Source organism: Apus apus, chromosome 6 (assembly GCF_020740795.1).
Source record: "Apus apus isolate bApuApu2 chromosome 6, bApuApu2.pri.cur, whole genome shotgun sequence".
Lineage (NCBI taxonomy): Eukaryota > Metazoa > Chordata > Aves > Apodiformes > Apodidae > Apus > Apus apus.
Window position 1 is genome coordinate 33,199,813 of NC_067287.1, and position 144,179 is coordinate 33,343,991.

Below are 144,179 nucleotides of genomic sequence, written 5' to 3' on the forward strand. Positions count from 1 at the left end.
GTGACCCAGAGGAGATTGTGTTGAATTATTCCTCCTGTTTAGTGTCTTGCAACAATGCACTTCCCAGTACTTATCTGGCACTCCTAGTCTGCACGTGAACCCAGAAGGACAGAACTGCAGGTACAGATGTGCATATGTAACAAGAAAAGATGTTCAACAGAAGTTATTCAGACTGCAGAGAATTCACATGTTATGTCTGATGTGTTCTTTTATTTTTGAATGAATGTTGACCCAACTATGCATATATGGAAACATTTGTGTGCTTAAAGAGAATCATTATATGAAGCCTGTGTACTAGTTGTACTAGCCTGCTGTCTTTCTCCACAGCAGATAAGGTTGCATAACAGTTTATGAAGATGGATATGTTAAAATATAACCAAGCTCCTTTGCTGGAGGTGGTAACCTTTACTTAGCAGCAAGAAGTGCTGCCACTTAGCTTCCAATTTCACACTTCATTTATTTTGCTGCTTTTCTCAATTGACTTGCTGAACTATCAATTATGCTTTCTTAGTTGACGTTCCCTTTGCTGAACTGACCTGCTGAGGCAAGCGTCGATCTTCCAGACTCAGTCAGCATGCCCCACTGAGTTGGATTTTACCAGCATGAGCCTGGTTGGGGTGCAAATAGTGGCTAAAACAGATTAAGTATTCGGCTTTGAAGATCACAGACAGGCTGGTTATTTTACTAACCCAGTTTAGATTTGGACCCACCTGCACAATGGACAAGATCTTCCTTCCTAACTAGTTGTTGTAAATGAAAGTAGAAGAAAGACCAGAATGAACAAAGACTTCTTAAAGGAAGTTGGTGTTCAGAGTGCGTTTCTCTCAGCTTTTCTCTTAATTTTTATTCTTGGTTGAAATCTGCGTATGTCAGTGTATTCCAGAGTTTTGGGTAGGGGGAGGGAAGTATATAATGAAAACCTAGCTTTCCATCAAAAAGATCTGAAATTGGAAATCTCTCAATCAGTCTACTATTAACATACTCTTCTACTTATAGCTTCCATATAATCTATCTAGTCTATTTAAGTAATTGAAATATTTTTGCATCACTGGTTTTGTTTATTTTTCTATGATATCAAAGTATTTGAAGGAAAAATTGGTTGAATTTTATGTGAATTTCTAGATATAATGAAAAGCCATGATGAACAGTTGTGTTGCATGTATATATATATATCAGTTGTTTCTTCAACAAGCAACACATTTAAGAAGTGGTATAGCACAAAAAAGTGTTTTTTGGAGGAAATATTAAAATATCTTAAGATGGGGTCCAACAGAGTGCTCTGGTGACTGTAAGAAACCTTTGTTCAGCTTACATTTATTTATCAAGAGGAAACTTTCAGTGTTTGACTTATTGCAAGTAGTTTGGATTAAGAGCTTCCTTGAAACATACGTGTAAGCAATTACAGCTTGCTTGTATGAGGACTGTTCAAAGAAAGAAATCTAAATGCTTCTTTTAAATAGTTATCTGGTGTGTTAGAGCAGGGTATATTATAATATCTTGGCTCTGGGTAGGTTTTGTTACTCTGTAGTATCAGAAAGCAAACAATATCACCCCTGTGAAAAGAAATCAAATAAGCTCTCAGGCTTCTTCCAGAATCTGGAAAAGTTTTGTGTGGTGCTGGAAAGAGATAGCAGAGGATCAAAGGAAAATACAGAGTAATTCCTGATCTTTTACCAACAGCTTATGAACATTATGAATAATCTTCCTTCTCTGTGTTTTCTTATTTAACATGGGCTAATTCAGGGAAGGTGGAGAGAGGCTTGAACCCTTGATCAGGTTCACAATGACGTTTCATGAAAGAGATGCATGATTGAAAACCCTCACATCATAAGGAAACCTTGTATATAAAAATACAGCTCTTATACATTTGGTTCAGAGAGCTATCCAAAATTGTGTTAATGATTTTTAATTTTATGTAATCTTTCATAGTGATTTGAAAAAGCTATTTATATTATTATAATGTGGTAGTGGGAGATTCTTGCAATGGAAAAATTTTCCACTCAGCAAACTAGGATTTTACAGAAATGGAATCTGGATTTGCTCACAGCAGCCAGATTTCCATATGTTGTAAATACAACTTTTGTGAGTATTCTGAACTGTTGTGTTGAACTGTGCTGTACTAAGGATGTACTTAATCCCTATGAAGCAGCTATTAATACTGGTTTTTTCCAATTAATTACACAGGATCATTACACTGTTGTCAATCTTCCATAGACCACACTCCTGGTTTCCTATCTGACTTACACTTTGGCAGCACTATAAACATTTCACATGAACTGTCAGTAACTCATTTCTATTAAAAAAAACTGTTGTGGATACAGTTTCACTTGATTCATTCATCCAGTTACTGTACAGCCTAACATGTGTGGATTTGCTAGATGAGACAAGAATGCAGCACTAAGTACAATTTTTGTAGAAATGAGTTATGAAGGTTTTTTCCCTTGAAAAATACTTCTTTATTCCAGTGTTACTAATTGTGTGTTTGGAGTAGGCACATGCTTAAGTGCTTTTCGCTGATGAGTGCCTGAGATGTTTACTTTTCTCTTTGAAAAGATAAGTCCAAATGGAAAACTCTTGTGAAAGGCATTATGTTCCAGTTCTGATCTCCCGAGACAGGCAATCTTGCAAAGGATCTGTTTTGGTCTTTTGGTTGCTTTGTGTGTGCACCATGAAACGGTTGCACATACGAGATGTTTTGAATCCAGCACATTAGTTGAAGTCATTTGGCTACTAAAGAAAGAAACAAACGGTATTACCAGAGGATAATTTGATCTATGGCGCTCATTTAAGGTAGTTCTTAGCTAATGAGTTTGAAAGGGGTCTCTTACATAGACCAGTCTCACAGAACCTGTGACACAACTTGTTGGTGTTGCATCATGCATTCCAGTGTTACAGCATACAAAATATTCCATGTTTGGCATAGTCTTGTCTTGACTGATTAGCTCTGAAACAGTTTGATGGTGGACTTTGAACACAGTTTCTGTGGGGTTGTTTTTGTAGTTTGTATTCAGTATTTCCCCTTTTCTTGAAGTACAGACTACCAGTGTCTAATCTGCTTATTTTTATTTACTCTCTATTACAGTAAAAAATAGTAGTAATACTGGAAAGATAAGATTCTTTTGCTCACAGCTAGGCAGCATGAGCTTTGCTGAAGATGGATTAGTGTTCTGTTACCTGGGAAAGAAACACAAATTGTTCGGAGCTTCTTAGAGAGAAGGAACATGGCAGAGGGCAGACAAGTGTTCTGTGCCTTTCAGGAGGTATTGTTTAAATAATTGTCCTCCAATTGTCCTCCATCCAATGTTTACAAATACGTAAAGGGTGAGTGTCAAGAAGATGGAGTTAAGCTTTTTTCAGTGATGACCAGTGATAGGACAAGGAGTAATGGATACAAATTGGAGCATAGGAGGTTTAAGGTGAATATCAGAAAAAATTTTTTTACTGTGAGGGTGTCAGAGCACTGGAACAGGCTGCCCAGAGAGGTTGTGGAGTCTTCTTCACTGGAGACATTCAAAATCCGCCTGGACGCCTTCCTGTGTGATGTGCTCTAGGTGACCCTGCTCTGGCAGGGGGGTTGGACTAAATGATCTTTCTAGGTCCCTTCCAACCCGTAGGATTCTATGATTCTCTGGTAAGCATGTGTACTGCAGTAACTGTCACAGAGGAGCATCTGGCTGTCTTTATTTGTCTAATGGCTTCTCATGAGAACACTAAGTTTGTTGAGCTTAGAGATGTCATCTTAGATACTGGATAGCAGCTGAAGACAGCCAACGCTTACTCAGTGTTTCCCAAACAGCTTTATACCCTCTCTGTGTCTCCTAGAAAGCCTTTTCCTCTCCAGATGAACACCTAGTAGGCTGCAAGCTAGTGAGTTGGTGAGGAAGCAGCCAGCCCCAGGGGGTGCAGGTCTTTATTACAGTAGTTGTTGGCAATGCTTTCTTTTCTCTGTTACCAGTCAGGTAGGGGTGGGAAACAGGTTTCCTGCTTATGTGCTTGGATTGCCTTTCTATGTCTGGTTTAGACATTAAGAGTCAGCAGGTGATAGAACAGAAATGACAACTGGGGCAAGGATGCTGAGAGCCACTCTTGGCAAGAGGATGCGGCACAGTGTTGAGGTGGAATGAGCAGAAGGAAGCAGGTCTGACACTGCAGCACCAGTGGCTGGGAGATAGATATAGGTTTGGCAGGTCTGTTGGTAAATGCTTCATTACTAGCTGCTCTGGCTTCCCAGAACTGGCACTGAATGGTGGTGTCCTCAGTTGCCTTCTCCTTCACTTACTCACACCCTCAAAATAATTTTCTGAAAGACTGTGAATCTCCTGTTGTTGTTCCTTATGCCATGGTTTAAGCATCTCCTGTACCTTGTTTATTTTTTCTCCAGACATGTCATAAAGGCAGATTAAACCTGTAAGAAGCTGGCATATTAAAAAAAACAAAAACAAAAAAACAAAAAAACAGAAAAACAAAAAACCCCACAAAAACCAAAAACAAAATAGAAAAGAAGGTGACCTGGGTGCCATTTGTAGGAGCATCTCTAACTAGTGTCCTGTGGTCAAATTATTCATAGAGAAAATAACTCCCTTCTGTTCATCATTTGTCAGGATAAAGAAAGTACAGGCATACTCACAGCTTTCTGAGAAATCACTAGAAAGTCCAATGGATAGGAAATTCTGCTTCTTTTGTCATCGTCTGTCTAAACCCAGGTTCCATTCTGGTTCATTCTGTTTCATTTAAATGAGACTTGAAAACAAGTAATACTGTGATAGTATATTTTTAGTTGATAACTTTGGTACTAATATAATACATTTCAAGGGGTATTGGAAAAGCCCCTGTAAGAAATAAGACTGATTTTGTAAGCTAGTTATACACATGGCCAAGTTATTAAATCTTCAAAATTATGAACATGTAGCTCAGCATTTATCTTAATGTTAAGCTTTCTCTCAGGTTTTTTAAGGGAAAGTGGAGTGTTTCATTTTTTGCGATAATGAACCCTTTAAATGTTTTTATTAGGTAAACCTATCAAGAAATGTTTTTTTTGTATGTTTTTAGAAATCTTAGGTTGATGGTGTATGTGCATACTTATACAAAAATATGTATATAATTCTGGTACAGGAGTGTATATATGTAGTACCAGAATTATGTACACTACATATGTATAACAATACATTCAGAAATAAAACTCTTCTGAGAGCAGCAGAAAAAAAAAAAACAACTTTAAAAGGGCACATTTTAAAATGAAAATAGAAACAGTTTTAAAGCATAAATGAAAAGCCACTGGCAGAATAGTGGCTTATGCTTTCCCCTGAAAGCATAAATTGTCCTCAGGCCTCAACATTTCTAAATAGTCAGCTGATAAAACTCACCCTGACTCCACTCTGAGCAGGAATGCAAACCTTTAAAATAATGAAGGAATGAAACATATACAACTACACTTGCCTCCTGGTCCCAGATAAAATATTAAGCTCTTAGTGCTGCAAGAGTGACATCTAGTGACTAAGCCAGCTAGTTTTAGGCTTGATTTGCGTTTGGAAAGAGTGCTCAAGGATGTTAAGTAAACGGCGACTTATTAAATAAGATCTTTAACGAAGCACTGGACTCATGGAAAGGATAAAAAGCACACGTGAATGTGAAACATGATAAACAGCTAATCTAGGAAAAAATAGATAAATGTTTAATTAATTCATTTCTCTTCCAGAATTAGACATTTTCTCAGCCAAGTGCGGAATAAATTATTGTAAAACAAGTGCTTTGTCCAGTGATGCAGTTTATTTAACAAGACTTGCAGCACTACATATCCTTTTTCATTATTTAAGAGTTAGAACAGAATTCAGTAGGTAATACTTGTATTTTATTTCAAATACAGTCTATTTTCAGGTCTAAATGAGGGGAAAGTTCTTTCAATTTTTATCAAATTAAAGAAAGGAAAAGACCAAAAAGAATTAAGGAATCTCCCTTGTGTAGCAAGCTTATTGCTCTTTTACCTAAGAAGTCCCTTATTGTTTTTGTTTAAACCAGTGTGAGATCTATAATGAAATTCAAACCTCATTTAGCTTCTGGCTTTAAAAATGAGTGGCATCTGGTACTGACCTGACCCCTTAATTCCTTAGTTATAAATTATTTTTTTTTTCTTTTTATTAGAACTGATTATTTCAATCTCTGTGTTATTCTAAATGTTACATGATACTTTCTGGTTATTGTCAGCATAGTACAGAAGTGGTCTATGTTTGGGCTTTTCGAAAAGGTAGTAATAGGAACTAATTATTTAGGATTTCAGCTGCACAGCATGCTCCAGGTTGCCAACTTTTTCACTGTTAAGAAAATGATGAATGAAGAAGTAAGTCTATGAGTTATGTAAGCTCATAAGCAGAAAGAAATGCACATAAAAATGAATTAAAAGAATCAGAAAGGAAGTAAGTACCCAGTTGAAAACAAGAAATATGAAAGTTGGTCACATGTGTCCTTTGGCAAGATGCAACAGTTTGACTAGTGATATCAGGGAAAAAAACACCAATATAAGTCTTTGTTACAGTTGCATTGCTCTCCCTGTTTGTTTTAAGCAGTTTTCAAATTGCTAGACATAATGCGTATTTAAACCCCCTTAATCTGGTATCTACAGAGTGAAGTTATATTCTGCTAGTATGCCAGTAGTAGATTTCTATAGGATAGAAGAAGATAAGGCGTGTTCAACTTAAAGAAAAAAATATTTTTTTCAAATAAAAGGTTGACTTTTGGTTTTTTTTAGTCCTGGATTTGATGGAAAGATAAGAATACAAACATTTGCCAGGAACAAGCACAGCAGCATCAGCAGAACCCATGTACTTTTGCTGGTAACACAGGTTCAATTTAAAGAGAACCAGTTGCTCAAGACAACTGGGCTGGAAATCAGAAAGGCAGATGCTGAATGTATTTCTTGCTTCTTCTCAACCTGGTTGGGAAGTTCAGCTGGGAAAACTTTTCAGCCTTTAAGAAACTGCTCTGATAATTAGTTTCCTCTCGTTCGTATTATTATGCATTACTATCATTCCTTAAAGGTACTTTTATCTTCAGAGTGAGTTACATTTTAGCTCTGACTTTAAGATCAGTGGGGCAAGCCAGTTATGCTGGTTGTATTTTTCCTGTAACCTTGCTACCTAATTCCTTATAAAGACTCAGCAATACTCATACTTTTTCATCCAATTCAAGCACCATGGTGAAGTATTAAGTTATTATTTCGTTTGTTGAAGGCAGGAGACAGGAAGCTTTGAAAATTTTTAAACTAAGGAGTGGAAAAATGAAGTTGCATCACTAGGGGGCAACAAAGCATCACAAACTTCTATGTTGTCAAGCAATGTCACACCCTCACTAGTATTAGTATTATGACCTGAAGAAGAGTTTGTGTAAGCAAATACTTCTGTGTTTTGCCATTTCTGTTACATAGTGAAGCTGCTTCAGGGGTGATAGAACTCAAAAAAATGCAAACACAAAACTTTTAATATAGTTTTGTGCTGCTTTATCTCTTCTGATACCATAAAACAATAATAAAATTGGATATTTGTACATAATTTTAATTTCTGAACACCATACATTTAGCACTGTAGCAAAGTATAACATATTCTGCTAAAGCCCACCTACTTCTTACAAATAAAAATGCACAGTATAGGGGAAACTGGGTTTTAATGTCACTGTCTTCTCCTCCATTGCTTTCAGTATCAGCATGACAACCAACCCAAACTGAGGGCAGACATTCCAGAAGACAGTGACACTTCTCCTGTCCTCGGAAGCTATTAGGTTAGTTATTAACCTATTTCTTCTGTTTTTCTGATGTCTTGCCAGCAGTAACAATGCTTCCAGAGTAACACCCTGCAGTGGGAATTTAGGCAGTGGAAGTACCATGGCAGGTGATGGAAAGAGGAGGGTTAAGTATCTGACCTAAAGTCACTGGTGTGACTCAAGAAAGAGCGAGATATTTTTGACCACTGGGCTGTGAAAGCATTTTAAAAATCCTAACAGTTTATGCCATTAGAATTACTATCCTTGACTACTGTCTGCAGACCAGAAGTCCAGACAGAGCTCCAAGCTAAGGGGTGTTCTGGGATGGCACATTTTCTCCTGGTTTTGCTTTTGGAAAAAAGTGGAGTGATTATCAGAAAGAGCTCCACAGTGAGAGCTACTAGTTGAGAACATAGAGCTGAAAGATTTTTCTTAAGAACATAAGCCAGTGTGTTTTTTCAAGCAATGTCAGTTTGTTCATCAGGTTTGTAATGATGCTGATCTTTGCCATAAATCTTCCTTTTTTGTTTTGGTTTGTTTTTGTTTTGTTGTGGTTTTTTGTTGGTTTTGTTTGTTTTGTTTCTTGTTTTTTTTGTTGTTGTTCTCAGGTTATAATCCCTGAGTAAAGCTTTGTGGCTGTAGTAGAAAATCATGTAAATTCTTTCTGGACTTCCCTTTGGCTCTCAAACCTGAATAATTTCAAAATAGGCCAGCAGAAAACAGTTTGTAAAGCAGGCTGGAATATTAGGCTTGTACTGCCCCTACTGCATACCACTGTCACCTGTGAACATAAAGCAGAATTTGGTAGCTAGGCTGTTGATGTAAGTACTTGTAAATGGTCTTTTTTCACAGAGTCAATAATGTGTACAGTTCCTACTACTGCATAAATGGCCAGAGTTGGAGTCTGTGGGTTGACAGAAAAAGTCATGGGAAATGGTCATCTTTGAAACTGTAATCTTTGCATCAGCAATTGTAGCACATGCTGTAAATAAATACGGAGAGAGAACATAATGATCATGTCACATACTCAAAGGTCAGAAATGCTCTCAATAAGGGTTCTTGGGTTCTTCAGAATGGCAACAAAGCTTAATTGCTCTCTAATGGGGAAGCTAGGTTGGTGAGTTTTGTGATTTGCACGTTTTACTTTCGAGAAGTTTCTAGGATCCCATATGACCTTAGAAAGGTGATTTTCAGTGACTAGGTTTAGAGCTCCCAAATTTAATCTTGTACATAGTTAAAGTCCCTTCTAAAAAGGAACAAAAAATGTTTTGTAAAATTGTAGGGGCTTTTTCCTCTTTGGTCCTTTAACTACTGACAACTGTCTTAAGCTTTCAGCAGCTTTCAGGCCAAGCCAGAGGTTAGTGTGCTTGTATGGGACAGGTCATAGCTGAATGGAATTCTTTGCTCTCCCCAAAGGTTCAAAACTGTTTTGTTTCTCTCTTCAAAGTCTGATTCCAGTTTCAACTGAAGTCTTTTGTAGTTAGAATGCAAAGGAGTTCAGAGACCCTTCTGACAACTAAACTTAGGAGGACTGTGTGTGAGCACCAGAGAGATGTTAACAGACTAGAAAGCAAAAATATTCGTCTTAAAATGAAATATTGTTTCCTTTCAATTTTTCTTTTGGATATATGTTTTTCATGCACATGGTGGTATTTTTCTTACTTATTATTAACTTATTATTTACTAAAGGTTTCATAATCTAACTTATTTCCAAAATAAGTGATTTTGTTCAGTATTCCCCAAAGTACTTTATACATGATTATCAACTTAACTGACCATAAGAAGATCAATTAATTAAAAAATGGTAGGATCTTCTTGGTTTTCATGTTTGTGTGGACTATTACTTTCAGAATTATTTTATTAATTGGCACACCAAATCTGAGTGACTTGAGTGAGATTTTGGAAGAAAATAAGGAATTATGCTAACATCTTAGGCCTCAAACTTCGAAAGTTCTTTTTTTGCTTGTTCATTAAAAAAAAAAGTAAATCATTAAAAAGAAAAAGAGCCCACTTGAAGTTTTGATCAGGTAAGAGAGATCAGGAATATATTTGCATGGACTGGTAAATTCAGACCATTCAGAGTCCAGTCTGACCAACAATAAAGCTACTCCTCTGTAAATGCCTTGTAGACTGGTGCAAGTTGAAAACTATCTCTATTCATCCACATCGATGAATTTTGCTAAGAAAAGCAAAATGAAGAATTACGTAGTTTTTTGGAAATCCTGTTTGGTTTGTTTCTGTTGTAAATGCAGAGACTGAGATTCCTTTTAATCGTGGTGTCATTTTAGTACATTTGTATTGGGCTGTCTTTATTGTTGCCATCGAAGAGGTTTATAGAGGGCACTGATATATTCTTAACACGTGTGTCTCCGAAATACGTTTTTCAGACCCTTGGTGTCACACAAATGACAGACTGACCATTTCTGTTTAACTGACTTCTCCCGAGCTGGCTTGCTCCTTGTTTTGTCTGAGCTAGGAGTTGGTAATTAGTTACTATGGTAGGACCCCACCCCAGCATTTAAACGGCCCCTTTGCTTTGTCAGTGCTTCTTGTCTACTTCAGAAGACTTAAACCATTTGACTCAGTAGTCTCAGCTGACTCCTGACCTTGCCCTGAAAAGTATTCTAGGCATTCTTACGGTCAGGAGCAACAGACTGGAGATCCAAGAATCTGCCAGGAGCCCTTGTTTCTGTCAGGCATAGTTGTTAATGTGTTATGTTAACTGACTGAGAAATTTAAAATATATTTCAGGATGGTGATGAACAGATTAATAAAAATCTTCAATGAAAGTTATGTAATGCACCTGTTTGTCTTTGCTCAGAAATAATTGCATTTAGTTACACCTACTGACTGTAAATTCCTGTTCTTCAGCTGTTACTTCTGTCTCTGTTCCTTTTTAATTAATTATCTGGGAAATTCTCATTGTCTATATCCAGGACTAGGATTCTGGTCATCTCTGTCTCTTCATCCACAAGGTCTCAATATTTCAAGTAGTCTCCATCCCTGTCTTCAGCCATGGTACTTTTAATGATGCTTAACTTGAGTTTGTAAGCATAGTGGTGTGATTTGTAAATAGATGGTATGATCTAGCTGAAGGCAGAATTGCCTTGGTAATACAGCTCTAGACACTGTGATGAAAGCAGCCTGGATCTAGTGTGAGTAGCATTACGAACAAACAGACAAAAAAAACCCCAAACAAACAACAGCAAACTACAACATATCTGTTAGGCAGTAAAGGCAGCATTCTGAAGAGTCCTGTCAAAGCCTGCCAGGTACGATGAACAGAATATCCTACAGACTGTCTCTCTTTAAAAGTGTATTTCATTTTAGCTAGTGCTGTTGAAAAACCAGCTGCTGGAAGCTGCAGGCAGATCTGAAAACAGGAAGTGTCCCTGCCGCTGCTGCAGACCTCTGATTTCTACCCAGAGTGAACCCATGTGCTCTCCAAAAAGCAAAGAACAACGACTAGCAGATGAACCCGCAAACAACAGCCGGCTCTAGGAAGATCAGCTTGCAATCCTGCCTTTGTAGCTTTACACCACACCCCTTCAACGTGAATTAGTAGGGGAGGATCCTACTCAGCACTGATTCAAGGAATTCTGTCTTTCTTCAAGAGCTGTTGCTAGGATTTTGGTGAGTACTTTTAACAGACTTCCAGTTCTACATGATATTTTTAAATTTTATTATTTTTTTTAGCTGGCAGAAAGGAGTATAAATTATATTTTCTTTAGGATGTGGTAGATGCAGGAATCAGATATTTAGATTCAAAGCCCAGCAATTAGTGCCGCAAAAAGGGAGCCTTTTTTTCTCTGTCAATTTGAAACAGGAGGGCAATTAATGTACGTTTACAGTTACTGATAGAACTATTTTTGGGTTTTCAGAATGTCAGACTAAGTTATTTTGAGCCTCAAGACCGTTCTTTGAAAGAAAGCCATTCTAAAGGTGAATATGTTAATTCTGAACAATAGGTGGAGTTTGAAAGAAAAGCTCGTGTTTTTAAATCAATTTCTCACGACAGTAGTTCCAAGGCACGCTTGGTTCAAGCAGAGTGGTCTGCCAGGCTATTGCAAATCCTCCTAAGGCATGCAACATTTGAAGCAATATTTCGGGAAGCACAAGAACATGTTAGGAGAATCATATTAAGCGGTTGCTAGTATGAGACAATTGAACTCACCGTGCATATTAAAATGCTCAAGAAACTAAAAACACTTTAAAAATGAGGAGAGTTGTGAATGAGACTTGATGCCAATGTAAAAACCAAATAGAACCTGCCTTCTCACAAAACCCCAGAATATTATTGATGATTTTTGTAATATTTCACTTGAAGGAACTGACCTAAACTTCTCTTTCAGTAACTCTGTAATGAAAAAAAAATGATACTAACCTGTAAGTCAGTATTAAAAAAAAAAAGTTAGCTAAAAGTTGAATTAATATGTTTTACAATACCTAAATACGGTTTAACTGAGGAAGAGGCACGTAACAATGGGAAGAGGGATAACAATAGCAATTTGGATGGGGGAGTATGTGAAAAGTCAATGTGACTCAGTACTCTAGAAATTAGTCATCAAAGTACTTGATGGAAAACACATAAAGATACAAACCTTCCTTCCGGAATGTCTTATGGACAGACGCAAAGACAGGAAGTCCAGCTGTCAGTATAGATAGGGACAGCGAAGGCATGCTTTAGGAATTGCTGGGTGCCTACTTGGGAAAAATTGTCTGCTTTTTCCCTTTGTAATCTTCTGCTTATTCTTTAATTCTACTAGGAGAGAATTTGTGAAGGCAGCAAGAATTTATATCCACAGTAAATTAATTTGCACACAATTAGAGCAATATTGAGGGGATAAAGATGGTTAAAACACATTCTCGGCTGGCCTTTTCTCCTGTCAAATATGTTCCACTTGAAAGGGTTCATTAAAAAGTAACCATGTGGACAATTGCTCGTTAAATCCATTTCTTTGAAGTTTTTATAGCTTGTGTGCTGGAGAATCTCCAAGTGTGCTTTAAATTGACTTACAGTTACCTTTATGTGTACTCTGCATTGCACAGTTTCCAATCTGCATATTTAAAACTTGTCAGCTGCCTGATGTGGTTATATGACCTTAAAAGTGCATTTAGCCTTTTTGTGCAGTGCCCACATTTACTGATATTACTAATGAAATCTCAATTGTTACTCATCTAGTTAATAATCTAAATGCAGAATAACGCAAAATTTTATGCTCTTCTTGACTCAGGACAGATAGAACAATTAATGGCATTGAATTTATCCTTAATCTCAGGCGGAGTTAATTTTGAGAGTCTAATGGTAAAAACTTAAAAATTGGTGGTAACTATTTCAGAGTTCAGTGTCACATCTAGAGGGCAATGAGAGAGAGTGTATGAAAAGGAGGCAGAGCTTCTGTCAGAGATGTGCTGTGTCTGGGAAACAAAGCAAAGGTGTAAAAGAACAGGATTCCTATCAGGCTTTCAAATAACATATACAGAGCCTTTAGTGAGTTTGAAATCTCACCTCCAGCTAGGCCAGATACCCAGCTGGAGAAGGAGAATTACTGGATTTCCAGATCTAGCTTCAAGGACTGTTTATATGTTTCTCTGATAACCATTCCATAAACAGGAGCCAATACTAGCACTCAAGTTGTCTTTTCTCCAGCATAGGGGCACTGATATCCTTTGTGCAATTCTTCTGACTCTGTGCGTCTTTAATTACTTTTGGGGTAGGGAACACAGATTGCTCTCGTTGGTCTATCAATGGGATTAGGATTGTTTCTGGAAACATAAATATTAAATCTCTGGAGAAAAAAAAAAGCATCGACACTGTCTTTCACATTCTGGAAAGCTCCATTAGCACCTATGTTTACTTTATAAGATGATTCTGTCAAAAATATCTCCTGCATTTTAAAATACAGTGGTGGCTGCTTGAAGTGCTCTGTTAAGGTTTTGCTGGTGTAGATTCAATATGTTTTGAGAATGTCTGCCAGAGGGAATCAGAGAATGTGTACAGGAACAAGAAATGTTTTAATAAAAAAACATCAGTAGAGTTTAGGATCCTCAAGAATTATGTGACTCTCGTATGTCACAATTTCAGCACAAACTGTTAAAAATCTGTCTAATTCCACTACTTGTTGTTGCTCTTTGTTTAGGCTAAATTTCAAACAGTCATATTTTCTGTCTAAGACTGTAGTTCATAAAGAATTCAAAACGGGATAGGTGATTTGATAAGGATTGAGGATGGAGTCTTCATGTCTAAGCTTATTTTCACACGGAAACCAGGGACAAAGTACCTACTTCTGTATGTTTCTCTTGTTAAACTTTTTGCTTTACAATAGGCACAGAGTGCCCCTGGGGACAACATGAAGCAAAACCATATGGGAAGTTGTACAATTCCTTTCCACTCGTAGTTATTTTACAGCAAAATAGACTTATTTTTAGTCCTTTTTATTTTCTCTCATAACTCTTTTTATCAGTTTTCTTAATTATTTCCTGTTGCTGTTAATACAGCTGTTCATTTTTCATCTTTAGTGTCATTGCTACCTTCCTGACTTCTGTCATTCATAACTGAGTATACTTCTGAAGTTAACTGGCTAGTTTGGTTTCCTGTTTTGTGAAAAAAATAAGACTAGCCATTTGGACAGGTGGACCCAGGGTGTGATCTGGACACAAGAAAATTCAACCATCTTCCAGAAAACAGAGCATCCCAAAATAACTGATTTTAAAGCAGTTATATTGAAAAGAGCAATTGCAGCAAGTAAAATAGAAATGCAAGTACTATATGGAGGAAATACTTAGTACAGTTTTTATGAATTCACAGAAAGGTGCTAGAGTGTATTAGCATTTTCTGTGAACATTTTCTGATTTGGCTGAGAAGCAATCTTATTGCTCTTTGTTTTCACAGTCTTCAACATCAGGAAGTTCAGGAGAATGCCTTCTGCTTTCACAGATATGGTAATGTAGAAAAAGATGAGGATAAAGTTTTTGGTGCTCTGAGACTCTATAGAAGATGAAGGGAATATGCCCCTTGTTTTTTCTATTATGTTGTTTTTGTAAGTGTGTGCAGGGTGTTGATGAGGTTACAAGAAGCTAATAGATACTGTCAAAAGCAGTCACAAGAGGCATCACTGTAGCAGGTAGTTTACTTCTATTGCTGCCTGGTTTAGTTTCAGTAACTGGACTGCTTCACTTCAGTGAAATGAAGTAGTTGTGTTTCTGTAGGGTGTACCATGTGAAATTACATGCAACTGACTTGCGAACAAATCATAGAATTGTCGAACTATTCAGGTTGGAATAGACCCTTGGGATCACCGAGTCCAACCATCACCCCTACTCTACAGAGTTCTCCCCTAAACCATATCCACCAATACCACATCCAAACAACCCTTAAAGACATCCAGGGATGGTGACTCAACCATACACAGGACTGAAATTACTCTTTCCATTAGAAAAAGAGGACTCTGCTACATTAACTGACTTCTAAGTACATGACTATCGATAAGTGCCCCTGAAGTTTGAAGACATACACTATACTTTTCCAATCCAAAATGCTGGAAAAAAAAATGCTATGTTCCGAAAAATGTAACTAATATTGTATCTTGACTGTTTTGCCAGTGGCCAGAGAGTAGCTATTTCTAGGCTGCTGAAGGCATTCCCTGTTGAAATCTATATCAGAAGGAAAAGAGGCTGTGTACAGGGAGTTGAGATTTACCTCAGATTGCAATGTGGCATGTCAGATAGATGCAGTTGCCACATCCAAGTAAGTATTTCTTTATTTCTTTTTGCATCAGCTGGAAACTGGGTTTTTGTACAGGAGTTAGCGTGGCTCATTTAAAGAGCTTTAAACTGGATTTCAAGGGAGAAGGGGATAATAACTGGTTCCCAGCTCTTGGGTGATGGATGTTATGGATGCCAGTTCCTGACTGAGCTAGGTAAAGAAAACTCAATGGAGGAGGAAATAAGGGTCTGGAGCTGTGTCGTAACTTCAGTGGAGACAGGATGGCACGAGGTGTGAGTTGACTAGGAGGTGGGAATAAGTAAGTCCTGGAGTGAAGTTGGGGGAACGGAAAACAGTTTTAAAGCTGAGGGAAAGGAATTGACAAAGGAAATGGCAGGAGAGGTCTATAGTTACATAAAAAGGAAGGGTGTTCTTGTAGTAGGCTTTTTAATTTTGGTTGGGCTTTTTTGTTCGTTTGTTTCAATTTCGAAACATACCAATGTTTTCTTTTCAATTACTTCATCAGTAAAGCAAAGCAGCATTTACAACTTCAATAAGAGAACCAGTGTAGGAGCTTAAATCTGAACTTGTCAGCAAAGAAGCTAGGTGAACACCTTTATATTTCTTAGTTTTCACTTCCCTAAATTCAACATCTGACTGTGCCAGTCCTACCTCATGCTGTTCATTCCTCTGTTTACTTCTATCCTTTGCCTTTTGTATGTGTGTGCGTGCTTCCATTTCCTGGGATGTTAGTGTGAATGAGTCACTTGTACAGTCATCACTTTATGCCATCTAAAGCTGTCTGGTTTTGGCTATTACCGGAAATGCTAGCTTTAACTTCGCTTTTTCCAGTTAGCTGGTTAGAGATAAATACCAGGCTGAAGAAATTTTTGCTTCTAAACATTCTGGTAATTGTTGCGATTGACGTTGGAGAGACTGCTAAGTCAACAAAAATAAACATACATATATACACACACACACAATAACAAAGATCTGGCTGCAGAAGCTGCAAACTACAACGGAGTTTGTGGATTATTTGCCAGTTCCTTTATGAAGGATCACAACTGTGCCAATCATTACAAATTAAAGCTTCTAAGAAAAACAATGTGCTTAGAAAATTACCCTTTCCCACATTATTTCAAAAACTACATACTGAGTTTTATACTTGTCTGCCTTAGCAAAAAAAATAATTTAGAGAGCTTTCTTGTATTTCTGTGTCTAAGTGGCAGGATAAAAAAGGCCTAGTTGAAAGGCTAGGTAATAAGGATCTATTACTGGGAACTTCCTCGATTGCTTGTGATCTGCTTTGTCTACCTCTATTCCAGCTTGAAGGAAGCCAATGGTATCATGAACAAATGAAAGTATTTAAGTAAATTAGTGCCAATTATTGCCCATAGACCTTTGATCTCCTTTGTCAAGTGACTTACTTATATGATGTCTGCTACAGATCAAAAAATGTCTCATTCAAAAGGCAGTTTAGTTTGGGAGCAGCAGAGTGCCAGTTCCTAAGGAAATGTGTTAGGAATTTATGAAATTTGCATTAATGACTCTTTAATGTAGAGAAAAGCCAATACTAATGCTGGACTGATTACTGGCTGTCCTAAGTTCACAGGCTTCTGGAGTAAGAGGCTGTATTTACTCCCAGAGATTTTCTGAATTTGTCCTGAATAATTTGACCATTTAATATCAATTATTTAATCTCAAAACATTTCCTAGCTTCCCCATGACAGAAAGGCCTTCACAAATGTATGCATTTGGTATTTTACTGAGCCAGATGTCATAGGTGAACTATTTTGTATTGTGCTTTCCATGGAAATACAATAAAAGATAAACATACAGTAAAAGAGGAGTTAAAATCAATAGCACATGAGGCTTAAATCTTTAAAGCTGTTTTACTTGGGCCAGTGATAATTAAATCAGAAAACTTGGACTTTTCTGGAGGGTTCGGGGTTTTTTTAGTTGAAAATGCAGTGCCAAGTTCACTTTCATCTTGGATTGCACTCTTCCTTTATAAATTGTAAGAATTAACCTAAAGAAGGATTTAAACATTTCACTATTAGAACCTTCACTCCCTTCATCCCACTTCTTCCCATACCTGATAAAATATTCTGGGAATGTATGACCTTGTGGGAAGGTAGCAAGAAGATAAAGGAAATTCTGTTTGCTGAGTAGACTTTGCAATACAGGCTGTTACACAGCCTAAATTTTCCTTCTTGGGAAATTACCCAAGCATCAAGAAGCCCTGCTTTTGACAAAGGTGCTATTTTAAGGAAAATGTGTGAGTTGAGTGGAAGAATAGAAATATTGTACCCTGGAAAGATTTTTGTTCTCTGTACAAATGAACTAATTTATCCTCATAATCACACAGTGACAATTATGTACAGTAGCTCATGATATACAAAACTCAATTTTCAAATTAAAAAGGGAAACTTATTTATTATTTCCACTTCTGGCTGATTGTGTTATATATTTTTCTTCTAATTGGAGCAAACTTTTGAGAATATTGGATGATTAAGTGAAAATGGAGTACTAATTCTGGTGAGGCACTGGCACAGGTTGCCCCGGGAAGCTGGAAGAGTTTAAGGCCAGGTTGGATGGAGCTTGGAGCATTGTGGTCTAGTGGGAGGTGTCCCTGCCCAGGGCAGGGGCGGTGGAAGTAGATGATCTTTAAGGCTCCTTCCAGCCCGAATCAGTCTAGGAGTCTATGATTCTTTAATTTTAGAATCTAAATGTATACTTGCAGATTCCAGGAAGAAGGCACCAAGGTTTAACGTGAGTGATTCGAAAGGATAGAATTTTCCTGAACTAGTGAGAGTTGCGGTATCACATTTGGAAAAACTCAAATATAGAATATGAGAGTCGAGGGGCAAACTTGGAATTAATCCATGGGCAACTGAGATTGTGGATGATTTGCAAGTTCCTTTATGAAGGTTCACAACTGTGCCAATCATTATAAATTAAAGCTTCTAAGAAAAACAATGTGCTTAGAAAATTACCCTTTCCCACATTATTTCAAAAACTGAAATTGAATATGTATTGTGTAGCTTTTCATTCCTATGAAGTCACAGGAGCCAGGCAAAGTGTGACAGTTATTACTATCTATTTATCAAATCTGAATATTTGATTATATTTCTGCGTTTATTCAGCCTAGATGATGTCAAACTATCATCACCTTTATTTGCATTATGATGCTAAGTACTTGTTAAATTTTAAATTTTTAATTATTTCTCCCCATACAACTTCTCTCAGTTGTGGATTTATTTTGATTTTAGTGTCAAACTAACATCATCATTCAGATGTCTCTCAAATCCTAAAGACAGTCTTAGACAACTTCAGGTTACCTTGTACAGAGCTATTTTCTTCTTTTAAATCATGACTGAACTGCTTAGCAGGGGTGAATAAAAGGGTTTGCCATGACTCTTTCTCTAACCTTTCTTGAAAAATTTAAAATTCTCCCATGGCCATGTATCAGAAGACTGCATGGTAGAATAACTGGTACTAGGCTAAGTGCATTAAATGAGTTAGTCTGTTTCTGTGTCACAGTTTGACTCAGGATTGGCAAGTAAAGCAGCGACAAACCAAGACATGCTGGAAATGAGAATGTGCTATGAAAGCAAGAAAACCCCACTGTTACCTCTATTAACTTTGTGCAGGAATGCACTCAATAGCACTCCTTTTTAAGATATTTTCCTAGTTTAGTTTTGTTTTATACTCTTGCATGGTATTATTTTGATGGGTTAAAAGCTGTGCTTAATACTTAGGGGATTTATTTCTAGCGCCTGAAGTCTAAGACACTATTGTAGCCAGGTTGTGTATAGACATCTATTTCTGTGGATCTTTTGGCATTAAACTTGATCCACTTTGACAGAACCTGATCAAATTCAGGGCAAACTTCCTGAAGCTGTGACAGTAATGTCAGGGTTGGCCGTTGCCCTTGGTCTTGAACAGTTGCTTTCCTTTCACTGTAAATAATAGTATGTACTGTACTCAGAAAATGATGGAGAAGGGGATGTCTGTACTTTGATTGGAAAACTGAAAATTAACTGAATAATGACAAGAAATGCAGAGAATATCCCAAAAAGAGAGCATGCTGCTGCTAATGCCCAGTGCTGTAACTCAGAAGTATTCAGGGGTTAGCAACAAGCATTTCAGTGAAGACTCTTCCTTTCTTTTAATGGTGTATTATTTTGAAAAAATCAGTCATGAGATAACGTTGAGACACCAGCTAGGAGGAGGATGGCATTAGCAAATAGAGATAATTAACTAGCACATCATTATCAGATATAAACAAGAAACTTCCAAACAGACCAACAAAAAAGTAAGGCTCATGAGAGCAGAGGGGGTATACAGGTAAATGTAGACTGTAGCAGTAATTAATGTAATTAAGTCTACATGTGTGCCATGTTAGAACTAACTGATAAATCCATGGCACAGCACCATGTTTTTTTACCCTGTGTTTTAGCAATACTGTAGGTTATCTTGTGGCCAGCCACGTGTCCCCTAAGTAATTCCTCCAATAAAGAGGTTGGGCAAAAATTATTTATGGATTATACACTGTGAATGGAGCAAACAGATCACTAGAAATTTGCTACTGGGGAAAGGGGAAAAATAATATCTTACTAGATTAAGTTTTACTATGTAAAATAATGTAGGATTGTAAAACTGGAGTTCTAGTTAGAAATAATAATAAGGGTACTGCTTCTGTTTCTTTGTAAAATAGCAGAAAATGAGTGATTGAATGTTTCCTCAGTTTACATAATGTATCAGAATTTTTAACAAGTTCAGTAGTAATTGCATCTCTAGTAGAAAGCAAACATTTCTGAATTTATTCATAGAAGAAAAAAATAGTCTTTCAGGCAAGTTTGTTGAAAAATCATTATTAATAGCAGAAAATGAGATCTGAATTGTTGTGCCAAACACTTTGCCAAACTTTATGTGGATAAATTATTTTATATGTCAATGTAGAAATTCAGCTTTTAAAATGAGCTTAGAAAGATGAAAGACAAATGCATTTTTCTGTGTATTTTGGCAGGAAAGCATCATAATGAAAAAATAATGCTGTTGTATTTTCTGGCTAAAATAAAAATCCCTTTGATCCCAAAATTCTGTTGCTTTACAAGAAAAATAATGAGGACATATCCAATGTTTTTCAGTACAGCTTATACTGGAGCCTCCAAATAATTAGTGCTACTCATGGTCTGGTCTGTAATTTCACCAAGACCTATTTTGCATGTGTTTGGTTTTTAATACATATGCTGAAAGTTAGGAAAAGACTGATTAAGCATGGGAGAAACATGGGTTAGTTGTCAAGAAAGAAATGAAAATTCGGGCTCTGTTGGGTGTTGAAGATATAACTGTACCTCCTGGTTTCTGGCACAGTTCAGAGTGGTTGTGGGAAACTGGTTTGTCTCTTTGTGCAGATTTTGCCTTTCTGAGATGTTGCTTGCTAGTGTTTTCCTAGATGCTATAGCTATGATTAGCTTCTAACGTTAGAGACAAAGATCTGTCACTCAGTGAAAAGCTTAATCTGTTCAAGGTAACTTCTATTAATGTTACCTGCCACTTAAGCATCATCTCTTTAGCCTTCCTGCTTAAAAAGCTGTATCCCAAACACAGTGACAGGTCATCCCATGTAGTCCCATATGCAGTCCTACTGTTGCTCTTTTAGGTAATGCAGACATGGGATCTTCATAGCTATGTAAACAAAACCACTAAAGACAAAAACCACTAAATAAAAAACAGTGTCTCTGAAGGCTAGGAACTTCTTAGTCCTTAGATCTTTAATTTCTATTAAGTTAATATTAAATAATTTAGTCAAAGTTTAATATTGTCCCTTAAGGAAAGAGGATATCTCTAAGGACTCTGTTGGTGGCTGAAAGAGATATTGAGCCTATTCTCTAATTAGAATTCAGAGATCCTTAAGGGAATTTGTTAGTTGGAAAATGTGTGTTTCTAAAACATTAAAGCAGAAGTTTTCCAGAGGTACTCCCACATCTGCATGCATAACCTCATCTTTGGCAACTTGAACATGCCAGCTGCCTTGGAATAAACGTATTTTCTTTGTGTAAATTACTGTGGTTGCACTGATCCTGTGTGAATAATAGCCCTGCACTGGAGTGAAATATTCAATATTGAAGTGATCTACAAGATACAAAATACTTCTTCAAGTGTTGAAACCCATACTGCAAAAAGGTCATTGTCTCCTGTAAAATACAATTTATGGAAAAGTACAGGAATTTGGTAACTCTAAATTGATGAAATATTTATTAAAACAGAATCGTATGTTTGTGGCAATGATTCTAGGGTCTGCAGAGTAAGACTTAGTTGAGAGGGTTGGATGTGCCAGCCAACTATTCATTGTGTCAGGACATTAAAAGTCCAAAGTGTTACTTTTTATACAATTCTGTATTCTGGGAGGTTATTTCAATTGTGGCTTAAAATGAAAGTAATTGCAGTGCCTCTAATCTGTACTGAAGATGGGACATGAGACCTGCAGTCAGCTGAGCACAGCTATAAACCTTGTCTTGTTTTTAATTGTGCTTACATTATAGTTATATTAACGTGGCTCACAAAATTTTCCAAGCTTCCAACCCTTAAGACTATGCACTACTCTGCTAATGACTTTTGCACAGCACTTGAGGAATTTGATTGAAGTTTATATTGTCATTTATGTGTTATACAGGTAAGATGAAAGGAAGAAAGAAAGGATGTTCCTTACCTTCAACTTTGATCTTGCTGTTCGTCTGTATCACTGGGTGTAAAACTTCTGACGTAGATGACAACGAAGAGGAGTATGTTCTGGGTAAGAGGTTACAAAAATGACACACAAAACTAGCTCAAACAACAAGATCCACTTTGCTAAAATGCACTTTAGACGCAATTCTGTACTTGAGAGCTTTTCTGGGAAACTTTGAAGGTGGGAACTAAACTAAAAATACGCTGGCTTCTAACAGGGAGACTCAATTTTACATCAAGCTGTATCAAATTGGCTTCCGTAAAGCCCTGTTTTCCATGGTTTTGGAACTTCTAATCAAACATTGTATTAAGTATCAAAATTACTCCCTTAAAGCTCTGCTTTAGGACCCGTGGAAGGGGTCAGTGGTTAGGGAAACGAATGTACAGCTGGTAAACTCGGGTTTTATCTCCTCATGCAAGTGGAGCAGTTACATAATGGATAGACTGGTGTTACTCTGTCCTGTGCACAGCTCTCTTGAGTTTCAGTTAATTTGCAAATTTTTGTCTAAAACTGCAATTACTGCCCTTGTTTTTCTGGGCCTTGAAGGAGGTCTTTATATAGCACCAAGTGGCTGGATATTGCTGGATAAACAAAAACTCACCAGTTTGAGATTTTTGTTCAGAAATGTCAGAAGTCTGACTGTAGAACTGGTGAGGTTCTTTGGTTCCTACCATTGTAAGACCATTGCTTGCTTTCACGTAATTGAAATTAAGTGGCACGGGTCAAACTTCTATACTGGATATCATTGTGAAAGATATTTTCGTTTCCTCCCAAAGAATTCTGAGGAAACAGATGTGGACCATTCTAAAATATTCTTTCCTTTGAGAAAATTATTTAAAATTGTGATCTCTTTCTTAAGCTGTAGAGAACTATGCAGTGGATACTTCTCTGATTTTACAGGTCTGATTTTGAGGTCAAACTGGGAATGCAACCCAGGGAAAACTTTTTTTATTATTTTTTTCTTTTTCTTTTTTTTATGTTTGCACTCTACTCAATCTGTCTGTGAATTTTCTGATTTCCAGCCATACTGTTTCTCTCTGTCTTGACTTTGAAGCAGTGTTCTTTGAAACAAAAATATGAATTGTGAGCAGTCATGGCTACACTACAAACAAGGCTTGTGCTTTAGGTCTGTTTTACAATTAGTCACTACAGTTAAAGGTATGCACCATTCTGCATTAAGCATATGCCTAGCATGGTTATGGAGACTGTTTTGTACAGAATAAATGTGTTTCTCTTTAACCCTGAAGTACAAAAATGCCCCTCTTGGTTGAGGGCATAGTCACATTTTTCTTAGTTCTACCCTGCAACTTTGAGTTATACAGAAATCCCTAGCCTAAGCTTACAGTTCATGAAGGCAAATTTGTCTTGCTTGTTATAATAACACACTTCATCCCAAAACAAGAAATCTACTGGATTATATTTTTCCTCTATTTGTTTTGTTTATGAAAGCCAATAAGAAAAATAGTCTCCGTTTTTCTTGGGCATTATTTTTTCACTCGTTATTTTAAAACCAGTTATTTAAGATTACACAACTAGTAACTGATTTGGTATGAGGAACAAATCTGAATTTTTTGGCTTGTTTTCCAGAGAGAAAATAATCAAATGTGATGCTTAAAAATGAAACTTGGATGCTGTTTTTGAGACTACTGAAGACTCAGTTGCACTGTTTACAAAAGTAACCTTTGCAGTACTCCTATTTGTATAAAATCATTAGATTGTTGCTACTTAAAATTATGTTTGTGGTTTCTTAACAGTGATATTCTGGTCCCAGTGAATTTAACCGTAGAAATTTTGTAGACTGCAGTTTCACTGATAGCACTTTTTTTCTGAGTTAGAGGGTTGTGAAACATGGACACATGTTACCACAGAATTCAATAACTTTTAGGCATTAAAGGATAAAATAAGTTGTTTGCATTCATTTCACATAATGTCATACTGTTGGATCACGTTGGTTACAAGTACTTGGTGAATCTAAGAGGAGTTTTTGGTCTACTAGTGTTTAAATTCCAGTAATAATTAAGGTTGCAAGTGAAGTCCAAGGGGGGGATAAAAAAGTACCCTCAATTTGTTGTCTTGTGGGAAAATGTCAATTTTTCTACCCATAAATGTAATAACAACAAAAAGATAAAAAATAACTAGTTTATGTATATTGTTCAGTAATAACTCATGTGGTCATGATCACTTTAGTAGATGTTCCAAAGACACAAGAAAATAATTTATAAGTTGAATGTGCTTTTTATTAATATATGGAAGTTTATCAAGAATTAATGTGACTGCTTAAAGAAAGAGTAGGAAACACATGGGTAGGAAGAGCACTGAACAGTGTGTGGGTGGGAAGCTGTCAAACTGACAAAAATGGAGAGAGAAGAAACAGCTATTCATTAGTGACAAGGTGCTTAGCATTGATATCACTTATCAAAAAGAGACATTGACAAAAAAGCCTCAAAAGTGGACAGCATGTCTTTGTAATTAAGGATAACCACAGAAACTCATATATGGTTGAGAACCCATAACCTAAGCAAAGAAAACAAAAAACTATTTTACATTAAAAGTCTGAAATACTTCCAACCAAGTTTCGTTTTCCCAGTTGAATTTGTATAGTTGCTTCTGAAAAGCAACAGCAATAATACTGTTGTCTTTAATATTTATTGTGCTATATGTATAATATATAGGATGCATTTTTAACAACCAGCCCTACAGATTATCCTAGAGTCTGAATGTCAAGTTAAAGTATTTTACTGTGCTTACAGCTAGGTAGAAAGTAGTATTTTTTTTTTACTTGTATTAATTAATGTAAGAGGATAAGAGAGATTACTCACCACTTCTGGTTCTGTAATACCATGCTGCTTACTACTAAAGCAGTAATAGTTCTGTGCATTGATCATATAAGGTCTATGTGCTCAGGGCTATAGAATGACTAACTGCAGATTATCAGAGCTCTTGCAGTGGAATTACTGCTTGTGGGTTTATGGTGCGTGTTCCTGTATTAAACAGCCAGTTGCAGAAGTTGCCATGTGAATTGCAATAAATGGGGGAATGGCCGTGCTGCGTAGGAGCTGTCTGGGCCAGTATCCTGTTTCTCATGGTTGCTGAAGTAGGAAAACTGAAGGAATGAGAGAAGGTAGTGACAGAAAATACCTGCACCAAGCTGGTGCTCATAGTGAGCCATTTCATCAGCATTACTTTGCACTTACCATGACCCATAGAATGGAAAAACTGTTAAGACTGAGCAGAGCAGTAGATGCTTTGTGTCTTCTGTTATGAAAACCTATGTAGCTGATGTAATTAAGTCATTATATTAAAATTTGAGGAGAGGAGGTTTTGTTTTGCTTTATTTTGCTTTTAGTATGGCAAGTAGTAGCTTTTTAGTATGGCAAGTAATAGCTTTTGTGTGATGGTGAGCATCAGCTGTAACCATTACCTAACATACTTCTAGCCAAACAAAATCACTTTTTTTTGGTTTAGGGTAGTATAGTCCTATAATTCTGCAGATTCTCTCACTCCATTTGGACCAGATGCCTAAATTGGATGAGTAATAAATATCCAACAGGGCTAGATCCAGTGTGGAGAGTGAAACTACTTTTATTTTTAAAACTACAAATACAACATGCTAAACTTCAAGAGAGTCAATGCATTCATAAACATAAGGTGGAGAATAACTGTAGAAGTACCTGTTTAACAAGATTGTATTTGCTGGAAAGTAAGTGGAAGTGGGAGAGTATTACAAAAATCATACAATATAGTTGTAAAAAAAAAAAACAAACAACAAAACAACAATAAAGGATAATTATTCCACTCTATTTGGCACCAGTAACATCTCGGAGGGATTCTGTTCATCTCTGGACAGCACACTTGAACAGACCAATAGGAAGACATCCAAAGGGCAGGGCTAGAAAGCAAAGCCAATAAAATCCTGGAAGAAAGATGTTTATTTAGTGTAAAGATAATTAAGAGGAGTCTTGCAAAAGAAAGAAAGGAAGAAAGGAGGTAGACAAGAGTTGGTCTACTGAAGTGATGCAGTGAGTGCAAGGGGGCTGCTGCACCACAGTTTCAGGTAGCTTAGGAAGGGCTGAACCTGGAGAGCCCCAAGTAGAGTCTCACAGTGCAGGAGGCTGCTTGCTGTCTTGCAGCAGCCTTGAATTGCAAGACACAGATGTTGAATTAGAAAATCAAAACAAATTAACTATCTATATGGCTTTAAAATATTCTGTCTATGCACTGAAGGAAGTAAAAAAATATTTAATATGGAATAAGGAGTATTTAGGCTGTATATTACAAAAAGGTCTGTCTTGCAAGAAGGTAGTAAAATCCTGGAACAGGCTGCTTCAGGTTTTTGGGAGTTTTACTTCACAGGAGTGTTAAGAACAGTTTGTACATCTGTCAGGAAAGGTCTCAAGGTATTTATCGCTCAGAAATATGCCAAAACTTGAAATAGAAACTGAATTAAAATTCCTTCCAGTTTTGACTTCCCATGTTTCTATTGGAGAATATTCATTGACCTTCCTGAGAGACATCTTCCTTAAAAGTCATATTCTGTGCTCTTCACAGAGGATCTAAAAGGTAATAGAAACAATTTTAGTGTTCAAGAGCAGAGGATGAGGCAGCCTTAGACTAAAAATTTGCTTTCTCCAGGTATTTTCCACATGCAAAATGACTACAGGCAGATTTATATCCATGCAGATCTACTCACCAAACACTCATGCTTGCCTTCTCATCTGCTGCTCTAATCTGAGAAGGAAAGCTAATATTATGTCATCTGCGTGAGTTAAGTGTTCCCAGGTGTAAAAGAATGTGGAAGAATTCTTCTCTGTTCCCAGACCACAAGTACGTTTCAGTTCCCATTAATCCCTTTGAGACGTTTTTCTTCAGAGTTGTGTGGTCATTGTGCAAAGTTGGAGGGTTTGGCCTCTAGGGGTTTAACAGGGTAAAGATTTTAGTCAAAGTATGGTAACTTTCTAGGACTCCTAAGGACATAAATGTCTAATTGCCGGAAGTGTGACACAGTCATTATGTTTGCAGCAGATGTCAGTACATCTGGCAGTGGTAAATGTCACTGTGACTGCAGAAGAAAGGCCTTAGGAGGTAAGCAAAACAATGATTTAGTTCTGTGGGTTGGATGTGAAATAGGCTACGAGTTCAGACCAGAAAGTTCCCAAGATGAACTCTACTAAGCCATTTGTTCATCATCTTTGTGTAGTTTTGAAACTATGCTTGCACACTATTTCTGTTTCGATAGACCACAACATTGGTGTGGTATAATGTAGTAAGCAAAATGAGCTGATATAACCCTGTCTGAAATTCCAGTAGTTAGGAAACCTAGGAAGTTTTCTCAACCTCTTCTAGACTGAAATGGGTCACTGACACAGGTCATGTAGGAGAACTCATTTCCTGTGTGCCAAGAAAGTGACATGTTTATAAACCAGCTGCCAGCCCTAACCTCAACTGCATTTGAGTTGGATCAGCTTCTGTGGCTCTCTGAATGTTTGATTTAACTATTCAGGAGTTACTCCAAAAGTTACTTAAAACTTTGATGTTTTGAAGGCGTTTGTTCCTTCTTTCTGCCTGGGGGAATTCCAGTGTTTCATTTAGCAATGCACTATCCTCTCACGTTTTCAAGTTGAGCCTTTTAAAGTTCCTTCCAAAGGTTGCCCATACCTATTGGAGAACCTTAGACCTTTGGAATCCAACTTGCAATCTCCTGTGACTTCTAAATCTTAATTCTTTATGGACTCAGGAAAATCCAGATAAGGAAACTGGCAAGAAACAATATGCAGAAATCTGTTTGGCAAGCTGAGTTCCATATGAAGTGTACTGATTCTAATGTCTCTTAAAAATGGTTCTTTTAATTCACCCACATGTCCTATTAGTCTTAAATAATATTTTCAAATCTGTTTTCCTAACTTCAAAATCAGTGAATATAATTTCACTAATGAGGGAACAGTTACAGACTATTTTAGGGACTGGTATTTAATGAGAATTTTGATATTAGTAGTCTTAATCTATATTTTAACATCAAATTGTCCATTTTTGGAGGATCTAATTGTGTGCTACAATTCTTGTGTTGATGGTAATTGTGCAATAAAGGTTGTTAAATTTTCAAGGGTTTCGATACTATGAGTTAAAATATTTGGTTCTGAAAAATCTATTTCCTGTAGACTTAATAGTTTTAGGTAGTTCAAATGGAATAAAATTAGTCACCTTCCATTGACCTCAGACTTGGAGGATTTAGCTCAGCTGTGCATTTTATTTAACTGTTGTATAATAAGACCATTTTTAGATGATAAAATCAGATATCCACTGAACGGGTGGGCAGTAGTTACAGAAATTTGTGTCGTTAAGTCTGATAATTGTGGCTTTAATTCAAACTAGAGACTTATTCTAGTTAGTAGCAGGAAACTGTGAAATAATAATGTAAACTCTTGTCCTTATCCTTTTTTTTTTCTTCTGGTTTTTGTGCCACTGCAAAGAGAACTGATAGATACTTTTGCATATATGTGTTCAGAGATATTGATGTTCTGATTAGCTCTGGGAGAATAAGGGAAAAAAATTCAAGTCTGTTCTGGTGGCTGTTGGAAGTACATGAGCTCTGTAGAGCTTTCAAAATCCACTGCAGTTCCTTGGAAGATAAAAACAAGAGAAGATATTAAACCATATAATGGTAAGGGAATGGTATTACAAACTGGATCATCAGTCAGAATTTCCTCATACAAACGGGCAGTGTACAGACATGGCTAGCATTCTTCCCAATGCCTATGGCGGTTTTCACAAAATGACCTAGTAGTGTGTATTGAAAAAGATAGAAATTACATTATTTGAAAATACACAGTTTCTTTTCGCCTTGTCTTTCTGCTTGTGTGCTTCTTAGCTCTTGGAAGCTCTAACGCAAGAACAGTGAGCTCAGAAAAAAGTAAGACAGGGTGTGACCTTTCGGTAACAGTGGATGCGTTGATGCAGCCGTGAAGTGTTATGTGATAGGGGAACGGTGCCCTCTGCAGGGCTGTCTTGCTTAGTTCATCCCACACTGGACTGAGGTACCTCCATGAGCTATGTTTTCATTTCACAGAGGAGAGCACCAGCATCCCTCTTTCTGCCTTTTTTTTTTTTTTTTTTTTCAGGGGTCACTGTGTCTTTAAGAGCTACTAGGGTTTTCTCAATGTATTTGTTGTTCAGAATTGCTCACTAAGGTCTGTGACTAAGCCACTGTCTGTAGGTTTTTAGAGATTTATGATGCAGAGTTGAAGTTCATAAGATGGGCTGTTTTGGTTGAAAACAGAAACAGGAATTTGGTTTGAACGGAATTTGTGTTCCAGTGCAGATGGTTACGTTCTTTTTATACCTAGGCTTAGTGTTCAGAGCTTTACAGCGAAGTGTTCTGCAGTGCCTCTCTAGCAGAAGATGCAAGCAATCTAATTTTGAAGTTACGATGTGTCGCGGAACAAACCAGCTTATTCACAGGTATGCTACTTCTCTGTTTCAGGTGCTGCTTTGCCACCATTGAAACTAGGACATTCAGTCTGTGCCATGAAAGCAGTTGAAGGTCCATGCAAAGCAATTCACATCCGTTATTACTTCAATATTCAAAGCCGTGAGTGTGAAATGTTTGAATATGGTGGATGCCATGGCAATGAGAACAACTTTCTAACCCTGGAAGAGTGTCAGAAGAAGTGTGTGGTAACAGGCCAGTACCCATTCTCTTATCCTCCTATCAGTTCTTCATTTGCATATGTTGTTTTTCATCCACAAAACTTATTAATTTTGGAAATGGAGGCTATCTTCAGTTCCTATTAATACAGAAATGTGATGACTCTAATTATGTTCCCAAGCATTATACTATGTTGTAGTCAGCCGAATTAAGAGAAATTAAGAAAGCAAACATTCAGGATTTGGAAGGATAAATGGGACTTTTTCGAGTGGACCTGTGCAACAGAGACCAATGCAAGAGAGCTTTTTTTTCCAGCTAAAGCCTTGTTTTGAGTGAATTCTTCAAGGGAGAGTCATTTTGAGCCTGGGCTAAGCTGGTGGGCAGCACAGATGTTCTTTATTGCTTTCAAAGTGTAACCCAGTTTTTCATCCCAGGTTTCTCCTGCACTTGAGAAGCTGATAGAAGCTGTCCAAAATCTTGGACATTGCTACTGTTCAACACAGCTAGAACTACAAATCTCATTATAGCTGTCAGTCACAGCTCTTTGTCGTAAAAGGTTTGTATTGTTGAAACCTCACCAGTTGTTAGAAAGAGAAATGAGATCCAAAATTAGATACACAGCAGAATATGCACACAGTGCCCCAGGAATGTTGGTTTTACTATTAAAAATGAGCGTTGTAATTAACTAAGGCTTTCAGCCTTGTGAAAGTAACCAGCTTGTGTTCCTCATGGGAGTGTATGAAAATTAGAAATTTCTTAAAATTTTAAGTTAATGCTAGTGAAGCTAGAAATGTGGCAAGTTTGTATTTTTAGAGACTGAAGGAATTTAAGTCTTACTTAGACTTTCTTCTGGATAGCTATGATGGATCTTTCTTCCATGGAAATTAGATGGAACATGTCTGGCTTTGTAAACAGAAAGTGATAGTAAGGGGGGAGTAATAGAAATAGAAAAAAAAATCCAGGATGAAGAACTCCTCAAAGGTGTGTGATAATCCTCAGAGAGTATAACAGCTATGTTGTTGTTGTTGTTTTGTTGTTTGGTCTTTTTCCCAATTCAGTTCATGTATTGGATGTTCATTTATTCAGACTTTGAGGTAAAGTAGAAGGCTTCATTCTCAGCAGAAGGTACTTCTCAGTCTCATATGCCTTGCTCGTTAAGCATCACTGAGCTCCAGGTAACCATGCTGGGCGAGACTGCAGTAGAGAACAGTTATTCTGAGGACAGGCAACACAGATGGAAATTCTTCACCTCTCCTGCCTATAAGAGATGTGCCCTGGTAGCACTCTTAAGTTATGCAGATCTCTGTAAGTGTCACTTTATTTGCCCTATTTTAGTAATCTAGCCCTAAGTCTTTGCATACAACAAGAATTCTGATATGCTGTAGGCACTGAGTTGGTTTGCACGATATACATTTATAACTTCTAGGATTAGCATAGGTCAATTTCATGCACAGCAAATTTATGTATATGTTACAAAAAAATAATTCCAGAAATTTCAGGTAAGAAACTTGATTTCAGAAGCTCCTTGTTGGGTTTTCTGACCCAAAGAGACTATATATATGACAAGGTGATTTATACCATTGTGATTTTTAATAAATGCAAATGTCTGTTACACCATGCAGTTCTGTTACTGTACCTGGCACTACAGACAACCCCCTCAAAAGTAAAAAAACAAAATAAAACACAAACATGACCATGAAATTTTGGAATGAAAGCAGATGTCAGTTATTTTTCTGATCAATTAAGTATTGCTTTCAAACGGTTGCCTGCTTATAAAACCATCTCATCAGAATGGAAAAAACACAATATTTCACTAACAACTTGCAAAAAAAAAGATCAGATCACTCCATTCTTAAAGTGAGTGGCAGTTTTTCATTGCATTTTACTCTAAGGATTAATTTGAAACTTACCTTTCAATGGCTTCTGTCAAGATCCACTAATGAGCCCCAGAGGCCAGATATGCTTGTCAGGGAACAAGTGGCAAGAATCAATCACAGTCTTGCTCTGTCTTCAGGAGATGTCTATGGGTAAACGTAGTGCTAATGATAATAAAATAAGGCATATCTTGAAGTGACATCTTGAGGAAAAATTAGATGGACACTGTAATTCTTTAGTTACTAAAGAACAGAATTGAGAATTTTAAATAAAAAAAACTGTCACAGAGAAAAGCACCTTGCCCTAAATGCTAGCACACAAAGTCAATGAAACTTTTGTCCTGCTTGGATCTGAAATGGGTCTTAAGCCAACTCTTACTGAACTGATGTCCCAAAGGGGGTGGGATGGTAGACAAGATGTGTATGGTCTGATTGAGACCTAGTGTGTATGACACTGGGATCTTAACCCTTAGAAGACACCAGCACGGACTGTCCCGAATGGGGTGAGATAGCAGAGGAGAGATAAAGTAACATGTTTTTAAATCCTGTCAAAAAACTAGTGGGTAGAAGCAAATGACAGTTCTTGGCAGAAAACCAAACAAAGCAGAAATAATTACAATGGAATGGAAGATCAGGGCCTTGCTTAAGCATTTTGCTCCTTTTCTACCTCTGATGTTCTGTTCTATAAACGGTGCTATCAAAAGTTCTAGCTGTTCATCCTGGTTGGGAACTGAATTACTTGACAACTAAAAGTAGTTAGGGAGAGCAAATAGCCTTGTGCTGGTTGTAGCACAGCTTATAATCAGTAAGAGATTTCAGATTTCTTATATCAAAGCCTAAGTGATAATTCTGATATCTCTGTATCTGGGTTGCTTTCACCAACTGGAATAGGCCAGTGGTAGTGCTTGTTAGAAGACAAGGTATGGCTGTAGTGCTTGAGGCTTAAAAGGCAGGAGTTGCTCTTGCTTCCAATTTGGGCAGAAGGTTGTCACCCACCAAACTGGGTGTAAATGTCCTTAGTATTTGGTAATCATCACCCCTGTAAAGGCTTATGGCTAATGAAACTGATGTCCTTCCTCTGCTTAACCCAGCCTGGGCAGATTTTTGAGCTTTACTTAATAATATTTATTCTTTATGGTTATCCAGAAGGTGTGTCTTTATCAGAATGACAGATATAGATTATATTTTTGTGAGCATTCAAAACAGTTTAATTTAATTTTAAGGAGTTAAAAATTATTCAAATGTGGCAGTAATACTTTGTACAGTCTGTTTATCTTACAAATGGCCTTCCTAGGCTGAAAATTGTTTCTTTGTCATATGCCTTCCATGAGTCCTAAGTTTGTATCATGGATTTAACTGATTTGTATTGTTATTTCCATGGACGATGAGCTTAGAAGTTTCTTAACATATTTATTAAATTTTCAGCACAGAAATTAATGGAACTTGCTGCTGAACTGCACAGGTAATAGACACATAAAAGTTTAAAGAGCAAATGTCGTCGATGTCATTCTACAAGAAAAACCTTCCTTAAAAGGCATTTTCTTCACTTGTACAGTGTTTTGTTTAGAAAGTTGTGATTAATTAGTTTCTCGTTATGGCTTCACAGTTTAATGAATACAATATTTCAAGATAAAAAAAGGAAAATTATTTTTCTTAATTAGTATTCAGTGTCAGAAAGACTTGTAATCTAGAATGTGAAGACAGATCTTTATTTCTGTCACTAGGCTGGCTATGGTATTTTACATCTGGTATCTGGTTTTGGTTTTCACCTGGACTTACAGCATTTTTGCCATGTTTGGATCATGGTTGTTTGCAGGTCTGCAGCTGCCATTATGTCATCCAAAACATGCCACTTGCTGTTAATTTGGAGTTTTTGTCCTAAATACCAGTTAAAAAGCTAAGACAGGGGGCTAAACTGAAAACAGCAGGCTTGATAGATGCAGAACTTGGAATGAAGTGTCCAAAATCTTGGTACTCAACCCAGTATAGTATTTTGTGTATGCATAGAAGTGATCCAAGAATCTGCAAGTGTTGAATCTGCTGTGATAAACTCGAGCAATAAAGGCTCGTTATTTCTGTGTTCTCTGAAAGAGTAACAGCAGATAAAAGGGTTTGGTGGCAAACACTGTATGCTGTTGACCATCAGCCATGACATAATAAGTTAACTTGCTTTTGCCAACATAATTAAAAAAAAAGAATAATTCAGTAGGTTCTGTTTGTTAAATCTGGCTCTGTCTGTGCAGGCTTGTTTTATATGGTTATATTCATCCTAGTTAAAGTTTCTAGTATTTATTTATGACTGCAGGAAAATCACTATTTTAGTAACTGTAGAAATCAGACTTACCTCCTGATAAAAGGTTCTTGACATGACAGAAATTCTGATGTTTATTATTTATGCAGTAGATCTACTCACAAATGCAGTTGGTTGACTGAAACCAGAAGCAAAAACATACATTGACTAGGCCTGTACAAACTCACAATAATTTTTTCCTGTTCTGTGCCAGAACAATACAGATATATGCCAAAATAAAATTGCTGATTTTGGCCTGAATGGGACAGCTGAGTGAAATTACTGAAATGGCCTGATGTGAGTGTCCATGTCTTGGGTCATGGATTTAAATGCTGAAGCCACAGTCTTCTGCTAATAGGAAGCACTGGAAGTATGTTCAAATGAATGGTATGTCACTCTAAACTGCATGTTATGTCTTTGAACTATATTTTTGTAGGGATGCCAGCTGCATTGTCTGAGATGAAGGAAAATGCAGAATTTCTGCCTGATGGATTTGCTTTAAAGATAGAGCACAGGCCGTATTTCTGGAATAAAAAAAAATAAAAAAATTGAAAAACAAGCCATGGTGACATTATGGCACATAAGGGCAGTATGGCTAATGCTAAAAGCTTGCTAGTCATAAGCAGCACCTCTTACAGCAGGAGCCAGGGAAGGTATACCACTATCTAAAGGATGGTTAGAAACACTTGCTCTGGAATATGAGTGGAGCATAAACTGCTAAATCTCCTTTCAATTTTGAACTGTGAAGAGATGGTTAGAAATAATGATGGTGACAGACCTTATTAATACTACAAGTTATAGAAAAGGTGACGATACAGACAGCTCAAGTATCTTCTTTTACTGCTTCTGTAACAAGGAAGAGCACAGCAGCAACTCTTATTTCGAGCAGGAATTGTTTTCAGTCTCAGGTCTTGCTACTAGATACCCCCAAGCTGAGATAGGATATGGAACTCCTGTATCCCCCACCCTTGGCAGCTGGGGAGAGTAGCTGTATCTCACAAAGTCACAGAGAGACTGTAGGGGTATTCTTTTGGTATATGACTTAGAGGGCTTTTGGGAAACATGGCATGAGAGACTAATGCATGTGATTTAAATTCAGATGAAAATATATACTTCTCTTTGAATTCCTCTTTATGTTTCAAAGAAGGCTAAACTATGGTTTCCAGTGAGGCTTTATGAGCAGGTCTCTGGAATACACGTATTCGCTGAAGCAGGAAGAGCCATCAGCAGTAGAAAGTAGTTGCAATATGCTTCTGCTACTCAACTGCTGCTCTTGGCATGTACACTAGGATATCTTAGAGGTGATCTGTGATAGGTAAGTAAGATGGCCACGGTCTGGCAGATGTATTGCTGCATTATAGTAGGTTTGATTGCCTGACAGAGCAAACTGCAAAATAAAATGGCATTTGCTTTCCAGCAGACAGCTTCAAACAAATCGCTAGCCATACCACTTCTCCCAGATGCAAGAGGTGAGCAGGTCATGTCTGCTTTTTCTAAATACTTTTCTTTTTATTTATATTGCAGGATTGCCTCAGAAGATGATGTTAACAAAAATTAAGAAAGGTAATTATGTTTACATAGCAATCTGAGACTAGTATACTGCGGTGAGGGATTTAGCTTCCTTTGATAAATTCTTGATGTATTGTTCCAAGCTTTCTCATCACAAAAAGAGGAATGTCAGACTACAGTGAGCACTTACTGCCAATCTTCTTCAGTATCCATCAGAGACTTTGAAGACAGGTGTGGTCACTGAAGATAGTAGCTACAATCTTTTCTCCCCAAAGTAAACACAGCATGACACTTAAATCTTTCTTCAATAAAGAGAAAAGAAGGGATCTGCAGAGATTCAGGCATTATAGAGTTAGCCCTGATGTGGAACTCTTATTGTATGTTTTGAGAATAATCTAAATGCTTCCTCCACTGTTACAAAACTAGGAAAAATCACTCTGAAAAAGAAGTTTTCAAGCATTGCCTGGATAAGAGCTAACAGGGGTTAGGGCAGATGCCCTAATTACTCATTAAGCAAGGGGGCAAGTTTCCTGAAGGTGCAGACTGTTTACGGAAACTTAAACGCCTGATACCCAAATTTCCTAAACAGCTCAAGCACTGAGAATCACTTGTTTGAAACAGTTTGTCTGTTGAGGTAACCTATGTTCCTAACAAGGATACTTAGGTTTGACAATTAAAATAGAGCTTGTGAAGACTTAGTTCACCACACCCTCCCTTTGCAAGTTAGACACTTACCTGCATTGGGCCCAATGCCAGTAGCCAGAGTTCCCCAAATACAGGCTTGAGTAAATTTCTTTGCAAGTCAGCTCCTCTGCTTACCCTCCTTTCTTTAGCCTTCCTTCCACTTGCTTCCTCTTGAAGTGGTGTGCGTAGAAATGCGAATATTTGCACATATATTTAAAAATATTCTATTTAAATAATTTATCTTTGCAGGATGATATCCTGGAATATTTTCGTACTGAGATGTTGGTTTTCTTTTCCTGTTTTCTACTATTCTTTCCATTCTTAGTGCATAAAAAAAAAACCCACTCTTTCTGTGCTATCGAAGTTACTAATGTTGATTTTACACAGATGTTGCAGACTTTTGGCACTACTTCCTTAAAGGTCTGACCCCTAGTTCCCTGCTTTTAATGACAAAACAGACTCTGTTAAATTCAGCTCTTGCCTATCATCATCATAATTACGTATTTACTATTGTTTGCAGTAATGTCTTGAATATTGAGTCTCTGGAGAAAGATGGGGCGTTTAGAAGTATAATAGCACTTTGTTTAGCTAGGATTATATTGCCTTTATGACTTCTGTCTTGAAAAGGGGCTGTGAAAGTTAGCTGTAAGCTCAGTTTGTTTGGATTTAATTTTCTTTTTTGTGCAAGAACCATTTTAAATGCAATGATTTTCTAAACAAAAAGTGACTGTATTTAAGAATCAGTGATAATCCTGTAGTCTACATACCCTCATTATGATCTGCCTTCCTTTCTCAGTTAATATCTGTCTAATAATATTTTTTTGTTATTTCACAATATTATGTAATTTTTGAAGAAGTAATTGTAGGTCATATTTTTTTATCAGCTCCTAATAGATAGTATATGGAATAGATACCACTCTGGTAGATATTTTCCTGCCACCTGTCTACAAAACAGTCTCATTTCCATTCTCAGCTGACAAAATACCACGTGCCTTGCCCGTGCTTTTCCTGTTTGTTAGTTTATGGGAACTTAGTTTGATAAATCTGTGGTGCTTTTGAATATTAGGAAACATTAAGTAGCTGAACGGTAGAATACATATACATACTGGCAGAGAACGCAATTTGCAGTAAAAAAATCAAAATGAGGCTAAATGAGTGCTTAAAATTGTTGATTTTGTTACTTTATGTAAGTACATTTAATGGTTTAATTTTACATTTGATCTCTGAAAGTGGCATTTCACTGTTCATAAAGCTTGTTAACAATTGAAATATGTTGACAATTCTTGAAGAAACTATAATTATGACCTATTATAATGTTTTATATTAATATATTATGTCCATCAATTGAATTTAATAATCTAACAATTATTTTTAAGTAGGTATTTAGCTAAAACAGATATAATAGGATTAACTTCTTTAAAACTCCATTTTCTACTCCAAAAATGTTAGGGACTTCAAAGTAATTGATCTATAGTAATTTTCAATAAAACAGCAGCTCTCTGCACACTGTTTTAGTCTCAATATTCTATGAAGTTTCACAGGTAAGGAAGGCTTTGATTGTCTTATGATGGCTAAATACACTTTTCTCAGCAAGCAGTTAGCTCAGTCAAGTATCATATTTCGAAGTATCTACTAGCAAGAATTAGAGAATTCCTCCATATGTATTTCATTATTTTATTCCATTATTTTCTTATAATAATCATATAATTTTGGGAAAATATTGAATATGGTGATAAATTGACATTTGAGAATTATTATATGGCTGTGGGTTTTTCTTCTCTCCCAAAAGCTGTGATATCATGCCTGGATAATGAGACAAATTATGCAGTAATTCATTTGTTAACATTTTCTTGGTTGATGTAGTTAGTGAAAGCAAATTTCAAACTGGGGCTGAAAAATTATAGTTAGAATAGCTGATCTGTCTTCCAGTTTTCTTTCTCATTTGTAGCAGTACACTGTCCCAGACAAAATGCCTTGCTTGGTTGGTTGGGGTTGTTTTGTTTGTTGTTTGTTTGTTTTTTTCTTCTATTTTAACATTGCTTTGTGTATAATTCACACTAACATTGACTAGAATGACTGCATAAATGACAAGAATCTGTACTTAAATTCAGATGATCCAGCTGAGATTCAAGTCTTGTTTTAAATCAGAGTAAAAGCTGTTTTTCATCTTAAAGCTTCAATGTAGGAGGACACTTGAAGGAATCATTAGTCCTCATGTTCCCAGATAAAATTTACTGGCTACTTGAAAAGAGAGGAAAAAAAAAAAGGCAAGCACTAAAAATGTCACTGTCATGCTCCAGCTTAATATTGAATTGTTATATATAGAACAAAAGCAGTGCAATAAAGCAGCAGTTATTTTATGGTTGCTCTTTAGTCCCTGGTTACAGGTTTATTTTATAAACTTCCATTCTATTGTTGTCTTGGAATGTGTGTTGATTTTTTTCGTCCCCCAGCCTGCTCATCATTTACCATTGTTTGCAGAAAGGCCCAACTTCTGCTTCTCTGAGAAAGACCCTGGAATCTGCCGTGGCTATTTTTCCAGGTATTTCTATAACAAAGAAACTAAGATATGTGAAGTATTCAAGTATGGTGGGTGCCTAGGAAACCAGAACAACTTCAGGACTTTGGAAGAATGCCAGACTACCTGCCAAGACAATTGTAAGTAGTTCTCATTATTCTCATATAAACAATGTTGTGTTTTGAAGGTATCTTGCATGGAAAAAATGACAACATATAGAGTACCCTGAGGTTGGATATAACTTGTATTTCAAATTAACATTACATATATGTATTTTTTAAAAAATTAAAAATACAAAAAAAGACAACTATTAACTAAGAAAACCTGGTAGGTACTAATAATTTTAATGAATATTACAGGACTCCTGCTTTTTTATTTTTTTCATGACAGTTAGATGTCTGCATATATGACAATTGTAAAACCTTTTGCAAAATTATACTAAACCTTTGTGTGTAAGAATGAACACTTCTAATTTTCAGAAATCTGCATACAATTTAGTATATCTAAATTGAAACAATGTGTGATACACCATTTGAAACAGAATGTTAGAAGTAATACAGACAGATGAAGTAATGATGAATGAAATCAATTTAATCTGAAAAGGGGATTTGGTCCACACTGAGTACAGTTTCCTGGTTGTGCCTTGACAGGAAAGCGCGGTATTTCCTCATTAAACTTCTCATCAGAGGAAAAATGTTATAAATACACTTCTAGGGTAGAAGTTGGGGGAAATGGGGTTTAAAATATTTTGTGAACAAAATTAGTTCCTACATTCAAGAGGTAGAAGCTTTACAGTAATAGAGATTATAATGACAGTGAATGAAGAAATGGGCCTATTCTGATTGCAGCCATGTACGTTCTTGATGTAACCTAAAATCTGCCAGCTGCCTGACTTGATAATATCATTAAATGTTTATAAGTGTCTTTTAACCCATACATCAGAATATACTCTTTTCAAACCAAGCCTTGTAACGAAAAAGGTGTTGATATAGGAATTTCTGGTTATGCTCTTTCCTTATTGTGTGTTCCTTGCTTCCCACCAAAGAATCATGGAAAACCTGTCCCTTTTGAATAAGTTGGCTGTGCAACTCGGGCTACAAAACAGTCATTCAGATTCATTCAGATGACCATAGGTCATTCATGCATTTCCTCATCCTACTAGTTCCTATGAATTATTCTGCATCAGAATATACTAATCCTTATAACTCCTCTCCCCTTCACAACATAATTAATTTAATTCATAGGACGAATACATTTTCCCACCCAAAGTCTACTGACCTTTTTGTCTTGCTTGTCTCTAGTGGCCTTTTTTCCAGGACTGTTTCATAATATTGTTGTTTTGGCAAGGAGAACTAGAACTTATTTACATCTGGAAAAGGGAAATTCCACTGTTGTTATTTTTTAAAGATATGTTTTTTTTAAATACGTACATGTGGATGCATGTGCTTTCCCCCTGTCTTTGCTGAAGCATTACTTTCTGGGTTCTGATTGCACTTTTAGCTTCTGCACTAAAAATTGAGGAGTGCTGTATGTATCCTGACTTGAATCTGAAGTAACCCCTCTGTGTAAATTTGTATGAATACCCAAGAATTAAGAGAGGATTAGGTGCCATTGCCATGGTTTAAATAGATCTAAGTTTTTACCTTAGTCATGTGGAATCATTTTATACCATTTGGGGTTTTTTGGGAGTTTTTCGTAATTGTTTTCCTTTTGCTTTAGCAAACTTGCTGCCAATTATCCCATCTGAAGAGCATCCTAACACTGGGAACAGTAGCTCCCCAGAGGAAGAACCTAACCAGTTTCCTGGGGTTTTGGGTAAGAATTTGCTTTTGCTGTTCATAGCTACCATTTTTTAAATGCAGACACTCCTTGGCTTGTCCAATCATTTTCCTATTTATTTGGAAGTATGTACGTTACTTGAAATACCTAACCACAGTGAATTCAGTGACCATTGAAACCATGTTTGATTTAAGTGTTACATCAATAAAATGAAAGAATAAAAAGGAATCCATCCCCAAAATGCCTCAGCATATCAGTTTCCTATGCCTTTGGAATTTAAAGAAAAGCTGCCTTTTAGTGGTATTTTATGCTGGCATGGAACAAGGCAAGTACCAATCATAGCTTATTTTCAAAGCTTTGCCGTGTCTAGATAACCTGTCACTTACTGTTATACCTTCTTTTCCTTTTAGTCAATTTGTTGCCAACTGCTCCAAATGAGAAGTCCCTCACTCTGAACAGTAGTTCCCCAAAGGAGGATCGGAAACAGTTTCCCATTTTTTTTGGTAAGAATTCACTTTTGCAGATCTTCCTCTCAATCTTTGGTATGCGTTCGGGATTGCTTTTCCGTTTCCACCCACTAAAGAATAGGCTTCCATCTATGTAGTATGTTTTGATAAACAGAAAGTCAAAGCAAAGTAGTATATTGCTACATACAGATCTTCCATAAATATCAGAAAGTGGAAGACTAACCACATCTTGTACTGTTCTGAAAGAGTGTGCTGAAGGTCTGATAAATACAAAAATTGAAAGACCAAAAGGAAAAGCAGTGATGCAGAGTTCTCTTAGTCAAAATTAAAATTGTTGTGGGGTTCTAATTGGCAGCTGATTTAAAGCTCCTTTTACCCATTAAAAAGACCATATTTGGATTTTAGAGTATGGCACAACATATTTATCATAATGAGTTTCTATTTTCACTAAGGCTATATTAAGCTCAGGTCTTGGTTTGAGTATAGTCAGAGTGTGACTTTATTTTTGTGTCTGCTTTAAGGTATTTTTGCACTTTGTATTTTAGTGTAGATTAAACTCTGGACCCTTACTGTGGAGAGGGCCAGGCATTAACCATTTCTGTGGCTGGATGCTGTCCACTATAGATTGCTAGTACTTGCTCACACTGTACAGGGTGATTGAATTTGAGGCATGTCATTTTTATGATCCACAGTTATGCAAGAAGAAACAAGAAACAGTTGGGAAAAGCCTGAGCGCTCTTACCAAGTATTTCTGTTGTTTTTTTGCTTTTACACTTACTTGTACTTTTGGGGGTTGAGTGATGGCGTACAGATCCTTAAGATTCATTAAGTTTTTTTGTATTTTATGTGATTTGCAAGGACATGTAAGATAACGTTCCTGTGCTTTTTGCTCAAGTGATACATCTGATAAAGCTTGAATATGTGTTGCATTCTATTTTTTTGCCTGTGTTGTGATTCACATGTACTGTTGGGTTGAGGTAAGTTTATATGATAGTGGGATTGTTTGTTTACCACATACTAAGCATCAATACACCGTTATTAAAATGACTGAATATTAAACAGTAAAGCTTTTGCCAGCTTATTTTGCTGAAAAATACTTGAATGATTTAAAGCCTGGTAACAAGTCTAGGGACATACGAGCGCACATGTTCCCTGAAGGTTAATACTCATAATATGAATCTCCAGATCCCCCAAACAACTAATCTATACAAGCAAAGGGGCATGACTCACTGTTTTCAGAAGGATTCTTGGTTGTGTCAGCAATAGTGAATTTTCTAGTAGAGCAGATAAAAGAATGAAGAGATGAAGGTAAGAGAAAGAGAAGACTTGAAGGTGGATGGAGGAAAAGGTTAGAGAACAAGGGTGAGTGGAGTCACTGTAGCTGTATGGGTCAGGTAAGAAATGTGTTCTTGGACGGACCAGTGGGTTTCAGTGGAAAGTAAAGACCCCACAGGTTCTTCCGTTCTATATAATCTTTGTCTGTTTTGCAGTAGCCTGCCCAGGCAGCCCCCTGCTGCATTCTGTCTATCAGCCTGTATCTTTCAGGCTGTTGGGATGGGCTAAAATCCTGTGCTTTTGTGCAATCCTGCTAGAGGAGGAGTAAAAGGGTAGGGCCAAAACTGACATCTGAAGTACAGTCCATAGCTTCTATTCCTATTATTAATAGAGGCAGAGTTGTCCACTTTCAAGGCAGAGCCATCTCACACAAACATGCACTGTGACTCCCCGTGGCCCTAGGTCAAGGACAAGAGTCTGTCTGTGCATGTATGAGGTCAGGATGGAGTGTTTGGGATGTGGTGGCTGATCTGCTGTAGCACAGGCAAAGTAGCTGGTCTGCCACTCTGACATCTATTTTGCATGTATATTGGCCTGGCTATGTATCTTTTTTTTTTTTCTTTTTTTTTAATACATGACCATCATTAAAAATATTTTGCAAGGAGTTCTCTCTTAGGGAGTACCTTACCTCACAACTGAAATGCTAGCTCATCTTGATTTCAAGAAAAAATACGTATCATTGGTGATATGTACAACTCTGTAATGACATCAGATCAATAGTTTCAACAAAGTTATTGATCTTCAGGAAATTAATCTTTTCTATGTCAAAACAAAACTTTTTTTTTTTCCATAAAAACACAAAAAATCTAGTGCTGTGTCTCAGCAATGACCTTTCTATAGAGATTGAAGATTGCTTTGGTCTTACTTTGCTGCAAGATAGAAAAATAAGTTGTATCCTGGCAAAGTTAAGAGAAAGGGAAGCCAAGAATCAAACGTTTCATTTTTAGATTATACAAAGTGATTTATGTTAGGAAATGATGAGTGCTATAGTCTACATGTGCTTTGTGAGATCTAAGTGGGATACAGGATCAAAAGTCAATTGTCAACTCAGCAAGTATAGAATGGCACACAGAGGCAGTTCCTCTTCTTCTCCAAGGAAGCACCACATCTTCTGCTGATATAAATTGACACAGTTGTTTTCAGTGTAATGCATCTGCACCAATTTATACCTAAAAAGTACTGTCAAGTACAGATGACTCATTATTTTTGTAATAGCTTGTCTATGTGAAGATTCTTCTATTTTCTCTTTGCTGTAACCAGAAGCAACATACTCAAATCTGGAAATATCAAAAAGCTGGCAATAAATCTGCAGCTTCATGAATGTCACACACCTTGGTGTAGAGAAGGAAAATGCCATTAGGATTGTTACTCATCCAGGTCACCAAGATCATTTCGAACTTCTTTCCTACTGTGACCAAATAACGGTTCGTTCTCACACAGCCCCAGCTATGCCTGAGGGATAATTGTTATTGTTGCAATACAGGGTTGGAGTTATTTTTGATAAATAGGAGTCTATATCTGAATATGCGTGTTTCAGAGATTCTGAAGTATGATCATGTCATCTGTTCACACCACAGAGGGGGGTTTCTGGGATTCAGGAAAAAGCTGTACAATAAGAATTAAATCTTAAACCATGCACATGTAAAGATTTTTTAGGTAGCAGTGAGGGGTAAGATAGTACAGTCTTTTTCTAGGTAAGAATAGTACTGCTTATTTCATATACCTATTTTAGCTTATGTATTGTTTCAGAAACAGAACATCAAATACTGCAGTTTTGGGTCTTAACTCCTCACCAAACTCAAATCAGTCCAGGCATTTGCTCAGGAACAGGCATAATATCTAAACTTACTTTAACATGATATATATAAATACAACACTAGAAGCTGGAGCTGAAAGAAAACTTACCTGGATTTAGTGCTTCCAGTGACCGTGTTGACATAGTGGCCCACAGGCTTATATATTGTCCTGCCAAGAGAGATGTTGGGCTGGGCATGACCCAATACATATTTTATGCCTAAATTATCTGAAAGTTAACAGTTGTTTTAGTGATCAGTATATGAAAATAAATTCATATTGTTAATCATCTTCAGCTGACAGGAAATTATTCTAAATAATTTCATTTTTAATATAAGTTCTAGTACAAAGTTGAAAAAAAAAGACTGCTCTATGGTAAAATTAAGAGGTTTTCTTCATAGCTGGTTGCCTCTGCGACTGTAAAGAATATGCAGATACTTTGAAGATGAATAGTAATAGTGTTTGGTATCTGGGGCATTTATCTAGCAAAGAGTGTAAGAGACATTGTGAATAGCATTTGGATGCAGATCTGCCAGTTCTATTATATCCACATAGCTAGTCCTTATTCACTGGTAACCACATCACTGGCTCCATGGCTTCCCTGAGGCTTGCAGTCACCATGAGAACCCATTCATGAGCGGGCTCTGGAGTCTCTCGGGAAAATGCTACATACCAGATAAGTCATTTACAAAGTATGTATTGAAATACTGTTACATAATTGACAAACAGATGCTGTTTGGCCTTTTCATCACTGGCAAGGCTTTGTTCTTTCTAGCTTCAGAAAGTATCAGGTTAAAATAGGTAAGCACCTTTTTAATGTTGCTGTGCGTATACTTCAAAAGCTAACATCCACTCCAGCTAGAGAGATATGAAGTTACTTGTAGGCACAAGAGTTCACAGAACAGTACCAAAAACATTGCATTAGTTAATTTAACTAACATCTTGATTATAAAGAAAATAGTAGATTTAATATAAATTGTATCTCATTGTGGGCTTTTACTCTGGATCCAGAGTGAACCTTACTCTTACAATAATGTCACAGTTATAAAATAAATTAAGTAGTGCTTATTTTATAACCTGAAACTAAATTAATCTATATTAAAAAGACAACTAATTACTTAAATTTTTGTATTTCAGGTTATTTTTTAATGGTATGATGTTGCTGACACAGCTTCAAATTTACTATTAATTTCATGCTGCTGTCCTAACTTTCCATAAATCACCATTCTGTTTTTTCCCAGCAATTTTTCATACTTTTTCACCATGCCATATCAGCTATTATACTTGGCAGGTTAACCTTTACAGCAGATGTAATGTGTGTAATACAAGTAAGATGTAGCATGTTCTTTTTTGGATATTTTCTTGTCACCCTTTTGAATTGTCCAAGGTAATTTGTAGCTTCCTGCTTTCAGCAGCTAATCTGCTTCCCACTTCTGTGACAGCGGGATGTCTTCAGCGCTCTTGTAAAATTATTCCCTGAGGTTTTCACTTGTTTTTATCTCTGAACCACTTCAACCTGGCTTTGTAACTTCAAGAAGAGCATCTGTCAAGCTTCACATTTCCATTTCTGCATTCAGATCTCGGCTATCTCAAGCCTGCTAGTTCTTGAAGGAAAATGGATCTCCTTTAGGTCCCTCATAACTGATGATATAATGGCTCCAATTCACTTCCATACATCCTGTGCAGCAGTTGTGTCAGTTCTAATTTTGTATGTAAGTCACTCCAGGGCAATAAAGGATGGAGTTTCTCCAGGTTTGGGAATTCTGGCATGGATTTGCTTCCTGAACTTGTTCCAGTGCCCAAGTGCTTCAGACACATCAAGTTCACCTTCCAGTGTTTCAATTCTTATGCTCTCACTTGCATCAACACTGAGGAAACAAACCATCAGCCTACTCCTTGAAATGGTAAAAACTTAACCACAGCACTGAAGCACCAGCATCTCAGTCACTTTCTGCACTTATTCTTCACATTCAATCCTTTGTTATTCTGCGAGTTACAAGCCATTTCTTGATAATTGCTCAGTGTTTGCTGGTAGACCAACTTCTGTTGCTTAGATCAAGCTTCATTCATAAAACTAACCCAATATTAAGGTAATGAATCTCACATTGTTGGGTAATTTTACCTTCTATTTGACTTCAGAACATGTAGCAGTAATTAGAAAAATTCACTTCATTAATTATCCTAAATATTTATTTTTTAAAAGCTGTCCAAGTTTAATCTCTTTAACTTTCTACAAACACTTCACTTGAAACTTCTCTAACAGAATCTGAATACTACCTCCTGTTGCAGAAATGGCCATTTTATTGCTAAATATATAGGAAACAAGCCTTGCTTTCACGTAAGGTGGATTTTGGATTTCAAAGAGAGAATTTGCTGTGGCACTTTTTGTACTCATAAAAAGGCACGTGCTTATATAAAATATCCTGGATTTTCAGGACAGCAGAATTAAACTTGCCAGTAAATGTAATGTAAATTTCAAAGTTCTGTGAGCTTCCAATCTCTTACATAATATAAACATAACAGAAAAATGATTAGTCACAGTGTTGTCTCTAACCTTGTTTTTCTTGGTATTTCTAGAACAACCCCCTATCCCTTCTTTGTGCATGACCCCTATGGACAGAGGACTTTGTAGAGCCAAAGAGTTAAGATTTTTCTACAACTACTCAACTGGAAGATGTCGCCCATTTAGCTACAGTGGTTGTGGTGGGAATGAAAATAACTTCATCTCCAGAAAATCATGTTTGAGGATCTGCAAGAAAGGTATGGGAAGTGCTACTGCTGCAGGCAATCAAGAGGTAAATGTTATGCAGACTGAAACATTAATACAATTTTGTTAGTAAGTATTGGCCTCATAAAATGTAATAGTTGAAAGTGTTAGAAAAGTGAAAATGGAAATCAGAAGAGAGACAGAGTTAGAGAAAGAAAGATGGAAAGTAAAATACAGTGTACAAGAACAGAAATAAGACAACTTGGCATTGGCCAGGAATATGAAGACTTTAGGTAAGACAATGTTCATTTTTCTTTTTTTGAAAGAATATTTCTTGAAAACAAGACTTATCTCTCATTTCTGATAATCTGGGATGTGTTAGTCATACAGCATCTAATCTTATTTTCTTCATTTTACCTTTAGGGTTCAATAAAAGAAAAGGCGAAAGAAGATTAATAAAAATCAAGAAGAAGAAAAAGAAACCAGTCAGTCAAGGATCTGGGCGAGGAAATCATCCCTGAAAGAATACAGCTTTGATTTATATGGAAATGTGAAGTAAACTATTATTCGCCTGTGAATGAAAGCCATTAGTGTACACCATTTAAGTATATTTACTGTGCTGATGATTTTGATTATGTATTACTAAGTTACTAATATTTTTATTCTATATTCCTAATTCATGTTAATAAACATTACCTTTTACTTTGATAAAGACTCTTAAATTATAGTTGGATAGCACATAATTGTCAGAGCTGAAACAGGACAGATCAGACTGTGTGGGTGTATAACGCATCATGAGTAAAAAGTAGACAAGATTCAAGTTTATTAGCCCATTATTCATTTTTGAAATCTGTTTTTGTGCTAAAGGAAGCATAATGCTTGCCAAAGAGTAATCACTTGTCAAGCATGATTGTTTCAATCATAGACTAGAAGATAAATCTACTCCTATAAAGAGGAATAGACTCTGGATTTACTCAAATCGGATTTATTTTAGGTTATACATGCTACATTTAACTCCATCAAAGTGCATTTTACAATATAATATGAATGCAAGATCAGAATTAACCCACCCAAAATCACAGAGAGTGTTGTTAATGTGTGGAGCACTGTGAAGGGTATTTGCAAAGATTTAAAAATACATTTGCTGGGATCATTGATTTTTTTCTGTGTTACTGAACTAGACTCATGCCTAGCAAGTTAATAATTTCCAGAAATACATTTTTTACAAAACCCAGAAAAAAATATTTTCATAGAAAAAAATACAGTTCCTTTAGTGATAACATTATGCTTACTCTGAAGTTGAGTATGAGGGGGATTTGTTTGGCTTTTGGTGTTTTATTTTTAAGATTGACCTAAAACTTTGGTACAGTTCCTGAGCTTCTCCAAGGCATCTCTCTGACCTTGGGTAAATAATTTATAATTTATTTTTTTTTAAAGCAAAGAAGAAAAGGCACGTAACAGGTATTTGTTTTCCTGTTAAGGTGTTTTTGCTACCTATGAAACAAAAGTTATTTTGAAAAATGTGTCTTATTTTCTGTTGTAAACTTTTTTTTAATCACATTTCTCTTTATGCTTAAAGCCACTGAGGATAGTTACACTGCTGTTTCTGAGAGGTGGTATGGAAATAAGCAGCTGAAATAGATGTGAATGGCTCAGACTACAGCATGGAGCAAGGACAGCAGTGACAGAATAATAAAGGATCTGTTGGACTAAGCTGCTTTGCCTGTGCACTAGGAATCACATGTGTGATTTCAGAAAACGTATGTGCTATATACCTGATGAACTTTGGACTCAATTCACAAAGAGGCTAAGCTTTACTGCTGAAAATGAAGTCCTTTATGCATTTTAAATATCTGAGGGGGTAAGTAAAAGTCACAGACTTTTATACAGAAATGCTATCCAAATCTCTTTTCTGGTGCCTAAGTCCTTTCATGACTATTTAAATCTAGGTTGTATTTAAAGCTGATTTGAAAAATGCTAATGAAATGTACACCAGAAGATACTTATACACAGTCTGGTCATATAAAATGTATGAGAACCACAAACTTACAATGCGATAACCATATGAATCAGACAAGTGCAGTTCTGATTTAAAATCTATAAACTCTGAAGACTGCTGAAAATTAATAACATCAGTTCTCTACACAGAATTAATTTGGTGTGTTGCTACCTGCCAGTTTCAGTTCCAGTTTGGTATCTTCCCATTCTGTTTTACCATTTTTATTGCCCTTCATCTCCAGGTCTTGTCTGTACTCCACACACTAGGAGTTGAGTTTGTAGATGTGAGGTGCACGGCACAGGAGCAGAGCAGTAGGTTAAATACTTGTTCTAGCTGGAATTTGTCTTTGTGGACTTGAACTGCTGGTCTTAACTGCTCCCGGGCCTTTCCACTTGTGTAGCAACTGCCTTAGCACAGCAGTGTATGTGGCTTCCAAAAGCAGGAGATGCTTTAGGCACACTAGGTATGGGAGAGCCAGCATTTAGCAGAGTGCTGAACACCCCACTAATGCCACAGTTACCCTGCTGCTATACTGACACTGGCTTGTGCCTGCCTGGCTGGGAATGCAGGTGAGTGAACATGTGTCTGCACCTTTTCTTGTATAGGTGTAATGAAGAAGGCAGTAAAAAAAAAAATTTAATCTTTGATCCTTAGTCATAATGATTTCCTTAGTCATAATGACTGACCATATTAAAACCTAGGTAATTAGTAGATTGTGTGATGTACCTTGGAGTGGAAACAGCTGAGGTTTGTGCAACTTGCCTTCTCCAGCATGTCAGTGACTCAGTAACAATATTTGAGACTGTGGTTTCAGAGTAAAGCAAAAAAAGGTGTCCAGTGCTGGGTAAGTGACACATTAGCAACAGCTGTCACTGATGTCTGTCAGATAGGTGGTACTATACTTGAGACCATGTTGAAATCCTTTGACAAAGCAGTGTGGTATTCCCTAGCCTGCTTCTGAGGTGTTGAACCGTTCACATTAAACTGAAACACCTTTTAGATCTTTCACGTAAAAGAGGATTAAACTTATTCTTTATAGCAGCAGGAGTGCAATATTCAGGTAACTGCAATGCAACTGTGTTACTGGTGGCCATGCTTCTTTAAGGAGAGTTTTTTCCAGCATCAAGGTAAAATAAAGGGGATGGGGACAGAGCTGTTGCTGAGCAGTGTCCTGTGCTCAGCTGTGACTGAAGCTCTAAACCTGGTGGTGTTTTCATTTGTGATGGGACTCTGATTGGAGCCTTGCAGGCCTTGGGAGGGAAGGAGAAGGGGTTTGCCCATGGTGTTTCTTAATACAATCCCAACAAGAGCATTAACAAGGATTTGTGAACTCTAAGGTTTATGAGAACATAAACTAGAATGATGAACTTCTTAAAACCGAATAGTTGGAATGAGGAGATAGATAAGAACAGATGCATCTGTTTGTACACAGATTGCCTTGTGATCCCTGTGTTACTTCATGGCAGTATCTCTCCTTCAGGCTCCCTCTTGGTCCAGTGAATTTTCCCTGGCTGCCTGGATTCACCACCTACAAAATCCTCTCTGGAAGCCTCGGAAAAACTGTTCTTTCCGTCCCTGCAGAAACCTGGCTCTGTGGCTGCTCCCCATTCTTCTTAGTCTCCTGTTTGCTGAGCTTTCCTGGAAACTAACAGGCTCTCCTCACTGAGGGTGCTCAGCTGCTCCCAGGACTGTACAGTCTTCTTCCAGAACTGCGGTAGGACAGGACTAGCAGGTACTTCCCCATACTCTCCCAGTAGTTATGTTATACTCAGGACACTTCTTGTGCATTCATTTTGAAGTGATTAAACAAGTGATCCATTGATGGATCTCTTAGATTGTTGTTGAGACAGAGAAAGGCTTTATGGTTATAGCATCTCAAGAGTACCTGTATTTCAGTTGAGTTACAAGAAGATCATGAAGTGATTAACCTTTTAGGCTTGTGATTTAGTGCAGTGAGAATGAAGACTGGAATGTTGTAGACTGTATAAAAACTTATTATAAGGAGCGAATTGATCTGAGAGAGTAGGTGCTTCTGGTGTGTGTCCCAGGTTTGGCCACCATAGCAGCAATTTCACAGAGGTTTGAGTTTTCACATATCATCTGACCTGCAGTAGCTCAGTATATGCCCTTTGTCTATTAAGATGATGAAAGAAGATGCCTTTGAGATGGGTATGCCCTCCTTTTTATCTTTTTTCACTTTCTGTCCCCTGCATCTTTTTTTTCCAGTTCACCAACATTTCTCCCTGCATCTCCAATCCATCTACTATATCAAAACTGATGTATTCATTTATATTTTGAGAAAGTCTAGATTCTACCTTTCAAACACATAAAAGTGGACATGAGGATTGTTTCATAATGTTGCTTTTGATGGTGTCTTCTCTTGAGGAGCAACCAGGTTCAAGTAAAGTGACATGTTTTACACATGGGCTCTAAATATTTGATTCAGAGCTAATACATGTGAGCAGTTTCCTTGGTTTTGTTTACCCCATAATCTCTTTTGAACCTGTAGCAATGTCGTTTTGCCAGTCAACTGTCAAGGACTATTTTCCCTTGACTGCTTCATCACTGACGTGCGTGAGGTGGGCATCCTGTCTCCAGGGGAACATGACATGGGGATAAGGTCTTCTCAATATTCTCGGCTCCTGGACTCGGCGGGGTGCAATGCGGTGCACAGGCTGGCGGGAGCGAGGCCGCTGCTGCGGAGCCGCTGCGCGCCAGGGGGCAGCGCCGCGCCGCGATGGGGGCTCCGCGGTGCGGGGTCTGAGATGCGGGCTGCGCGGTGCGGGATCCGCGCCGCCACCCGGGGCAGTGGCGGGGGCCGCCTGCCGCGGGGGGAAACAGCCGCCTCGGCAGCCCCTGTGCCGGCAAGGGGAGAGGCGTTTGTCGCAGCTGCACGCTAGAGAGAGGGGTCTTATAGCCAACCATGAGTAGTCTGTTATTTGCAAAGCCATATTTATCTTTGAGTTTTTCTGGGCAGTTCAAAACTCGCGATAAGAAGTGGAATTAGATTCCGCCCCCCCCCCCCCCCCCCCCCTTTTGCGTGATTTTAAGCTTCCCTTAAGTACAGGGAAGTTGATAATTCCCTGAACTAGTCAGCTGTGCTCCTTTAGACCCCTTTTGAACTGCTGACACCCACGCTGTTGATAACAAATGCAACCTGTGTTGGTGTAATTTACGTGCCTTTCAGCCAGAAGAAGTGGATGCTGCGGTGTAGGAGCCTTCTGCATCTCTGAAGTGTAAATTACACCAGCTGAGATGTCTCAAATACCTGTACAGTAGGAATAATAACGTTTCAATGGTAGCTAACTAAGTAGAATGTAAGACTTCTGAACTGAAATAGAAAACCCCAAAACCTGCACAACTCCACTAAATTTAACATGCTAAATAAAACATGGCCTATGTAATAAATCTGTCCAGCCAATTGAGATCCCTGTCTTAACCATGTGTGTTTGGGTGGAGTACATGGATTATTTTTTAGCTTATTTTTTGTAACAGACCATGCTGTAGTCTATAGCATAGTCCTAAGTCATCTAAAATAACGTAGTTAGGTAACTTCTGATTAAATTTCACTACTTGAGGTGACACCATATATTTCAGAGAAATTAATTTCCATCACTGTGCAGAATCTGAGCTAATCCCGGGGTTATATATGTTTGCATTGCCTGGAAGTGTAGAGTGACACTTCTTGGTTCTTCACTGATTATAAAATTTAGATATTCTCCTGTTGATGTAAGATTCTAGAAGCACCAACACTCGCATGTACCAAATGAGTATTAAAGTCATAGGCCTGCCCTTTTAGTGATCCTAGAGTGTGATTTCACAATTCATACTACCTAGTGGCTGTATGGTTTTAAAGTATTCCTGCCCCACTTTTCCCTCTTCCAATTTTTCCTGACCTGGTTTGGGGTTGTTTTTTTGGTTGTTTTGATTTGCTCTTAGGTTTGGGTTTCTTGCCATTTTCATTTTTGAGGGAAAGATTTTCAATTTTTGTTTGCTTTTCAATTCAGATGAATTCCCTCATCCAGTTCACAACATGCTCTATGAATGTTTCTGCTGGTAAGAAAACTGGATGACCAGTGAGAAGCAAGCAGAAGGCTTTTTTGTGTTTAATGAGAAAATTTAATGGCCATAACTTTGAGCACATAAAACCCACAACCTTTGGGTGGTCCTTAAGGCCTTCCATAAGCAGTACTGTTGTTACAGATATTAGTGATAGTTGAGCTTAATGCTCCAGAAAAGCCCCGTTTTTCAGCATAGCATTCTCGTGTGCACGCAGCAGCTGTATTATTGCTGTTGAGCGCACAGATTCTGTCTGTAGCATAGGTATCACCTGGACAAAGTGATAAATGCTCTCAAGTATTTTAAGGTCCTGACACAAAATTATTTGAAGCTAGTAGAAGTACTGCATATCACAGAATCACATAATCTTAGGGGTTGGAAGGGACCTATGAAGATCATCTAGTCCAACCCCCCTGCCAGAGCAGGGTCACCTAGAGTACATCACACAGGAAGGCGTCCAGGCGGGTCTTGAATGTCTCCAGTGAAGAAGACTCCACAACCTCTCTGGGCAGCCTGTTCCAGTGCTCTGTCACTCTCACAGTAAAGAAGTTTTTTTCTGGTGTTTATGTGGAACCATCTATGGTCCAGTTTGCACCCATTGCCCCTTATCCTATCACTAGACATGACTGAAAAAAGTCTGGCTATATATAACTTGTTTTTGTCTCCAATTTTGGCAGTTTTCAAACCAGGTGGCTCATACTTGTGCTTTAAAATAAATCACTGGCATTTTTAAAAACACAGTCGAGAGTTCTGTGCAGCAGTAGTAATTTTCCTGCTGCCTATTTTTCTACCCTTGGTGTTTCAAAGACTTATTTACATTTACTTACATGCAGGTGGTAGGTAGTGTTTGTGGTTGGTTTTCTTTTTTTTTTCTTCTTTTTTTTTTTTTTCCTTGGGTATAAAACAACGTGACACTTTCTGGAATTGGAAATTTTTATTCTGAACTTCCCTGCAGTTGTATATTTCAGGAGTAAAAGTACTTCTCTGTAGACCTATTAGCTCTTAGTATAGGACATAATGTAGCCCCTGCAGTCAGTTTCTGGCAGAGGTGCATCGGGTCAGTCCCGTTCTGGAGGAGTGACGCTATTGTACATTATTGGTCTCTGAATGAAGGTCCAAACTGATTTATTTCCCTGAGTTTAGTTCGAGGAGGAGAACTAATCTCACTGGCTCTGTACGTGAAAAGACAGGTCCCGTGGTCTCCTCCTTTCCAGCAGAAGGAGTATTTCCCGACTGGTTTCAGGGCGCTGGTTTGGGTTCGCGGCGGAGGAGCTGCAGCCCACGTCGGGCAAGGTGCGGGCAGGCTGGCCGGGCAGGAGCACCGCTGGCCCTGAGCAGATGGCAACGGGCAGGGCTCGGGCAGCTCCCCGCTCCTGCCTAGAAACACCGGGGGAGCCTGGCTTCTCCGGGACATGCCATTTGAGAAAGAAAAGTAACTTAACGCCGGCTGCAGGCGGGGTCGGGGTGATGTAACAGGAAGCTCTGATGTTTCGCTGCCGCCGCCGCTCCCCGCGTACACTCGGACACGCTCCCGGCGCTGCCCGCAGCCGCGCGGCTCCGCACCCCTGCCCTGCAGCCAGCGCGCTCGGCAGCCGGATTGTACCCAGCGGCACCACCCGCTCTCCCAGGTCTCTTGTTCGGCCAGGGAGACAGGGAACGAAACATCCGTCTCCCTCACTGCAAAGGGGAATCAAACCGATCCATCTCAGACCATTCTCCTAAAAGCTCAGCGCGGTGAGTACGGATCAACAGTTGCATCGTTGACCTAAGTACGGTGTGTTGGTGCTGTCTGAATGCTTTGATAGTTGCGCGTGTGTTCGAGCTTTTACATGAACCTCGGCATGCGATGTGTGATCTGCAGGGAGAAAGGGGTGTGAGGAAAAGCTTAGGTTTTTTATTGCTGAGTGAAACGCTGAGCTGATTTTATAAGTGCTGTTGTTATAATATATTCTGGAGGAAGTAATCAACGATAAATAGGTAGAAGGGGAGATAAAACACCCTAATCAGCACTTAAAGGATTCTGTCTAAAACCTCTAATATTAGCTAACCAAATTTCTGTCTTTGCATCTGGAGAGAATTGGAGGCTCAGTGGTTTGAAAAGGGTCCTTAAGACTAATTCGGTACAACTGGAGCTCTTTCAAGAGAGGCTCAATTAGGTGATAAAGTGGTGTAGATTTTCTCACTGAAGATTCCTTTAGTCTTATTAACTTTATTGTACCGGAAAGATGTCGTACTTGAGTTATTTCATCATTAGGTTGTGTGTTGTAGTTAAACAACTAAAAAAGTAAAGCTTATGGTTTGTTTGGACCTTCTGTTTGCTTGAGAAAAAAAGCTCGAGTTTGAAGCTTGTACGGGTGCTGAGGTTTTACTGTTTGAGGTTTCTCCCACAAGCACTGAACTGATTTATTGAAAGGTAATCGTCCACTGTTCCTTTTCCTAGAGAAACTATTGAACAGTGGGAAGCATGTGACTCAGTGCCTTCCAGTATCAGCTGAGAGACAATCTTGCCTTTTCCTCAGCTTTCCAAAAGAGAAACGATATCCTGTTTTTACAAATTCAGTTGCAATACTGATATTGCTACATCCCATCATTTGCACATGTGTAAGCAGTGGATATGTAGAATCGTGGAAGGAAATCTTGCTTCTGGGGAAGAGTAAAGAAAGAGTATAGGTTATAGCTCACATTCGGACTTGATCTGCCATGATTTGTTTAATCATCTGTATGTTTTATTTGGGTTGAGATTTAAATCATAATAAAAATAGCTTGGGGTCAGGCTTTTATAATGGTGACAATGCAAAGTCTTTTTAGTCATATTGTGCATATTGGGGATCTTGTAGTTAATTTGCAGTAATAATGCCTGTAATGGTTTAAACCTCTTCAGATCAGTGATGTGCTAAAAGCCTGATTGTCGTGCTCTGAACCTGAGGTCCTTCCAACAGATTGAAAGGAGATGTACTAGATCTGGATAAAAATGAATAAGACCATATCTGAATCTATGCGTTTTCTCTCAAAGTTCACATCCTGCAGTGCTTTCCGAAATTCTCAACTAAAAATAATTATCTGTATTTTCACAATATTTACTCTTGTAGTTTGCTTAAACTGTCCTTGATTGCGCTGCATATAGGAGCAATCCCGAAGTCTTTAGCTGACTTCAGAAATCCTCAGCTAAATCAAACAAGGTGACACTTGAGAGAAAAAGTGCTGATGCTGTTTAAATTCTCAATGCAGTAGGAACAACTGTCTTCAGAAGAATTTCAACTAAATTATTTAGATTCGTATTTTATGTTCTTCTGAAGTAACTGGTTTAGGTTGTAGTGGGACTGCCCTCCTAGGAAATGTCAGGTATATGTGTGCTTGCAAACTGAGCTGAGGCAGTGGCAGGATAACGATGTAGAACAGGGAGACAAAACTAAGTACCTGAATACATAACATGAGTTGCAAGTTCAAGAATAGTTTGACGTGTGTCCTGTCAACTTCAAATTGTACCCTACATTCCTGAACAGCTGTACTCTTGCTCTGCATTAAGAAATGCTGTGTTTGTCCCTTTGAATAGGCTTTTCCTGTTAAAACTGTTGAAATCCTGTCCCACTGAGAGCCAGTGGGAATTTTTCCACTGACTGTCAAAGGGCAAGATATTCCTAAATGTGATATTTTTCTGTTGAAGGAGTTGTACATACACCACTCTTCCAGTCACTTGTGTTGTGCAGTCTGTTGGCACCTGACTTTTCCTAACTTCTCTAATTTTTGAATGCTTAAGTTGAAAAACACAAAACTGCGTGTCTTGTTCTTGGTGAGTGATGTCTTCTTCTGGCTAAAAAAGGGGCTTACTCTGGGAATGCAGTATCGTTCTGTGGGCTGAGTATTGCAATACAGATTTAGACTAGAATACCATTAAGAACACAGCTGAGGGAAGAAAGCACACTAGTATATTCATTTTGCCCCCATTAGTAATCTGAGCAATCATGTTAATCATCTGCTTCCAGTAGTGTTTCTAGTATGTGGAAGAGCTGGGTAGGATTTGGCCTACAAGAGTCCACAGAATCATACAGATGAAAGATGGAAACCAGTCCACAGTCATTTGGAAGAAACTATTGCTATCAGTATGTTTTTAATAATAGCATGTACACAGTGATATTTGAAAAGTATTTATCTAGTCACTTCTATAGTAAATACTGAACATCACATAAGCTATTTCTGAAAGCAATTGAAGGAAGTTGTCCAGTGAGAAGTCCAGCTCTACAGCTAGGAGAATAAAATAGAATTTCTCTCTAAGAAGTTGTTCCCATGTGTTCCCAATGTGTTTACAGTGTTCCTGATCTGCTAGCAAAAATCCTTCTGTGCCTCTGATTAGCCACCATTTCCATAGAGTGTATGGGAATGCACAGCATTGGCATTACCTCAGTGGTATGGTCACCTCTGTTCTACAAGTTGAGTTGTTGTGTCATTGGGTTTCATATGTCATAGTTTCCTCAGTTAAGCTTTACACTTCTTGAAAACCGTCTCCTAGTTACTCATACAACTGTCCTGTTACTGGGAAATATTTTAAGTTTTTGATGCAGCAAATTGTCCTTAATACCACTGTGTCAAGGAAGGAATGAGTACTTCTATTACCAAAACAGATGAGTTGACAAACAAGTAGCTTTTAAGCAGTAAAATAAATTGGGAGGTGTGCTTGTATATGTGTTTATGAGTGTCAGACAAAAAAAAAAATATAATTTATATATTATATATTCTGTATACATATGTACAACATATGTAGGTCTATATCATGCTGACTTCTATTGTTCCTGATGCATCAACTAAAGAGACAACATTTATGTCTTTAAAGAGAATTTCAAACTGTTAGTTCTAAACCTCGTCCTTTCTTTAGAAAACTGTGAGTCATGAATGTTAATATTTTAAATGGAATACATTTGAAAGTTTTTTTCCTTTTAATATTTAAAAGAAAAAGCAGTAAGCTTCCCCTGGGTGTTCACAACCCTTTTTTTTTTTCCCTCCTTTGTACTCATGTTGGCAATTCTGCCGTTTTCAGTGTAAAATGTTTTCACAAAGAGCAGCAGAAATTAGCTTATTACTTGTTTTCTTAATGGAGAATTCTACAGCCAGTGCAGTACAATATAAGACCATCTTATTTAATTTGTTTCCATTAGAACTTTTGTTTTTAGCAATACTTTTTGTCCTATTGTAGAATTTGGGCAAAAGTGGATGACCAAAGTTTTGCACTTTTGAAGTTTTGTTTTCACAGTTATCTCTCATGCATATCTGCTTTAGTCTCCCAAGCTTGTTTATACTGTTTACATTTTCCCAGCGCAGTCATTCTTTTTCTGCCCTAGTTCTGTGCAAACACTTTGAATCATTGCTGCAGTATATGCTGTCCAAAAGTACAGAAGTGATTTATTTAGAGTTGTTTCCTTGGAAATATGCATTTGAAATGCACTTATAAGAATATAATGCATTAAATAAAGACTTTACATGAGAGAAACCAAGTACTACTGAAAGGAAAGAGAACAGATTCTCAGCTGGTGTAAATTGGCATCTGTCTCTGAAGCTGGTACTTTCTGATAGAGCATAGATGTCACCCAAGATACTTCTGACAGTTTTGGTGACTGTTAGCTGTAGCTGACCATTAGGATCCTAATTGATTTTTAGAAAATAAAACAATGTTTTATTTCTGGATTTATGCCTGGATGATGTAGGCCTTGTTTAAAAAGTATTCTAAACAAAATTAGTGTCAGGGTTTTGTTTCATGAGGCCCATACCAGTCTGACTTACCATATAATACCAAGGAGTGAAACACAGTAATTAGTGATTTTTATTTTATTATTATGTTCAAAGCAGCGATGCATGTACTGTGGAGTAGCTTCCTAGTTCCTAAAAACTATATAATCTTTTCCACCTATCCTTTGGTAATTCTGAGGTTGAAAACAGCAAAGCCTTTATGCTTGTAAGAGCATATATTCTCACTCCTCATATTACCATTTAGATTTTAACCTTTAATTTTTTTTTTTCCCCCTATGACAGCGGTAAAATCTTGGTTGTTAATGTTAATAAGTATTTTTATTATTTTCATACCGGCAAAGCTGCTAGAGTTTCATTAAAGTAAAGCAAAATAACATGTTTATTGTACCAAAACTCATTTGTTTTAGGCTTTAAAAGTGTTTTTCCTATTAATGTTACCAGAAATTAATGTCACTTGTTTCCCAATGTTGTTCTCTATAATCGTTTCTACATAACAAATTTAAAATCCATATTTGAGAAAAGACTAGTGTCTACTTGTTTCCTCTGTGGTTGCATCTGTTTGTTTATTGCTCTAAATAGATAAAGAAATACAATACTGTGCAACCACGTATTACTAAAAGGGCACATTTTGACAATGGTGGTACTGAAATATTCGGTATGATGGGGATATATGCCCTTTTGTTTCTGTTGGTGAAATCCAGCAGGTGTCACTCTGGGGATTAAATAAGGAATATTTCACAGAGAGAAATGTATTTGGGAGATGAGATGTAGATGTAAAATTTAGAAATATTTATTCTAATGCAGTTTCCAGGATAATTTTTTGATCATTCATGCCTTTTTAATGTTTAAGTTTCTTTTTTTTAATTACATGGTTTCATGGGTGTATTTGTCTTTCTGTGTATCTCTTCGAACATGAAAAACGACACGGCAGTAGCAATACACAATGAGAAGATTTACTCACTGGTGTAAATTTTGAAACCTCAAGAGCTGAGGATCAGTTGTCTGTTGTTTTTATGACACAAAAATAATGTTTTTGTCATCTTCTCTGAGATCCAAAATTATTTTTGTCAATGGAAATTCTAGTTGCGCAAGTAACGTGTTTGCAGTTAGGATGAATCCAAGGAGGTGCTCTGCAGTGGGCTGCTGCAAGCCAGTGTGTTTGTTGAATATGTCTATGTACTGTTTTCTGTTTGAATTAGTTAAAATTGACATGATATACGGTTAATGATCCAAAGTTTCCCAGTAAAAATATTTGGAGAAGAGAAGCTTTTTCACATTGCACTGAGTCACTAGTACAAGTAGTATTTTTTTGGAAAAAAAAGTAGAAAAAAGCCTTGTTTATTGTGTGGAGTGTTTCTTTGAGGGAATGGAGTAACAATGTGTTTGTTGCATTCTGGTGGATTTTTACATGAGTGTATATCTCCATATTCTGTAGATTGTGTATTGTTTGGAATAGGAGCGTCATGGTTAAATCTTGTAGGTTTTTAAAGGGGATTCCTGTTTCTTTCCCGTGCCATGTTAGTGCCAGCTTGTACAAAACAGCACCAAAACAAATACCTCAGCAGGCAACTTTGGAAGGCAAGCCACAAATGCAAGTCACTTTTTAGACAGGAAAGTTATTTTTAATAAATACAAGCATACATAAATGTATGTTTAAATACACATAAATGTGTTTGTATATAGGTTGTACATGTGTATAGATATATTTTACATATATTTTTTAAAAAGAAAATAATCTTATTATAGAACTTGTAACCTCGGGCCACTTGAAACAATCCAGTTTCCTTTCTCTCACTTCTTTCTCCTGTTTAAGCCCCCATCCTGTTCCGTTTTTTTATTCTATTCAACTTCCTTTCCTGTGATGACTCTGAGTGAGTCACTTTGCCAGGCATTAAGAATGTGGCTTGACAGTGTTTCCAAAAGCTTATCCTACACTGGCTCATGCAGATGAATTAACCTCTGCCGTATCCTTCCTCTCAAGGAGAAACGTCTGTCTTCACATGTCTAGTTTCTTGGAAGGGGAAGGTGGGGGTGAGAACCTTTTCCATAAATGACTGTATACTGAAATTCACAGTCATTTTCCTTGAAGAGACAGATGTGTGTACTGTAACAGAGTATCAAGATTGGGAACCTTTTAAAAATAAATTTAGTATGTAGTCGGGAAAAAGTTAGTTTAAAGAAGTTCATGAAAGCCAAATATTAAGGCTGTTTTCTGAGTGCTATTCAAGTGTTCTCTGCATGGTTACCAGTCTGAAGTCTTAATTCCTTATTGAATGTGTTGTTTATTGCATCATAATACATTGAAGGCCACCAGGGTTGTGCTTTTTTTCTGCATAGCTAGCAGCAATTGGAAGAAGCACATGCTTAACACAAAGATGGCAGTTAAGCATTGAACAAAATTGTGGCATTTCTTGTGGTTATGTTCATGTCAGTGTAGTGTGGAGGTTTTGGGGTTTTTGGTTAGGTTTTTCTTTTCCTTTCTTTTGGTAGAAGTGGGTAAAGAGGTATTTTTAAAAATATGTTTCAAATCTGTTAACTGTGTATGCGCATCAGGAAATAAAAGCCTTTGTTCTGAAAGCAAAGAGGGAAAATGATAGCCTTAGAGAAGAATAACTCTGGAAACCAATACACAAATGAGAGTAACAATTACCATCGTGTCAAACTCTGCTATTGCAGTGTTCTGCTTGCCCCACAGACCTGGGGAATCTCATACTCCACGATTTTGCACTAAGGGAGATCTGAATGCCTATATCCCTTCTATAATTTTTGGTGTATTATGTCATAATGGCCATTGACACAAATTACACATCAGTAAGCAAAGAAGAACTAGAAAATGTGTTCATTTCTACTTGCTGTCACAATGTAGGGTTTTTATAAAACAAGTGTAATGGTTGTAATTGGAAGATCAAACAGTTCTCTCTGGAGTACAATCATTGGGTGTTTATTTAAATTTGCTTTGTTTCTCATACTGGAAATGCTTAATTTATTACTAAAGGAGGTGATGTGACCAGTCTTCAAATCTTGGCAGTGTCCTTCTTAGATTGATTCTGGAAGCTCCAGGACATTCTTACAGGAGCCTTCTCTCCCAACACCCTGCACGGTGCATCTCTATCTCAGCATTTTTGGGTAAACTATAGGTAGAAAGGCATCATGCAGATGTTTTTAATCTTGTAGCATGAGCCACTGACATAGCTGCTGGACCTATGTATTTTTTTCTTCCCTGCCCCCCCCCCCCCCCTTTTTTTTTTTCTCCTTTTTTTTTTCCCCCCCTCCCAGTTATTTCAGAAGAGATTATACAAGTAGAGTTTCGTCTCTAGAGAAGATTGCTTTACTAAAAACTACGCATGCTATCCAAGGGTAGAATTCAGCTAATGTAGTTTAACTGGGCACTTTTTATTTAGAGCTACAGAGATAAAATAGTCTGCTGACACGCTAAGCTTCTCCTAGAGTCACATTACAGCCCAGTGAAGGACATGGCAGTAATTCAGGGTTTGTTGGAAGGATGGCAAAATACTTGTACTGTCTCTGTGGGGGCACTGGGGCACCAGAGCATGTCAATGTATACTGCCATCCATAAGATTAAGTTCATACAGTTAGCATGAAGTCAGCACCAAAAGAACCCAGTTTCAAAGCAGACTTTAGGGACCAATAGCAGAAAGCTTTCTAAGTCAGATAAGGCAAAGGGAGAAAAGATACTGTTGAAATACCTTTTGTCTGATGAAGACAGACTGGCATGATAGACAGTTATCTGTGATAACTCAGCTTCCTCAGGGAATATACATTTGCCAAACCAAAGAGTTAAAAAACAGCATTATACCATGCATGAATGTGGGCCTTCTTAACCCAGAGCTTTGTTTCGGTTTCTTTTATTTTTCTAGAATTTCTTCAGCCCTTCTGTTTCCTAAATTTCCGAGCTTTTATATTTTTAAGCTTCTATAGATTTTAAACATGACACAGGTCCCACTCCGCCTTCCTAGAGCACTAATCAACAATAAAATGATGAAGTCTGGTAGCAACGAAGCAAGAAAGACAAAATGAGGAAAGGAATGATATCTGGACAAAGAAGAATCTGAACCTCAAAAAGTAGTTCCCCCAGGAAAGTAAATTGTGAATAAATCAGTAAATTGAATGACATTGCCTTTAGCATGACCTTCTAATTGCAGAGACAAAGCTGAGTAAGATATCCTGTAGTCAGTCAAAAGCCATTACTTAATATAATAAACTGAATAAACACAAAGATTCCTTTAGATGGTGAGAAATCTGTATTTGGAGTTGTGCATATGACATGAATTCACAGTAGGGTTGCTAAATTAATTGGCTATTCAGTATTTTAATTTGACAAAAAAAGCAGAAGCTGGGTTTCAGTATGTCATCTAGTTAAGATGCCGGTAACTGTGGTGATAATTTTGCTCATTATTTCTCATATAGAGTGAAGGTGAAACATCTGATTTTCACACATGGAAGGTGCTTATTACCACAGCACTTTTTCATCTGTGCAGGGCAAGGATTCTTCTTATTTCTGCTACCGTGCTAACTTTAAATGCACTGACTAGAACACTCAGTGATTTAGGCTTAAAATTTAAACTTGTGATTTTGCTTTTTCATTCACATTCTTGTCATTTCTTGCCCTTCAGAGTTAAATCATTTTTCCATCTACTCATAGTTAACAAATTCTTCAGGCATTTAGAGGTAAATATTTTTGTCCTATTCTAGTTACCCAAAGAGGTGAAGCTGTTTTGTGAAGCTTCACATCCAGTTAAAAGCCCAGTTAAAACTTCTCTGTGTGTCAGGGTCTTTCTCACCTCTGTTTTGTGCCCTGATTTGTGCACGTGCAGTCCCCCATTGCTTTGGTTCTTTTGCTGCCCTGCATCCGCTATTCAAAAAAACCTGCTGAATGAGAGTAATAGAGAGGAACAATGGGCTATTACAGGATGTTCAAGACAGGGTCATTACAGTATATTTTCTTGTGCAATCCTGTTATGAACAAGTTTAGTATTTACCAGCTTGTGTAATTTGTCAGCACCCTGTTATTAGTGTTGTAAGGCTACAAACTGCATGTCTTCTAACAAACTTCAATTTGATGAAAAACAAAGTGTACCTAATAGATCTGTGTGAAGCTGCTTTTCAATATTTATTGTAGTATTCAGCATTTATTTATCATAACTGTTAATGAGCAAAAGAGCCAGGAAATTTTACACTATCAAACTGCAAATTAACTCTAGTGTACTTAGCAAAATGAAACCACAACAGCTTATTATGAGCTGTTGAATTTGAAAATCTAGAAGATAATTTTCAAGTAAATGTTTTGCTTTTGAAGTTTGAAAGGAAAACATTTTATTAGCAGTGCTGCTTTTTGACACAGGGTATTTTTTTTTTCTGTAATTTCCAACAATTGGAATCCAAAGGGTCCATTTGATGTAAAAGGTGAAGATAAGAAACAGCAACCTAGTAGGACCTGGAAACAACTGTGGACTGTTTCTGTCATGGGTAATTAAAGTAACAGATCTTTAACTGAGGGACATCCACTAATGGGCACAGTTGTAAAAGTTTAAGAAGCTTTCCAGCTAGTGTGAAAGAAATTATTCAAGGCAGAGGATTCAGTCAAATTTGGGGAAAAAAATGAATTTGGGATTGGGATCCAGGGATTAGTAGAATAGACTAGAAACCAATCCATGGGGATTTGGGATGCTGATGAAAACTGCATATGTTTTCAGCATTGGATGAAAATGTCTTAATCAAGGCACATAATTTTCTTAGATGTGAAAATGGTCTTGTTTGTGTTCTTGGAATAAACAGCCTATTTTGGAATACTGGGCTATATTTGTGTAATAGAGTAACAAATGGAAAACTGAGGGTACTGTAGGTCAGTACTGAGGTTAGCAGAACTGTGAAAGGGAAGTCTGGCAGTTGAATATCCTACAGCATATCTCAGTGCTGCCTTCTTTTGCATGCAAGGACCAGGGGGTGGGGGAATCAGCCACTACAGGAATATACACGCAAGCCTGGTTAGTGCATGCAAGAAACATAATAACTGACGTGAAGTGTCAGTGGATGAGATTTGAATTAATGCTGCTCATCAAAACCTTTTCCAAACTGTATAGCTTTTGTCCAGTTTGACAAATGGCCTATTGGAAGTGTTAAAGACCAACTGTTTTTCATCAGTTCTCAGACTCCATTTGGCTTTTGAGTCATGGATCCTAGGAGATCCTTGAAGCAGTATACTTAGTTCCACATACTTAGTGAAACTATACAAGTGATCTGCAGAGCACAAAATAAGATCAAGGGTTTGCAAAACCAGCAACAGTTTAAAGGGAGTGGTAAGAAAATACTGAAGAGAAGTTAATTGTTGTAGAAAATGTCTTCTGACCACTGGCTCCATACTAGTACACCTTTTGAAAGATGAGACTTAGAGGGTGCTCAGTAATTATTTATCAAGTCTGATGTTATATGTATCCGTTTAACAAAGAATATTAACATATTGCTTGATACAAGAAAGGGAGTGTGCACTGCTTAATACAAAAATAAAACAACTAATTAATGCAAGTCAACATTTCTGTCACATTGACTACAGCACAATAGTTAGTATGTTCCTCCTAAAACTGCACGTGATTTTATGTACATGTACGTAAGCAGTTTTTTAACTGAAGAAGCTGCAAGGAATACATGTGAATTTCCAGGATCCATTTGTAACTTTTTAAAGTGAACGTTTAAATACTTACAGCATAAACATGTCAAAAGGATTGGGCGTGATGATTTTTTAAACCAGCTGGATTTTCTTAAAGAGTGACCATTTGAAAGAGCACTAGGTTTCTTGGATGTATGTCATGTCAGGAAAGGGACCACAAATGTGATTTAAAATTATCTATGTTGGATTTCCAATGGGGTAACTTTCAACTAATTGCTAAAAATCTTTCTCTTGACTCTCAAGAGATTGTAAGCATACTCCAGTAGAAAATTAATTGGTTCCAGTTCCATAGAGGGGAATGCACTCAGCTTGTCACAGACAGGCAGTTGTTTCCTGACACTGGGCTCTTGGTTAACAACTTCCAGTGTTTGAAGATGTCACGGGTCGTATGGATTCTGTGTGTTTGTGGCCCTTTGTGCTTAACAGGAAGGTCACCAAGTTATCAAGTGACTGCTGTCTGTTTAAAGAGATTCAACTGCTTTTCCTGCCCCACCACTGGAGAACCTCTGCTTTCAAAAAGAAAACGGTGCTACTCGTGTGGGTTTGCCAGTATCTAGACCTTGTTTTCTAGCTAAAAACAGAGGGGGGAAAAAAAAGAAAAAAATTGAAGTGCAATTCTTTTTATTCTCATTTCCTTTGTGTTCCATCTGATCCTATTGACTCTCTTTTCATCTAGCATAGTCTCTGTGGAACAAGCAAATATAATACCACTCCATTTCTTTTTTCTGTGCTCTTAAGAGTCTTGGACTGCTGTCTTTCTAAAGCTGTCTTTATCCCTAAAACTTTAGGAGAAGGATTACCACTTCTCTGCAACCCTCTGGAAGAAATTACTGTTTTCCACATATAACCTGAGAGAATATGTTGTAATAAAACAAAACATAGAATAATCCTTGCTCATCAAACCTGTATGATCAATACAAAGGATGGTTGAGCTGGAAGCCTTCTTCCCCCAACAGACCTTTTGACTTACTTTATTCTGATTGCATGAGTTCATCATTATGAGAAGACCTGTTTGTTTCTAAGTTGCATCTCTTTCAAAGAAGTGGAACGTATACATGTGGAAATTCTATTTATGTGACTATTCACAGGAGTGGAACTACCTTGTATTTTCGTAGCCGATATTAAGGAATAATTAGGATAAAATCAGAATTGTTGGCAGGTTTCTTTCCTTCCAGAATGTACCAAGCATATTATAATTGTTAGAGATACACGATCCCTTCTCATAGTCTCTCAATGAATTAACTATTTTCTTTGTTTTGTGTAAGGAAGGTAACCTTTGTAGCATCCTGTTTTATTTGCCAGCCGTATCTGTAAGCTGCAGAATCCTGTGTGTGGAGTCAGAACACTGCTCAAAAAAGAGAGAAATCCTTTATTGGAAAAGTATTTGGTAACAAACTGAATAAAGCTGAGTCTCCTGTCAGGTGTTCGTTTTAAATAGCATCAACTAATTTTTTCAAAACTAGAGAAGGGTGAAGTGATTGAGATGAAATCAGAATCCTCTTTGTATCTTCCCCAAAATTCAGGCTGCACCATTATTGCACACTGGTGAGGAAATGGGGAAAGAGAGTTTTATTACTGATCATTCACCCTTAGAAATTCACACACCTCTGCAGTTCCTACTCTTTTGCTGGAGTTGGAATGAAAATGCCAAAATACTATTGAAAAAGGCTGCTCTTGCAATATTTCTGGCAGGCTTATAACCTGGGAGGATCTAAAATATCTTCAGGAAGCCTGTCCTTGTGAGATTCCTGTCCAAATTTCCAGACCAACAAATCTGGAACATTATCCAAAGCCGTGTAGATACTTATACAGCTACACAATTACAGCAGAGCTTGTGGTTGAGTGTTTTGATGTTTGGTTTTGGGATAGAGGCCTTTTTTGGTTGCAGTTCTTCCCTTGTTCTTCCCAAATATTTTTATAAAAAGATTTGTCCTTAATTTTAGCTCTTTTCTATTCTTTTTACTCTTGCCTTCTCAACTGTGTAATAACTTCCTTTGTTCCCTTTCCTCATTCAAGTTTTTTAAATTTAGATAGATAATTCACCATTCTCATATTTTAATGAACAGTCTGTTAAAGTGGAGGATGATGAGAACAGAATAAACTATTCTATACGAATTTTCTAATTATGACTGTATTGCTACTGATGATTAACCCAAGTTAGTGGGTGGATATTATTTAAGAAGTATTTTTCTGTGCTTAGTTTCAGGTATATTTAGTAATGAGTTTGCACGTAGTTGCTATATCAGATTCTCCTTAATAACAAATCTTTGCTAGACAGAAATGTTTCATGGTCTTAGACGCAGTTGACTACTTTGTTCAAATATTACAATGCATGCAAAAATAAATAAGGAAAATCTCTGTTTAAAGCAGTGGCCACCAATGCATAGGTGATGCAGTTCAGTTGTCGTGTTAGTTTTCATCAGTAATTAATTCCATGGCTTGAACAAGAGTGCTCAGAGACCATGTTATCATTCTAGGAGAGTCCTGCCAAGCAGCTGGTGCTGTTTCTTGTTTTTGTTTTGGGTTTTTTTTCTCAGGGAAGGAGGTTTGAGCTCACTGGAAATGTTTCTTATCTTTCACTGATATAAATCAGTAAACATAATCATTCAAAGAAAAAGACATTTGACATAGATTACCTGTATGGACAAATATATATTATGCAGTGGTGACTCCTATTTATGGCTCCTCGATTCTATAACAGGTAAACTAGTAAGATATGTATGATTTAAAATTTATGACATGAGCATCCATGTTCTCCTGATTTAGTAATCTCCAGTGTGGTGATCACATAAGCTTAAATTAATTTGCCTTTTAGGAGGAAAAGCTCTTCATGTGATGAATGTGAGGGGAAAAAACACTGGTCAGCACAACTTGTAGCTAAAGAATGTATTAGGGTGCTCTTTTAGAATCTGTCCTTGTTAGGTACGTGTATTTTCCTGGGGAAAATGTCCTTCTGGAAATACTTACGTACTGGAATAATGTCCAGAAGATTTCTCTGTTAGGTGAGATACTTAAGAAAATATATTCACTGTGAATAAGCAGGGGAAAATCCAGCTCTTGGTAGGCTGTTAGTTTTTTTGCACTGATCAGACTTGTGGTAGCATCTTTGTATCCCCCTCGATTCAGCAAACATTAATGCGTTTGTTTTCAAAATTGTACTTAGCAGATAAATTACTGTGCCTATGGGCACTCTTCATAATTTGGAGGAATCTACTTGCTCTTGGAAGATCACTGAGTATACAGAAGGCTATATAGCTTATCCAGCCATGCTTCTACTTATTTGGTGTACTGAAGTACATCAACAGCCTCAGCACCCTCCCACCCCACCTAGAATAAATGTGTATGTAATTTTTCTGCCCACTTAATGTGCAGGTATACTGTAGTAAAAGCAGCATAATGGAAAGCCTCCAAAATAAGTCAAGTTAGAGAAGACTGGTAGTCTGTTCGTAAGTCAGATAGTTTAGGTGTGTGCTGTTATTTGCTGATAAACATGATTTTGTTTTCCTTTACTCTTAATTTGTCAATTGGCTCCTGGCTATTGCACTAGCTGATTAAGTAGCTTATTTTTTACAAATTTTAAGTGGCTACTGGATAACTTTGAAAACACATGGACTAGAAATGTTCTGACTTGAACAATTTCAAGGTGCTGATGGCCTGTGTATAATTGTGCCGTATATTAAGACCATATTCTATACATGTCTGTACTTCACAACTGTCACTGTAGCTTGAGAAATGTTGTTAAACTGACAAATATGTCAAGTCTTCAGTGAACTGAAGAAAATGCACGTTTGTTTACATGTTCTGGGACAGAACTCTCTTTTTCCCACTGTCACCTTCTCTCTGATCCTGGTGATTTTTTTTTTCTTAAGTTTTTAGAAGTTTGGCTGCACGATAAATTGCTCATAGAAACAATTAATATTGTGGAAACAGATGTTTTTGATTTATTAGCGGTGACATGTTGTTTTCAGGGAGCGGAATATCACAGGGATATATTTTTGTTATGCAACTCATGCTTTTCATTTATTTTAGACTATTAATGCTGTTTCACAGGTAAAATTGAACTGGAACCTTAATGCTCAAAACTGAGGATTTCCCATCTTTAATCAGAACTAGGCCAGTGAGCTTTGGTATCCTTCTTTGGACTTCTGTCTGTACGTTGTCCACAGTGCTTTCTAAAATGAAAAAAAAAACCAAGTATGTGACACCTTGAGAAATGGAATTGATTTTTGCAATGCTTTGCATAACGAGAAGATAATTTCTCTTTGATGGTCTTGGGAACTTGCTACTCTGGAACTTACAGATCTTTTCTAACTACAAATTTATCTAACAAAAATAGTGTAATATCTCAGTGAAGGCAGTTGAATTAAAGATCTTTAGTGCTGATGCAAGCTATATGCTGGGCTATATTAAGTGACATGGTATTTTTATAATTATCAGCCGCTAATTGTGTTGACTTCCTTCTCCTAGAATTAGCACAGAAAGGAAGGCATGCTTGTGTTTCATTCAACAGCAGGTCCCTAGCTTTCTTTTTCACTTTTATAGAGTTGACTTGCTCATAAATGCTATTTGACATAGTGACAAAATTCATGTTCACCAGCTAGGCAGTATGGTAGTTAAGACTAGAATTTAAGTTCTCCAGGAATGGTAATGAAACCTGCATACAAAGACCAGTTGAACATTGAGCATTATTGAGGACGGGATCAGTACTAACCAGCTACTCTACTAATCTTGCTCCTTCCTCCATCAACATCAGAATAGGATTAGTCATGTGTGCACGAAGCTTTCTGTATTTTAATTATTTCTGACACGCTCAACATGATAGTTGCATTTCAATGACTGTTTTCTCTCATGGTGGTGTAAGGGCCAGTGGGGTATGGAGAAGAGTAAAAGCAAGATAATCAGAGTTCCTTTAATGGAGCAGCTTTTCAGGGAGGAGTTGTGATCTCACCCAGGCTTCTCCCAGGCCAAGACAGCTGACAAGCCACAGAAGCACTTAAGGGGGTGTAGCACTGAAGAACTGACACTGAGCAGTTGATTCCCAATGTCTGATCAAGTTGCAAGGAGAGAAGTAGCACAGGGAGAATGACAAATGTGTGAAGGCTCATATTGATAGTTGTCGTAACAAGTCTCTCTACAGTTAAATGAAAAGACCCCAGCCCAAATTAACTGTTAGATGTGCCAAAAAATGACAGGGCTTACAAAAAGGTTTTCACAGTTCTAAACTGCTTATAGCTCTGTAACAGTTGAATGGGAGATCAGTTGTGTTAAGAGTGTTAAGACTTGCGTTGAGAGCGTGTAGATTTTTACAACTTAAGCAGTTCTGCTTTCTTCATTGTTTTTTAGTACAAACAAAAAATAATGTGCAAATAGCACTGGAAGTTATTGAAGTATTGCATGCCTTGGATGTTAAGGCAGCTAATGCTGCACAACCATGGTTCTGAAGAACAAAATTATGAAATCCATAGTTCAGATAACAGCATTCTGCAATAATTTCTTAGTTATCCCTATGGGATGTGGTAGATAATGCTAGGACAAGGAATGCTAACAAACCTTAGGATGTAGCAGCAAGTACGTCATAACAACCTTTGCCAAGAAACTAATCCCATCCCACAGTGATCAGCTCCACCTATGTCACAGTCGTGTAGAAAAGACAAGATGTTATTTAGAGAAATGCACTTGAGCTCTTTTATGGTAGAAAAGAGATAGAGATACATAAGTTTACAATGGGTATTTAATTTAAACCAGGTGAGTTTTTAAATTTTGGGTTGGATTTTTTTTATTTCCCCTTGAAGCATAGAACAGATTATCCTAAACAAAATTCCATATAATACTGGTCAGATGGGAAATGCAAATTATATGAAGGTGAAGTCTAGAACAGACTTTTCACAGCCTAAACTTTTTGTTTGCACGAAGCACATTAGAATGATACAGTGTAGCTTTCAAAGCTGACTATCTGGATATATTGAGAAAGAAAATGTAATTCAGAATCATACCCTTAGTGTAGCATCTTTAACAAATAAAACACTTTTAATAGTTTAAATACCATTATATAAAGTATCCATAAGCACACAGTGGGGTAATGAGTGATGTTCATAACATGGATTCACACAGATTTGGCTGTTGGAAGCTGCATTGTTAGGCTGCTGGCTGGGACTCAGGATATCCCTTACTGCTTTCAAAAAAGTCTCTTGGGCCCCTGATTTCCAGCTAAACAGTCCCCAAAGGTCCATGGAAGAGACCTTGAGCAAAACTTAGACCTAATACAGCAACGCGGATGCATTTTTCCAATTTTTTTGGAAATGCTAGATCTCTCTGTTCTTTCAGCTCTTATGTGGTGAAAATATTTTATTGTATAGAATTGCTGAAGACACTATCTAGTTTTACAGCCTGGGTTTATTTCAGCAAGGTATAGCACTTCTCCTTGCATATGTACTTCATCTTCATCAAATACTGTCTCTGCAAAGGTTTATATCTTTTGAGCTCTTTTGGGGAGTAGGGAAGAGTGCTCGTGTACTACTTTTATAGGATTAAACCTTCAGAGCTGCCGTTTTCAGGACTGTTTAGCAAAGCCCAGCAGTGTCAATTACAAACGCATAAGCAACAGTTAATGATACTTAAGTAAAAACAATCTTGTTGTGGAAAGATACCACCCTTTCCTCCACCTCCTCTCTTTACTTCAGGATCATTTGAATCTTTTGGTCGCTCAAACTCTGAGAGGAGCTGTTTCCTGCAAAAGTTACTCCATATTTCTGCATTTGTCCGTGTTCCTGGTATATATTGTTTAAAAAAAAGAAAAAAAAAGAAAAAACTAGTGTTAAACAGGACAAATTAAACACAGCCTAAAGTGCTCATCTGCCCTAGTGACTGTAACAGATGAGAGTTGCTGGAAAACTGTGCAAGTTGCAAATGTAACGTTCCTCCAGCTGTCTTCTAGATTCTGACAACCATCCTCTGATGACATTTCACGTCTTTTTAGGGATCTCACCCAAAATGTTGATAGTGGTCTTGTGATGTTGGGGTTCCTGCAAAAGTGTTACTTAACAATTTGCTCTTTCTTTGCAGTATTTGGAGGCGGTCTGGTCTTCAAGTGTTACCCCCTTTTCACACAACCTTTGGTTTTGTTGTTGGATGCTTCTCTGAGCATGTAATGACTTAGTGTCTTCAGTGAATCTGCTACAAAAACCGAAACATAATAATGCTGTGTGTTTTTTATTCTTTATCACATTTACATTTTGGTTTTTTTGGTGTGGACTTTTTTTTTTCTTCCTGCTCCTTCAGCTAAGTTGTTTATAGGGTAGCTGTTAACAGAGGATGAATTTGTAGTGTTAATGGTTGGTGTGGGCTGTGATTACCCAGTACACAGGCATCTGCTGCTGCCTGGGAAGACCACCAGGCCTGGCTGCCTCCATGCAGGATGCCCCAGAGATATGGGGACCGAGTTTGGCAGATCTCTTGTACACGCTCAGGGCATCTCAAAGGGCACTAGGAGCCTGTCTGAGCACAAGTGAACTTACCCTATGGTCTTCATCTCTATCATTACCTGTGCATAGGAGGAGTTGCACTGGCAAGATGCAGAATATACGTAGTTGCATCTCTGTGTTTGCAGATTGCCTCAGTGATATAAATGGAGTTAATACTCGGGACTGATTATGCTGTCAGCAGTTAGTAGAAAAATCAAAATGAGAGTCAGTGGCTTTCTTTTTATGGTTTAGCACTTTCTTCAATATTCTTTTTTTTTTTTTTCCACTTCTTGCTGTTGTGAGAGATGAATTAAGAATCAAAGTGTGATCACAATTAGCTAGGCAGGTCCACTTCTACTGCACCAGCACGTGTTGTGAATTTCCCAAGGGTATTTTTTGGACAGTAAAATAGTTAGTGGTGCTGGCACTTAAAAAGCTATAATTAGTGTCTGAAGTTAACACCCTTTCAGTTCTATTGTTGTGTTTTGAATGCAGAGATTTGAGAAATCCTTGATGTATTGCAAGTACTATGAATAAACTTCCCCAACTAAAAGGACTGTAGAGTTGTTCAGAATCATTGTTAGTCTGAGAGAGTGCTTCAAAATGTACATAAAGACTTGAATCTTATGTCTACAGCTTTAAAAAAAAATATATTCAGTACTGATAATTACCAGGTACTAGTTTTTGAATCTCGTATGCTTTAAAATGGAAATGTAGCTCATTTATTAAGTGTACTATTTTAATGTAAGTTGTATTCTATTTTACATTGTAGTTTTTTTCACATTTTTAATCTAGGAATATGTTATTTTTCAAGTGATGATAATTTTCTTATGGTTCCTGGCCTTCCTTAAAGTTCTTGTCTGCTGTCACATGTCTAACAAGTCAGACTTTTTATTCACCATAATTTATTCTGGCACTATATTGTATAATTTATAACAATAATGAGACAATGAGTTTTGCTGCTGTCACCAGGTGGTAACTTTAAAAATCAAGAAGTATTTGAATACTAATGTAGGGTGAGTGCTTAGAATGGGCAGCAAGAGATGAAAAAAAGGGACAGAGCTGGGCACAGGAGTTCACTGTAGGTAAAGATTATTCCCTTCACTGTATGGGAAGAGCCTACTTTGTGTTTCTTAGGTGCAAAGAGAATATTAAGGTAGATTGTATCACTAAAGTAACTCAACACTGGGAATTTCTTGTGAGAGATGTTCCTTGAAACTCAGCATCTGAAGCATCCGTGGCGATACCACAGACACGAATGTCCAGCTCATGGCCTGAGAACAGATTACTGGTCAGAGACCATCTTACAGACCAGTGAGTACAGTTAACAGATGAAAGACTGGTGTAGAAATAAATTACTAATAATATATCAGCAGAAATACTGGGTTATATGTTCCTGGCTGTTAATTTGTCTGGGTTTTCTCTTATTTAGCCTAAGGACTTTTACCCTCTAAGTCCCTTTGATGACAATCCCTACAGAAATGGCCAGTAAATCTATTACTGATTGCTGGGTGGATATGTGACACAACGTGCAATCTGGTGATGGGCAAATCACTTAAATTGCCTCTTTTTTTTTCCCCAGACATATCAGGGGTTTTATTCCTTCAGACCTTAAAAATTTATCTGTAGGCTTTTTTAGGCCTTAAAACCTGTAAATCAAAGCAGGCTGGTTCTAAAAACTACGCTTCTCACTGGTATTTTTGTCTACAAAGAATATGAATTATATCTATATTAGCAATTGAAAGATACTTATGTTCTCGGAACTGTCTGTGAGATATGAAGCTGGTTAAAATAACTCTTTCAATAGGTGTGTCCTTAAGACCCAGACAGTGCTTAGGAGTTCTTGAACACAACCCTTACTGAAGATAGCAACTGACTCTCAACTATTTGATTCCCCTCAGTATTTTTAATTACGTTTTTCTCAACTCCTTTTTATGTCCTTTCTCGGTGCTTTTCTGTGACCTTAAAGGAAAAAATACGTTGAAGGTGATTTTTTGTTTGTTCCATGATTTTAGAGCTGAAGGCGTTTTCTTCATAGTGTAATCATTCTACATTTGGTAGCACTATACAGTTTCAGTAGCTGATTTGGCTCCCACATTTGAATTAGTCTGAATTTCCCATCAGTTTGGTAGTCTTGATTTTCAACAGATGTCTTAGGGTCATCCTCCTTTTAATGTCTGACCCTCAGAGATGACCAGCCAAGTGGGGTTCAGAGTTCAGATCTCTGGGTGATGGCCGCTTCAAATTTGAAGTTCTCAGTTCCTTAACTCATCAGAGGTTTACTTCACTTGTAAAGTGGTGTAATGAGACAGCCTGAGGATAAATAATGACTTCTAAGTTAGAAGTTGTCTAATAACAACACCATGGGAATGAGTTTACTTAGTTTCATGGTTTAAATTATGTTTACTGGTGTCTCACTGTCTTTACTGATGATGTGTTTTAGAATAGAACAAACCAAATATAACTAAAGTTGTCAGTGTCCCTCTTAACTGGAGTCTGTATCCAATCTGTTTCGTGCTTTGCATAGACAAAGGAAAAAGTACTCTGCTTCCTAGTCTATAAAATGTTTATGTGATATCCAGAATAATTAATACTATCATTAAAATGCCACTAGTTTTGGAATTATGTGCAGCAACTGGTTAGTGGTGCAAAGTCAGTAAAGATGTGGAGTGTTGCAAAAGAAAAGTAAGAATAAAGATGTTTTTCTGATTTTTGTACACTATCTTCATTGAGTAGTTACAAAATATGCTAGTGTTGTAATTGTGTTCTGTTACTCTCCTGAGACTGGGAAATATATTTACTGATTGGGGATGAAACCAACCAGCTCTTACTCCTGCAAATTATTATTTCTTTTGAGATAATGTGGAGACATTAGGGCGCTGAGAAGTTAGCTCATTAAATTTCACCTATTCTTTGTGGGGTGTAGATCTGCAGCAATAACCAAGCACTTTTATTTCTATAAAAATACTAGGTCAGTAAGACAGGTGCCTATGATGGAGCTCATTTGCCAGCAAGACTTGCATCCAGTTCAGTATTAGTACAGAAATGTTATGTCTGCTCTTGGCCCAGTTATGTATTTCACTAATAATGCATTTGATAGTTCCTTTGGGGAAAAACAAACAAGTAAAACAAACAAACCCAAGCAAACCACACACAAAAAAACCCCAGAGATAGCTGTTCTTACAGCTTCAGAAGATAGCAGAGTTTTCTCTCCACCATATATGCTGATTAGTTCAGAATATCACATTAATTACCTGCTGTGTTTCAGCAAATATCCTGCTCCATCAACAGCAGGAGGAAGCCAATGCAGAAGAAATACAGATTTCACCAAAGGAAGCCTGGCATAAGCTACCTCGATATAAATAAATGCAGGAGATTATTTTTTTTGTTTGTTTCTGAATGGTTCCCTTGCATGGAATCTGTTGGGTGATGTTGTTTCCGTTGGCTCCAGCAATGTCAAGGCCATTGATGATGAAAGTTTTGTACTGTTTTTCCCCCTTGCTTGGAAAATTCTCTCCTCCTCCCTCCCCCCCCCTCCCACACAATCCCTGCCAAGCAAGCAGCTGTGAACTAAATTTCTCAGCAGGATGAATTTGAGGCTTTGCATGCTCAGTGGAACAGGATGCACAAATACAGCTTTGAGAGGGTAACACGTGAGAGGTGCAAGTCCAGACTCTCTGAGCGTGAAGTGGATGAGCCTTTTAAAGTGTCTTACGAAGTTTAAAGATGCATGAAAGAATAATAATAAAAAAAGCCTGTGAAAGCTATTTCTTCATAGTGATTTTTGTACCTCAGTCTGAGGTAAGTAATGCCTGAAAGTTTTATGTCCAGGCTTTGCTATTAAATTCAGTTTGCTAAACTAGTGCAGATGTGTACTGCAGTTGCATCTGAAACGCTGGCAAACCAGTGGCAGGAACTGGTCTGTAGAACTGCAAACTCAATTGAATATGTTTCAACTTAATTTTGGTAGATACTGTCCTTACCAAAGCTTCCCATGAAATTCCATGCACTTTTTTTCCTCCAGAGATTTTTTAATGGAGTGTGAAATCAGTGTGAGAATTCTGAGGTGGTTTTTTTTTTTCCTAGAAAATAAGTGCGGGATGTGAGTGTGCATGAAATATGGATCCCTTTGTTAAAGCCACCTAGTATTTTCCATGGTTGCAGTGGAAACTTTCAGTTACTTGCAATTTTGACAAGCTTTAATTGAGAGATTTTCCATGGTATGTTTCTGCCTTTATTATTATTACATTTGGAGGAGAGATCATGTCCTTAAATGTGTAAATGGCATATAAATAACACGTTTACAAAATTTATGACCAGAAGAGCTGTGCTTGATTCTCATTGCTCTGCTGTAGCTGTAGTGCTTGTAATGTTTTGTTACATTTGGTATGCAATACTTCATGAAGTACCTTGTCCAAGGGAGACTCGAGTTTATCAAAGCAGTGATTGTTTGTCCGATTTATGCAGTATTTTTAATGTTTGTAGTTAATATTTTGGTTTGAATCAGGTAAGCCAGGGCGGAATACTGCAAAAGGATATGGAAAAGTCTGTTTGCAATTAAAGGAACAGTAATTGGACTTCAGGGACTGTGTGTAAGATACACTAGTCTTTCCCACGACCACACCCTGAGCATATGATCTTTAACTGAATTCATGGAAACATTCCCACTGCTTCCTACAGATTGCAGCTGGCACTGTCTATAAAATCTATGCTTCACAGAGAACAGAGAATTTTATGTGATAATGTGCAATGATACATTTAATTCTGCTGTACTGTTACTACACAGCCATGTGAAACAGATGGAATGCATTGCAGAGAGACTGTAATATGCAAATGCCATGATGCAATATTATTGAAATCCTAGTAGTGGCCATCCTTGCAGTTCTCCTTCAGAGCATGTGAAATAGCGCTTGACCATCGAATATGTGTGTGGCTTGCTGACTGCGTGCCAGATAAGTTGTTAGGTGACCCACCATCTGCTTTTGCTATTTCAAACTTTTAGCATCTTTCCCAGCACCATAAGCTCAGCAAGTTGTTTTTTCTATGGCATAGAATCGCTTTTCTGTTAAGGGCATGAAAATGTAATAGGATGTCAACTGAAATATAAGGCCAGTTAGACCTGGGCCTCTCCTGTTCTCAGCAGTTATTTCTCCCTGGTATTTCAAAAGAATAATTAAGAGTTTATAAGAGGCCATTGATGGACAAATGTGAAAATAAGGGCTAGTTTCTTACTTGTAGGTAAGGACTGATGTGTACGATTTCAGGTGGGAGAAGCGTTACCAAAGTAGTGTTTCAGAAAACATGTTTAAACTTATTATTTCAGTAAGTGCTAAAGATTTCTACTAGATACTCTATATTCAAACTGAAAGACCGTCCTCATGTCAAAGAGGAATTATTATTTTAAAATTAAGTGCACATTGCCAAAGATAATTAATTAGGGTCACCACTTAAATATGTTCTAGGTGGTTGAATAGGGCTTTGGCTGTCTAGTCAGTCACTGGAGACTTTCACATCTCAAACTGGTGCCAATTGTTTTGTGTTTGCCATGTACACTCAAATCAGGAGGAGGAATGCATAGGGTGAATACCCTAAGAGAGTTTAGTGTGGTCCTTTGGTAGCAGTTTGCTTCCTTTTCCAGGGATCTCGCTTCTCATTTTGTTAAGCTGGTTAGTTAATTGCAATGGTTCTGCAGTTAGTTTATGAACCGACTGCAAGTCTAGCAAAACAAGTGTTTCTTTCCTCTGGGATGCTGTAGTCTGTGTCAGAGTCGTGCTTATGTCAATATTCTGGGGGGTGTGGTAGGCTGTGAATGAAGCTGAAGGGAATTCCCATTTAGAAAACTTGGAAACACTGATTTTCCTCCATTTGTCAACAGTAATGTTAAATCACATTGATGGGAAATGATGTTAAAGAAAATTATCATTGGCTGTAGTGATATCTTTGTACATGTCTTCATTTGAAAGAGGTGTAGGCAGAGGATGGAAAAAACCCTTTTGTCACTCTGCCCTCTTTATGGCTACCTTTAGATGATTTCTGCAGCTGCTCTGTGAGGAGAAGCAGTTTTGCATAAAAAGAAAATCTCTGGTTATAAATGTAAAGAGAAAAGCTTTGACATTTGTGTTCTTTATCTGTCCTCTGAGTGTGTGCAACCCTTCTTTTCTGTCATTAAAAGTCATTCACAACCCTTTGCTCTTCTTCACTGTACTGAGTATAGGCCCTTGGAAGTCTTGACCTGTGTCTGTGGGTCTCAAGAAGATGAGCATATGCAACTATAGACTTAAAAAAATACATAGAAGGTAGTTTCTTTCCATGCTGTTGAGATTAACTTCAACTACTTTGTGAGACTCAAGTAAGTTAAGAACCAAACTGCTTTATGGTTGGCGTAGTCTGTGTGAGCCCAATTTAAAACATTTGCTGCTAAAATGCCATGTTAGGAATATAACAGAGGAAAAAAAACATAGGAAAGATGGGAAATATCTGTAGCTAATTAAAAGCAAAGGAAACAAGCTTCAGGCCACTAGAATTCAAAAGGTTGGTTTTGGCTGCTGCTTGTTCTTGGCTTTTGCTCCAAGACGGATTAGTGGCTTTGGTAATTTAGTGCAGTATAACGTGTATTCTCTAATACGCAAGGGGTGAAATATTCCAGATCTTGCACTTTTGACTTTTGGCATGTGAAATTTTAAATTTAGGAGGAAATGTTCTGACTTAAGCTGACCTAGGAAAGGCTTTGAAGTAGCTGATGGTTTATTTTGTTTGGAGTAAGTATGCCAAGCTGAATTTTTGTAAAGCTGCCTTAAATATACCTGAAGTTTTTTGGAATAGTGACTGCATCAGAAATATCCCATGAGAGAAAACTTTGATATTTGGCCTGAGCTTCCCATCTGAAATTTCATCCTCAACCAGGCTAAAATTATTGCCAGTGAAAAGAACACTGCTTTGGGGATATCTTAGTTCTTTATATTACATTTTTGAAAAATCCAACACAAGATCAACCAACCATAGTGCTCCTGACATGTCCACAGAGAGTTATCTGTACTTGGTTCATCACTTCTGTTCAAGTCACTGACCAATGGTGAACCCAAAGTTAGGACGCCAGTTCTGGTACAGTGACTGCACCAGCACTGTGTTTATGCTGGCATAAGCAGTTCCCTTTCCTGGCCACCTGCTCCCTTCCCATCCTGCTCTGAGTTGCTGGTGTTGCATGGTCCACCTAAAGAACAATAATTTCATAAAAAATAATATATTAAAACTTCAGTTTTGCTTTAATTGAATGAGAGCACGTTTGTGTATATTTAGAAATGTGGGTTTTTACACACAAATGTTAATCTAGAAGGCACTGATGTAAAACCTGTAAGTTTCACAGAACATGGTAAACAGCAGAATTGGGTTGGGAACAGTGAGAAAAAGCTTGAGTGGTAAGCTCTGAAAAAAACAAAAGTTGGGATTGATTTTGGTTAACCTGTTCTCCTGCTACCTTGCTTTGACCTTGAGAAAAGTCTGAACTGTGTAAATACTGTTCTTGTAAAATTAGCATGTGTCAATGAAGAAATAACGAAAAACTTCTGTAACTCAGCCAGCTGAGAAAATGACATCACGCTATTAACATTTTCACAAAGAAACCTTTGGATCTCTTTTGGGTCGTTACTTGCTAAACAGCATCAAAGAGAGTCATTCAAATAAAAACACTGACTGAAAGAGATACACTGAGCAGTAGTTCACTCTGCAGCCTTTACGCAGCAGTGTCTGGGAAAAAAAAAGTCAGACATGTGTGCAAAGGTTTTTATACAAGTGTTTAAATAGAAGTTTTTATGTAAGTGTTAAGTTCTCTTTGATCAATCCATAAATTCACACTGCCATTGTTTTAATTCAGAACAGTCGTAATTTTGGTTGGAGATGGAGAAGTCTCCTTTGGAGGAATATACCATATTTTTCACATATGTCATAGAATCATAGACTTTTTCAAATTGAAAGGGGCCCATAAAGAATCATCCAGTCCAACACCCTGCTTCTTGCAGGACTGCCTGAAAGTAAGTCATATGATTAAGAGCATTTTCTGTATATAGATAACTAAAGTTCTTTTGGTTTTTTGGGTTTTGTTTGGTTTGGTTTCACAGGTTACACTTTTATTAGTGTTATTTGTTACTAGTGTCAGCAGGTGTGTGCTGAGAACAGTAAGACAGGAAACACTTTTTCCTGTACATTAGGGCAACTGGTTAGGGTCCTGTGTTCGCTCCCTTAGAGATGATGCTCTGCTACACATCATTGGGTTTGAGGTTACCTCAGTAACACATCCCTATGAATTTGGGGGGTATGCCCGTGAAGTTTTGCTCTGTATGTCTGCGGGTATCTTGCCCCAGTTTCAACTGCAGGGCTTTTTTGTTGACTGCATGAGGAATACAGATTGGCAAAAGGTAAGGAAGCATTAAAGTATACCTACCAGGAATCTGAGAGCTCTCAAAATTTTTCATAGCCAGAAATACATGGAAAAGGGAGAATGTCACGTGCAATCCTGTTGCATTTAAAATAACATGTTAATTGAAACATCCTCATCACAGCATAGCAGTTGCTTCGGAGAAGAAGGCATCTCAGGAAAGTTTACTCATTATGTTTTGAAGTACATTTAAATATTACTACAGGAGGAAATTAATATGGTAAAAAAACCAAAAAAAGATAATTACCAGCAGTAAATTATCTTAATATATCAGCTGTTGGAATTTAATAACTATTCTGCAGTCATCTTAATTTCCAATAATTACTTTTCGTTTAATAATCTTCACTAAGGTGTTTGATGTTTGATAGTGGCCACTCTGGCATTTTTACAGATAACTGTTCAACAGGGCAGCCTTCTTTATCAGTTTCTTGAATACTTGAACAAATGCTACAGAATTTAATTGCTGTGGCTTTCAGAACATTGACCTGGACTTGGTGAGTTATGCCTAATAACATGGAGCTATGTTGATGGAGTTTAGACATCAATGTACACTATGGGGTAAAATGGGTTGTTTGTAAAGTAAGCATAACCAGTGCTTACAGAATGGTAGTGAAGTAGCAATCACTGAAAAATCTGGAGGTATTAATAACTATAACCTGTTGGAAAAGACAACTGCATCTCTAAGAATCAGCTATGTTAGTCTGTTGGTAAAGATATGCTTTCCCAGAATCTCGATTGCCTTCATTTAGTAACTAGTTCCTCAAGAGGGAAGCATTTGGAGTGTTGGTATCACTGGATAAGATAGTGTAAACAATACTGTAATTTTAAAAATGTAAACAATGTGGGAAATACTATCCTGATTTTCTCGTATGTAACGGTTGCTGCCAGCTCTTGCTCTCTCATGTCAGGTTAGAAATAAGAAAGTTACACGGTGTTGTGCTGATGGGCTCTGATAGAGGTTTCTTTTTGGCAGGTAAAATAATGAGTACTTCAGGCAGAAAATACTATGACCAAGAAAACACTGTGAAATTATTTTGGAAATCTGGAGTATAATGTCTCTTATTTATCCTAAATAATTTGGTATTTTTAACATTCATATGATGCATTTATTTGGCACAGTAAGATATCCTGCTGACTTGTAACTACAACCCTAACTGTGTCCTTGCCTATCTTCCACGTGCAATTGCAGCATTTGCTACTGCTGGCTTCATGTGTTCTTAAGGCCGTAGAAAGTTCATAGTTTTTTAAAGGAGGGGTGGAGCCTTCATAATTTATAGAAAGAGCATTGAAAGCACAGAGGCCAGGAGACCTGTGCATGTAAAAGCAAGGGAGAAATGCCACTATGTTTGTTTGGGTTTTTTGTGTGTTTGGTTTGTTTGTTTGTTTGTTTGGTGTTTTTGTTTTTCCCCAGTGTAAATCATGTTTTAAAGAGCCAAAATTGTTGTGATGGACATCTTAGCTCTGCAGTGTGGAGTTACTCTGCAAGTAACATTGCCCAAGAGCAGAAATTGCAGAATATTCCAGGGGAAGAATTTTGGGGACATTTCCACCTCCAAATGCTTCTTTGAATTATGTTGTGGTGGGTTTTTTTCTGGTTGTTTAGTCGGTTGGTTTGGTTTTTAACTGGACTTACCTTGCCTATGTTTCTTCTCAGAATCATTTACAATGTCATCCAAAAGTGTTATGAAATAGTGCAGTTTCCCTCCTCCCTGGGAAACATTAGCACCACCATCACTGATAGGTTCTTACGATTTTAGGTATTATTAGAACTGGCCAAGAGTCTTGTCGATTACTGCTTGTAATTTCTGTTGGGTGAAGGAGACAAAACTTAGCTGAACAGTAGCCAAAAGCTCTTAATGGGAAGAAGTACACAGGAGTAATTTAATCTGTGTAATTTCATCTATAGCTGGTTCTGGAATCTCTGCAAGGCTTCTGGCAAGCAACTAGAGTGATGCAAAAATACCCAACAAAACAAAAAACCTGCATGCTAATAGAATAAAAGATGTGAAACAACTTTGTAAACTACTTGCCTCAGACCTTGTAACACGCGCAGCGTGTGGCCCAAGAAATAAACAGTGAGTACTTTCTCATACTGAGCTGAACTACCACCTAGTTCATGATGTAGTTATAAAATAATAGAACAGTAAAATTGAGATACACTGCTCTGTTTCTTCTTAATTTATTTTAATCCTCAAGAAGAGAGTAAATGCCATTGTGCCACAGCTGCTCCCTAGGAAAAATTCCTGGAAATAAAAGTATAAGGAAGGATGTTTCAGTGTGGAGTTTTTTGATAACAGCTCAACATTCGTGACCGATAATGTGGGTTCAGAGAATGAGATGTCTAAAGAGACTTGGCTTGTTTATCAGCTTAGGGTTATTTCCTATAATATTTGTCATAGTGGTTATATGGATATTCCAAAAATTTTCCTAATTGCTGATTCACTTAGGCAGATCTTTGCGCACCCCTGGGTCTTCAGTCAGAGTAGTGGTGGTGGTAAGTAGTGAATTCTAGAGTTGTGAAACTGTGCAACTTGGAGGTCATTGGATTTGTTCCATAACTATTCTTTTTGAGCCTTCTTAACTCTGTAATTCAGGATCCAACTCAGGACAGACTAATTCCCACACTAAATGCTGTGAGCTGTTCTGTGATATCATCAGAGCAGTTTACTCCAAATCCTAGCAGAAGGGGTTCCCTCAAAAATTAGGGAATTTTACCCGATTTGGTAAAATGATTTACCTCCTTTCCAAATCGCCCTGTATTGCTGTCCAAGATAAGTATGGAAATTTTGTAGTCCACTTCAAGGACTAAATGAATCTGGGGTGTGTTAACGTTTGGCGGGTACTGGCCACTTGCGAAGGCCATTTTAGTTGAATCTGCCCCTGTGCGGGCAGAGTATTTACCGGAAGGTTTCTGTGAGTGGAGATGCAAGTGAAGGCTGTCTGTTTCTGTATTGGACAATTACTGGTTTTTTCTAGCAGTGTACTAGGGCAAATTGGGGGTGCTTGAAAAGGGTTGGACATTTTCCGACTTGTTTTTGCCTGTATCTTGGGCTGGAACAACCAAACATTGCCTGGTTTTAAATACTTTGTTCTATGCCTCCATCTGAAACGAATCAGATGTAACAAAATAGCACGTATAGCTATTTCTTAGAGATACTGCAACAACAACAACAAAAATCAGGGGGCTCTAGAACAGCTAGAAGGGGGAAGGGGGGACAGGAGTTGGTCAAGAAGCCAGCCATCCTGACTCCTGTTTTCAGTCAGAGAGGAAGGCTGTCCATCTACAATTGCATGTGTTCACCTTCAGTGTTGCGAGTTTATAGCACACTGCAAGATATGTAATTTGTACTGAAAATGTTTGGGAGTTTGGGTTTGTGTTTTTTTCCTTTTTCTAAGCAAATCAAAGATTGCCAGTTAGTGAAAATGTTTGTATATGAATGTACATGCAATGACAGCTCCTACTGAGCTGTGTTGGGACTTAATGTCAGACCTAAGGGCAACTGCTTCAGGTGGAAGCTGCATGTATTTCGTTGGAGTTTTTTTGTACTAAATGTGATCAGGCAATTAAACTTAAAAAAAAATGCTTTTGTCTTGCCAACTACTCTTTTTAACCCTTTTGCTCTGTCATTTCAATGAAAAGTGTCTGGAGCTCAGCAAAGGATGACATTCTTGGGAGGATGGGAAAAGGTTAAAAGTAGAAACAGCTGATGAGGCAGGATGACTCTGTAGAGAAAGCAAGAGGAAGAGAAATGTGGACATCTGTTAAAGCAATACCAGTGACTATTTTGGCTAAGTTCCTTTTTAATTCCTCCTTCTTCAGTAGATGTCACTGCTGTCAGTGACAAACACGATCAAGGCCTTTGGTGCGTTGTCCCTTTGGGGAACAGAGAAGGTAATAAGGAGGAAAAGCAGGCAGTTCAATTTTTAAATTTTTTGTATTAAGTTACCCCAGTCTTTAGTACAACATGCACTATAAATAAAAATGAGATTTTCAAGATCTGATTTACTGTTGCAATTCCCCATTGTCTTCTCATTGACATTCCCTTTTACTGGGAAAATACTTAAGCCAGAGGACTGCTGGTAGTTGTAGTGTTGAGTTCACTGACTTACAGTTTCATTCAGTGCCTGTCATGTAAACCACAGTGTGTGGCTTCTGTCAGAGTGGAGTCAGGGGATTCTGTCAAAGCTTCCACCATCTTTTCCCTCAAGGTAACATCCAATGCACTCAAATTAATCTCAATCCAATGCAGTTGCCTTCTCTTCCCTACAGTAGAATTGTCAGCTATGTTTAATAGCTGAAGAACTGCTGGAGAAGCATTGTCGTTTAAAGAAACCTGATGTTGTCTTTTTTGTTAATCATTTATTTTCCTTGTGTATCTAATACCTCTCACCTCTGGGAGGGAGAAAACTGTGAGAATTATTTGGTTTGCCTGCCTGAAGTCCAAACAGGCATCTCAATGACCTTCATACCTTTTGTAATTAAGTCCAAAACTGGTGCTGTCTAAAAAAAGGACTTTTTTCCCTACATGTAATTTTTTTGCAGTTAGTAGCTGTGAGAAATGAGTGATAAGCAGAGATGGAATTAGAGAGTTGACTAAATCTTTTATCTCCTAGGAAGTGTTAATAGTTAAGTAGTGAATACTGGAATAGTTGGTAGGGTAGGTCTACACAATCACTGGGTAGGAAAAGATTTGGATTGTTAAAGGAACCAAGCAAGTGGATTATTTTTGGTATTGTGAAGCAGAAATAATAATGGATTGTGAGTCAAATATTTTTCTTGAGTTATCAGATGGTGTTTTGTTCAATTAGCTATTCACTGTAGTTCTCAACACGTGAATTTTCCAGAGAAGTATATACTCAAACCAATAATATCTTTCGTGTATGCTAATTGGTCTTCCTGTTAGTGCTTCAGCAGCTTTCAGAAAAGCTTATTTGAACTTGAATGCCTCACTGAATTGCCTGTGCGATTTCTAGCAGTCAGTGTTAGAGGACTGCATGCCAGTAGTAACGATATAAACAGCAGTGCTCTCATATTTTGTAGTTAGTGTATCCTGCAGAATGCTGTCATTGTATTAGTGTGGTGTTAAGAGGACCCAGTCTCAGTGCAAAAAGCAGAAAATAAGTAGATACAGAATGTTTGCTTTTTGTGATTATGACAGGTTGGGTTTTTTTCCCAAGGATGGGCTTTTTGTGAAATCTGTTCTGCAGTTCAGTGTACAATAAGTTGTTTGTCATCCACCAGTCTCTCGCATGACATGACTGCTGGGTAAGAAAAAGTTCCAAGGAAAGGAGTAAGTGTGATCCAGGGAGTGTGTCTTGGGTTAGGAGGCAGGTTTGCAAGTAGGTCCTCAGCTGCCAACAGCCCTCTCAATTCAGGGATCTTTGAGCTAGGTTTATGAGGGACTCTTGAGGTATGTGAGTTTTATACCATAACTATCAGTGTATTATTTTTAGTGAATTAATCTGTAGAAGAGAACTAAACTCCGATGTGATCCCCTTCATTTTGGCTGATAATAGCTTCGTTAATCCTAGTACAGTGAGAGATTTTGAAAGGTGGTTTAGTTGTAATAACTTAATGTAAATTTGCTACCATACAAGGAGAAGAGAAGCTCTTATCTAAATTCCAGGCTCAGTTTTGTGATCTTTTGAAGATACCTCAGGACACAGTGAAATTTTGAATGAGAATTCTCTTGCGTATTGCCCTTCCTTTTTGAGAGAGCTGTCACAGAAAGTTAGTGCTTAATGGATGGTCCAGGTGCTTAATAAATAATTTTGGATATTTTAGGTGCATTTTAGACTCTAAGAATCGATTCTAAAAATAGTCTGCACTGTAAGACAGTTGTAGCTGTTTTAGGTAGTTCTGTTTTCTGCACACTACAAATACAGTAACTAGTTCATAGCTGCTGTAGATGCAGAAACTATTTTACAGCTCACAATTCATTCTTGGCTTGCTGTAGTCATTCTTGTAAAGTTGTGACTTGAAGATTAAGTGACAGCTTACTAGATGAGTTGTGCCAGAAATGGCAAAATCAAAAACTGGCTGATATGACAAGAATAGGAAATAACTGTGTGTGTATTTGTGAAAGTCTAAGTCTACTTTAGAGGAACCTGAATTGCGGTTTGCTGTGCTTGCTCAAAGGCAGAGATGTCAAGGTGCTAATTTCTCCCTGTCTGTTAGAGCTGATGCCAGCTACCTGACTGAGACAAACCCACTGGAGAATTGGTGTTGAGGCAATGGAGGTAGCAATGCAGGAAAAACTCTCCTGCTGGAATTCACGGCCGGTGAATTGAGTGCATTTTTTTCCCACATTGAATTGTACATGTCCTTGGATATCACATGGTGTCACTGTGTGTGAATAAAAACAGAGAAAGCCCTCGATTTATTTGTTTTAATTCAGAAAGAAAATATGAAGTCTCTTATTAGTTTTGTTGTTCATGAAATACTAAATTTCTTCCTATTTTTTTTTTCCTTTGCAGTTTGAGTTCATCAACTGGATAGAAAAATGACAAAAAATGGCATCACATTTTGGCTGTTTGTCCTACCAGTTACTATGGTGAGTCTTCTGCATTTTTAAAACAAATTCCAGTTTTTACAAGGGGGTAAGAATGCCTAGAAATTATTAAACTGGAAATTCAGAAGCAACTGATCTTGTATTAGAATGTAGTTTCTGCACAGCAGGATCTTTATCTACCTTCTGTTCTCCTTTTAATTGCTGTGGTGAAGGAACAGAAATAGTATTTACCTCTGCTGAACCCAGTGTATCCTTGGCTAGCAGAGGACTTCACAGGAGCAGCTGACAAGTGACAGGCAGTGCTGTGCAGACTCCAGGAGGAGTGGAGGAGCCTCCTAGCTCAGGTTGGGAGGACATCCTTGCAACTTTTCATTTCACCCCTTGTATGACAGGGGTACAGCATTTCAATCTGCAGGGTTTTTTTTCCATGAAACTTAGTAGCTTCCCACAAAATATTTAAGTTTTCATGGACTTAAAAGGTTCAGATTTCGATCGAGATCCATTTTCTTGATATTTCTTTTTCTTTTTAAGAGCTGTAACAGTTGGTGTTGTCTTTTGAATATAATTTTTTTAATATATTCTGAGGCTTGGTTTTATACTTCACAAGCCTACAGAGAAACCAAATAGATCTGAACAAGCCAAAAACTTCCATGCATGCAGTATATGGAAAGTCTCATTTCATAAAGGATTATTTTAGGCCTGATTGAAATGCCTTTTAGACTCATGTAACATTGATGTATTTTACTGGGTTTTGCAAAAGCTGCTTATATGCTTCTGATTGTCTCAGTGCTTTCTGTGAATTTTTCTGTTACAATTTACAAAACCTGCAGTTTGTTACTCCCCCGTATTCATTCAAGGAAGTATTTGTTAAGATTCAGTAGCAACAATTGCTAAATTAACTAGAAAAACACAAAAGCATATTGTCAGTAATAAGACGGGGAGATGATCCTCCTTCAGTAAAATAATATTTAAAGTATATTTTAAAAGTTGTGAGCCGTAAGAAGTTTATATTGGAGTTTATACATTACTTGCTAAAATAAGGTATTTTTCCTCTTAGTTTTTTGCCACTGCTGTACCATCCAGAGGGCACCAGAACATGACAGAGGACTTGGCTCCACTGAGTGTTACACGGAATAAGATTATGACAGCACAGTATGAATGCTACCAGAAAATTATGCAAGACCCTATTCACAGGAAAGAAGGTAGAGATTAGTTTCTTATAACTTTTTACAAAGGCAAATGTTTAACAGATGTAATCACAGTAATTCAGGATCCTGTAATAATACAAAGTTCTTGTCTTGGTAGCAATAATTTTTCAGGCTGTAACTGTATTTATACAATTTCTTAGAAGCATTACTTTGGGATTCGTGAAGATAAAATGAAATGTTCTATTACCTTGTCCATAGCACAGCTTCTTACTTAATACAAAGCTTTTGTTTCTCATAAGAAAATGTTGATTTAAATAGCTATGCTGATTAAAAATAAAGAAAAAATATAATTAATCTTAGCACTTTATTTCATTTTATGCTCTTAAAATACCTCTCTGGTCACATCTGCCTTTAAAAACTGAAATTACCTTAAAATCCATAATATCCCTCTCCTGAGGTTTGTGTTAGTGTCATGAGTACTTCTCTGATAACATTCAGAGCTAACCTCAGTAATCGTACCCGGCACTGTTTTGACTGTTTCTGACTTGATAACTTCTGGAAACATGGAATGGCTTCTGAGGCAAGAAGAGATGTGAGTATGACAGCGTGAGCTTATGCCCAGCTGGGGGCATCACAACTTCAGAAGGATCTGGACGAACTGGAAAATCTTCAGATGAGAAGAGGAGGAATTATATGATGTCTGAAAAATGTGGCCTTTGAGATGGGGGGTGTTAAGTCTTAAAAAGAAAAATGAAGGAAGATACTAAAAATATCTTCAAATCCGTAGAGAGGGTGTGTCATTCTGCGTGCCTTTTTGGAAATGCTTTTTTTATAAACCCCTGGTCTCTCTGAAGGGAGAACGATGTTAAAATTTGTGTGAGTGCAATGAGGCATTGAAACAGGCACTTGAGGGGCACTGTGGATTCCCTGTCCTTGAAGCACTTAGAGAAGTGTCTGTCCGCAGTGACTGCTGCAGGTTTAGTTGTGGATGCCTCTCAGCCAGGCTTCCTGGTTACTTCTAGGATATCACTGTGTTTTTAGTGAACTAGTAAACATATGCAAAGGCTTGGTGTACATCCAAAATGTAAATAAAAGTCAGTGAAGTGGTCCTTGCAAGCTGAAGGCTCTTGGCTAATACGTGTTATTGGGCCTGAATTGATTTACAGTTTTGCCTGCTGTGCTCTACATTTGTGGTTTGTAAATGCAGACAATTTCAAGGTGAATTTTAAAGAGCGTTCAAAGAAGTAGAAAGAACTACTTCTATTAAGCAGAGTTTTAATTATCTACTGCTAAATCGTGTTTCTGTTTTCGTTTTTTCTCATGGCTACAAGTGAGAAACTTGCCTTATGTAGTCTCACATCTTACTTTTGAAAGATTATTATGGAAGAAGGGTTGTTACTTAATTATATATATAAGGTCTCTACGTGTTTTCAGGTCCTTACTGTAACAGGACGTGGGATGGCTGGTTGTGCTGGAGTGACGTTGCTGCTGGAACTGTGTCAGTACAGCGTTGCCCTGACTACTTTCAGGATTTCAACCCATCAGGTAAGTGTAAATGGGCTTGTACATCAACATCGTTCTTAACAGAATGAGGTGGGTGCTTGATACCTGCTGTTTGCCTCACTGAAGTCACCAATGCTCCAGGATTTCAGTAATACCAAATCCATTTTTTGCATTTTCCCTTTATCACATAGAAAACGGACAAGTTACTTATTTTCTTCTCTGAAATACATCCTGGTGGGATTCTGTAGATGAGGAAATAGAAAGTTAGATCATTCCTTTCTGACAAAGAGAAATACTACTTACTCTGCTACCTTAGTTTAGCAGTTGAAATCAACAGGAGTTTCTCCTGTAAGCGGATCTTTTCCTGTTTCTGTAGGCTAAACTTTACATCTGTGAGCATGTGGAAAACATCAGACTTCCAGTTTTGTCTCTTTCTTCTGCATTTGGTATTTCACAGGGTCCTTTTGTGCCTCATTCTATTTGATGATAGAAATTATTATGTGGTCCCAGAAATTTTCCAGTTTGGTTCTTGAGCAGTTTCTCTATTGCTGTTTTCCTGCCTGTCCAATCCTAATTTACAGTGGTAGGATGTCAGACTTGAGTTAAGATCCTGGATGTTACACAAGCCCTTTAAATATTCTTGCCACTTCATCTGGTAGTTCTGTAGCAATTTGATATATTTTGATACTTACTGGATTGGAGGAGGGAAATCTATGTGTTTCCTTAAGAAAAAACACATCAGATTCCTTTGGCAAGAAAAAGCAATAGCCACTAGTTTCTCAGAATTCCTAGTAACAAGCAATGTCTCTCGAGTCATATTAATAAAACTGTCATTTGTTTGCCAAACTTGCTTCATTAAATTCTGGGCATTAGGAATAGAACTTGAGTGCTGAATGTTTTGTTGTTTGTTTGTTTTTCTTTCCATCATCTTTGACTGACTGTAGAAAAAGTTACGAAGATCTGTGATCCAAGTGGGAATTGGTTTAGACACCCAGAAAGCAACAGGACCTGGACAAACTACACCCAGTGTAACATCTATACGCATGAAAAAGTGAAGGTAGGAAAAGAATCAATGTGTTTTACCACTGTCAATAAACTGATCTGAAAAATTTCACAAATTTCAAAACTAGTTGATGATACATCAGAATGCAAAAAAAAAAGCATGTTGAATAAAAAACATTAATTGCACAAAACAGACTAAAAAAAACACCCAACCCACCTTCTTTGTCCTTTACAGCTGTTTTCAACTGCTTGAGTAATATGAACATATTTTTGTTGATGGGTATTTCAGATATATCGGTACTAGGCATCCACAGGCATCTACTGGTGAGCAAAGTACATGCCTTAGTAAGAGCAGAGTTTTACATTGTGCCATTTGGAAGCAGGGGCCAAGCTCTGCAGAACTGCAGGAGGTTTTCACATCTGCAGAAGATGTGCTGAGTGCACGGGTTTATCCCATTAGCTTAGAGTCAGAGGTTTTCTGAAGGTGCATAAAGTTTTACTTGGGTTAATACATCTTCAAGGCAGCTTTTAAGAAGACTTTGAATGTTTGGTTTTTACTTCCCCAGGGTGAAAAGTAAAGCTAATCTTTTCTTTTTTACCAAAGTGTAGGCAAGCTGTATTTGAGTGGATTCTTCTCAGGCTCTTTAGAGGCCAAAGGGAGACAAATGATGAGAAGTGTTAGATAGGGTTTGTTTTTTCTTGTGATCCTTTTCCTGTGCACGACTTGTGTCCTGGCTCCCAAGTGCCATTTCTTCAGTTTCTGAGATACTAAGTTGTTCACACAAATGGAAAACCTGTGCTTTGAGATTATTTAAGTGAAATTTTGCATGCATGCAGAATTACCTCAGGCTGGACAGCAAAATGCTTTGAGAGTTGTTTTCTGTGCATGCACAGATGTACAGATACAGTCTGTGCATCTGTATAGATGGTATTTTTACGGATTTGGTTTATCTTGAAGGTCCCCATCCACTGAGAGATTCAGAGGGAAAAAAAAGAAAAAAGAAAAAATCTTGTAAACCTCCGGATGCCTTCTTCTTGAGGTAGTCTGTGATAGATGAGGATATAATGGATAAATTTGTGTATATTGCACCCCTCACCCGAACTGTTCACAAGTGTTCTTCATGTTCATGAAAATGGGATTGAGCAGTACATTGAGACTGTAAATGCCCAAGAACTAGGAATGTAAAATGCAAGTCAGGATAGACTGTAAATTAATTTGGACCTCATGGAAAAGTTTTCAGTAATTGTGTCAAGAATACTGAGATACAGTAGAGATCCTAACTGCCTGCATCCTTCCTGTCAAGAGTGCTTTAGGGTATTTACTTAGAAACCATGTTGAGAGAAAGTGGTAATAGTTGATCATGAGGTGCTTCTCTATTGCTTTTTCTCAAATCATGAGACATTGAGTGCATTAACAGCAGCTTGATTCTACTAGCAGAGAGACTGTAATTCATTGATTCTGGCTAATAATTGGCTGGAAATTGGGAGAATTTTACTCAGGAGCAGATCCATGCAGATCCTTCTTTATGAATAATGAGCTAGTTTTCCTCAGGCTGTTTTGCCAGCACGTTTCAACTCTGTCCTACATTGGAAGCTATTGTTCAAATGGAAGAGTAGCTCCCAAGAAAGGCTTACTGCCTGCTACAGTTCTGGTTGGTGTTACAAGGAACAACATTATCCTTTCACTTTGCTCAGAAGGCGGGTTAGATAATGAACAATAGACGTGACTGTTGCCCATTGTTCACTTCTTACTGTCAATGCCCTCAGCAGCAGTCCCTGCTGTACCCCGGTTTTGTGCCAGTTCTAAATTGTGCAGAAATCTTCTAAATGCTTAACATGATCTTTTGCCTAAATTGGCCACTGAATGAGGGGGTGATACAGGTTGAGTGCCTGTCATTATGTGTACACAGCCAAGCTTTAGTTCAGAGGTAACCCTTGTTTTTTCTCACTTCCACATTTTTATAAAAGTTTCACTTATACATTTTGCCTTTTTTTTTTTTAAGTTATTGCATTTTAAAATACACTGATAATTTGAAAAATTCTAGCATGTACCATTGTCTCATCTTATAACCTTCTTAAAGTTTTATCTGGAGTCTTCTCATCTTGGTTCAAAAGTCAGCATATGTAGCAGGCTGAAATTAGCTATCTGAAATTGGAAGGATATTTTCAGAGGATACATCCAGTTTGGAGTGCATGAGCATTTGTATATATGCTCTAATTCTTCCTATAGAATCCAAATAGTTATGTATTATTGTGATAGTTTAAGGTTCCACCTGAAAATCTTCATTTCTTTATGTGAAAAGTCTTAAATTTAATGCAACAAGAGAAACTTTGTGAGGCAAGACTGCATGACTGAAAGAGGTTTGTTAATAGTGAAATTTGATACAGTTCTTAATTCAAAGAATTAATGATAACATGTTGTATATATTCCAGATACTGATTTACTGGTTCCTCATTTTTACCTTTTGTGTTTACCCAGCTTCTAATGATTCTGTAATTTGGCTGTTGGCTTATTTAACAAGACTGTTTAGTCTTCGCTAAGTTTGAGTAATTGTTAATGTTTTTATGTATTTCCTTAAATGCTGAATGCAAACTAAATTTCCAGTATCAAAATCATAGCTTGCTTTGAATGAAGTATCTTTACATTATAAGAAAATAACTTCTAGGAGAAAAAATGCATACATTCTTACAGGAAGCACATGTTTTACGGAAGTGTTGTGTTGATAGATGAATCAAGCCTTAGACAGCAGTGCAATAGCATAATTAGGTAGATTTATGTAAATACTCATCAAAAACGTAGTGGTATATGTTAGAAACTTGATGTTTTAACTCATAAGAGGGAAGTTCTGGTGGTGATTTCAATGAATCTCTTGTGTACCATACGGAAAGAGAATTTTAGTAAGATGTTGGTTTGCAGGATTCTGGACTTACCATTATTTGTCATGGCTTTATTTTCTTAATCCTATTATTATCATTTTATCTGCTAGAAGAGATGTAATTATGTGCTTTGCCAACAATAGTTCTGTGTGCATCACAGGTGCTTGCTTTTGTTCTTGTATTGCAGACTGCTCTGAATTTGTATTACTTGGCCATCATTGGACACGGTCTTTCGATTGCATCACTTCTGATTTCTCTGGGCATATTCTTTTATTTTAAGTAAGTATATTTAACATTCTTTACCAAATATCAGTGGCTGCGATAATCCTCATTTCAGTACTTTGAAGCTGAAGAAAATAATGATATTGGTTTGGCATTGAACATTATATCATAAAATTTTAGATTTCTTCTCTCAGAAACCTAAAAAACCAAATCTGCACACCAAAAACTGTAGATTATGTTGAAAATAGGAAATGGGAAAATGGGGAAAATATGCTTGCTTGTTTGATTTGGGTTTGTGTTTTTTAATAAGTTACAGTGTGGCTATGCCATGCATCAGCCAAACTGAAGAGGAAATGGAAGCCAAAATACTGGTGACATATGATAGGTACAGTCACATTCCAAAGAAGGTAGCCACAAAATACTATAAACTGTAAAGAAGGCAAGGCTAAGAGCTGCAGTAAGAATAGGAATAATAAAAATAATCCTGTTCTTTTGTTCACCTGATTATATCTGTGATAATTGTGTCATATCCACTAACACCTTACTTTATTGAAAGAAGGTTTGAGCAGTGTATCACCCCTGTCACGGCAACTTGTAATGCAAATGTCTATTAAAATTAGACTACTTATTCACATTTTGTGAACTTAATTTTCTTTATCTTTTTGCTGTTGTTTTTAAGAAGTTGACAAGGCTTAGTAGAAAGGTGAAAACAGAAGTGTTGCCACTTGAGCACTGTGTGGGCTTTCCTTGTTAAATGGCGCTAGTTTAATCATTTCTGCCTCCTTTTTTATTGGATAGTACCGAGCTGCTCTACTGCCTTACCTGTTTCTTACCACTCTGCTGTCGCACTCGATATTATTTTTCCCCAAACATATAAACAATATCATGTACATCAGCCACTGTGGAACTAGCTCAGATTTTGGTTTTCTTAGGCTCTGGACTTGATTCGGTAGGAGTAACAGATATCTGTTTTACAAAATCCTAATTAGTCACATCAGGCTGAGTATAGTTAGTGATACTAACTATAGGTAGTATAGTATAGAGTATGCAATTTAGTTATGCATAATTTCCCCAAGTTCTGGGGCAACATTTCCACAACTCATCAACAAACCAGAGTGTTTCAACTTTGTTGCATCTCTTTGTGAAATCCAGTACTGACTTATCAGCATTTTCTTACTTTTTTTCATGAGGACAAAGCAGAACATTTTTGGTTTTTTTTAATCAATTTATTTGCACGTGACCAGTAAAAACAATAATTAATGTTTTAAAATTCACTTTACCACCACAAAATCAACAAGGGAAACAGATCTGAGTCCTTCTAACAAGCTTGATTTTGGACTGAAAAGGGCTATAGTGTTGCTATAAATGTCTCAAAAAAGTTTAACAGACTAAATACCTAGTGTGACAGGAAAAATGCTTTGATATAGACTTTCTCAGGAGAAAACAAAAAAGACTTGGAATACGACATGATTTTAAAAGTTCAGAGACAGTAAACCATGGTTTTTCTGTACTGTAATATGAAAACCAAGCCAATTTCGTCTTGGCTTGTGGCACTTAGTGGAAAAGCAGGTGATTGGCTTTGCTACCGTTTTAACTATGTCATGTTTGTCCAACCCTCCAGGGATTACTTTTTTTTTCCCTCCCTTTGATAGAAGGATCATCTCAGAGAACCACATGGAATTAATCCAGACCCACAAACCACAATTTCTAGACTGTGGTTATGTTGGGATATAAAAGGAAATGACAAAATTTAAAAGAAGCTAAAGCAAGTCCTCTACAAGCTGTTCTTTCAGCATGTTCAGTTTCTCTCAAGTATTTTTAGTACCAGAAGGGTATTTAAGGCTCTAGATTAATACCAGGATGTATTATGTATCGGCTAAAGCTTGTATAATTATTCATAGCTCTAACAGGTGGACCTTTTTTTTTCCTTCCCTATTGTGTACCTTTGAATTTGTCATGTTTCCAAATAATTTATTCTGTTAGTTGATTGATAGTTTCCAGATGATATTTGCTGGATTGGTGACCGTTAGAATATTTTTGGGTTTGACAAGAAAGGTAGTCCTTTTCTCCATAGGAAAGATGACAGTTTTTTTTTTTTTAAATATCTTGAACTTTTTAGGATGAAAGTGGTTTTGTGCATTTTATTTTTTCATTTGAAAATGTTTTTTTCTTCAGAAAATAACCTTATTGAAAATACTAGTCCAGTTTGTGACTTGTGTTCCCTGAGTGGACTGCAGTCATTGGTTAATTGCATGAAATGGGTTGTAAAGTTGGAACTCTGAATTTCCTCACTGAAAATTCATCTAGGGCACATGAAAGTGACTTGTGCAGCGGCTGTGCTTCCTCCTTCTGTTACGTACTCGAAACCATACACATGTTCACTAGAAATCTTCTGTTACAATAGTTTTATGGTTTTCACAAAGAAAAACAAGGCAATAGAAACTTGAAAACAAGTGAATTTAGAGAAAGGGGAGCTACAATTTGAAATATGTGCCCTTCCCAACCTCGAAGAAAATAAAACCAACAAAAAACCCCACCTGAAATAATGAAGTTGTTGGTGAAACGTCAAATCTCGTGACAGCACTCACAAGAGGACAGCAACACTATGCTGAAAGAGTGGGCAAACAGCCTGTGGTGGATTGATAGAGAGCCAGGGGGTTCCTAAAAGTTATTTTTTGACTGGATGAACAGTTCCCCATGGCTTCATATGTGGATCTCACTGCTTGAATTTTGCAGTATTGTAATACCTTAAAAAAATGAGTTCCCAAACACATCTGGGTGCTTTTGAAAACGTTACCTGTTTTCTAGTGGGGAAAGAGTGGACAAATTAATTTTCCCTAATGCCAAAGACATACAGGAGTCAAAAGAGGAAAGGAACTAGGTAATTTAGCAGGAGGTCTGTTTTATTTTACTGCACAAGGTTTAATCCAGCTATAGGTCATTCAAATGTCCTTGGATCATAATTAGGAGAATTAAGTGATTAAAGGATATTATGTCATTATGAAGAACAGTCAGAAAAAAAGGAGTATAGGAAGGGTAACAGAACAGGGAGGGTGGGGAGACTTAGGAAAAAGATTTATTTTTTTTTTTAGCCAAAAGCAGTCTTCATTTTTAAATGTCATCAGTCCTGCTTTCTTTGTCTGGTGATCCCTTCAATCCTTTTATGCATGGGTGGAGATGGGTGTGGATGGGTGTGTTTGAATATTCAACAGGAACAGCTGCTGGATGACCCGGAGAGATGGCCCCATTAGCTGTACGTGCTTTTCCTTGCTTGTGCATTGAATCTTAACAATAACCAGACAGAATTCCAGAGTTCTTCAGGACTTGTTTACATGAAGCCCTGAGTTGGAATCGAGTGTTGCCTCTCTTTTTGTAAATAAAGCATATAGGGGGTACAAAAAACAACCACTCCTACATATTGAAAGAACATAAAAAAGGCATATTGTCATAATGGAACTTTTATGTATTTTGGGCCTTAAAATCAAAGACAGAATAAAAAATCCTAATGGAAGATACTTCGTAATTTAATTCATGTCCAAAGCTGTGTTCTATATATTGGACATTTTTCTGGTTTGTTCAGGCAAATAACACTTGTGCTGCATGGGAGCACTGGTTTCTAGAGTGGTTTCCTTCCCCCATATTTAGTGACGTGAAGCTTAGAATGTCTCAGGGCTCCCAGGCTTAACTTGCAGGAGCTGTACCTGCCTGAGCTGTGATACTGCACTGTGCATATTGGCACCTCTTAACTTACCCCATCTGCCTGTGGGTGGTTCATATGCTCTTCTGGTGACAGTTGCAGACAATGCAACCAAGAAGTGCAGCCTACTCTGTAGCTGGTCTTTTGACTGTCTCTCTTCTTCAGGGGGGTCATTTCATTTCTTGATTCATCTGTCACATTCTCAACAGATTTCAGTCTACTCCTCCAACCTTGTCTGCATTTCTCTATTCAAATATAAAGTTGTTCCTCCTCCTGCCCTCCCAGCTTAAAAATTAATCACAAATGTCCATAGCATGTCTTCCCTCTCCCCCTGCCCCAGGCATACTATTTTAAAAGGTTAGAAAACTTAATTTTTTCACAATTTAGACTTCCCCTCTGCTGACCTTGTCCATGTGTTTGTGATCGCTCTAATAGTGAAGAGCAGTTGCACATCTAAGTGATAGACTTTCCTCCTCCATCAAACAAATGCACTCCATCTTGCTGGCTAGAAAATGTAGGGCGGGTGCAGTTTTGAAGCACAGACCTTTCACAGTACAGGCTCCAGTAGATGGCTTCTCTGGATTTTGTGTTTTTCTGTGAAGTTACATTTCTTTGGAAAAACTTGAATGTGAAGCACTCCTGCCTCCTGCAATGATACTGTTAGACCTGCTTTCTCTAGAATGACAGATAAACAGAAATATGCTGCAAGTGTTTTCAACTTAGAGTGTTATTTCATATTATTGAACCTCTCTTCAAAGGATACTTAGAATTTTATTGCCTGCATAAAAGCAAACCTTGAAAATGAACTACAGTTATATATTGTATTTTATAATTGTATTCTATGTACTTAGTTATGTGTAAAAATGAACAAAGAAAAATTACAAGACTGAGTAAAAGAATTGTGCTCAAAAAATCTTTACAGGTTTGGGTACATGAAATTGTAGGGTAAGACAGCTCAAGCTCAGGAACAATAGCTAACTGGGAAATTCTTCAGATACTAACTGAAAAAAGGCCTAGGTCTTCTGAAATACTTTCCTGCTATTCAAATAATTTTTAGATAGTCACTACAAAGCAGGCCCTTCATAATAAATGTTTTGGAACTGAAGCTACTTGCTTTGCCTCCTGTCGTCCAAAAACTGGAGGTAAAGGGAAGGTGTTACCTTTCACATCATTGTGTAAAATTTGGACTAGAGCTGAAGAAAGTCTTGATGTAAGACTTGTAATAAAATAAATAATTGGAGTATTTCAAAATTTCAGAGTCCCCAAGTACACAAAGTTGTCCCTTTGTGTATTCATTTGTTCTTGTTTCTCTTTTCTAGGAGCTTGAGTTGCCAAAGGATTACGCTGCATAAAAATCTATTTTTCTCTTTTGTTTGCAACTCTGTTGTAACAATAATTTCACTGACTGCAGTTGCCAACAATCAAGAGTTAGTTGCAACTAATCCAGTAAGTAAAAGTGTATTTCACCGCCTTGTTGATTCATATGTGAAAAACTTCAGCAACTCAGAAGAGATAAATGAGACATGAATACTTGATGAAGTGCTGTATATGTTGAGGTTGAAACGTTCAGTAACAATGTGTCCATGTTACGTAGTACAACAGATGTCTAAGAACTGTTTTAGCATTTCACATTGGAGGTTTCAAAATAGTAAAAACATTCTAAGAGACAGAGCATACTGAACTGCTCTTCTGAATTTGAACAAATCACTTTTGCCCTGAAACAACTGCAAGAAAAATAGCTTATTCTAGATGATGTCAGTGATGTTATAACAGTTGAATCCACCAAGGAAGGACAGTAAAAAAAGATTGTTGGATGTCAGCTATTTTCCCATTACTTTAGTTTTGCCATCTTCAGTTGAAATGAGAACAATTGTTTGTTTGTTTATTTTGTGAAGGGAGATAAAGCTGACCCTTATATTCCAAGAGTAAAAAGCCAAATAAAAAAGCTGTCCCTTTGGGTCTGATTTTCCTCTCTCTCGTTTCCAGATAATGCCAGGGTAAGTGTGAATCAGTAGCCTCTCCCAAAAGTCTAGGAGTTATAGCAACAGAAGAGCCTGAAAACTAAATATATAAACAAACAAATCCCTAACTATGGCTTTAATTTGATTTAGACCTGGAAGATAAATCTAAATTCTGTGAAAGTTAGGGCAAAGCTCCAGAATCTGAAACAAGTAAACAGAGAAATTCTCTATCTCCTGTAAAAGCTCATCCAAGTGCTGGAAGATAGGTTTAAGGGAGCTGCTAATAATTATAATGAAGAAAGTAGCAGAACATGGTATATAACAATATGGACTTTAAGCTAAAGGCCAGAAGTAGATCAATCAAACGCGCAGCAATTTCAGAAGGAAGAAACCCAAAACCAAAATAAACCAAAAAAACCCCACAAAACAAAAGCATCTATCTTGTCCAAATCTGGACAAGTTATAACATTTCCCTACAAATAAAATAAGTAGAACTATATGCCAACAGGAGAGCTTCCTCCCAGAACCTACTGTGCGAGTTATCATCTGGCCCCTAAGTGCAGTTATGACTAGGTTAAAATTGGAAGTATTGTAAGCATTTTAAAGCCATAAATAATATTCCTGAGTAACTGCGTGCTCTGGTTGGTAAAACTGAGAGGGGGTTACCCCTGTCGAAGTACATTTTCTTGTACAGTTACCATCAGATAATTTAAATAGGCCCTATTGATTGGAATGGTCAGGTGTGGCAATGTTTGCCATAAGGGAAAATAAAGTTACAGCTCTCTGCCATCATGCCGGAGGACCTCGAGGTCCTCATGTTTGAATAATTAAAATACAGACTCAGTTACCAACTTTTTTGTCACTGTTAAGTATGGAATTTTAATTCCATAAAAATTCTATTTAAAAAAATCAGTAATTGTAGTGAAAAACAGAATAAACATGAACATTTATCTTGAGCAGGGTTTTTTTCCGTTTTGCAAATAAACTCTGAGATGTTTGCAGCTTAAAAATTAATATTGCACTCTGCTTTTTTCTCAGGTTAGTTGCAAAGTGTCACAGTTCATCTACCTGTACCTGATGGGTTGCAACTACTTCTGGATGCTGTGTGAAGGCATTTACCTGCATACTCTCATTGTGGTGGCAGTTTTTGCTGAGAAACAGCACTTGATGTGGTATTATCTTCTTGGCTGGGGTATGCAATTTCACCTTCTGTGTTTTCAGGCCAATGCATTTTCTTAATCCTGTGCTGATAATGTGAACATATATCCCTGTGCTTCTCTGAGCTAGTAGCTTTGAACAAGGGTGACACACCCTCGTTTTTTTCTGTAGTGTTTTAACAGGCTTAGAAATGTTAACGTAGGAAGTTGTGTGTACCTCTGTCTTTGCTGAAGGAGAGATTATGTGTTTCTGGAGTCAGGAAGGACTCCTCCTTTGTATAGAGAAAATAGTCTGCTATTACAAAAAAGACATTAAGAAGTAATTATTCATTGTTCTTCATCTCCGAGATGTTTATTCAGGAATTAATGTTTGTTTTCAGAGAAGTCTCTGCCATGTCTGGGGTGTAAGGTCAGAACTGAGTTAGAGATGGCCAAGGATTTATTTTTCCAGCAGTTCTATTTGACCTGTATTGTTCACTAAGCAAAGGGAGAATAACTGTAGCTGAATATCTCAAGTCATATCGGTATCAAAACTAACAAGCTGAGCCTGGTCATTTCAGATAATGCAGAGCAGCTTATTCACCAAGTGCAAGCGAGGGCTTTCCCCTCAGCCTCAGTGTGTTGGCACAGCAGTGATGTGACCTGGTTGCTGGGTCACTTACCTGTCCTACCACAGACACAGCTAAGCTAAGGCTAAAAGGTCATGGGTGCTCAGCCGTTTCTGAAAATTACGTACCACCACAGTATCAAGGACCTCAGATAACTAGTTTATTTCTACTCTTTAAATTTTGAATTTGGCCTGATTTCCAGAATCTGTTTCCACATTTATTTTGCAGATGGCCTTGTTTTCTGAATACCCAACAAGTGTTAGTGAGAACATAATCAACGTTGCTAATTGTACTGTTAAAGCTATGGGTAGATATGGGCATATCTTTTTAATAATACTCCATGGTTTAGCATTATTGCAGATTGCAGTCTGAAGAAATCTGTGTTAATGAGGATTGATTCTTGCATTCTAATAATTTACAATTTGATTTGCCTTTTCTTTTGGTGTGTTGGTATGAATATCCTGGCAAGACAGTGGGAAGAAGGTTTCATACACCGCTCAGGAAGAAATCAGAGAACATAGAATTGGTCGCTGTTAGTGTATTTGCTTGGCAGTTTGGATGAGGTTAAAATACAGAGGGTTTCTGCTAAAGATGCAAGTTTATTTAGTTCTTTGTCATGTTTATAGATAAGGAAAAGATTGTTTTTTCTTCACAGGTTTTCCACTGATCCCTGCCTGCATACATGCTGTTGCTAGAAGTTTATATTACAATGACAAGTAAGTAGCATCTCCACTTGCTTTGCAAAGCTGTTATATTTTCTTTAAGGGGGAAAAAAAGAATACAACAGATCATAAGATGCCAAATTTTTTTCTTTTCCTGTTTTTTCTTCTCTAGTTGTTGGATCAGCTCTGATACTCACCTGCTGTACATCATCCACGGCCCTATTTGTGCTGCTCTACTGGTAGGCATTTTTCAGATAATAATTTGTTTTTCTTATTTGTTTTCTGCCTGTTCTTTATGGACTGACAAAGTTGGTTAGAGCCTAAAGCCAATGTCGTAGACACCAAGATATACCACATGTTGGCGTTATTAAGGAGCTAGGGCCCTGGTCCATTGAGAAACTCAGGTTTTGCAATGTTGATTGTCATCCCACTTAAATGCTAGTGAGAAGGAAGGACTAAAGATTGCGTGTGGTGCTGCAGGGCCACGTTCAAATCCTTCCTTGCGCTGAGAACGCTTTCTCGCTGCCCAGGCCATTTGCCAGGTTGACCTTCTGCAAGCACCATTGTTTCACTGTGCTGATGTGGCCAAACAGCGACCAGACAGGACCTCCCTGCAGTTAAGAAAGAGGCTCTTGAATGTCGGGACTGTGTGTGGGAATACGGGATGGATTGAAACTATAGCAGGCCCCTGGGAAAGAGCCAGGGAAAGTAGTTCTGCAAGTGTCTGGGACTGCCCCGTTCTGATACCAAACTAAGCAATGTGTGGTTTGGCCACCAGGGCCTTGCAACTCCTCTGCTTCCTTACTCCTTGTGAACTCTTAGAGCACAGTGTTACCTTAATGCCAGCCAGCTCTGTTAAACATGTTGTACTTCAGTTACTTTAGGACTGAATTTAAACTATGAAATTCAGTTGATAGATTATTGCTAAAGAGAATTAGATGCATAATATAAGAAAATACTCCTGTATGCCTACTTACACAATTGTATGCATAATTAATATCTATAAATACATAGTGCAGACAGTGCTGCAGGGTAGAGGCATTCCATGTGTGACCTGAATTAGCTGATGACTATACGTATTGAAGTCATCTCTCCTTATAATAACAGAAACTTCCAGTAAAGGTGTTGTATATGTGTCTGCTGGCTTTGCTGATGGCTTTTCAGTTCATGCAAGGAAATTCATTACCAATGAAAACATTCACTTTTCATAAGTAATTTGAGCTTCTGACCTACATGAACTTCCTCTTCTATTAAATTTTTAATGAGTCTTTGCAGGGAGCATTCTGCGCACAGAGAATTCTCTCAGAAAACTGTTCCATAAATCCTGTAGTTCTTGTGACTTTCATTCACAGTGAAATTAGCTGGTGAGCTTATATTTTGAAGATTGTATTGATACCATGACACCCTGAGGTCCTCTGCATGGAATGCCAGGGGCAAACCCCATTAAATTATTGATACCCATGGCCCCTGGGGTGTGATTTATTGCAGATAATCCCTTGTTCTGTTTGCTTAAGTCTGCCATAAATGTTCATGTAAAGACACTTTAACTAGTGTACTAATCTGTAAACTTAAAACCTATTTGAAATCCTTTCCATTTTTCTTCTCCCTCATTTACACAGAAGGTGAAATCCTGTTTTCACAGGAAGGTACAGGATTTTTTTTCTCACTGCAGTGCTGCTGTATTTCACCCAGAAACTGTGTGCTATTCTGAATTACCTTGTGGGTTGTTACTTTGTCCAGGTGTCTCTTGACATATAACTTCAGTATAGCTCGTTAAAGCTGTAATATAATTGATGTTAATCAGAGCTTACTTAAATGACAACAGAAAAAATGCTGTAAAACTCAAGAGACTATGCCATCTTCCATTAAGTGCCCTCATTTTAGGATGTAAAATGATTTCCTCCTTCCTGGCAGTGCTCTGCACAAAGTCACACTGGAAACAGTAGTTCTTGCTGGTTTCAAATGTACTAATCAGTCCCAAGCTGTCAAGGCTTCTCTCCACTCAGGGCAACACTAAGGACTTTTATTGAAGACATAATAATCTCCCCTTGGGTTGATTTGGCCAGAAACTGTGCCCATTCTCCTTGCAATTTAAAATATGTATACCTTTGATATTCCTGTATTTTTCATGACCTAAATGAAGGTGTTTCTCTTTTACTTGTCTTGCCCCAGTACAGTCAGTACATTTATTTCAGAATAGGGAATAATAAATAGGAATAACAAAGATTAAACACAACTGCACATCTTGCCTGTGATGTGAATGTACCTGAAAGGGGTTGCTTTCCTTTCTGGTATCAGAAAAATGTAACATGTCAATTTAGAAGAGACAAGCCAGGGATAAAGATAGAAGATGAAATGCATGTGTTTATGCTTTGTGAACAGAACCCTCATTTGCTTAAGCAGCTCGTTGCCAGATACAATTTTCACACTTGACTAAGCATGACCTGCTTGAGTAGACATTGAAGCAACAATATTAAAACTGCAAATTAGATAACAGGGAGAAGACCCTGTTTCTACTTGCAGGAGCAAGATCTCAGAGAACATGGAGAGGACTGTCAAGTGAGTGCCAGGGAGAACTGGAATTTAACTCTTGTACGTCACTGAAAATCCTACAGTTAGATAAAGTTAGCAGTAATGCTGCTTTTACAGTCCCTGTTATTATGTAACTGTGGCCAGGTCCCTGCCAAAGAAACTGGAAATGGGAGCAGGCATAGGTTGTGTTTTGAATGGAATTGGCTTCACTTAACCATTTAATGACCAAAGTTTGCCTAGCGCAACCACAGTTAAAGAAATAGCCGGGGAAGGGAACAGTAGAGGGTGATGATATTTTGCACACTAAACAAATATCCATCAAAATGGAGGGGAGGGGGAAAGTAGCAAGTTTGAACTTTAGTGAAAGCACTATAGATTGCAGTGTAGATTTCAGATATGCCAGTGCACTAGTGATTTAATTTGAATAGGTGCTACTGAAAGAGTAGATTTTGCTATAGTTATGCCATTATTGATACAAATAATAGTACAGGGATGTTTATTTTGCCCTACAATGAAGTTATGTATTGGTGTCTTAGACTGACAGCCTTTTATAGGTGATAATTCTTTTAGCAGAAGTAAGCACACAGAGTGAACATGCACTAGAAAGAAGCTCGGTTACGACCTTCAGTGAAGGTGTGAAGGTGCACAGCTGTATTGAAAGCCGGGCAGTGGCTGCCAGCTAGGATCTAAGAAAACCTGCAGCTGGGAATGCTCTGTAAACATCATCCTAAAGTGGAACCAAAACAGAATTTAAACCTGCATGCTAATACGGATTACTATACTACTTGGCACAAGCTGGACAAGGACACAAGTAGAAATATCAGGGACCTGAGGAGGATTCAATTCAAGACCTGCAGCACCTGTTCATTTATAAGCTCAGCTAAGTTCACACCCATTCCTAAGGCAGAACCTAAATTCTCCAGTATAGTCATTGGCATTTCTTTTTATCTAGGATTGCCTTCTCTGCCTTTTTTTCCGTTTTTGTTCATTTGCCCAGTTCACTTTTCAGGTCGCTGTGGAGCTGCTGGTATTTTGGTGTGTGTTGATGCTGCAGCGAGCACAGCAGGACTCCTTTGGGGTTTTCCAAACTATCGGAGTCAATTTGTTGATAACATAAATGCAAGTAGTTCCACTGCCCTGCTTTTGCTGAAATGTAAAAATCTACTCGCCACCTTGCTAAAATTGAGACCTGTTTACATCACTGTAAGAATTCAGTTCACCCTGATCTGTCTGTATTTGTGACAGAAGAGATACTAATCAAAAATCCATGCTGCATCCTTTTAATGACACCCATACTGCTCTTCTCTGCCTTCTGCTTTGCCTCATTCATTTTCCCTGTTTGCCCTAATACTTATTTGGAAACTCTTAGTGTGCTTATTTTTGTGCTTTTTGCTTCTGATGGGTGAGTGGAACAATTAGAACAACTCTGTGCGTTTAAGCATGTTGTAGATGACATAGTTTGCTGGGTGGTATTTTACACCTGGCTGCTGCAACTCCCGTCTTCATTTAGAGTTCAGGGATAGTCTTAGAGGGATTGGCCATACAACCGAAACACAAGGGCTGAAAACACTGTCTTTGAGACGTGTTGATGTTGAACAAGTAGATTTAAGTGAGAAGGATTAAATTTAGAAATGGAGGAAAGACTTCTTGTCTATGTGTACTATAGGAAGTTGGATGAGGATCACGGGCTGCATAAAATCTAAATAAATCCCTTGGGAAAGAATCAGAGGACCTTGGTTGCTTAAACAAAGCTTAAAGGAGACTTCCAGGAGAAATTCATGCAGTAGTTTCCTATGCAAAACAATTTCCTGTTAAAATGATTTAAATAGCATGTAAGTAGAATATAAATAACATCACATATCTGTCAAGGGCCATGTTGCTACAACAATACACAGCTGTTTATTGTGAAAACCTTAACTGACTTGAAAGATTTCTGCCGGGATTGTGGAAGACATGGTGATACACATGGTCTGAAATGGCTTCCCTGTTGGCACTTGTCCTGCAGCAAGACGGACGCCACCCCCTAGACCAGGAGTTCCCGGCCTTTTTCGAAGGGAGTTGTCTGTCTGTCTGCCGGCTTCTTCCTCCACCTTTGTCTCTAGATAGTTGTTGGCGAGGGCAGACAGTTGTCTGGAAGAAGAGATAAGGGGACCAGACTCTAGGTCTCCCTTCCAGATTGGGTCCTCTAAGCAGCGTTGTCTTTCCTCTGGGCCTCCTTGGGCAAGGCGATGGGACTGGCTGAGCTTGCAGAGTCACTAGTTGGTCACCGGGCCTGCTCTTAGTGCATGGTAGATGGAAATAGGGTGTAATCATCTGTAACGTTGCTGTTGCTCTGGTTATTCCTGTCCTTAGGCTGTTGGGTGTGTGTCTGTATATATGAAAGTATGTGTGTGAACTGTATGTCTACGTAAGTGTATACATGTACGTGTGTGTGTATACGCACACACACGTCTGTTAGTTCTGCGGTTACTTACAAGGATTGTTGACATGTTGAAAGGAACAGTCTGCATGGCTGTGATTTCACTCTGGGATATTTTTTTTCCTTAAACTTGAATCACTAGATGTACACCACTGTTAACCAGAAGAAGCTTTATAGCTATGGACAGCTAATCAAGTTCAGCAGTGCATGAGAATGATGTAGAGCATCATCTAAGTGCTTGCCCCATTTGCAGTTTGGGTGAATGAATGATTCAAAAATCAACTGTTGGCCACTGTGAGAATATTAACTCTGCTGTTGGTCTACAGGGGTATACACTGCCATTTTGCCTGCAATTGTATTTCTGTTGTGTTTTTTTTTTAAATCTGATTTTTTTGCTTCTCTGTAATTATGTTAAATTCATATTTGAAGATTTAAAAGTAGCTTTTTGAAGAACTGTATTTAAATACAAAGGGGGAAGAGTATCATTCTCTTCCTGGACCCACCTAAAAAGATGAAATAATAAAAAAAACCTAATGGTTCAGCTGTGCATTGTTAGTGTGAGAGCAGAGTGACAGGAGGGTGGATTGGTAACACTGGAAAACGGATGGTTACCTGGATGGACACTTGCTTAATAACTTAGAGGAATGGATGTGGATATTACATATTAGAGCCCAATCTTTGTTACTTAAAGGTGTTTTTAAGGGTGGTTTATCTCATTTATTGTACAACCATGAAGCTCTCCATGTAATACGAGTTTTCTTATGTTGTCTGGATGTAGTATCACAAAACAGTGTGGGGGAATATTTTTCAGACTAACTTCAGTGTCACTTCCTTTTCTGACAGGTGAATCTTTTCTTCCTGCTAAATATTGTTCGTGTTCTCATAACCAAGCTGAAAGACACGCACAAGGCAGAATCCAACCTGTACATGAAAGCAGTGAGAGCCACCCTGATTCTTGTCCCACTGCTCGGCATCGAATTTGTCCTGTTTCCATGGCGACCAGAAGGCCGGATCGCTGAGGAAGTGTACGACTATGTGATGCACATCCTCATGCACTACCAGGTAGGAAGCATTAAACAGTTTTTGCTCACTTGAGCTAGATAGCAGTTGGCATGTCAAGCCAATCAAGGAGAAATGATCATGTTGTTTAAAAGTTTAAAGACCTTCATGCAACCTTCTTATAAATTACTGGAAATTTCTCATTATGCTGAATCTTGCTGAACCTATGAATTCTATGCTGAACCTTTCTTAAAGGAAAGAAACATAATGGTAGATAGCTGGCACAATACTTTTTAGTAATGTATTTTTAGAAATAATTCACTGAGTTAAGATTCATACTACGTTTTCTTTGGTATCTATAGCTGAATCTTATCAGGAACTTCTAATTATCTAAAACTTAAAAAATTCATATGCATGTGAAACAAAGGACAATCTATTTTTTTTTTTTTTTTACAGGGTCTACTGGTGGCTACAATTTTCTGCTTCTTTAATGGAGAGGTAGAGTAACAATTTTTAATATATTTATAGTACTTCTGTTTTATATATTTTTGATTCATTTCACCAATTAAAGAGCTAGTAACTGGAAAATGATTTTTAAAAACTTGCTAAATCTAAATCTGTCAGGTAAAAATAATAATTAAAAAAATCATCTGGCTGCCAAGAACGGAGCTTGGGAAAGACTATGCCATAATTCATGGCATCATTAACATATGTATACAAAGTTGTTAATATGGCTCTAGCTTGAAAACACCACCCCAAAAATATATGTTTTAAAAAAAAAAAAAAAAAAAGCCCAGAAACACTTCCCCTAAAATCTGACTGGTACTTTTCCAATACTTCTGGCAGAGGAACAATTAGAATCCTACACTTACGCTTAGACATATGTTTCTTATACATCTAATGCAGTTGCAGTATATGGCTGTGAGCAGATGTTTGGGAGTAACCAGATGTTCTTATGTGACTGAATCGTTAGTTTCTTTTATCAGACATTAAAAGTTTTATCAGTGCACTTAGATCATTTTATTGGACAGTACTGTTTACTTACAAGTAAATATTTGGCTAATACTAGGATTGATTTCTCCTATTCCTCAGTCCAAAAGTGACTGAATTGCAATGAATCATGAATGACTTTCAGGGTTTATTTCCCCCACCCCCAAAATGTGGGATGCTCAGTGATGTTTTTGCCAAGGAAGCAGAAAAGATGAAGAGACTTTGTCACAGTTGAATGGGCAAGGAGCAGTGGTTTTGATCTGCTTTTAGCATACATTAGATCCAGATTCAATTCCCTGCCTTATATATTTGATTCAAAGCAGAACACTTGATGAAGGATTATGGATCTGATTTGATCACTTGCCCATATTCAGTATTGATATTTCACACACTTTGCCTTAAAAGTTTTACATTTCAGATTGTCTTCTAAAAACAGTATGTGGAAAATATCAGAGAATTTATTCTGGTCCAGTGCAAAAGGAGGGGCTGAGAGGGCTGGCTGGGGTGGGAGAGACTTGACATCTTGGAAGTTTCTATGAAACAATACTGTCTGTGGCTCAACTCCACCTTCTGATCCTCATGGATCTTCTGAGGCTACTTGATTACTTGAGTTGAGACCCTAATTTTAAAATTTGATATAATACTTAAGAATTGTATCTGCTAATATTCCATTGATACAAACTCATTATTTTTTTTTACACGCTGTCTTCTGCTGTGTAAGAAAAACAAACCTGAATCATCCTGTGAATTCAGTACCCTGTACTCATGGGCTGATCGGTGGTAGAGGATGAGCTCTTTCACCCTGGACTTCAGGCTACAGGCGAGAAAGCAGAAATTTGTGTTGTGGTCGCTGCTCCTGCTGTGTAATTATTTCACACCAAATTTGCAGAATAGTAATGCCTGTATAAACTGTAACTCTTTCAGAACATCAGAGGCAGGTATCCCCAATTTCCAGGATTACTGAGCCTCACTGCCTGAGTGGCTTAAAAGCATTTCTGACAACAATCACTCACCAGAGAATGAAGTGCAGAGATGTCTTTCCAAGTGTTCTGAACGCATTTCTTTTGGCTTTCTGGCACAGGTCCAGGCCGTTTTAAGAAGACACTGGAATCAGTACAAGATGCAGTTTGAGCACAGCTTCAGCCACTCGGACGCCATGCGCACCGCTTCCTACACCGTCTCCACAATCAGCGACATTCCGGGCTACAGCTACAATCACGACTGCACCAGTGAACATTTAAATGGGAAGGGCTACCATGACATGGAGAGCGTTGTTTTAAAAACTGAAAAGCTGTATGGTTGACTGCCAGGTGCTCCTGTGCCAGTGTGCTGATCCTTGGGGCTCCTGAACTCCAAGTCTGGGGTAATGACTTGACAGCCAGAAGATCTGACCTAACTTAGGATATGTTTTTCTCCCGAACGATGCCAACTAAACTGACACATTTTTCATTTGTATGTATATATATGCACACATATACATGAGTTTGTGTTTCTGTGTATCTATATAGTATGGACATCTGTACATATATATTTATATATATATGTATGGGCATTTGTATAAGGATACAAACTTTGCCTCTTCTGTTTCTACTGTGTAGACAAAGTTGGCAATTTTTTTTTGTATAAAGGGAATCAATGAAGGATTTCTTATTTTCTTGGCAGGTTCTATAAGACTGTGTTGTGTTGAAGCCCCTTTATTTGCCTATAGAATCTTAGACTGTAAATACCATACTGTCTTGTCTTAATTCAACCTAAACCAGAAGGAATGAAAAGAGTTAAAGTAGGTGCAATAACAAGATTGTCCAGGTTAATTTGGTCTCCAGGATTTGTCTGTCAAAAAATCCCAAGAGGTAGTCTGAGATAACAGACTCAGAGAATGAAGGTTTGGTTTGGCCAGTTGGTTTTTTGCACTATTTTAAATCAAGCAGAGAGGCACCAGTGCAAGTCTGAGACTCTGCTTACTTCTGTACTGCAAGGTAAATTTGACAGCAAGCTTAGAGCAATTTTATTTTAACTATTTCGACATAGACAGAAGTGTCTCCTTCTTCGCAAGCTTCTTGAAGTTTCTTTCTGGCTTTACACAGACAAGATGGATGAGGCCTTTCTGCCAGAAAGAAGTAGCATCCCTCAGTGACTGTAATAACAATAACTTCCAGACACTAATATGTAATTGAAGGCAATGGAACTTAACTCTCTGCCTAATGAATTTTCTCAACGAGGAAAAGACCACGTGCAGCGTATTTTGTAGTCCTGTTGTTGTTTTAGGTTTTTTTTTTTTCCAAGTATTTTCCTGATTATACATGTGATAATTTATTCCTTAATTTTGGGGGCAAAGTTTTGATGAGTTTATGGCTTTTTTTTTTTGTCTGAGAAAAGTGTGGAAGACAATGCAGTGCAAATGACATCCTACCTTGAAAGCCACTGCATGAGATACTGATTAATCAAGCAAAGCAATGTTAGTAATTGCTCTTATTTCTAAAATCCAGTATAAAGTTTGCCTTATGAGGGTTCAAAACATTAGGGATTGAGAATTGTAATGCTATTTTGGAGTGCTTGATTCTGAATCTCTATCTCGGTTAGTTAGCTTAAAACAGTGCTTTGGAAGTTGTGTCTTTGGTTCTAAAGGTCTCGCTGAAAATGAGCTGGCTGTCAGGAAGGTCCTGAGGAAAGGTGTCTTTAAAGCATAAGGATTTACAAAAACAGCTTGCTGTAAAGAAATAGTTTTCTTAAGTAAAATGACAAAAATACTTGAGTGAGGGCATGATATGAGGTAGGTTTAGAAAAGTCTTACTAGAAATCACCAAAGTAGAAAAAGGTTTTAATGGTTTATTTTGCAGATTAGTAAGTCTGATTCAAGTGGGAAAAAATGGAAGTAGAAGAAAAGTAGATGCTAGAGTTGATAGACAATGATGCTAATCAATGTATATCTGGTGCATGTAAGCCAGTAAAAAAACAGAAAGACAGTTCTTTCTGAGATGACTTCAGTTGTAAATACTTTTGGGTAGGAACGACTTGATTTAACATGTAATAATTTTTGTCAGTAGCCTTTCTGTAGGTTTCCTTAGCATCTAGTTAATTGGCTATCACAGCGTTTGTTGGTTTGTCACTTCATAAGGCTTTAAATGCTTTGTCTTTAGAAGGAAAACATTAGGAGGATCTGGTAAGTTCATGCCATTTGCACCTTTCCATAGTTTTTTTACAGTGCTTACGCCTGGAAGTTTAGTTTAGAAAGTGTTTTATTAATGATGTAGTTTCATAATACAGAATCTCAGCTAGGAGGCACAAAATCAAGATTACTGTTCTTCTGCAAGGCTGTCTGATGGATGGCTAGGATTTGAATATCAGTTGGATGCTGTACTCAAGTGTGACATCTGACTGCCCGCTGTCACAATCTCTTATCTTGCAAGAATACAGTGATGGTATCTGCTACGACATGATTAGAGGTTACTGACAACTCTGCTTGCTGATCGATGTAGTGTTACTTAAAGTTTGTGCAGTGTTCTGAAAGTATGAGTGGTGCAGAAAGTGGGTGCTCTGGTATAGCAGCTGTATACCGGGGGGAGCAGATGGTTAGCTGTCTCCATTTCCATTTTCAGAATCCATGGGTAGCAGCTGACAATTAAAGTCCAGGCAGATGCCCATCCAGTTAAAAGTGCTTTGAAGTCTTTTATGGCATATTATCAGACAATTCTTGCACTGGTACCTGGTGGGTTGTTGTAATTCAAACGTGTGGGTGTTTAGTGTGTGATACCATATTAGATTTTTAATTAAGTGTCCTTCACAGATAGACAGTTCAAATTTAATAGCCTATTCATTTTGATCAATTAATGCAAAGTACCAGTTGCCCATTGCTCTGTCAGAGAAACTTGCAATGGTAATTTAGGAGGCAAAATGGGTTTTCCACAGAAATCACCTTACTCTTAGGTGGACAATCATGCATTCTTCTGGACATGTGTCTGTCTTCCCTTTGGAAGAGAAACACACATCCCCCTGCATGTCCAAGAAAATGTTGGCATCTGTGGAGGGTGATGTGGCACAGGAGAGCTGCATTTCCCTCCTCTTCCTGAGGTGAACTCACCTGTTTCCTGTTTTGCATTGAAAAGTATAAGTTCCTTATTTAACTTCCTACCTCGTTTTTTCAGTTCCTGCACAAACAAGAGAAGGGGCTGCTTCTTAAAATGTTTTTCTGTCGCAAGAAGTTAAAATCAAATCCTTACATGGATTGCTCCTGGTGTTTTTTCTACTTGATAGAATGTTGTAGTCCTTCTCTGTTCTCTGGGATGGAAGTAAACTCCGATTGGGTGGGGCTATGAGAATTCTTGGAATATGCAAAGTGAATTGTTAGTATTTGTCCTTTATTTTTTGTTATTTAGTGAGGATTTATTATATCAATCTACAGGGGCTAAAGAAATACTTGTCTTATATTTGGTATTATCAGCATGTCAGTATTCTGTGAGAGGGAGTGTCTATTTGTAATGCTACTGTCTTCAAAATGTGCCCCGTTACAGGGTTCCCTCAGTTGTTGTTTTATTTGTTTTATTGTTAGCATTTACACTATGTATTTTTTATTTCATTGTGATAACCTACTAGAGTATTTGGTTGTAGAAATGCTACTACACATACTCCTTTTTATGTCATGAAACATTTGGGCTGGAAACCAGGTAACATTCAAGTGTTGTGCTATGTAAATAAGATGAAGAGAAGCTATACCATTGTATTTATTGCTTACCCTAAAGAAAAAATGTGAAATTACATTTTGAGTGTGCTTTATTTTCACTTTGTTCATGTGAACCATCATGCATTTTAATTGCTGAAAGTAGTATTATGTTTGTGATCAATAAAATATTACTACATTTATTCAGATACCTTGTGCTGTAATATGAACATTAAACTGATCTAAACTGGGTTTTCAGAGATGCCTTAGCTGTGGTTTTATTACATAGAAACCCTGGGAGAAAGTAATTATGTGGAGTGATTAACAATTATTCTGTTTTTAAGTGTTTTGTATTTAATATTTACAGTTTTAGTGCATACTATGGTGCTGCATTTCTGGATGATGTATGCATAGATGACTGACTGTAAGAGGGCTGCACTAAAAATGGTTTACTCACAAGCTTCATATTCTCATTTCTCTACTGAATTTTCCTGTAACTAAAAAGTTGTTATCCTTACGGTAAGAAGCCAAATTTTCAGTTCCATCATAAGCTGGCATGGGAGTAGAGGCTAAAGTATATGGATGTGTTATCTTCATTCCATCAGCCTAGGTGGAGTTCTCTCAATGTGGTGGTTAGGCAAACAGATGGACTGTTTCCATTGGTAAGACCTACAAGAAGCAATAGCAAAGGAGAAGTGACATTTCCCATCTCTTCCCCAGCAAAAGATTTGATGGTGTCTACAGAAAAGGTAGATGTTACATGGGTATTTGAAATGGGAATGTAATGTGTTGGTGGAGGGCAGGGCAGGGCAGGGCAAGGCAAGGCAGGGCAAGGCAGGGCAAGGCAGGGCAAGGCAGGGCAAGGCAGGGCAAGGCAGGGCAGGGCAGGGCAGGGCAGGGCAGGGCAAGGCAAGGCAAGGCAGGGCAAGGCAAGGCAAGGCAGGGCAAGGCAAGGCAAGGCAGGGCAAGGCAAGGCAAGGCAAGGCAAGGCAAGGCAAGGCAAGGCAAGGCAAGGCAAGGCAAGGCAAGGCAAGGCAAGGCAAGGCAAGGCAAGGCAAGGCAAGGCAAGGCAAGGCAAGGCAAGGCAAGGCAAGGCAAGGCAAGGCAAGGCAAGGCAAGGCAAGGCAAGGCAAGGCAAGGCAAGGCAAGGCAAGGCAAGGCAAGGCAAGGCAAGGCAAGGCAAGGCAAGGCAAGGCAAGGCAAGGCAAGGCAAGGCAAGGCAAGGCAAGGCAAGGCAAGGCAAGGCAAGGCAAGGCAAGGCAAGGCAAGGCAAGGCAAGGCAAGGCAAGGCAAGGCAAGGCAAGGCAAGGCAAGGCAAGGCAAGGCAAGGCAAGGCAAGGCAAGGCAAGGCAAGGCAAGGCAAGGCAAGGCAAGGCAAGGCAAGGCAAGGCAAGGCAAGGCAAGGCAAGGCAAGGCAAGGCAAGGCAAGGCAAGGCAAGGCAAGGCAAGGCAAGGCAAGGCAAGGCAAGGCAAGGCAAGGCAAGGCAAGGCAAGGCAAGGCAAGGCAAGGCAAGGCAAGGCAAGGCAAGGCAAGGCAAGGCAAGGCAAGGCAAGGCAAGGCAAGGCAAGGCAAGGCAAGGCAAGGCAAGGCAAGGCAAGGCAAGGCAAGGCAAGGCAAGGCAAGGCAAGGCAAGGCAAGGCAAGGCAAGGCAAGGCAAGGCAAGGCAAGGCAAGGCAAGGCAAGGCAAGGCAAGGCAAGGCAAGGCAAGGCAAGGCAAGGCAAGGCAAGGCAAGGCAAGGCAAGGCAAGGCAAGGCAAGGCAAGGCAAGGCAAGGCAAGGCAAGGCAAGGCAAGGCAAGGCAAGGCAAGGCAAGGCAAGGCAAGGCAAGGCAAGGCAAGGCAAGGCAAGGCAAGGCAAGGCAAGGCAAGGCAAGGCAAGGCAAGGCAAGGCAAGGCAAGGCAAGGCAAGGCAAGGCAAGGCAAGGCAAGGCAAGGCAAGGCAAGGCAAGGCAAGGCAAGGCAAGGCAAGGCAAGGCAAGGCAAGGCAAGGCAAGGCAAGGCAAGGCAAGGCAAGGCAAGGCAAGGCAAGGCAAGGCAAGGCAAGGCAAGGCAAGGCAAGGCAAGGCAAGGCAAGGCAAGGCAAGGCAAGGCAAGGCAAGGCAAGGCAAGGCAAGGCAAGGCAAGGCAAGGCAAGGCAAGGCAAGGCAAGGCAAGGCAAGGCAAGGCAAGGCAAGGCAAGGCAAGGCAAGGCAAGGCAAGGCAAGGCAAGGCAAGGCAAGGCAAGGCAAGGCAAGGCAAGGCAAGGCAAGGCAAGGCAAGGCAAGGCAAGGCAAGGCAAGGCAAGGCAAGGCAAGGCAAGGCAAGGCAAGGCAAGGCAAGGCAAGGCAAGGCAAGGCAAGGCAAGGCAAGGCAAGGCAAGGCAAGGCAAGGCAAGGCAAGGCAAGGCAAGGCAAGGCAAGGCAAGGCAAGGCAAGGCAAGGCAAGGCAAGGCAAGGCAAGGCAAGGCAAGGCAAGGCAAGGCAAGGCAAGGCAAGGCAAGGCAAGGCAAGGCAAGGCAAGGCAAGGCAAGGCAAGGCAAGGCAAGGCAAGGCAAGGCAAGGCAAGGCAAGGCAAGGCAAGGCAAGGCAAGGCAAGGCAAGGCAAGGCAAGGCAAGGCAAGGCAAGGCAAGGCAAGGCAAGGCAAGGCAAGGCAAGGCAAGGCAAGGCAAGGCAAGGCAAGGCAAGGCAAGGCAAGGCAAGGCAAGGCAAGGCAAGGCAAGGCAAGGCAAGGCAAGGCAAGGCAAGGCAAGGCAAGGCAAGGCAAGGCAAGGCAAGGCAAGGCAAGGCAAGGCAAGGCAAGGCAAGGCAAGGCAAGGCAAGGCAAGGCAAGGCAAGGCAAGGCAAGGCAAGGCAAGGCAAGGCAAGGCAAGGCAAGGCAAGGCAAGGCAAGGCAAGGCAAGGCAAGGCAAGGCAAGGCAAGGCAAGGCAAGGCAAGGCAAGGCAAGGCAAGGCAAGGCAAGGCAAGGCAAGGCAAGGCAAGGCAAGGCAAGGCAAGGCAAGGCAAGGCAAGGCAAGGCAAGGCAAGGCAAGGCAAGGCAAGGCAAGGCAAGGCAAGGCAAGGCAAGGCAAGGCAAGGCAAGGCAAGGCAAGGCAAGGCAAGGCAAGGCAAGGCAAGGCAAGGCAAGGCAAGGCAAGGCAAGGCAAGGCAAGGCAAGGCAAGGCAAGGCAAGGCAAGGCAAGGCAAGGCAAGGCAAGGCAAGGCAAGGCAAGGCAAGGCAAGGCAAGGCAAGGCAAGGCAAGGCAAGGCAAGGCAAGGCAAGGCAAGGCAAGGCAAGGCAAGGCAAGGCAAGGCAAGGCAAGGCAAGGCAAGGCAAGGCAAGGCAAGGCAAGGCAAGGCAAGGCAAGGCAAGGCAAGGCAAGGCAAGGCAAGGCAAGGCAAGGCAAGGCAAGGCAAGGCAAGGCAAGGCAAGGCAAGGCAAGGCAAGGCAAGGCAAGGCAAGGCAAGGCAAGGCAAGGCAAGGCAAGGCAAGGCAAGGCAAGGCAAGGCAAGGCAAGGCAAGGCAAGGCAAGGCAAGGCAAGGCAAGGCAAGGCAAGGCAAGGCAAGGCAAGGCAAGGCAAGGCAAGGCAAGGCAAGGCAAGGCAAGGCAAGGCAAGGCAAGGCAAGGCAAGGCAAGGCAAGGCAAGGCAAGGCAAGGCAAGGCAAGGCAAGGCAAGGCAAGGCAAGGCAAGGCAAGGCAAGGCAAGGCAAGGCAAGGCAAGGCAAGGCAAGGCAAGGCAAGGCAAGGCAAGGCAAGGCAAGGCAAGGCAAGGCAAGGCAAGGCAAGGCAAGGCAAGGCAAGGCAAGGCAAGGCAAGGCAAGGCAAGGCAAGGCAAGGCAAGGCAAGGCAAGGCAAGGCAAGGCAAGGCAAGGCAAGGCAAGGCAAGGCAAGGCAAGGCAAGGCAAGGCAAGGCAAGGCAAGGCAAGGCAAGGCAAGGCAAGGCAAGGCAAGGCAAGGCAAGGCAAGGCAAGGCAAGGCAAGGCAAGGCAAGGCAAGGCAAGGCAAGGCAAGGCAAGGCAAGGCAAGGCAAGGCAAGGCAAGGCAAGGCAAGGCAAGGCAAGGCAAGGCAAGGCAAGGCAAGGCAAGGCAAGGCAAGGCAAGGCAAGGCAAGGCAAGGCAAGGCAAGGCAAGGCAAGGCAAGGCAAGGCAAGGCAAGGCAAGGCAAGGCAAGGCAAGGCAAGGCAAGGCAAGGCAAGGCAAGGCAAGGCAAGGCAAGGCAAGGCAAGGCAAGGCAAGGCAAGGCAAGGCAAGGCAAGGCAAGGCAAGGCAAGGCAAGGCAAGGCAAGGCAAGGCAAGGCAAGGCAAGGCAAGGCAAGGCAAGGCAAGGCAAGGCAAGGCAAGGCAAGGCAAGGCAAGGCAAGGCAAGGCAAGGCAAGGCAAGGCAAGGCAAGGCAAGGCAAGGCAAGGCAAGGCAAGGCAAGGCAAGGCAAGGCAAGGCAAGGCAAGGCAAGGCAAGGCAAGGCAAGGCAAGGCAAGGCAAGGCAAGGCAAGGCAAGGCAAGGCAAGGCAAGGCAAGGCAAGGCAAGGCAAGGCAAGGCAAGGCAAGGCAAGGCAAGGCAAGGCAAGGCTGGCTTGGCTTCCAGGCCATTTATGCCTAGATCCTGAGACAGACCTGTAGTCAGGAATCTTGATGTTCTACAGCAAACTTTTACCTCATGACTGCACACCTCACAAAAGCAGAAATGTTAATATTTCTTGCTTTTATCTCCTTACCTTTACATGTGCAATATAACCTCTTCATTTTATGTCTGTAGCAGAGAACATGCTTCTTAATATCCTCCACAGATAGAATAGAGATCACTGTACAACTGGCAGTATCACAGTGCAGTCCGTTCAAGTCTGTTGGTTCTGAAGGGGAGCAGTTACAGAATGTTGCTCCATGGTCTGGCAGTCCATTGTATGTGCAACATCTTTGCATATCAACATCTAAGAAATCCAATCAGTAGGGAACAACCTTCATGTTACTCGGTACATAAATACTCCAACAGTTTTGTTATTTTAAATACAACAATAAACATTTTTATAAAAACATTACTAGGTATACTGGTTTTTTTATGAACGTGCTACAGAGAAGTTTAAAATCAGAGCATTTATCTCTTTCATATCACTTACTTCTAGATTTATGCAGAAGATAACAACTTTGTCCCCTAAGGTCCAGTGACTATGACCTTCCATGTCAGCAAAAAGCTAGAAACACCAATACTTAACCACACTTCACTTAGCTCATGTGGAACACGAGTCACAGAACGTGCATGTGACATAGAGCTCAGAAGTACATTTGGCTCATTTCTCAGAAGGGTCTGTCACCATATAGTCCACAGAGGAGTGTCCATAGGCCCATTTGTCTCCGTTACTCCAGGAGTTGTCTTCAAGTGCTGGCTCCTTCCATTGCACTTCAGGGAGATGAGAGTAGGTGTTTTCTCATTCATGGGTCTCTTTCGATACTCTGTGGCCAGGTAGTCACCATGGGTGCTTCAGAATCTGTGACAAGAGCCAAATTCACAGCATGAAATCTCAGGTAACTTCAAAGTCATCATAAAGTTGTATTACCTTTGTCTGGTTTCTTAGATGGTACAGTGACATAGGCATGTCTTTCTTACTTGCAACTCTCTTACAGCAAGCATCTCAGTTTAACCTGTGATGCACTTTGTCCAGATGATGCAATACAGTAACTACAGGAATTTACAAAGTTAGAATTTCCATTTCTTAAAAATCTTCATAGCAAATATTTGTGGCAAAACTACATCAATTTCGGGTAATTTCAAGGTTCAGACTCTAACCCAAACAGTCCTTCCCAGTCGAGGTCTGAATTTGATACACAGTAAAGAAATATCCCATTATTTTTGAAAGTGGAAAGCAACACTAAGTATTTATAATTTTCACTTAAAGCTAATCACGTCTCTTTTTTTCCTTATTTTTCCCTGCAGAGACGTTTTTATAACATTTGGGAGTGCTGTAAATAGCTTACATTAGCTGTAATTAAAAAGCTGATTAGAACCATCTGTAATTAAAATGTAAAACATTCTTAACAAAGAGCAGTGAATCAAGAAGCTTTCACAGAAATCAGCATAATATTCAAGGCAAAATGGGAAACATGCTGGCACCTAAATTCTGAAATTGTGTTTTTATTGCAGAAACTATCTGCGCTACGTAGAGTTGTTGATTATTTAACCGAAAAAGGGGTTTTTTAAGTGTATTTTTAGCAATGAGAGCACTTGAGGTAGAAAAATGCACTGGAAGTTGTAGCAAAACATTGTGTTTTACACCTTGTTGTTTCCCACCACCTCAGACCTCAGTACCTTCACTGCCACTGATGTGATTTTTTTTTTTTCTTCGAAATTAAGACCTCCCCTCATTTCTGAGTTTTAAGCAAAGCCCAGCAGCCAATGATTAGCCACATCGCTGCAAGATACTTCCACCTTCCAGTAGCCAACTTCTAGAGTCTTGAGATGTGTCAGTAATACTGCTCCAGGCCCAGCAACCCTTTCCCACCCCCGCCAGCTGCTTGGGGACCACAGGAGGAAGCAGCAGACCCGTCACTAGTACTCACTGACTTTCTGTTCCAGTTGAGGTACCCTTGGCAGAGGAATCAAGGAAGCGAAGCCTCAGAGAGCCTTGAACTCGCAGCCAGCTCCTCAGCAAAGTTGTTCAGGCATTGAGGAATAACTGGCATTGCTCACTCCAGCATGGAAGAACGCACTGAGCTGGTGTCCTGGCTGTACTCTCCTTGCTGTGTAATCTCTGGCCATCTACTCAGTCCCTCCCTGCTTATGCCTTTTTAATGCTGTTGAAACATCTGAAGGGAGAAGGAATCCCCATCAGTTGACACATGCAGAGGCAGTTGTGAGTTGAAAGTCAGACAAATCTAAGAATCCACCATACTTCTAATCCAGCAGAAGCATAAATTAACTAAACATACATGGACGGTGGGAGCACTGTGAGCCAGTGCAATACTGCAAATCTGTAAAGACATTATTAGCATACAAAGCCCATAGTGTGTCATAAAAGGTAAAAGACACTTGTACAGACAGGGAAAGTCTACAGACACAGTACAGTGTTTTGAAAACTCCAACTTTTATCATGAAAAAAATTTTACTTTAGAATAAATTAATATTGCATAGCTCTGTATTTACAAACATTCTAGACTAGCTTTCCAGGCACACATGTGCTGATGAGAGGTAAAGTTAAAAGGGAGCCTGAGGCTTCTTGCATCAGCATGAGTGGGCACAGCCCATATACTGAAGATAAAGGATAGGGTAGCTACTTTACACATTCTTCTCCTTCCTTAAGTCCCGTGGACCTTTTATTCATAACATAATATAATCAGGCTTTTACTACCATGATTCTACACAATTAACTCCATAGCCACCCAGCCCAGTTCCCTACAATAGGTGCTAAGATAAAGAAATCATTCCTATTTCTGTTAACTCAATATTTACAGTTATTTACTGTAGAGTTTCAACACTATATTCTGGTTTTGGACTAGAAAAGAAAGTTCCCATAGACTTGAGTAAAGCAGTTTACTTACACTATCTTGACTGACCTAACTGCACAATCTTTTTATAAATATATATATTATTTTTTAAGAATGTCTCTTTTGATCAGCCGTCTCTGCACCTTCTGTGTTTGTCTTGACCTTTCCTATAGGTTCTGCACCATCTTGCTCAGAAGTCCTACACAATTCTTTCACAGCTTTTGTTTGAAGTACCCTTTGAAAACCTCTTATCCATCACCTACATGCAGAAAAGCAAAAGATACTAAAACTGACAAGAGGGAAGTGTTTTCTAATCGAGGGCATGATAGTTGTGCACACTGATGGACAGGCTGTGTCTTCAAGCAGATAGGCTTAACAAATCATAGTTTTCTTCAAGTTGCAAATCATTTACTGGAGAAAGTAATTTATCACAAAGGAAAAGAATATGGTCTCAAGTATATTAAAATACACAATGAAAAATCAAAACTAGAGGGGATTTACCACCGCTGCCTCATTGCAAACATCTTGGGTGTACTGTAGTGATACTTTTGGACCTAGTGTGCCTTTGAACACTTCAGATACCGATAGCCACTAAATAATTACAGGCCCAAGATTACACTTCATTGCATGAGTGATGTTTAAATTGCAAGGATGATCCTGGCAGATATTACTGTATCGTCATCTTCACATTCTGGTTTTCAAGAATGCAGCTCAAGGGATACACTACAGATACATCAAATACCATCCAGCATGTTCTTTTGAATGCAGAAAGAGGCCAAACAGAATTTTTCTGATGTACAGTATTGCCTTTCAGTCCACATAACTGTTTAAAAACCCACAATTTGAGATCACCTTAGAAACCAATATTGTGAGCAGCACGTTCTCATGTCAGTGATGACAGAAAGCACAAATCAGCAGATAAGGTCTTGCTTCTACCCACTTGCTTTGAACCTGTTATTTCATTTTGGCAAGCTTTCCTCATAATCTGTAAGTACTTAGCATGGCCATATCATAGGGCATTACAATATTATATCCTGTTCAACCATGTGTCATTAAAAATATTCCACTTTGCCTCGAGATACAAAATCAATTCCTCTGCCAGTTGGTTTAACTGCCTGTGCAGTCTGCAGCTACCTGCAGGTGTGAACGCAGACCTACTGAAGCCTGCAGTGGGTGTGCACGTGTCCTGCCAGAGCTCCAGAAAGCCACAGGCAGGACCTGGCCTCTCGGAGCTAAACTTTTCTGACAACATCCATTTTTACCTGTCAGTTCAGTGAAGGTCTTAGACCACTCAGCTATCTGGGCAGTCAACTAGATGGGTATCGTTTCTAGTTGACCCTGTATGGTACTGGGTTCTTGTCTTATCCTTTCCTTCAAGCCCATAGGAGCATCTTCAAGAGAGGAGTTGCTTGGGACTTGCAGCTCTTATGTGAATTTGAACAGGGCCAAATATATTCTGGTCCTCTTTGGTTAATCATTTAGTCTATCTAATTTTCTCACCCCCTTTGAGTCTATCTTGGTTCTTTTCTAAGGTTTTATTTTCAAAATTTTATATATTTTCTAAGCAGGGTTTTTTTTTTTAAAAAAAAAAAAAAGCCAGAACAACAAAGGCTTCATACACCTGCAGCTTACTGCAATAGCTATTCCAGACCAGTTAATCCAGAACCCCTCTTGTGGACACTATTTCTCCAGAATGAGAGAGGGTTGTGGCTTTTCTTCTCAGTTTGCTTTATTCATGTTAGAACACAACATTTAAACCATAACTATTTTTTCTGGAATATCTACTCTGGCAAAATTTCCAAGCACAGTCATTCCATCGGTAGCTAATAGGAAAGCAAAACATAAAGCTCTCCAAGACTCCAGAGCATATTTTTGGTCTATAAATGAGCATCCTCTACTTTAGGTCCTTCAAGTTGTTTAATCATTTTGTGCTAAAAATTCTTATTCTTGTACAGTTGCCACCTAATTCCATAACTGGTTGGGCCCACCAGTCAGCACATAGTCATGACAGTAAAAATACGCTGTACTAGCTTACCATTTTCCTAGACAATACAAGTGGAGATATCTAGGTTTACTGAAAGACACAATGAATAACATGTTGCACAAAGCTGTATTTTTAAGCCTTCAAGAACTGCCTCACTAAAAATCCGTGTGTGGGTGTATGTGTATTTTACAAATGCACTAAAGCCCAGAAATTTTAGCCCGTGTTTGCAAGAGCATTAAAGAAGGCTGTATACTCAAGCCAATTTCCTAGTAACTTTGGATTTGGTCCTGTGTAACCCTTCTGAACTCAGTATACATCAGCTTATCTGACATCAGAATTTTCACCCAAGAGGCAGTCTACTTTGAGACAAAGAAACAAATCCATTCTTTTCTCAATTTAGGTCATACTCATTCAATGTGATTTCCTATAACAGCAACTAAATGAACTAATTCTCAAGCTTTCAATCAGCAAACAATTCTAAGCAATCGAATCTGGTGAAATTTTGAAGGCTGCCTCACCTGTGCAAACAGCTGGTATATGGTGCTTTGTTGTTGGCCAGCCTACATCCAGAAGTGAGAAATTTGTCATACAAGAAGTCTGACAGAGATACAGCAGACCCAGACTCTTTGGTGGAAACCCGTGCCCTTCGTATGGAGCGGGATGCGGAATCGCTGCTGTTGGTTCGTTTTGCTGCTGGGATGTCCATCAGAGATCATCTGTTAGCACATGAATGATCAGGTTCTAAATTAAATGACATGAAAACATATGTCAAACATTTCCATTGCTCCAGAAAAAAATACAGTAACTAAACTTCCCTCCAAGAAATTAATCTGTTTCATCTTTCTCAAGTTATCCACTACGTGAGAGTTACCAGATATTGAGGAAATACTGAAGGAAAGCACGGTTTCTTTTTAGATCAAATTTAAGTTGTTCACTAAAGAATTATTTTTGCTGGGAGAGGAGGACATGGATTTTTATTCCCTGAAAAAACACAGAAGTAAAATTCTGAAAGGCTGCAGTTTCCCATATTCCCTTCTCTCTGGTCTTTCATCATTACAGCCAGTATACCTTTGGATTCATTTTTCTCTACCATTTTCCTTTAGTCATTGTGTAATATATTTTCTAACCGAGTAGATTAAAGCTATTCTCATCACAGATGCTTTGCTTGCCGGTATGGATATAATTTTAAATCCCTTGATTGCAGAGTAGGTCTATCTTCCTCCACACAGTCCTACCTACCATTTGGATCTGCTATAAATGCAAATTCCTTCTTTCCTACCAGCTGCTTTCTTCACGTTCTAGAGCCATCTTTCCAAAGCTCTGGATATGTTTTTCTTTGCTCTCTTTAAACATGCTACTTGAGCTTTCCAATGAGTCTCTAGGAGTGATGTTGAGTGAACTGTAAAGAATTATGCCTCAGGAGTTTGTTACTGCCCCCAGCCCCAGTTCCCCTCACAAAGCTGACCGTCCTCTCAGCAATGAAACCCTATTATCAGTGTTTCCCTAGTTTTCCATCTTCTCATTTACTGTAACAAGGCAGATCTATTGCGTCCCTTAACCCCTTCCAGTGGGTATCCTGCCCATTTCTGCTGAAAAACAGCTAATGCTTACTTCATTGTTTTTCTTAAATATTTTGGCTTTATACAGTACACAGGCTTGCAATTAAGCAGGTTATTTAATTGTATCTAACTTGTGGTATTAAGGAAGATACATATATCCTCAATGGCTTTAAACAAACACCTTGCCCAATTTAAATAGTCCTCTTAATCTGATAACTGTTCATATAGATAAGGATATGCATGTAACATCCTTATGAGAAAACAGTGAACCCTCTTCACACCTTTAATAACATTTTGGAGTTTCTCACCTTAAGCAATAGTTTGAGATTTTAGAGGAAAAAAAATACATGAATACAGCATTCATATTTTAGACAAAATAAAACAACTGTGGGTTTGTTTTGGCTTTTTCTGATGTCACTTAAAGCAAATAGATGCTTTGAGCTTGATTGTCTCAGCCAGCAAACTCATATCCTTAAATCATTTCAGGTTTCTATTCAATTTGTAAATAATTATTTTGTATTTAAAACACTCATCCGTTTACACTCGCAAAGGAGAAGAATTTGCCAGGATAATTTTTTCCTTTCAGACAGCTTCAAACAATATGGCCCTACCAGAACTACAGACTTTTTTCCCCCAGCCCAACCCAATTAGATTACAAATATTTTTATGTATCTGATCGCAATAGCACTAAAATGTGTTAGCGTCTGCAATGCACAAGCTGCAAAACTACAGTTTTCTTTTAGCAGGACTGAGCCAGTATTCTTCTTGGAAAGGGCTCCAAACAGCTCAAGTTTACACTTGTTGTCCCAGTAACATAATGACTCAGGCTAGTCACTAAGACTTTGGCCCGGTTCTCACCACATTGCAAAGCAGCAGTGTCCGATTGCTGATTCACGCAGCAAGGTTAGCCACAAGTGTCTCCACCAAGGCACCCTTCCAAAGGGATCGATACAGGCTGGCAGCCAAGGCAGGCAGGACTCTTACTGTAACCTTGGGCACTCAGCTCATTCCCGAAATTATTATATCCAGCATCATAAATTACACTACCATTTAGTGATAGGCTTATATTGCTGTGTCTTTCCAATGTTGTTCTGAGCCTCTGGGAACACCTCCTGCTTCCTCTTTTAGGTTTCTAACTAAAGGCCTATGGTGTTACATGTGCCTTGTGTTCAGCAGCACATCTGCAGTGCTAAGAGGTAAAATTGCAGCCTGCTGCAATGGAGCGTCCCAAAGGCCACAAGTTTGTATTCTGCCCGTTTCTTTAAATTCATACAGAAAAGTACCATGCGTTGGGAAAATATCTGACATAGCTTCCATATTCTATTTCCTATGCACATCTTTAACTATTTTGAGTCCGTTCATACAACCAGACCCTTTGCATGTGTGTCGTTTTCTTGTATAACAAAGCATCTCTTATTGCTTCTCTATGTTTCTCCCTCAAACGATAAATACCCAACTAGGGACACAGCAGTGCTAGACTCTGCTCACAGCTTTCCTCATGGTACCTGCAGAATGGGCATAAGAGTGCTCGCTGACCAGACATGAAAAGCACATTGGCTATGTACTCATAGGCTCAAAAACCCCATATGGGCCCTATATTTTAAACCGGTATTTCAAAAAAATAGTTCTTTCTAATTCTCGCAGTATATGATGAGCTCATATGTCTCACTATTCACAGAGATTAGGCAGTTGTGTGTTGAAGCCATGCATGGCAATAGTGGGAATGGAATGAAGATGACTGGTCTCCCAAAATGAAAATGCAGGTGAATTTGACTTTGGCTTTTTTTCCAGTCCATAATACGGATAATTTTTTGGGATGAATTTGTGTGTGACATAAAAAAAGAGTAAAAACTGGCACAGACATCAGAAGCTTTCTCCAAGCTAGATTGCCTCTTAAGAAAGAGAGTTCTGCTGCCTGACGTGTATTTTCCTGAATTTACTCTTATATGGCTGTTTTCTTTCTCACTGACAGTAAGAGACTGTGAACTTTGACCAGTGACTCCGAATTGCTCTGAACATTATCCAATTTTTATCATTATTTTAGTTCCTTAACATGTATCACCAGCAATCTTCAGAGGCCACGTGGCAGTTTCAGCAATGCAAATGCAGTATTTGACAAAAAGCAACAGCAGTCCTGGGGAAACTATGGTCCACGATCTAGAGATTTTCTGATCACTCAATCAGGAACAAAGTGTACAAGGCTCGGGGGCTGGAGGAATTTTCTCCCAAATTATGACACAGCTACTTCTCCTGGAAACAGCATCACTGCCTACAGTGGAATTATATGATTTAGATGCTCTTAGAATTCTTCATTCTTCCTCTTGGCACACCCTACCCCCTGACAGGTAAACCTTCTAGGGTGAATCATGCTGCATGTAACATAATGAGTTAGAAATAAAGGTCTTTCTTACATTGAGTAACTATGCATTTTGTTGGAACAGTTAGGAAAATGAGAGTTTGATAACCGAATTACTGTGCTTCCTTACTGAAGTCACTTCCTGATAAGGAGCCAAACTAATATGCTAAAATAAATGAGAGAGCTTGAATAACCCAGTCATCTTGGCTGGTCACAACTGCAGCAGTATTACTCTGGCTAAGACAACCTATATTACTTTACTCCTAAACATTATGTACAAGCCAATTAAAAACATGAATTTGCTGTAAAAATCAGACTTCTGCATTCAAAAAGAGAAAACCATTTACATCAAACCACTGTCAAAAATATTCACCTCAACCTTAACCTCCGTTTTTATTTTCCTTCTCAAAGTGAAGTCTTCCTCAGGTTTGGCAGGTGGTAAATGGTATTTTCATAAAATATAATTTAAACACATGTCCATATAATTACCACTTCACTCTCAAAAACCCTCCACAACCTCCATCTGAAATTTGCAATGAAAGAAGCATCAGACTGTTCCTACAGACTTTCAAAAGCAGGCTAAATGATGCTGTGTGTAGAATATCATGCTACCTACTGCTGAATATGTGCGTAGGACTTCTTAATACACCTGAAGTCCAAGAGAACATGCAAACCCCTAACATCTCAAAAAGCTTTTTGTAAGTTCTATTACATCCGTTCCTGATTTTTTATTGGAAGTAGTCCCCATCTTCAACAAACTTCTTTCATGTTCTGCCATCATGTCACTGAACTTTGTAGTCATTCTTTGGCTTCTAGAAGAAATCAAGTCAGAGGAAGTAGCTTTCTTTTTTTTTACTTTTACAGTAACTACTTTTTCAGTGTTATGACCTTAATTCAGAACATTTGGTTGTACTTAAAAAATGCTCATTTAATTTAGAGCTACTGCAGGCTCGAAAACCTTCTCAAAAGTTCTGCTGACTAGAAAGCATTACGTTCCTGCATATGAGAGTGCTTAGCTACACATGTGTGTTACCAGAGATGACAGACTCCTAAGTGGAAGTGCACACCCTGTCACCTAGCCACAAAGGCTGAGCCTGGATGCACAGCTTCAGCTGCTTCAAAGTTACCTTGCTTGAACAAGTGGCTGTATCTCTAGGCAACCTGTTCCGGTGTCTCACCACTCTCATAGTGAACTTCCTCCTGATGTCCAATCTAATTCTCCCCTCTTCAAGTTTTAAGCCATTGCCCCCTCATCCTCTCAAGCCCTAGTTAAGAGTCCCTCCCCAGAAAACTATTTAAAAAAAAAAAAATTATACTATTTGGCATAGCGGACCTGGCATTGAACTGAGCATGGAAACAAAGACACTGTGTTTGGTACTGAAAACTGAACTATGACAGAGGCAGAAGTAGCCAGACTAAAATATGTTAAGTCTTTTCTTAAAATAGTACTTACTTTTGCAGATTACCGCAGACTGACACAAGGTTGTGTTTCCAACTTCACCAGGAGCTGTACACAGAACCCAACAAGTTCTGTACTGGAAGCAGGAGGCATTGGATGTAGAACCATCTCCACCGTTGGCACTGATTTCAGGTTACTCCCAGCTGACTTGTACTGGATGTGTCTCAGTGGTTATGGCGATAACCTGTGGACAGCTTGGAATGGTTGGAGGGACAGTGTCAGTGGAGTTTAAGAGGGAGATGATAAGCACGTTGTTCACAAAGCTGAAGTGTACAGAACCACAGAAAGACTTCATGTACAAATCTCTGTAGAAAATATTTTCTACCTAACCAGATTGAAAAGTGTTAACAACGTCACTGTCCACAGCGAAACAGTGTGGCACTGCCACATGAATAGGAAATTCTTGAACATCAAGAATTAAACTACTCTACTTTTAAGTTCACTCTTTCAAGTAGAGGACAAGTTAATACGATTGCACAGCAAAGCGATCATGCTGAAATACATTGTTTTCTAACCTCAGTTTTAGACCACACTAAGAGACCTCCACAAACCTTATGAATTTAATTGGTTAAGACTTCAAGCAGAAGCTGATTTACTGAGTGCAGTTATTTCAAACTTGACATTATTTTTCAGTTCGGTTGGAAGTACAGGGTGTATATTTTTGTTTTCAGAACACAGTTTAATCTATGACTTCATTAGGAATCTAGCACACTGCTCTGCCACTCTAGATGCTGTGCCTAAGAAAAATGAACCAACCCAACAATTACACAATGTCAGTTTTCATTATGACACTTACCTGCTGCATCTGAATTACTCTGAGACTAGTTCTAGAAGTCTATTATACACATGCCTGGAAGAAACAATATTTGTAAGGTAATAATGTGCAAGAAGTAACAATTACAGAACATTGCTTCTATTTTTCTCCTCCCTCCTTCTCTTTACCCTCTTGGCTCTGAGGGCGAAAGTTCACAAACACAGGACTGTCCCATCTGGTTGCAAGCTGACTATTACCACTCAGGCTCTCAGCAACTTCAGTTTACAAATACTTGGCTGCAGTAAGAAATGATGTACTTTTTATTGTTAGGGCTTTTTTATCACCCAGAATGAACTCACACAGAACTGTTATTAACCCCACCTTAATACTGACAATTGGTGCTTAAATCAGTAGATTATTATTTATTATCACCATTTGTGAGTATTCTGTAATCTTCAAAACTCCTTAAAGGATCAGGGCACACACTGTAGGGATTTGGAGAGACACTGCTTTTACACCAGACAGTTTGCAGTTTTATCAGAAGACAAACAAGTAAATAAGAAAATCCCAAAGACAAATAACCTCTCAACAACCCCTGCTCCCCCCCCAAAAAAAAAAAACACCAAAAAAACCCAAAAAACCCCCACAAAAGAAAAAACAACAACCCAAACCAAAAAAACACCCAACAAAACAAATAACCCCCAAACCAACAAACCAAACTGAAAAAAATCAGAAAAATTTAGCTGATAATACCTTAACTCATTTTTGTTATTGTATTCAAGTTAACATCAAACAGTTAATAACTTGCCTTAGGGGAAAAGTCTGTAGGTCCATTAGCTGAAAACCAGTGTCATTCAAGAGGTTAGAAAGAAGGGAGATAGATACTGTCTGACTGATGGGCACAGTAAAAGATCTTACTGCCAGGATCCTGCACAAATTAAACTAGGACGGGTAGGGCAGCCAGAGTAACCTGTCTGTAGGTTTGTCTAGCTGGTGCCTTGCAAATCAACAGAGCAATACAAAGTACCAACCCTGATTGATGCTTAGTTACTTTAACTAGAGAGTCCTAAAAGACACATCTCAGTTATCATGGTAAACAGCTATTGAATTCCATGATGGAAATGTTAACAAGAGGATATTTAGTGGAAATATCATTTGGTGCAGAAGTTATCACAGCGTTAAAAAACATCAGGATATGAATCACGGCAAAACAGCTTCTTTAAGATACAATGTCAGGTCAAAAATAGGGTGCTTTGAAATATTCAGCAAAGTGTCTTTAAAAGCTTTGGATTAGAAGTACTGATCAGCTGATCTTGCCAACTGACAGGCTGTGAAAGGCCAGATTTTGTGCCATTACATCAGCCCTGTTATATTCACATGCTGATGCCAAAGGATTTGATTCTAAATATGCAGAGTGCTCAATATGTCAAAGGAAATGCAAAATAAGCATGGAATATTTCTGTCAAAGAAATACCTGAGCCCCAGTTTCAAAACTATGTTCTTTGCTGTAACCTTGCTCTGGAGAGAAGTACTGAACCATCCACAGCTTTATTGGCACTTTGATATGGTAATGCAATTCTCATCTATCAGCCAACATATGTATTTTAGAAAGCATCAAATCCAAGGTTTTTGCCATTTACTCAGCCATCCAAGCTTGGTCTTCCACCATTTGACAATTCCCAAGTCATTCTTCAGAATTCACTATGAAATATGCTTGATGTCGGGTACCAAACCAATTGGAAGCCAGCTGCAGATAAAGAAAAGCCAAGGAGATTGAAAATAAATGGGATTTCTAACCTATAATTTCAAAAGAATAAAAAATAAGAAAATAAATAGTGGTACCAAAAAGAAATACAAGACCTCACATACAAGATCTCAGGCACCATTTCCAAGGCATATTATATATTAATATAAGTGTTCATTTACTGTTGAATTAGTTACCATAGATATAGGGAGAACAGGACTCAAAAAAGTAATCTGACTATAGGGACAGCAGATGAAAACGGTTAGAAGGATGCTAGAAGGATGAAAAGGTGGTTTACCCTAATGTTAAACAAGAGATTACAGTTAAAGATTATCTCATACTTCGATAGTGGGCACAGGAGTTGTGCTGTGAAATATCCTAAAAAAAAGTTCAATGGGTTAGTTCTTGTATTGCTCTGTTCATGTTACCCATTGTCAGACATACTGATAAACCAGAATGAGCCAAGGGCTAAGATCATCCCCCAAAATCAGAGAATTAATCATTAATTATGGTTTCAAATGATATTACTAACAATTTCCTTTGAATCATGCATCAAATTAGGAATTCTGTCAGGAATGAAAAGGATACCAGTTTGACTTCTGTAATTTTCCACCTTTTACTAAATAAGTCATTTACATTCCTTTTTATTTTTCCCTATTATGAGATCATTTCCAAAGCTTAAAATAACTTGGCAGTCCTACAAACGTTCTTCTGTTATCTTAACATTTCCTTGTTTACTTATCACATGCATTAGGTTTTTGAACAGAGTTTCCCAGCAAATTAGTACAAGCGTGTGATGTTCTTTAAATGAAAGAGAAGGGAGCTCCCTGGTCACACAATGTGCAAGCTAAAGGCTCAGTTTGAGAACTCTGTATTGAGCACATCTTTAAAATGCTTAAATCCTATTGACTCCAGCATAAAAATTATTTGCTGAAGTCATTGGTCACTGGTACAGAAAATATTATAAAATTGGGTCAAAAAAGCTGAAGATGAAAAAATGTGAACTCCTACTATGATAACAGTAAAAGATGAAATTCAGTCAAATTAAGGCTAAGCCATCCTATTATTCATATAGTTTAAAAAATGTTTATTTATTAAATATTGCCAATACAAGCATGAAAATAGGCTATTTTTTTAATAATAAGAACACACTGTTACTTAGTCTTCTTTTTTCTTACTCTTTAATTCACAGTTCGTTTATTTTTATTTTTTTTTAAACCTTTTCTTTACTATCTTGATGTTTACAGTAACTGTTATAACAGTTTCATAATAGAGCTTTGGTAAAGCAACTCAGATACCTCAGTGCTTCCCTCTAATGAACACTCTCACTATCTCTGATGACACAGCTTCTTTAACAAAATCATGCATCTTTCTGCTACAATCCATAATACCTGGATTAAATCTGAAACTATTTTCCACTTTTAAGAAATGTGCAGAGTTCTCAGAATATTATCCCTTGAGAAGGTGGAAATTCTGCCTGTTGAAAATGTTCCACTCCACAAAAATAATGAAAAGAGTTTCCATAAATGTATGAATATTTCTATTTCATGTAAGAGAGAGCAGATCCTGTGTCTCCCATAAATGTGTTGTAAACTGCTCTATGTACTTCAGTCAATACACTTGACCTTTAATCTCAGTGCCAGATGTTCTGAGAGTGACAAGAGTTCATGATGTCATCTTTCGGAACAGTCAAAACTCACTGGTTGGGCTTTGATTTAAAAAGACAAAACCAGGAGTGCTTGGAAGCCCAGAGCAACTTAGGGAAATCACCAAAAGCTTTACAGCTGATTTGGGTCCATGTAGCTCCACTGCAGTTATCAGATTTACATCAGATTAAAAACTTCATCAGCAGAATTGTAGATAAAAACACCAACGTATTGCAACTCCATCATTATCAGTATAAGACAACAGTTACCTCGTTGCTTTGATTTCTTGAGCAGCAGCTCAATGTCACATTGCACAGGTTGTGGATATCCCACGGGACTTGACATCATCTTCAAGAAAAGCAGAAGTTTAAAGATTATTGCAGAAGTCAGGAACTCTTACGATGTTACTGAAAACAAGAAAATTGTTTGGGTTAGTTTGTTTTGTTTTGTTTTGTTGTTTTTTTTTTAAAAAAGAAAAAGAGATACTTTTAAAAAGCCAATGTTAGGTAGTAACTTGGAACAACGGAAAGAACCCTCAAGTTTTGATCACCACTGCCACCAGTATAGTACTTAAGTAAATGAATACAGAATCCATGAGATCTTTTATTATTATTCAAAAAAGTTACAGATTTATAGGAATAGTTGAACTACTGTGATTTTTTTAGTGGTATTGGAGGTTATTTTAAATATCATAATTTAGAAGATCTCTCTCTGAGGTGCTGTGAAAAGGTTTGTTTGGGTATTTTTAAGAGGACATACTTTCAGAATTCATTATTCTTTGCATGAGGCACTAGTTGTTGGTGCATGTACCATATTTAGCACAGCACACTCCCAGATTGGTGGAGGACTGTGTGTGCAAACAGCGGAAATGTAAAAAAAAAAATAAAAATAGCAGGCTTCAGGTTGTAGAGGCTAAAAAAAGCACACAAGGTAATTACTCAATTATTAAAATATAAAATTCCGTAAAAACATGGCTTTGGCATCTACTGGAATTGATTACAGTTAAAACTTGATCAAATTATGAAAAGAAGAAACACCACACGTACTGTTTCATGATTATCATCAATCATTTCTGTAGAGATTTCAAACTCAGTGGGGACCTTTGAAAGACTTCTTGAATTAGCATGCATTTCCAGCTCCTTGGAAATGCCTCCGATATTTTGGCTGTAATTTTTAATGAGAACTCAGACTGAGGCAGACGTGTAAAAAAGAAAACAAATCCCCCAAAAATCAGAGTTTTATCAAGTTATAAGCAGCAGAAAATGAAATTGTATACCAGGAGTTATTGAGAAACTTAAACATGAGTGAGTCTATCTAACCTTCCTATACTTTAAATGTGTTTGGTTTTGTCTTGCAATGAGACCACACATATATTGTTCATAACAAACTAATTTTTCTAAGACTTAACCAGAACAAAAAATAGCTAGAGTCAAAAATATATTTTTAATTAAGGAAACCAAAAAACCAGCTAAACTGTAGCCATATATTGAAAGAAAATGAGAAGATAATACAAAGGAGAGTTAAAAAAAGGAAAAGAAAAAAAAAACACCAAAAAACAGAGTAATTTTATCAACTCAGAAGAGTAAAATTCAAGGCATAATTGGAGAAAAACCATCAAAACAAAACCAAAAGATATTTATTCATTTTAATCATTTTCAGGTCATATAAACAAAGACAGGCTTTAGTGAATAAGACTCAACAATGAAAGTACCTGTATAACTGAATAACAGAGAAAGCGTCTTAAGAAAGAGCTGGTGACATAGGGAAGAAATTGGACTTGCACAGCAACTTGAACAAAATTCAACTACTGCAAATAGGTTTCTGCTACGGTTTAATTTCTAGACAGTCTGCATGCATGAGGGAGGGTTCCTAAATAAATGCTCTCTGGGTAATGCCATGGGGAAGATCAGAGAGACACCTGTTCTTCCAGTGCATAAGGACAAACTGGCCAACACATAAAGGACTCAACTTGAACAACTTGTCTTCTCCCTCCTGTCAGCTGGTTGACAACATTGTTCCACATCTGTTTTTTTTGTTAGTTCCACAACCAAGTAGCCAACTAAACCCTGAGGGAAAGATCTGCTCTTACAGGACAATACCTCCTACCTCAATGCCAACTAACATCATGAAGAATGCCAAATAACATCATGGCCAGAATTATCATTTAAGTATTTTGTCTCATTGCAGCGACATGAAATAACACTCTTCTCTTTGTTATCATCATAGTGTAAGTAAAACCTTTGGAGTCATATTTAAAACCCATTTATAATACTCAAGGTTGTAACCACCTGTATTTGTACATACAAAGTTCAACCACTGGTACTTGGCTGAAAACAGATGATGAACCAGATTCTCAAGGCGGGGGGGGGGGGGGAAGAACATTTTAAAAGAGATTTAGGTATAGATAGCACTGATATTAACTTCTTTATGTATCCAAGCATGTTGAAAAAAAACAGTTTACCACCCATAGTACCCATAGTCTTGATAAGTTTAGACACTAAGCTAACGCCTGACTGGTTCCATGTTATTGTTTTGTTTTCGTAAAGACACAAAGAAATTCCCATCTTAGGTTCGTAACAATTTGGATAAAGCCTAGTAAGGGAACATAATATTTTGTGGTTTTGTATTGAAGCTTCAGAACCTCTCTACACCTCAACATTTTTGCATTGTATTGGTGAAAAAAAAACCAAAACACTTTTTTTAACAGATGTTCATGTACAATGTTGAGTCGCTCAGACACAACGTTTCAACAGGAATTAGAGGCAATTGAAAACATACTGAGGAATTAACCCAAGGAAAACTGTCCAAATGAATGAGCGGTAACCCTTTGCACAAAGCTGATTTTTAGGTGGTAGGTGTCCTAACAACAAATACGGAAAGTTCCTAAACTCTACAGTAGCACAAAGAAGGATTTTCCTCTTTTGCTGTAATGTCCTTCAAAGGATATATTATGTTCATACATCTTACAGTCTGCCCAACATTCTTCCCAGTGAATTACATTGTTACTGCTGCAGCACACCACAACTTCACTATGCTTAGCGCTGTGCAAGCACAAAGCACAGGGAAAGCTCCTGCTCCCAAAGCTCTATTTACCATGCAGGTGGAGTCCCTGCTGGAAGTCAGTATTGTCTTTGGGAAATAAATAATAACCCTTCAAAACCAGGCTAATTTTACTCCTTTAAAGAATGACGAGGATTTTCCCAAAGACCCTCTCAGAATTAAAGCAATCAGCCACCACTGGAGATGAGCAGCTATTGCTGCTAAACTGCATCTCTGAAAATTCCTGTCTCTGTCTTGATTTTGACAGTTCATAACTCTGCTACTTCATGTGGAATAACCATATAAACAGCTTCTAAAGCAAGAACTTTTCCAATTAGCTTATTGCTGTGTGCATGTGAGTTGCATTTAAATTAATGAGAATGACATTCCTTAAGGACAGCTTACAGACACATCTAGGAATATTCAGTGTGCAAACTCAAACTTTGAGCGTAGCTACTGTACTAAGTAAAAAAGGCCCCACCTAAAATCCTATCTCTGTTACAGCTCGCCTTTCTATACACTTTCTATGGAATCAGGTAACAAAACCATTCTCTTCTGGCAGTTCCACTGTGCTCTAAAAATTGTTAAGTTTACTTTTTAATTTTTGGTAACTTGTTGTTTCTGGCTTGGACATACTTTCCTTAAGACCAACTGAAAGAGACAGCATGTCAGGCAGGTTTTTCCAAGTTTTGTATATCTGAGGGTAAAATCTACCCAATTCAGCTTTCATCAGGCTGGAATTCTAATTAATTATCAGATAATTTATTTTCTGGAGGTGTTTCAGAGGTAAGTGTTAAGAAGGTCTGCACAGAAAAGAACATCCTGTGCAGCATTTTCTGGTACTTATTCCCTGAAAAGTAAACACCAGTGTCTTCTGACATGACACAGTGACTTTGATTAGGAAGAAGTATCAGTTTAGGAAGAGTCTTTCCAGCAGTGACACATTGAGTCTATAAATAATTATTACTGAAATACAACATTGTTTCTTTTTAAAAAAGACCCTCATTACGGTAAAATAAAATTCATTAAGCAAGAATACAGTGTATATTCCATCAAATCCAAGCTGTTTAACAGGTAGCCCTCACTTAGTACTCCCAGAGGAGAGAAGAGCAATCTGTTTTAATGTTCTGCATGGAGTCAGGCAGTCTGGATTCTATTCCTAGCTCAGACCTAAACCATTGGGCAAGTCACTTGATAGCTTCTGTTCTTCATCCCACATTTTTCAATGAGATAATAACATTTCTCTTATTATTTGGTGCCTTCAAAATACAAATTCTTCATTGCGGAGGCACTTGCCTACTATGTATGTCTATCACTCTTGCAGCCTGTTTTGTTTGGGTTTTTGAAATGATCGTTTGTTTTAGTAATAACAATGGAACTATTAATTGCAGTATTCATTTTTAAGGCCAAAACCTACACTAGATAAAGTTCCTAAATACTTACTGAAGTGCCTAAATAATGAAGTAGTAGAAAAGTAGAAACCCAGGTAAGTGATAAGCCAAGAAAAAGAAGACAACTCAAAATCAGGAGTTACCTCTCTCATCAACAAAGATAGTATCTGCCAGGATTAAAAAGAGAGAATTAAATCAGTATAAATTATATTCCGGTTCTTTACAGCAATAAGGAAACAGGTATTTACTTTTAAATCTTTGTTTTTAAGTTTTAGAATGTTTAAATAAACTTCAGTTTTTTTCTTTTTCCAAGTTCTGCACCTGCATACCCTTTGTTTCCTAGTTTATTTTTGTTCTTTAGTTGTTTTTTCCTTATCTGCAGCGAGTTTTGCTTTTCCTAACAATAGTTCTCATTCCGGCACTCCCTTTAATGCCTTCATGTTTACATGTATTACAAACAAATATCAAGTCAAATTCACTCAAGAACACATTCTCAGAATTGTCTTCATTACCTGGTTTTCTTCAGAGCATGTCTGCTTGTGCTTCATGTGAACCCTAGACAAGACCTTCCTGCCTGCAGTGAGAAGCTGTAAAGGATTATGGGCCCCTCAGCCTTACACCATGGATACATGGGAATCCTGCCTGCAGTTAATACATTTCCATTATGGATCCTGTCACTAGCCTTACCAACATTAGAATTAGTGCATTAAACACACTAGTGTTTTCTGGGGCTCCTACTCCTAATGGTAAATCTCACTAAAATAAATGGAAGTTCCAATCAACATCTTGCACTAAATCCTTGCTCAGGAAATTAACAGAGGAGCAAATAACAGCTTTTCTTACAATGGACATAGTGTTCATAAGAAAAGCCAAAGCAGTGCAGCAGTACCTAATCTTTCCTCTGGGGCAGATATTTCCATTAAGGACAAGCCTCGCAGGAGTTCAGCATGAAGCCACTTCTACCTTGGCAGTACTGTGGCCTTCCTTCGGGAACCATGGTGCTTGTCGGTCCCTCTGTAGTGACAGAATAGTGCCTCAGTTGTCTTAGTCTGCAAGAGCAGGTTGTTGCAAGGCAAAACCTTCTGCAAGGCAAGCTTTTCTTTTTTTGCTGACCCTGAGCCAAGGAAAACAGTCAAAATTCATTCACAACAGGGATTATCAGGTTGCAGTTCAACTGACCTTTGCACACAAATTACGCTTGTTCTGCTGTCCTGCTGATCCAGCTACTTTCTCACCTGCATCTCCTTGACCATATGAGGTTCCTGCATCACACGGCACAAGCATCCTGTCTTTAGAAACTACAGCTTGCAGTGGGGAAGAACTGACTAATGCTTTCCCGTGCAAATTTAATTACTGCCAAGGCAACATTGTTGCCATGCATAGAAAATGGAACAGCAACCGGCAGGACACGACAGGATACAGCCCAGTGCAGGAGCAAGAGAACTGCACCACTGTTGCTAGAAACTGATTTTAAACATACAACTCACTTTCTTTGCCAAATACTGATCTAGAGGATTGCTTGGGTTTGGTTTTTTTTCGCCTACAAAGCAGTGTTTTATAACAGGATACTGTGTTTCTGCTTTACTGCCCCTGCCTTTCCATAGGATTCATAATTATAGCTTACTGTATAGTCCCCTCTCCCACTGTGAAGCCTCAATGGCAAAGGACAAAATTACAAAAGCTGAAAACAGCCACATCAAAACCAAGCATGATTTTTTACATGACGATTGTTGCAGGTTTGTTTTTTTTTTTTCTGAAGCAGTAGTGAATTCCTCTTCCAAAACTTGGAAAAGAAATATACAAAAAAGAAACACAAAAATATAAAAAAGAGTAAAATAAACACTGCAGAACAAAAATACATTCATGGGGGGGGGGGGGGGGGGGGGGGGGGGGAGAAGGTATTAATTCTACTTAAAACTGTGAAGAATTTGAAAGAAGCACATTTTTGGAAGAAGGATATACCTAAGGGTGGTTTGGGTGAACTCCAATAAAGATGCCAAATGTAATGTCGTTTTTAGCCACAGCTGGGCTGGTGTAGTAAATCTACAGAGTGAGGAAAGAGAGGCATAAATAGCTGCAACTGTTCCCCCAACAGATTGAATACTATGCCCAAAATTATGCAAGAAGATATATCTTTCTCTCCAATTTTTTTTTACTATTACACCTGCTCCAAACTTAGGTAAGAATAAATACAGATAAGTAAAATGCCATGTTTACAAAAATGCATACAGTATTTAGAAAATGAAAGAAATAAAAGTGAAGTTTATTAATGAAACTTGGTCTGTTCTACTTTGGAACTTTCAGGCAGTATGTAAAGATTGCTTTAGTGTCCAGCATCCCTCACACAGTTCAATCACTGTTACTGATATTTCATTGCCAGTCCAATTTAAAAGCATAAGTTTGTACCCATCACAGGAAAGTGCAATTCTTTTTTTTCTTTTTGCCATTATTTGAATTTAAACCTGGATCAGAAATTGTAATAAATTTTCTCATCTTTCCTAATAAAGCGAAAGATACTGGTTTTTAATGTATATACGAGGTTTAAGGGGAAAATTACAGTCTCCTAATATGAAACATGTTATATTATTTTTAAAACTGTAGGACATGTTAAACATATTTACTTAGCTGAGAGTAAAACAACACAGAAACAAAATTCAGAAGAAAACAGATTTCCCTTTGGTTTAGTTATGAGTCAGTTTAAACCTGCTTGTGTTTAAGTTCATTAGTACCAGGAAATTTTGCTCATAGAGCAACTTCTTCACAAAAGCAAAAAGTGTTAAAATTTCTATATTTTCACATGCCTTCCTGCCATAAATGTAGTTTTTAGTCATGTTTTTTTCATCAGTTCTAATATCCCCAATGCCTTTGACACTGAAATGACACAAAGACTTAAAAGAAGTTCAAATAAACCTATGAAAAATTTACATGACTAATATATAATTTATAACAATGAAAATAAGATTTTCTGAAAAAGAGATTCAGAGTAATTATCTGTAGATCAAGGGAGTTTCATGGGCAAAATATTTCTTCCCTTGTTTTTAGCACAAGCTCCATAGCTACATTGACCAATTTCAAAAAATTATTATTTGACAAGAGTTTATGTTGAAAGTACTAGCATATGGAAAAGTATGCTTTTTTGTGTGATAAAAAAAAAGTTTAAGGAGGGACAAGTCATAGATGGGTGGGATAGAGAAGGACAGGCAGCATGGAGCACGGTGCAGAAAATTCTTACTTGAGAAATAATTTAAAAACCAATATTTGATTAGATTAACTCATTTAGTGTATTTAAAACTCATGCATGTTCTGAATCAAAGTTGAGTAAATAAGAATTTAAGTCTATATGCAATAACAAATGATAGAAACAGAGGAATACAAAATCCCAACAAGTGACTGAAAAATTCGAATGGAGTGCATCCAAGTCAACACTGGGAATTGTTAATACCACTTAAAAAGCACTGTTCAACGAAATTGCAGGAAAGGAACTGGCAGAAGGGGAAAATAAATCACAGTCTAAAGAAAACCCTAACGTAAAAGAAATTAATCTAGAAGCTGTCAAGAAGCTTGAAGGGTGTGATGTAATGAATGAGGCAACGCCACAAGGAAACAAATGTGGAGAGAGATAAGAAAAGTGATGAGAAGGCAATAGGAAAAGCATCCAAGAATGACATAACTCATGAAGTAAAACAAGAAAACATAAGCACTAGGATGAGACATGTTACTTGTGAGATCATCAGCAAATGCTACGGATCCTTTACATATCAACGAGGAACCCATCAAAACAAGCGCTCCAAATATTATATGCAAAAGCAAAGAATATTTCCATTGTTTTGTCATTGAATGTTAGGTATTTGCATACATTTAATCTATTTGAAAAAAGATTTGAAAAGTGATGTTCCTCAAACACGTGGCAATTGTAACATCTTACCGGAAGTTTTGGCATGCTGAATAAACGAGGGAGTTTACTAGAATCAGAAATAACAAGAGGAGGGGTTGGAATTTTAATATCTGATGTGGGATGGAGAGGTTATATTAGTGTATTATAAAGCCAGGAACAAACCAAGCAATAATCAAGAAAATCATCGTTTCTTTGTAATGTAAAAAATCCTATTTATCAACATTAAAAGTGAAGTCCTCCATTGCCCCAAATTGTATCTATCCTCAGAATAAAAGACCTATAATATGACATCTTTGCCTTTTCAGGACTGTATGGAAGGAAAACTAAACTTAGTAAATAACTAAAATTCTCTAGAGTCATAAAAAAGGACTGAGCCTAAGCTCACCAAGGCCTAATGAACCCTGTGAAAACCTGCATGAACCAAGTATTTCAAATCTCAAATTCACATACCAACCACTCACTTTCGCTGCTGAAACTAGAGCTGTTTGTGCTCTGATACAAGTGACAGATTTCTCTGTCTGTCCAGCTCCATAACATCTACAGGTCAGAGCAGTTTCCTGTTCACTGCCAACACAGTGCTGACCTAAAAACAACCAGAAACCCAAAATTAAATATTTGTCCCCTACCCTTTGATGTTTAGTTTGTTCATCAGACTCAGAACACTGTCTAACATGCACTAAAAAGATCCAAGCCCTGCAAAATGCCATGATTACAACTTCCATTTTTAATGAATGAAATATGGAGGTGATCAAGTATTGAATTTGTCTAATAATCAAGTCTCTCCTCCAACCACAGCAATTCTAATATGCATCTTTTCCTTTCAGCTTCAGCTTTTACAGGAGCCATCATCTCTTTCTCTTTTTGAGTAGGAAGATTACTTTTCACGTGGTGCAATAAGATGACAGCTGATAGATTCTTACAGCCCACTTCTATAAAGCTTTCATTCTGACATTTCTTCAAGATGGTATTTTATGGTAAATTATCCTTACATCCAAAGTTACTTTGAGGACTTATTTAGTAGGCAAAACTAGCCCCTTACTCAGACTAGCCCTTACGCATGTAGCTAACATTAAAAGGGAAAAAAAACTAAATACTTGATACATTCTCAGAAACATCAGAGTAAATTTTTGCTTTGAGATGTACAGACTCATGTAAAGATGAGAAGACTTGTGTTTTTTTCCCAGTAGGATTAACAGTAGTGTGCATTGGCACACACATAATCCTGTAGCTTCAGATCAAGCTTTCCTGAAGGTTTCCTACTACATACATTAAATATAATGATAACATTTGGTATTAGAAAGGCTACTGTTAGGCTTTGTTTGAAAGTTAGGGTTAATACCAGGCAATTGCCATCCCCTCAAAAGCCATATCCTTCAAAAAAAAAAGTTATATATAGTAGATGATAAAGACAGTTGAATTGAAATCAGTTAAAAAAAGCCACAGTAATGAAAAAATATTTCAAATGTTCAAGTCAAGTACAACAGAAAATTATTTCATGTCACAGAAAACATTTTTTTTTGGTAATTGTTCTTTTTTATATTAAGCAGTAAAATAGTTGGCAGAATTGAATTCAGTAAAGTATTACACTGATTATTTTTTTTTTAGGACATGGAAGCGCCTTGAAATTGTCTTACAATATGTGCAAATGATACGTATATTCAAGTTGTCTGATTTCCTCGTGAAAACAACACAACTTGTATCCCATGGCTGCCAATCCTGCAAACACCACAAGATCTGTAATTTGACCTGTGTGCAGTCTTACTTGTTTTGGCAGTACAGATGATGAAGATAAAAGCCTTTCTCCTATAATTACACCGGTAGATTCCCATTGTTTTCCAGTTATGCTGTGACTTAAAAACACTGTAGATTTCAATTAAAGAAAAATAAAAAAGCAAAACCACAAAAAAAACCTATCCCCTAAAATTTGTCACAAGAGATAAACTGGATGAAATACCATGTTTGCTCCATCTGACCTTCGATATACATGACACAGACTGATCATCTATAGATGAAACCAGGGAAAAGCCACAAAACACAGAAAGGTTTCATTTCTCTTGCCTGTGTAACATCATTAGTTTGCACAGGTTAGAGTGAAAAAGGCATAGTGAGTGAAGTTGAAGGACCCATGTGTCAAGTTAATAAGTCTTTTAAAAGTAGAATTACTCCTAGTATCTGAACTTCAAGGAATGCAGGGACATCCTAGTGTCAGATCACTAGAGGATGTCATCTTATGTAGTTTCTCTGATTTACACCAGCAGATAATCTATCCCATGGATATTAAAAGCACTGGTCTAAAAATAAGTTGCATAAAAATGTCTATATTCCAAAGACATACTTGAAGTCTGTGTCTTTTTAACAGAATAACTCTCTATCAATAATGAGAAGAGAAAATAGAATGTTACTACATTTATCCTTTATGCTAGAGAATAAACACAGCATCTACAGGAATATGTGATACCAGTAAAGAGAACAATAAAGTTAAAACTCAAAGCTCTTGGTAAAAATTGTTAGTAAAGTGAAGTTTAGCAATAAAAGGAGACTTAAAACTTCATATCGACAGCCTCATTTAAAAGCCAGAGTAATTTTCTCCAAGATAAACGTACATTTAATGTAAAAACAATCGTTATGATAGGAAAGTTACTGGCTAACAGTACACGTAGAAAAATGCAAGTAATAGTCTCACATTCCCTCCCACACACTTTAATATCTTTCTGAACTGAAGTAACATAAAAACCATTTTATATTTGTAAACTGAATCAGATTCAGACTTAATTGTATTACAACGTGTGTAATAAATAAAATTCATGTATTATCC

General features: G+C 38.1%; 2 protein-coding genes across 2 annotated transcripts; both read left to right on the top strand.

The window, feature by feature from the left end:
• The first annotated feature begins 11,132 nt into the window (after positions 1-11,132).
• Positions 11,133-47,516, top strand: TFPI (tissue factor pathway inhibitor). The gene is given in 10 exon segments (XM_051624190.1): positions 11,133-11,382; positions 22,137-22,256; positions 29,668-29,868; positions 35,521-35,559; positions 38,671-38,847; positions 40,427-40,522; positions 40,897-40,989; positions 46,660-46,842; positions 47,213-47,271; positions 47,273-47,516. Coding segments are annotated over 9 exon segments (1,017 nt in total). The 5' UTR covers positions 11,133-11,382; positions 22,137-22,141; the 3' UTR covers positions 47,327-47,516.
• Positions 47,517-54,371: 6,855 nt separating this feature from the next.
• CALCRL (calcitonin receptor like receptor) lies at positions 54,372-114,312 on the top strand. The gene is made up of 13 exons (XM_051623867.1): positions 54,372-54,581; positions 87,640-87,716; positions 88,732-88,876; positions 90,257-90,367; positions 91,270-91,382; positions 94,392-94,483; positions 99,443-99,569; positions 101,123-101,276; positions 102,505-102,565; positions 102,684-102,750; positions 108,306-108,524; positions 108,918-108,959; positions 110,533-114,312. Exons 2-13 carry the CDS (start codon positions 87,666-87,668, stop codon positions 110,752-110,754), a joined length of 1,404 nt encoding a protein of 467 aa, XP_051479827.1. The 5' UTR covers positions 54,372-54,581; positions 87,640-87,665; the 3' UTR covers positions 110,755-114,312.
• The last annotated feature ends 29,867 nt before the right edge of the window (positions 114,313-144,179 follow it).

Coding starts and splice junctions, on each gene's coding strand:
- CALCRL (XM_051623867.1), top strand. CDS start 87,666: ATGACAAAAAATGGCATCACATTTTGGCTGTTTGTCCTACCAGTTACT. Junction 99,570..101,122: donor AGTTAGTTGCAACTAATCCA/GTAAGTAAAAGT, acceptor CTTTTTTCTCAG/GTTAGTTGCAAAGTGTCACA. Junction 101,277..102,504: donor GTATTATCTTCTTGGCTGGG/GTATGCAATTTC, acceptor TTTTCTTCACAG/GTTTTCCACTGATCCCTGCC.